The sequence below is a fragment of the Vipera ursinii genome (genome assembly GCF_947247035.1).
Source record: "Vipera ursinii genome assembly, chromosome: 13".
Lineage (NCBI taxonomy): Eukaryota > Metazoa > Chordata > Lepidosauria > Squamata > Viperidae > Vipera > Vipera ursinii.
The window spans coordinates 1,336,826-1,479,612 of record NC_139526.1 but is presented as its reverse complement, the minus strand read 5'-3'; the positions used below and the strand labels follow the sequence as shown (position 1 = coordinate 1,479,612).

The 142,787-nt window shown below is 49.3% G+C and overlaps 1 protein-coding gene across 1 annotated transcript; it reads left to right on the top strand.

Moving 5' to 3' along the window:
• Positions 1-26,458: 26,458 nt before the first annotated feature.
• On the top strand, positions 26,459-129,414 carry LOC310646566 (heparan sulfate glucosamine 3-O-sulfotransferase 4-like; the record flags this gene model as incomplete). The annotated part of the gene is made up of 4 exons (XM_083373133.1): positions 26,459-27,045; positions 114,549-115,223; positions 117,419-118,162; positions 129,334-129,414. 2 exons carry the CDS (start codon positions 26,459-26,461, stop codon positions 115,183-115,185), a joined length of 1,224 nt encoding a protein of 407 aa, XP_083229259.1. The 3' UTR covers positions 115,186-115,223; positions 117,419-118,162; positions 129,334-129,414.
• Positions 129,415-142,787: the final 13,373 nt, after the last annotated feature.

Genomic DNA, 142,787 nt, shown 5'->3' with positions numbered 1-142,787 from the left:
GCTTCCTGAACATCGTTAGCCAACAGGTGCGACAGGTGCAAACCAGGCTGGGAGCAGAAGGGCCCGGGGCTTCTATTATCTGTTCTAGCCCTCTTTGTTTAGCCTCTCTCTATGTGACTTGAAATCAGAGATCAGAATATATGAATATCACATTTGTAGAGGACATACTGATGTAGGAGAAGTTAAAAGCATCAGAACAAGATGGGTGAGGGGAACCATTACTGGACAGCTCTGCATATAAAATAGAACTGGGTGTTTTGGAGGATCAAGAACAGAACAGAAAACCACAGAGTGGTAACGTCAGTTGCTGCTGACGTTGCCAGAAATGCCATGTCATGCTTGAGAGAAGTCTTTCCCTTGCCTTCTGCGCTGGCCATCCGTGTCTAGATTATTGTGTCCAGTTTCGAGCATCGTATTTGAGAAGGAGGTTGACAAGGCAGGCCTGGAGAGCAACCAGGCTGAAAAAGGCCCTGGCAGGAAAGATTTACACGGAGCCGTTGAAAGCACAGGGAATGTTCGGCTTGGAGAAGCCAAGGGGAGAATGCAATTCTTGCCTTCAAGTGTTGGGGGCCCAGAATGGAGCCCCAGGTGCAGCAGATGGGACGGAATTGTTCAGGGTTGTTCCACGGCAACAAACAAGTTACAAATATCTATGGAGATCCTCAGCCATCCAGCTCATGCTTGTCCCAAGGGTGCTTTTTTCAAGAGGCAACTGGACTTTTTTGTTTTTCTTTGAAGACATTTTGCTTCTCATCCAAGAAGCTTCTTCAGCTCTGACTGGATGGTGGGGAATGGAAGGATTTATATTCCCTGCAGACAGCTGGTCATTTCCATTCTTTTGAATGCAAGGAATATAAATCCTTCCGTTCTCCACCATCCAGTCAGAGCTGAAGAAGCTTCTTGGATGAGAAGCAAAATGTCTTCAAAGAAAAATAAGAAAGTCCAGTGGTCTCTTGAAAAAAGCACCCTTGGGACAAACAAGTTACAAGCAAGCACACCTTCGTTAGATGGCCTGCGCTGGGAAGCTGTGGGCTCTAATTCACTAGGGTCTAATGGAGAGGCTTAATGACTGTGGTGCAACATTTTGCTCTGGACAAGGTCATTTTCGATCTTTAAATAGCAATAGCACCTAGACTTATATACCGCTTCATACTGCTTTACAGCCTGCTCAGTGGTTTACAAATGCCCCCCCCCCCAACACACACACAGTCTGGGTTCTCATTTTACTGACCTCGGAAAGATGGTAAAGCTGAGTCAACCTTGAACCAGTCAGGATTGAATTCCTGGCTGTGGGCAGAGTCAGCTTTCAATACTGCTGAGAGGGTTACCTACTTTACTCTAAACCTTGATTTGTTAAACTGATTTTATTGAATAAGCCACAATTGGCTGAGTTCACACATTCCACTAAGCCATAAGCCATAGTTTGCTAACTGCAGTATCTGAACTGGCCCACTCCAACCAAAGGTGCAGAATGCCAGATTTTAACGTCTTTGCTAAAACGCCATATTGTTATTTGGATTAAATAGCAATCCTAGAAAAACGTCTCATAAGGCTACCTATTAACATGTTATCTTCTCTCCTCATTTACGGCAGTGAAATGTGAGTTTCCTAAGGCAATTAATCTCCATTTTTTATCCTTAAGAAGACCCCCTACTTTCTCCTTGACTGGCTCTTTGGCAACAGGCAAAGTCTCCGATTGTTCCAGCCTCTCCCTGATATAATTCCTTGGGCCTCTCATGGGCTGGCAGTAATTCCCACGAGGCCTTTGCCTTCTGCCCACAACCCAGGATACCCCTACTTTTATCGGTGCTGGGCCTGGCAGGACAGGGGCCAGCGCTCTCTCTCCTTCCCTCCCTCCCAGTGAGGGTGACAAAGCAGGGACGTGGCTGGGCAGTGGCTGCAGCGACAGCTGTCCAGTTGCCTCCCAGCTGGGTGGGGCTTGCGCTGCCTCTTAGCAAAGCAGTAGCCCAAGGCCACTGGCCGTCGGTCCGTCCGGCGCTCCCTGCCTTTGTCAAGAGAATATTAATGCTGCTCTTGGCTGCACCGTCTCTGCAGCACAGGATCTTCTGACTGCGGAGACATCCGCTCTGGGCCGCTCTGAGCCTCGCCTTGAGGATTTAATAGAGCTATCAGAGGGGCAGAGGCCGTGATTGATGCTACGGCTTCTTTGAGAGGCAGAGATGCACAGAATGAGATTGGGGGGTGGATGGGGGCTGGCTCTTGCTTGCTTGCTTGCTTGCCAGGGCACATCCTGGGCCTCTCTGCAGTGGCTGCCTGCACATGGCAGTCCTTGGATGGTGCAAGAATATAAACTATGGGCTGGAGTAATCCTGCCTTGGAAAAAGCAGCACTGTGGGAGACAGAATAGGAATGCAAGTCCAAATAGGCAAAGAACTGATAGAGAACGCCTATCTGCTCTGGATGAGGTCAAACCTCCAGGACCAGATGGAGGGGAAGCAAGGTTCTCTTTTAGGCCCAGTATTCTTCAACATCTTCATGAGTGATCTAGATGAGGGGATTGAAGGGGACTCATCAAATCTGCAAATGACAGCAAGCTGGGGGGAATATCCAACACTTTAGATTCAAGACTCGGAAGGATCTTGAACACTGGACCCTATCCAACAAAATGCAATTCAGGGATGAGAAAAGGAAGGTTTTACATTTGGGCAGTAAAAATCAAACACATAGGTCCAGAGTAGGTGGTACCTGGCTCAACAGCAGTAACTATGCAAAGGATCTTCTAGGTGTTCTGGCGGGTCTCTGCTTAAGTGAGCCAGCAGTGTGCTGCAGCTGCCAAAAATGCCAATGCAATCCTGGGCTAAATCAGGATCATGACAAGTGACAGCACTGCTCCTATACTGCACCAGTGAGGCTGCATTTGGAATACTGTGTTGAGGTCTAGTTTCCCTGATAAAAAAGATGTTGAGACTCTACAAAGAGTGCAGAGAAGAGCAACAAAGATGATCAGGGATCTGGAGGCCGAATTGTACAAGGAACAGCTGACGGAACTGGGTATGTTTAGCCTAATGAAGAGAAGGCGCAGGGAGACGTGATCGCAGTCTTGCAGTACTTGAAGGGCTGTCACAGAAAAGAAGGCGATTTATCCCCTATAGTATCTGAGTGCAGGACGAGAAGTACTGGTAGCCTGAGAAGCTCATCGGAGAGAGATTCAATGTAGAAGTAAGGAGCAATTTCCTGACAATATGAACGAGTATCAGTGGAACAGCTTTTCTCCCACAGTTGTGGGTGCTCCATGACTGGAGGTTTTTTTTAAAAAAATGGACAACCATTTGTCCGGTATGGTGTAAGGACCCCTGCCTTGGGCAGGGGGGTGAACTAGAACACCTCCAGGCCCCTTCCAGCCCTAGGATTCCAGGATTCTATGATGATGGTCTTTTGGGACCTCAACCTCTTTAGCTTTCTTTCTTTAATTGCTTTATTGGGTTAAGGTGAAACATTTTGTGCACTTATATTGCTGTGATATCCTCAGTTATAATGATGAACGAAAGCTCTAATATTTATACATTTATGTATTATCTGTCTGTCTGTCTGCTGTCTACCTAAGCTGTATAACTGCCCTTATGCAAAGGAATTTTGGGCAGCATGCAATATTAGAATTAAAAATAAAAAAGTAAAATTGAGTGAAATGTTGTCCACTCAAAAATGACATTCTAAGTAGCTGCCAAAAATTAAAATATAATCAAATTCTTCCTAACCTATCCAGATGATCAAAGCAGTCTCGAAAAGCTGGGCTTTAATAAGTGACCGCTATTAACAAGGAGGATTTGTGAACTGATTTTCAGTTGCTTCAAGTATATCTAGCAATTTCCTGGAGGATGAAAATACAGTTCTGACCATTCTCCAGGGAATAGCACCCCTTTCTCAAAATGAGCCCCTTCTCCTGTTCCTGGAAAAGCTGCTCCGGCTGAATCTGAGAGCGGCAGTGCCCCAGGTCCGGGGGCTCCTCCATGTGGCTGTGACCCTCTCATCAGCAAAGGGCCCCTCCCAGGAAAGAAATAGCCACTTTGGGGGTTGCAAGGCCCTGCCTCAACTCCTCCTCCCAAGAAAGCAGAACTCTCGAAACAGGCCTTGTTTCAAAAGGAACTTTGATTGAGAGGCAGTGATAGCAAGAAAGCAAAGCAAGATCTAAAAGTTTCCTATGCGAATTGCTACATTAAAACTTTCATTTCACAGAAACCCACCCCAGAGCCCAACTGTCCAGTTTGTGTCCAGCCAATCCACAGGTGCAAAGTTGTTAAGAGAACCGGAGGTGATAAGGGATGGTTCCTGGGCTCTGGCAACGGTGGAGATAAGGCAAATGGCCCCTGGCACATTCCATTCCCCATTTCAGGCCCAAAGAGATACCTCAAAGTTGAGGAAGAACAAAGTAGAGGAAATACATCTACAGGCCCCCCTCCCAGCAGAGGAAAAACCTCCCCCCTCCCACTAGAATGGCAGAGCCCCAAAAAGAAACAGTGAAGGGGTGTCTGACAGGGGCAGCTGGAGAGGCAGAGCAACACGCTAAGGCAGGACCCTTTGTGGACGAAGTACTCTTGACCAAAGAGGCCCTTTTTCGGGAAAGAGAAAAAAGCAAGTCTGTTCTCCAGCTGCCAGTTAGTAACGCAACGAGATTATGCTTGTGGCACGAGCCGTTGCCCTAAAAAAGTGGGCACTGATCACGAGGCCCTTAACCATAGAGGAAAGCAAAACTTTGGTAGATCCCTAAATCAAAACACTCCAAGAATAGAAAAGAACCCAGGGCCAAAACTGCGCAGGATAGTCAAAGTCAGAGAAGAAGAGACACCCCCCCCGAAGGAAGAAACGGAGAAACGGAAGCTGGAGGAAGAAGCCGCATTCCCCACAGGTGCACAGAGCGAAGCCACCAGAGGTGGGGCAGGAAGACGCGGCCGAGGAGGTCAAGGCAGCTGCGGCCAGCAGAAAGCGGATGACATGAGATGAGTCCAAACGCCCCCCCCCTTCCTGGGAATGTCGACCCACAGCGGCTGCTCATCCTGGTCCATGGGGCTCCCCACATCTGCTGGAAACATCTGCAGGAGCACAGGAGGGTCTGTGCATGTTTTTTCCACAGACAAGTTAAAGCCATCTTGGTTTTGTCCATAGTCATTTTTAGGCGTCTTTCCATGTTTCACATTGAACGTTCCTTCACTCTGTTCCCCTCAGGGTGGGGGTGGGATATCCTGGGCATATTGAAAAACCCAGCAGCAGCCCAAGGCCCCCCCCCACACACACTGCTCCTTTGGCTGCACCGTGTCCACCCTAGGGAGTGCTGGGGAGGGGGCTTCCTAGGCTTTCGTTCAGAAATCGGATGTGTCCACCCCAGCTGCTTCCCCCCCCCACTCCGACAGCCGTAGGAGCTGCTGCTTTGGCAGAAGGAACAGCTCCACTGCCAAGCCCGCCTCCGCTGGGCAGCCTTAAGAACTGCCTGGGCTTCAGGAAATGACCTTATGTTGCTCTGGGGTCAATGCCGAATCTTGGAAAGGTCAGAGAAATTTCCACCTTCAGTGAGTTCCCCGTGGCGGAATCGCCGAAAGAGTTGCAGCTCTTCTTTGGGTTTCTTGCCCCTGGCCGAGCTGCTCTGGATGGGACCAACTGCCAGCTGAGTCCCGTTGGGTCTCTCTGGCGTTTGCATCCCTTTCCAGTTTCCTGTGACCTTTTCCAGTTGCCTGCAGAGCCATCCTCGGATCTCATAATGGGGGAGGGTGGGGTGGAGGTGTGCCGAGGGACGGAAGGATTCCTCTGAGCCAGAGAAAGCTCCTGCCGGCCCTCTGACCTGGAAGGGCCACCTGCCTTCCCTTTAAAGGTTCAGCAACGTCCTAGGGATGCCTGAGGTAGCAGGAGAAGGGCCGGCCCCCTTCCCAGCCAAGGGAACTGCACGAGCCCTCCTGCTTCTGGAGTCTGGGAATTCTCCAGAAAACCCCTTCTCTCTTCCAAAGGGGCCATTTTGCTAACCATTTAACATCTATAGGGAACCTCTCGGTGGCATCCTCAGCCAAGATAGGATCCAACAATATCCTCGGGATATGCTGGTAATATTCATTTGGGTATCCGGAATGCGGTTGCACAGGAGTTGGTGGGTGTCTTCGATATGTCCATCCACAGCGTGAGCTGAACTGGTGGCTGGTGTGTTTCTGGGGGGAATTCAAGGTGATGGGCCTGGCCTATAAAGCTAGACCCTCCTTGCATAAAATACACTGTTTTGGAGCACATGTCTCTGGAAGGAGAAAATGCAGTCTGTGGATTCCCATCTCCTCCTCTGTCCGCTTTCCAAGGTCAGCTGTGCTGCGGCACTTTATGCATATTGTGGGTGCTGCATCACTAAGAAGGGATGGGGCAGCCATTTGTCTAGAATCGTAGAGGGTCTCCTGCTTGCACAGGCTGGTTGAACTAGATCCCTGCCCGCTCTGTATGCTGTACATGTTGAGGAAGAGGCCAACAGTCTGACCTGAATCCTGGGCTGGGCTGAAGGCCGCTCTTTCCTTTGTGTCTGATGAACATGTCTGCCCACTGAGAAGCCTGAGAAAGCCCCCGGGGGAGGGGGGGCAGAGAGGCCCAGCCCAGGGAGAGAGAGCGGCCTCCCTCCCAAATTGGGATCATCCCAGCCGCAGGTGGGGCTGGCTTCCTTCGGAGTTCAGCTGGAAGGGACTGCAAAGTCAGAAGGGAACCCAGGCTGGGGACGAGGGACCATGAGGTTTGGGGGTGGGGGTGGGGCGCTGCCTTTTCTTCCCAACTGATCAGTCCGCTCTGCAATGGAGGTGCTTTGGTTGGGAGCAGGGCCCGCCCGCCCTTTTCCTGCAAGAGGAGGAGGAGGAGGAGGCACATCTAAGGGCCTCTGAGATGTTCCTTGCCATAGCAGAAGCAGGAAGAGGCAGCCTCTCTCTCTGCTGCAGGAGTGGGGGGGGGGCTCTCTCCTTTTGGGAAAGGCTGTGTCTCCAGAGTCAGGCTTGGGCGGCTTTGGCCCCTTTTGGTGCAACAGATCTGGCCTTGCCCCGGGTAGCTGTGGCCAAAGCAGCCCAGAGGAAGCTGTCCTAAGTCCGCATCAGAGGCGCCTCCCTCAGCAGGGAACTCAGATGCTCCTGGTGGGGGGGTCCCATCGAGGAGAGGCAGAAGGCATTGTCCGAGGGAGGGGGGTACATCTTTAACATAGCAGCAGTGTAAACTCAAGCGCCCCCCCCCAAGAATTTAAATTTTGTAGGGATCGGTGTAAATGCTAAAGAACATCCCAAGAAACATCCTCCCATCTGTTCCATGCCAGACTCTCTTTGCATCGATCACAAAAGCACAGAGCGAGGAGCCTTCAAGCACCAATACTGGCCCTTTATTAGTTATTTATTACACTTCTGCGCTGCCCTTCTCGCCGTGGAGGCTCCTCGGGGCCAAGGCTGCCTCTGCGCCGTCCCAGGGTCCTCCCGCTCTGCGCTCGGGGCCCAGGCAGAATCTGGAGCAGGGAATCCGAGGACTTAGCAGAGCCCTGCCAGCCCCCCCCCCCCCGCCCGAGACCACGATTTTACAAACCGAGGTTTGGCGTGATGCTGGCGTTCTCCCCCTCCCTCGAGGCCTCCCGTGCCCCCTCTTTCCTTCCCTCCCCTCCTGCCCCGTTTCGCCTCTTCTGGGACCGGACCGACGCGTGTGTGTGTGTGGGGGGGGGGGGGCGCCGTGGGCCAGGCTGCCGTCCAGCGGGGCTTCGGGGCTTCGGGGCTCGTCTGAACGCAGCTCTTTGAAACGCAGCGGCCGTTCCTCTTCTGGCCGAGGCTCCAAGGACAGGGAAGTGACACTGACTAATTGAATTCTGAACAAGCCGACGCAATGCAAATATCTGACAAATGGATTTAATTGCATTCACGTACAATAAAGCTGAGATCTAAAGGTCAGTGAGAAAATGGGAAGGATCCCTGGAGTGCTAACAGGGAGAAGTTGACTTTAATACACATTCATCACATTTTATCATCTAATTAGTCCACACAATGCCAGGCTGACAGACAAGGGCCTCGGCGAAGGTATCGATTGCTCCTTACCCGGGCATCGATCATCTCGCCTTCAGCCAGGCTGGCCGGGCACCGGAGCGCCTTGGCAGCCCAGCCCGAACGGGGCCCGGGTGATGAATGGCTCTTCCTCCCGCGGACTCGGAGCCGAGGAAGCGCTTCGCGCCTGCGGGAGTGATGAAGAGATACCGCGCCGGCTTCCCACAGCCCGGCCTGCCGCCCCTTCCTCGCCCCAGACCTCGGCGGGCTCGGGGAGGCGGCGCTTCCGCAGCGCCCGGGAAGAAGCCCCCGAGAGCCGAAGTCGGACTGCCCGACGGGACCGCGGCCCGCCTTTCCTCCTTGCCCCGGCGCGGCTGAGTCTGCGGGAAGAGCTTGCGGGAGCCCCCCGCCCGCCCCTCCGCAAAAAGAGAGATTCCCTTGGGCCACTTGAACATCGTGACCACGGTCGGGGGTGGGTGGGCAACGTGGACGGAGCACCAAGGATCCGCCCTCCTCCAGGGGAGAAGGCTGAAGGCACCCCCGCTCATCCCGCATAAGGGCAGGCGCCCCACGAGCCCAGTTCCAGGGGAAGGGAGATGGGGAAGAGCAGGCCTTGGCTGGCTGGACCGCCAGGGGAGGCCTGCCCCTCCCCGCTTGCTTTGACCCGAGCAGGTTTGACCAAGTGGTTGGCGTGAGACTGGTCAGGCCACCGCCAGGGACTCTTAGGCAGGGCCCAAGAGGAGCGCAAAGGGGCCAGCCCATAGCTGAAAACCAGCCCTTGGATCTTGCTCCCGGCTTTCTCATCCTTCCAGCATGGGTGAAGAACTACAGTCTCCCCTTTCACACCAATATAAAGGCTCAGAGTAACTCTTTTTCCTGGTCCCGGGAGGGGGAAGGGGAGGGGGAGAGAGAGGCTTTGTTTTTGAAAGCTAGAATGTTTGATGATAGTTATGTGAGCAGAGAGAGTGATTCAGCATATTCTGGGAATGAACATTGCACAAAGCCATAATACGCTATATTGCCTGGGGATTAGTGTGTGTATGACAGAATAATTGACTCAGGTTAGGATTACACATCTTGTATGAACCCAGACATGACACGGTCTCTGTGTGCTCTGGAGAAAGGTGGCATGTTTGCATAAACCAATTTATTAGAAAAGTCCTGTTGAGCTAATGAGCCATTCCCGCAAGCAATAGTCCCTTTTTGGTATCAAAATGTGTTGACATTCTGAATCAATTAGATCTATAAGTAATTGTATACCTGGAGTGGTTATCTCTCTGGCATTATTAGGAACACTGGGCTAGTTTAGTTTCCCAATAAAGAGTCTCCCGCTAAGATCTGGTTGGGGAGGAGTCTTAATCAAGGCTCGCTGGGAGACCCGCGTGATGGACCAGTGCCAAAGACAGGGCCTTCTCTGGAGTGGCCTCTGGCCTCGGCTGTCCCTTTCTAAAGCATTTCCTCCTGTCCTTTGGCTCTAACAGAGACCTGGCTGTGAAAACCATCTTCAACCTGCCTTTGAGACCCTCGCTCAGGGACTGGCCTAGCTCTACCCTTTTGATCACCTGTAAAACGTATGGTGCCTCCCACTTTATGTAACCTGCTTTGGGAACAGGTATCCTTAAACAGTAGCTTCAAGTATTTGAAATGAACAACCAATATTATCCTCCATTTGGCACGGTGCAGGGCAGGGGCATCTGCAAGGCAGTCGAGCACAACTGTGTGGCCAAAGATGCTGCTCCATAGCCAGGAAGCTCCTGCCAAGCTGGGTCAGAACGAGGAGCCCCAAACTCTTTGGAAGGCTTGTTTGCTCGGCATCCTGCCGGCTCGTCTGCCTGCGCTTGCTGCTCTTCTGGCTGAAGCTCGTTACAAGCCCAGTGACAGCTCCTTGTCTGTGAACCTCTGTTTGCTTGGAAACATCTCCTATTGACTTTTAGAAATTGATCCCTGCCATGCAAGGAGGACGGCCCCGTCCCCCCTCCTGACATCTAAATAATCCAGTCTCTTTATTAACATTGAGGAAACAGAGCAGGAATAAACAGCAGGGCCAGGAAACCTATTGATTTTTCTGGTGAAGAAAGAGCAAAGTCAGAGCTCCTCGGTCTTGTGGAAGTGCCTCAAAGTCCCCCAGTTGTGGGTGCAGAAGCAGCTTTGGCTGCCTTTGGATCAAGGGGAGATTTGGCAAACAGAGGCAAAGCATCAGGACCACCCCCTTCCTTGGCAGGAAGCCAGGGAAGCTGGCAGTTGCGGTCAGGAGAGCCTTTGCACAACTTTGTTTTGTACGCCATTCCAGCCTTTCCGGGATCAGGAGTTCTTGCACTCAGTCACTCAAGTCTTGGTCATCTCGTGCCTGGACTACTGCCACGCGCTCTAGATGGGACTACCCTTGAAGAGCATTTGGAAGCTACAACTGGTGCAGAGCGTGATGCCATGGGCAGCCTTTGGGGCCCCTAGTGTGGCCATCTTAGACTGCTCTTCTGCCAGATGCAGTGGCTGCTGGCTTGCTTCCAGGTGCAACCTGAGGTGTTGGTTATCACCTTTAAAGCCCTGCCTGCCGTGGGTCCAGGCTACTTGAGGAAATAATAATAATAATAATAGTAATAATAATAATAATAATAATAATAATAATAATAATAATAATAATAATAATAATGATGATGTTGGAAGGAACCTTGGAGGTCATCTAGTCCAACCCCCTGCTAAGACAGGAAACCCTATACCATTTCAGACAAATGACTGTCCAGTCTCTTCTTAAAAACTTCCAGTGTTGGAGCATTCACAGCTTCTGTCTCAGCCCAATGGGACAGGCCTGCCCCACCCATGCTGGCAGAGGAAGCATGCTGTGGATCCCATCGGTCAAGGGATTCTGGCTGGCATGGTCCAGGAGAAGAGCCTTTTCTGTCATGGGGGGGGCCCTTTGGAACCTCCTGCCCTCCCAGGATGAGATCTGCCCTCAACCCACGGACTTTCGTAAGAGCCTGAAGACCTGCGGGATCCCCAGAGGGAAAATCACAATGGAGGTGGTTGATTGACTAAGAGCAGCTCCCCCTCCCCATACATTATTCTCCTTTCTTCCCCATCTTTTAGCTTTAGTCATAATTTGTACTTTTGTTATTATTTTATCTGATTTTATACATACTGTATTTTTTTGGTTTTATTTCACTGTTGTATGCTGCTCAGAGTTGCTTTGTAGTGAGATAGGTAGCAAAGAAATTTAATAAATAAATAAATGAATAAAAAATAAAAAATGAATACCTGTAACCAATAACAAAGGATATAATGCAGCTTTTTAAATATTTCCTTGTTTTGCGGAACAAATGGAAGGTGCAGATAATATCTGAGAAACACACGTGAATGTGAGAAAGTCATTTGTTGACATAGAGAAAGTATATGATAGCAAGCAGGCCATGGTCAGGGGGGAATTTTGCATAAATAAATCACTGAAGGTTATTCACTGATTGATTGATCTGATTTATATGGCTGCCCATCTCGCAAACACAAATCTGGGTAGCTAACCAAGTTAAAAAAACCATACAACCAACGAACTACAAGCCATAAGCAAAGACAAGCATAAGTAATACGCAATGGGAGCGGACGAAGCAGCAACCCACCCACCGAGGCTCAGCTGACTTCCTGACCCCACCCCCGGGAGAAGGATTTAACAGTTTTCCAAAAGGCCAAAGGTTTGACAATGGAATATGGGGAAGGAAAGGGATGTGCGAGAATAAATAGAAAACTTTGGGAGCGATTCAGCCCTGAACAGGGAGTAAGACACCAAATGTGTGGTGTCCTTTGGTTGTTTCGTTTGTTTGGGCTAAATGCCCAGGGAATGCTTGTGGTGCTGCTGCTGGGGACACGAATGTGCCTGGAGATGTTGTTGGCTGAGAAATCAAAGGATTTGCAGAATCTGAAAAGGACTGTAGGTTGCGGTGAGGAGGAGAAATGTGAACCTCGAAGTGTCAAAGATGAAAATGACAGAAGATAGACTAACATTGCAAATAGGAGCAGGAGGATTTTTGAGATGTGCAAATTGTCAAGGTGATGACTTAAGAGCTGACCAGCTAGCGCAATGATGGGAATGAGTCAGCAGGGTCTTTGGCTGTTGTCGCTTTAAGAGCCTGTGCGAAAAAGGGGAGGCTCTGCTAGTGTGTCTTCTCTTCTGTTCCCTTTCCTGCTGCATTTGTTTGTTGGGTTCTGCTCGTAGCACGTGTATATTGTTCCTAGTGATGCTCCTTGTATGGCTCTGCAGATATTGTAGATAAGCCACCATTTGTTACAAACCACTGTTTGCTGTGTCTGACAGAAATGAAAATGGCCGGGTGTAACAGGGCGCTTTGGCCCAGGCGATAGAGTTCAGGATGTCAGGAGAAATATAAAATAAGCCAGATGCAGCAGGCATGGGATATTTAAATGGATGTGGTGGAGAGGAAAGATGAAAGGTCAAGGAGGAATGGAGGCTGAATGCAAAAGTATGAAAGATACACTGAGGTGGTTTGATTGTACAATACAGAGAGAATGTATGTGAATCAATTTGCAAAACAAATATATGAAGGCAGAGCAAATGGGTCAAGAGACTGAGAAACCTCTGGGTAGGCAGAGCGGATGAGCGGGTAGACAGTCACTTGTCTGAGGTGGTATAGGTCCTCCTGCTTGAGCAGGGGCTAGACTAGAAGACCTCCAAGGTCCCCTCTGGCTCTGTTCTATTCAAAAATTCTCCAAAGAGGCAGGAGAGGAGATGGAAAAAAGAAAAGGCCAGCACGATGGGTGGGAGCAGGAGCGATTTGCAAGGAGAGAAAATACAGAAAAGACAGTGAGGGAGACTGGGGTCATCTCTTCCCCCCCTCCTCTTATTGCTTTCATTTCATTTCCTTTGATAAATGGATGGATGGATGGATGGATGGATGGATGGGCGGGTGGGTGGATAGAGGGATGGATAGGTAGATAGGTAGATAGATGATAGATAGATAGATAGATAGATAGATAGATAGATAGATAGATAGAGGAGTGGATAGAGGGATAGATGGATGGATAAGTAGGTGGATAGATGGATGGATGGATGGATGGATGGATAGATAGATAGATAGATAGATAGAGGAGTGGATAGAGGGATAGATGGATGGATATGTAGGTGGATAGATGGATGGATGGATATAGATGGATGGATGGATGGATGAATGGATAGTTGGATGGATACGTAGATGGATAGATGGATGGTTAGGTAGGTAGATGGATGGATGATGGATGGATAGACGATAGATAGATAATCCATTTGCCACCTATAACGGCAGGCTGTGGAATTCCAATGTATTTTATTCTTGCCCTGTGAACCACCCTGAGTCCTCAGGGAGAAGGGCGATATAGAAATATTATTAAATTAAATTAAATTAAACCGAGAGCCAGGACTTATGCAAAACTCAATTCCAAAATACTGATAAATCCTAAAAGCTTTAACTATTATCTTAGTTCGTATACTGAGTTTAAAAATGCCTAATTTTAACTGTGGATTTTTAATATATCATACTGACTTTGGATTGTTTTTCAACACAAAGACATAAATCATAGTTTACAAGTCCTGTGAACTTATAGAATCAGATTTGGAATCTGGAAATCTATCCAGTTGTGGGCTGTCCATCCAATGTTTCCCTACAAATCAAAATGGAGCCATTAATGACCATTCTTGGGTCTGCTCATAGAGCCAACGATGGTGCGAAGAGCGTATCTGATGGCATCCTCTAGCCCAGGGGTAGGCAACCTTGGCTCTTTTATGACTCATGGACTTCAATTCCCAGAATTCCTGAGCCAGCTATGCTTGCTCAGGAGTTCTGGGAACTGAAGTCCATGAGTCATAAAAGAGCCAAGGTTGCCTACCCCTGCTCTAGCCCATGGGTAGGCAACCTTGGCTCTTTTATGACTCGTGGACCAACTCCCCGAATTCCTGAGCCAGCATAACAGTAAATTGCAAATGCATACTATATGGACACGTTAACATGTTTAGGTATTTCTCAATTAAAGTATAGAAACTAGAAAGTATGACAGCCCATCACGTACATGGTGAATGGTTGTGCCTTCAAGTTGTTTTGACTCGTTGATGCCCGCTACATTTTGTGGCACTGGTTTGCCACTTCTTTCTCCATAGGGTTGAGGAAGTGCCCGCCTAAAGGTCAGCCCGCTGGCTTTGTCCCCACTCTGAAGTCTAAATCTCTGCACCAAAATGGTTCTACACATATTTCTTTACAGACTTTAACCAACTGCTTGCTGATATTTTGTAAGCATTTAAAATGATTACTTTCTTGAAATTTGTTATAGTAATGAAATAAACATTAAGGAAATCGAAAGAAAAGCTTTACACAAAAAACATTTATATGGCCAACTCTCTTTCATTTTTTCCTGTTCTTCTTTCTCCAAACATTTGTAAATTTTAATTATTATTAATTTAAAAACTGAATGCTTCATAAGGTTAGTAACAATTATGGGCCAATTATGAGCCAACAGCCACTTATTAAATGTGGGGGGGGGTGTGGCAGGGTGGAAGGAAGAGCTCCTTGGGCAGCAGGTTCTGGAGCCCGATGCAGGGGCAGGAGAGGACAACCTGCCGGCTGCCTCAGGATGCCCCCCCGCCCCCCCCCCCCGGAGCTCTGCTCCATCTGCACCCAGCAGCCACGTCCAACGAGCAGTGGCTGCTGCAACTAACTTCATTTTGTGCACACTTGATTTTTAGTGTGTGGGTGTGAGTTTGATGAGTAATGTGCACAGGAACCATGTACGCTTCAGAGGGAACATAGAGATTTGTTTATTTAAATTTCGATGCTGGCATTTCACTGCTGGCGACACTGGGCAGCTTCAGTGGTCTAAATCCCCCCCCCCCCGTGCCAGGCCTCTGGCCTCGAGGCAGGAGCCCAGTGCTCTCCTACTTCCCCTTCTTGATCCACAGCTGCAGTTGCCGGCTCCCCAGAGGCAAAACGAGAGAAGGGAGGAGTGAAAAATTCTGCCTTCTCTCTGGCACCCATCCTTTCCCCTTCCGACGGGCCTCGCCCTCTCTTCCTTTTCTTTCCAAAATAATTACCCCCCTCCCCCATTTTGGTTTTGGTAATTCTTAAAGAGGTTCAGCTCATTTTGGCCTTAACTTTTCTGAGTCGGCTGCTAGAGTTTCCCGAGATTCCTTTGCATCCTTCTGGGACTGGTTGTTCTGGCCAGGTCCCCCGGGGTTGCCACTGCCAGCTCTTGGCTGGCTGGTGCCCGCCGTGTGCAGAAACATCGGAGGCTTTGCATAGCACCACCTCCTGGCCCGTCCTAGGCAAAGCTTGGGCTGAAAGCAGACGGGTGGGGGTGGGGGGAGAGGCAATTTACACACGTCTGAGCTTTAATTGGCTTGTTGTAAATCTTTCACAGTAGCAGAGAAAGAGATAAGCTCTGGCTAAGAGTCATAAATTAGGCAGAGCTCGTTGTAGGGCCGAGATCGACTTCTTGCCTGGAGTCTATAACTGTGAATCTTGGGCAACTTGCGGGCTGAAAGCCTTGACGGTGGCAGGAAAGCCAAGTCAGCTCGGAAGCCATCTGCAGGTGTGGAGCTGGACGGGCCCAGAAGCCACAGTCCTTCCACCCATCTGTTGGGCAAGAGCAGGGCTGCAGGGGAGGAAGCGGGGGAGGTCTTTCCAGGCCTGGCTTCAAGAAAGGACCGAGGGCCTCTTCTCCCGAGGAGCAGTTGGGCTGCTTTGTCCCTTGCCCCCCCCCCGAGGGTCCTCTCCTGCGGCTCCCTGGCTGGGAGTAGAAGAGCAGCCTGGGAGGGGCTCCGGGTTCCACTGGCACTGAGCCGCTTTAGGGGGGGGCTTGTTTCTCCCCATCTCTGCCTGGGCGAAGGGCCCCTTGCCTCCTCCTGCTCCTTCTCTCGCCGCTCCTGCTGGAGAACTTGAGGGAGCGTCTGGGAAGCTCTTCTCTCCTCTGCTGTGGGGCAGCTGGAGACCCCCCCTTCAAGCCGGGCCCTTTGCAGCAGGTGCACTTTGGACCCCGTCCCTGCAGCTCTCTTGCCTTCTCCCCAGTCGCCTCTTTCGCTTGGAGCCTCCCCACGGATTCCCCTCATCGCCCCCTTCGCTCTCTGGGGTCCCCAGCAGCCAGGAGGAGACCGAAATAAGCAGGACATTAAAACAGCAGCAGCAACAACAGCTGTGCCCCCCCCTTCCAGGCCTTCCCTCAGGTTCTTCACTCATTTACTTGCCACCTATCTTGCCGTGGGGGCAAATCTAGGGGGCTTACAATAGTAAAAAGGAAGGAAAAACAAAAGGCGTGTAAAATAATAGGACAATAAAGCAAACAACGGAGCGCAACAAGAATAAATACATCAATATGATAACCACAAAGATGGATGGGTGCAGAGCAGAGAGCGGGGGGAGGGGGGAACCTGCCATCAATCCAGCAGCCCCCTTCCTTTGCTCACTCAGCCGGCTTATTCCTTGCATGTCCCTCAGCTGCCTCCCCTGGACCAGCCCAACGTGCTTTCCTGCTATTGAGGCTGGGCAATGCAGGCCCAGAGGGAAGCAGGCCAGGGTTTGGGTTTTTTAAAGGAAAAAGGCAGATTACGTTTTGAAAGTGGAGTGATGGGATTCACAAAGCTGAGGGTTCCTCTCCATGAGGCTGGATGTCATGGGACGCGCAACAGAGAGAGATGCAGACCTGAAATAAGGAAGCATTTCCTTGCTTGTTGGGCTCGTGGCTGCTCCATCACTGGAGGGTTTTGAGAAAAGACTGGCCAGCCATTGTTTGAGGATAGCAATAGCAACGGCACTTAGACTTATATACTGCTCCACAGAGCTTTACAGCACTCTCTAATTGGTTCACAGAGTCAGCATTTTGCCCCCAACAACCAGGGTCCTCATTGTACTGACCTTGGAAGGATGGAAGGCCGAGTCAACCTTGATCGAACTCCTGGCAGTCGGCAGAATCAGCCTGCAGTACCGCATTCCAAGCACTGGGCCACCACGGCTCCTTGCACAGGGCCGGATGTTGGGCCAGAGACCTTTAAGGTCTCTATTGAACTGCAGGATTCGGTGGCTTAGATTTTCCTAAGGAGCAAGAAGCAGCAACTCCAGCAGATGATGGTGATTTATCACACCCTTTTTAATCTATTTATATACGGTATATATAGATTACATGGCAGCAACTTGAGGAGATGGGGAGGTGGGTCTTGCTGAAAAGGAAGATCATGATTCATGCTCTAGAGGAACCCTTGAACTACCAACTCCTCTGCGATAAAGAGGCAGAGGTACCATTAGTCTGGGACAGCTGGTGGACAAAGCAGGACCATTTTATGTTGCATCCATGCTGCTTCACAATGTCTCCTATGACTTGGCCCATTGCGGTTATTACATCAGCTTTGATTGGGGGCTGCCCAGAGTTGGTTGAAAGATGGGTGGCTATATAAACAAACCCTTGCAGGGGGGGCTCTGTTTCCCTTTACTGGACATCTTCAGAGGCCTTTCTCAATCTTGGGCTGCACCAGCCTCCTTCTTCAATCACGTCAAGAGCTTTTTCCCACTGCTGGCAGGTGGTGGCTGATACTTCTAGTCAACTGGCCAATTCTTTCTTCCAGCCCAGTTAATTTTCAGCAAATATCTGGGGTGGCTGAAGTCTCCCACCACCACTAAGGCTTGAGAGTTGATTTGGGAAGGGACCGATATGACTCTAGGATAGCCACAGTGCTGCCTGGAAGGGGCGGGTGGCCACTCATGAAGTCTGCTGAGGGTGTCGTGTTTGTTCCTGCTCTTCTGAACCTTATCCAGATGGCTCCAAGGGGGTCTCCATATTTAATGTCCTCGCCCCATCGTGATCTCATCCAGCCATGTTTCTGCATGCCCGTCAGGGAACATTTCCTTTGCTCTGATAGGATCCTGGGTGCTCCTCTCGACTGCCCAGGTCATGCCCTGCCGCCTCTGCTGTGGGGATGGCAGACGCCCCCCCCTGGGGTTGTCTGGTTTTCCTGCTGCCCTGCAAGGGGGACGCCTCAGTCTCCTCCTCACCTTGCACCACCTCCGTGGCCATGCAGCCGAGCTCTTCACACCCAGCCCTCCCCAGCCCGTGCTCAGCCTCCCCTCTGACTCAGCAGCAAGCCCTCTTTGGCCAGGCCTATTTTCCCAGCCATGCCAGGGGACCCCCTCTTCTTGGCCAGACATTCATCTCCACATTCAGCCCCTTCAGCTTGCTAAGCAGGCCTTTATTGTGTCTTCTTATCCCCTGAAGTGTTTGTCTTCTTCTGGTGATGTCCTTTGTCCCCAGGTAGATAAGCAGGAATGAAGAGAAATTAGTTGGCGTGATGCTCCTTAACAATCTTTCCCCTCTGTCAGGGATACGAGCCCCGGGAAGACGGCCGCTTCTCACCAATGCTTATTTGGGGCACACCCAGCCGCCTTTGTCCCAGCAGCCAGCAGCAGCGGTCCCCTTATCTTCCTCAATGGAGAGCTTTGGTTTCATGATCCTCGTGATCCTCTGGAGCTGCTCTTTCGGCTCTTCTGGAGAGGCTGGGATGACAGACTGTCTCAGCATTCTCCTTCCACATCCAAGGGTTTCCAACTGAGCCTCCTTCCTGACCCCAGGCATCCCTGGTCCCTCTGGAATGTCTCCTGCCCTTCGACCTCTGCTCTTGGACAAGGTCTGTGCTCCTCCAAGCTTTCTCTGCAGAGAGAGGTCTCTGTGCCCTTCCCCTTCCCTGTGAGCCTTCAGGGCCTCTGGAGGCAAGCTGACGTGTGCCAGAAGGACACCTGCCTTCCCTTCAAGTCACAAGACAATCCCAGAGCTACAGAGCTGGAAGTAGCCCCAGAGATCTCACCTGCACAGGGCTTTTGCAGGCTCCCCACTTCCCAAGACAACCCGTTTCACCGGCTGGCAGCTCTTACCGTCACCGGCTCCGCACAGCTGACCTGCATGTCCTTTCCTGCCATTTTAGTCCATTGGTTCCGCCTTTATGGGGAGCCAGAGAAGGTACCCCAACTCTTGAGAGACCTAAAAGCTGCTGCCACAATCATCTCTCCCCTGGGCCACAGCCCCCCAATGTCTTTTGGGGTGCCTCAGGCCCAGCTTCCAGCCCCCTCCCCTCGTATGTTCAGAGCCCCCCTCGGGCCCACTTGAGGCAGAGTCTGATAGCGACCTTTCCTCTCATGGAGAATCCCTGTTTCACTCCTGGATGCTGCCCTGATCCAGAGGACCCGTGAAAGCAGAGCTGCTGGCTGAGGCAGCCAGGGGGATTCAGCTGCTGGTCAAGTGGATAAGAGGCACCAACCACAGGCAGATGGCAAAGGCATGAAGGGTGGTGGGGAAGGGAGGAAGGGCTAGGTGGGGACTGGTTCCTTCTGGTTAACGGGAAGGGCTCTGGGCGAGAGCTTTGCAGGTCCTCCCCACCTGCCCAGCGGGGGTGGGGTGGGGGTGTTTGGTTTTTATTCTCCCCTCTGCTGGGTGGTTGCAGCAGGTTTTGGTCACTTCACATGACCCTGGGACACTGTGACTGTCATAAATATGAATCAGTTGCCAAGCATCTGAGTGTAAATCACAAGACCCTGGAGATGCTGCAACAGTCCAGCTGGTCGCCGCTTCTTCTGGGCTCAGCAGAAGCACCAGGATCACTGCCGAGCTCCAGCTGGATCCTGGCGCTGGTCCTGGCGCTTCTGCTGAGCCCTGACAGCCCTGCATCTCTCTCCGTCTCTCGCTCAGGCTTGTGTGGTGCTGCCACCAGTTCAGCTCATTCCCCTCCCCCGCTACCACTTCTCTAGGATGGTCGCGTACCACCTGCCAGGTGTCAATGTACCACAGGTGGTACCCGTACCACTGGTTGAAAAGCCCTGTTCTAGTAAACACCTCCAGAGTTGGAGCACCCACAGCTTCAGGAGGCAAGTTTTTTCTCTTTTGGGGGGTGGGGCGGGTTCCCACCTGTTGCCTGGTCAGCTCCAAGAGCAGCAAAGGAGGCTGGAGGCAGCCCAGCCAAAGAGCCAAAGCAAGCAGGGCTTGGCTGCACGGGCTCCCTCCCTTCTTGGGGCCATTTCCAGAAAGGGCAGGCAGGGCAGACACGCCACAGCTGCTTGGCCCATGGCTCCCTGCGCACCACCTGGGCCCAGGGGAGCTCCTGGATCCCAAGAGCAGCGGGGCTCCATCCAGCCAATGTGGCCATGACTCAGAGGCAGGTGGGGTTGCTCCTGCCCACCTGGCAGGCTTTTCGCGAGAATGCAGCACAGAAGGGCTCTTGTGCCAGTTGCGGGAGGAGTGAGTGTCCCTGATGATCTCCGTGGCCTCCAACTCTGAAGAATTTGTTGCTCTGAATCAAAGCCTTCGTGGGCTGGCTTTGCTCCCCGCGGGAAGCTGGCACGGAGCCCAATAAGCAGCAAGTGGCGCTTCAGCACCCCAGCGGCCGTGCTAGTAGTTGCCACACCGAATCTGCTTCTGCTGAGCCAGGAGAGTTCTGCAGTGGCCCAAAGAGCCGATGCAATACGTCAACATCGGGTCCCCATTCTGCTCTCTGCTGCGCTGGCCAGACTGCGCCTCTGTTTCGTGGACACGCGGCAAGAGGGACGCTGAGGGGCGGGAAAGAGGGCCGAGGAGACAGCAAAAGGGTGGGCCAAACCCTCTGAAGGAGAAGAGAAGGACCTGGAGCTGGACAGGCCAAGGGAGAGAGGCTGAGAGGGGGCAGGATGGCCGTCTGCCTGGATCGGAAAGACAAAAGGCCCCCAAAGTCTCTTTCAACTCTGTGATTCCAGGAAGAGAGAAAAGGCAGTTATTTCCAGCTCTGGATTGCTGCCTGTATGCCTGGAGCAAGGCCTGGAGCTGGGCAGGAACTCCTCCTCCGGCCCTCTTTTGCCTAAAGAAGAGAACCGGAGCGGCAGGGGGCGGGGGGGTGGGGGTCGGAGGGAAGAGAACACGATAGGAGCCTTCCCATCCTTGGAGAGCAGCCCCGGGAGAAGCTCTGGGTGCGTCCGGCTCAGGGCTGAGAGCAGGGCCCAGCTGGTGGGGAGAAGCTCTAGGGAGACCTTCCAGGCAGTGGCATCTCCAGAGCAGCAGAAGGTGGAAGAGTTGCCTGCCTCCCGTAGACAGGGGAGCTCCCCCTCCCCTCAGGTTTCTGGCCCTGGGCAGGGGCTGGACTAGAAGACCTTCAAGGTTCCTTCCAATGCTTCCATTCTGGGACCGATGAGCCAAGCAGCACCTGTGTCTGGAAAGGGTGGGATGTTGGTGCATGAATGCCAGCCAGCTGTGCTTGAACCTTTGCCACAGCAGGACCGTCTGCAGCTCTCCAGGCCTATCATGAGAGAGTGGTGCCCGCTGGGCCAAGCAGCTTTGCACATTGGCAGGGCCTGCAGGTGTGTGTGTGTGTGTGGGGGGGGGGCGGCTCAAGCCACACCAGCCAGAGCAGGGAAGAAAGCGCAGGGCAAACAGTATGGGGGTCAATCTCATGGGGTGTTACCAACCCCCCCAGCAGGAGGAGGAGGCTGCCCTGGGCGGAGATCATTTGTGGAAGGAAGCTGGTTGGGCAGAAAGGAGCCCACAACTGAACCAGAGGGGGGGGGCTTCAGGGACCGGCTGCCTCCTTTAGACCCCCTCCCTTGCTGGCTTTCCTGCCAATCAATTCAGCAGCCAGACCCAGCTGCCCCCCATCTCCAACCGCCTTCTTGCTGGGCAACCTGCAGTCTTGGCAGCGGCACCCATCCTGCTGGAACCACACAAGCCAGGGAAAAAGCAAAAAGAGAGGAGGGCTCCAGGCCTGGATCTGACGTAGAAAAGCATCCCCCAAGTTGGAGAATGCCCCCCATCCAAGCCCCAAGGGCGCAAAGGGGTGCAGCCCCTTGGAGCTTTTGGGGGGGCTCCTCATCACGGCGCTGCTGCTCCCCTGCAGATGAGAGCTGGCAAGACTGCAAGGGAGGCTTTGGAACCCAACTGGAGACGGGCACTGCCAGCCTGAAAACATGCCCGGCCCTCTGGGATCGGAACGGAAGCTGGGAGGAGGTTGGGGGGACCAGGTGCCGGCATGAAGGCAGAGAGGGAGGGGGCCCCTTGGCCCTTGCTGGCAGCTGCACTCAAGGGGGGAGATGCCAGAGGGCTCCCCCAGGACAGGCTGACCAGGGCTTTGCTCTGCAGGGTCCGAGCGGGGCAGCTTCCCCCAAACCTGCCAGCTGGCGGGCTGGCAGCGGCTCTTGGGGGCAGGTTCCCTGGCACGTGGCTGGCACAGGGCTCTGGGCCAGCCCTGCAGAGAAGGCTCCCCTCGAAGCCCCCCAGGACCTGCATGAGAAGTGGGGAAGGCAGTGGGTGCGTGGGGGGGGGGGTCTTCCCTGAAGCCCGGCTCTTTTCTGCTTTTCCCTGAGAGCGGCTGGGTCCTCACGTGGGGCTCAGGGTCGGGGCACGTCAGGTGGGGGCGATGTTCCAGGAGAGCGGAAGCCTCTCCTTTCCACGCTGTACCAAGCAGCAATTGCCGAGATCTCCAGAGATGTTTAAATTACTGGCCATGTCATAAATCAGCGGCAGAAACAAGATGAAGCAAGACTCCTGCCTGTTGCTGAGCTGCAAAAGGCTTCATTTATTTACTGCAATGGCCAAAAGAGCAGGCAGCTGCCACCGCAGTCAAAAAATTAATCGGCTCCCGGCTTGGCTCGTCTGCCCCCTCCGTAGCCTCTTGGGAACGAAGTGGTGAGATGCGCTTGGGGGCTCCGCACCAAGACTGGCCCTCCCAAGGAAGGGGCCTTCGGCAGCCCTGCAGCACAGCGCTGGCAGGCCCCCCCGGAGCTCGGGTTCAGACCCCTTATCCCATGGGCCAGCAAGGGGGCCTTTGGGGACAGAGAGAAAGGGCGCCATCGGGCCTTGTCCACACTGGGGCTGACTTCTGGGGGCTCCTGCTGACCTGGCCACAGGGGGCAGGGGGTTGCTTCCCAAGCCCTGCAACAGACCTTGGTGCCCTTCCTCCGTGGGCGGGTGAATACCTGGCTCTCTGCACCCTTCTGACCAGCCAAAGGATGAATCTGCCAGCACTGAGGGGGAGGGGCCCAAACGCTGCCCGCTTGGAAGGCACCACTGGGCTCGCCAGCAGCTCTCGCAGTGCCCACCGAGCTCCCTGCTCATCGGATGAAAGAGGCATTCATTAATATCACTGGAGCATGGGGGGGGGAGAGGCTGCCTGAAGCAGAAGGTTGTGACAAGTGCCAGCATGATCAAAAAGGCCACGGGCTGCTCATCGTCCACCCACCTTGAAGAGCACCGGGGGCCAAAGAGCAGCCATGGCTGGGGTCAAGGGCCTCTTTGTGCTGTGTTGAAATTGGAGATTTCTTCAAGGACGGTCTTAGCCCCAGCAGTGTGTTGGGCACGCGTAGATGGTCTTCTTTTGCAGAATTCGAACAGGAAGCTGGGTGCCCCCAGCCCTGGTGGCCGCCTGGCCATCTGGACCCGTCCACATGGATCCCCACAGCTTTTCTGGGGGCCACTTGCTGCCTCGACCCCCTGGATTCCCTGGTCTTTCATTTTACCTTCCAGTCATCAATATTCAACCAGATTTTTCACATGTCGTTTTTATTTTTGTAAGGGTTGCTCATTTTTTTTTATTATTCTGAACCTTTCCCCCCCCCCAGCTCCTCTCTTACAGCTGTTCTTGGTCATTGCACAGGGTCCTCAGAAGCACAAGCAGCTATTCTGACGCTCCCGTTAACCTTAATATGTTCCAGATCTACCCAATCGAAGGCCTGGCTGTGAGCGATCAATTCAAAAGCGAAAACGGACCCTTCTCCGCCTCTGGCTCTCCACTGCCACCGGGGGCCGGCTGCCTGGCCCCGGCTCTCTGCCTTTTCTGGGGCAGACTGTTCCCCTGGGGCTTTTCTCCCCACGCCTTCTGCCCTCCCTAATCCTTGTGTTCATCCGCTACCTGATGGGTTTGGATTTTAATATTGTTTTAGTGCATTTTAACTTATTGTTGTTAGTTTTGGGCACCTTGTTTAATCTTTTTTAAATATTTGTATTTTTATATGTTTGCCCTGTTCCCTGCCCTGAGTCCTTCGGGAGAAGGGCGGTATACAAATAAAATTATTATTATTATTATTATTATTATTATTATTATTATTATTATTATTATTATTATTATTATTATTATTATTATTACCTTTCAGTACCACGTGCCCCCACCCCCCTTTTTTCTCAGGGAAGGCTGTGGATGCCAGCTCCCAACTTAAGGAGATCTGGGACCATACAGTCGGTCGCAGCCTCCTTTCATTTCTCAGGGGCGGGTGGGGGGAATAATCGGCCTCCTGCTTTCTCTCCCACGCCTCCTAAAAGCTGCAGACCATTTGGAAGAAGACGGTGGGTAGTGCAGCCATGGAGTCAGCTTGGCTCAGGGCCAGACGGGTTGCTCCCTCCCGGCCTGGTGTGGACTTTCTGGGCGGCAGACTGGCCAGGCTGACTTGGAAGAGATGGATTACGGACAGCCCTTTTAATTCGGGTTCAGGCCTAAAGCTGGCCTTGTCCTCAACTGGCCACTCTCCAGAGCTGCCTGGGTGTGCGGCCCTTTGCTCTTGGCTCCCCTCCCCCATAGGTCATCTTTCAGGGCAACCATGGTGGGTTTTATTAGCCGTGTTCTCCTCTTTGGGGAGGGGGGGTGCTGTTTGCACGGAGTAATTTCTAAATCTGACACCCCACAGGCTCTACCTGCCCTTCAGGCAACCGGGGCTCTCCAAGAAAGGGTACTGAGGCCTCTGGACATTACCGATACGTGGATGCCTCCCAGTGGTGTTTGTCTTCTCCCTCGGAGCAGAGAAGATGGCCCGACTGCCGGACAGCTGCTTAAGACTCCGTAATGGATGGGATGATGATTGACAGGCTCAGACTGGACACAGGCACCGAACTCTTTTGGGAAGAAGCTCCCTGGACAGGCTGAATTGTCTCCCGCTTGGGACTGCCCGCATGCTGTGGGAGTGAGGGGACTTTTAAGGGGAGCTAAAAAACGGCAAGGGAAGCCATCCCAGTGCAGGAGAGCGGAAGGCCCTGAAATATCCCGTCCCCTTGACAAGATGAGCCAGCTTCATTCCTGCTTTTCTCTCAGGGCTAATTGGGGCACCAACCCCTGGGTGCGGTTGTTTGGCACAAAGCCCTCGGTTTCCGTGGCCCGATGGACTTGGGGAGCAGGGCGGAGGGGAGTAGGCATCTGTGGGGCCCATCCGGAAAACCTGCATTCTGCTCTTGGTAAATTAAGAGCCCAATCCTTTTTTTTTTTTAAAAAAACCCACTGATCTTTGGGAAGGAACACTTGCTCCCTCTTTCATTTCTTGAAAAGGGGCTTTCTGAAAGCCCTCCTGGCCGGATTGGCAAGTCCTGGGGCTGGGGTCCCTGCTGATGAAAGAGGCACTTTTTGAGTCACAGGGCGGGGATCCAGGAGGGAGACGCTGCCAGGAAGCCACCAGCTCAAACCTGCCCCTGCTGTGCTTTTCAGGGGAGACCCGGTTTTTTTTCCCTCCTGGCCTGTTTTGCAGGACAGAGCAGAGAACCAAACGGTCAGGTGAAGAGCCGCAGAGTCCGGAGGAGGAAATGGGACTGCGGAGCCCCTCCTCCCCACTTACCGCAATGTGGGAAGATGGAGGAAGCACCAGCCTGGGGGGCTCCTGGGCCACTGCCTAACCCCGCTCGCCTGCCAGGGCCGGCTCTTTGCCCCACCCAACGGCGGGATGCAGGCCCGGTCCACTTGCGCCCACGAAGTCTGGGGCTGCCCAACTCCGCTGTCCGGAGGCTCCCAGCGACCAGCGGCAGCTCCGAAGGGAGGGCTCCTTGCGAGCAAAGGGCGGCCCAGGGCTTGCCCAGCGGAGAGCAGCAGGGACTTGCATCTGCAGGCCGAGGAGGGCAGTCAGGCGAGACCCTGGCACGCTGCTCCTTTCTCCCTGGGCGCCGCGTGGATCCCGCGCAGCCCCTGGATCCGCGGCTCGGAGGCGCCCCATCGGGCCAAGCTGCCGGTGCCAGCCCTCTTCGGGAAGCGGGGAGGCAGCCCGGTACCGCCAGTCCCGGAGGGAAGCTGGGCCGGGCCGTGCCGCTTGCCCATCCCGGGCACCGGTCGCGTCGGGCACGGGGCTTCTGCAGCTGCCGCCGCACTTTGCACGAGCCCCGAGACACGCCGCCCGTCCCCGCTTCCCGCGACGCCGGCAGCCCCGCCCCCCGAAGGCTGCCTGCGCCGGGTTGGCGGAGCCGGAGGGGGGGGCGGGGGGCGGGGGGCGGGGCCTTCCCCTCGCCAGCCTTCCAGGAGGCGGCCAGCCGGCCGGCCGGCGTCACCGCCCGAGCTGCCTCCGCCGCCGCCCGTCGCGTCCTGCCTGGCCCCGCCCCGCCCGACCCCGGCCCAAACTTTCCCTGCTCGGGCAGCTGGCGCGGCGCGGAGCCTGGGCCGGCGCCCGGCTGTGCCATGCGGGGCTTCCCTGGGGCGGCGGCGGCGGCGGCGGGGCGGGCGGGCGGCGGCCGGGCGGCTGACACGATGCGGCCGGGGCTGGGCGCGGGCAGGCGGCATGGCCCCCCCGCCTAAGGGCCCCCCCGCCCGCAAGCTGCTCTGCATGTGCAGCCTCTCGCTCTGCCTGACCTACGCCTGCTACAGCCTCATGGGCGGCCCCGGCCCCCTCCGCTCCCCGCTGGCCGCCCGGGGCTCCCCCGGCCCCGCCGCGCCGCCCGCCAGCCCCGCCGGCCCCCGCCGCCCCGCGCAGCCCCAAACCTCGCCGCCAACGCCGCCGGGCTCCACGGCGGCGGCGGCGGCAGAAGCGGTGCAGGCGGCGGTCCGGAGCAGCTCCGCCGCCGCGCAGGTAGCCGCCATCAGCCCTCCCGCCGCCGCCGCCGCCGCCGCCACCGTCCCCGGGCCACCTGCCGAAAGCCCCGGCGACGCCGGCACCCCCGCCGCCGCCCGCGCCGCCCAGCTGGCGGACGCCACGGCCACGCCGGCCTGTGGCGAGAAGCGGCTGCCGCAGGCTCTGATCATCGGGGTGAAGAAGGGGGGCACCCGCGCCCTGCTGGAGGCGCTCCGGGCGCATCCCGACGTCCGCGCCGTGGGCACCGAGCCGCACTTCTTCGACCGCAACTACGGGCACGGCCTCGACTGGTACAGGTGAGGCGGGGGGCTGTCGGGGCGCGCAGGCACCGGGCTCCGCCACTCCGGGCGCCTCCCTGCCGGGTTCGCGGCGCGCGAGGCTGCTCGGGCCGTTCGATCGCCGCCGCTGCCTCCGCCCGCAGCAGGAGCCTCGGGGCGCCCCCGCCTTTCCGCAGGTGTGCAGGTTGCCCGCCGGTCTGGACAGCCGCCCGGGCCGGAGGTCGCGTGGCCGCCCGGCTCGCCCACGAACGGCGGCCGGTGGCTCGGGGAGTGCCGCGGAGCGCCGACTAGCCCGGCGGCTGCCTCGCGCTCCCCAGGCGCTCGCCCAGGCACCTGGAGGCGGCCGGAGGCGCGGAGGGTGGTCGAGACCCTGGGTGCTGGGCGGGGCGGGGGCTGCGGTAGAGTTGGGATCGGCCGCCTGGGAGGGAGCGTCCCCGGGTGGGGAGGACGCGTTTGCTTTCTTGCCCCGAGGAGCCTCTTCGTATCTTAAGGTGCCGTAGGGCGAGCTGCTGTGTGTGTGTGTGTGTGTGTGTGTGTGTGTGTGTGCGTCGGGTGGGGGGGGGAGCAGACAAAACTCGAGGCTGTGGAGCAACCCTGGCCGCTTTGGGACAGACTCCCCTCCCTCCTCCTCCCGCCACTTGATGCTTTTGCCCACCGCTTGGCAATCTCCCCCCTTGCAGAGTGGCTGCTGCTTGGCTTCCTGGTGCTCGGCTTCAGCCCTGAAGAAAACGCGAGCCTCTTCTCGGATTCCCGGGGGGTTCTAGAGCAAGCGCTCTGGGTCGGAAGGTGTCATCTCTGGCGGGTGGCAGCTGCTGGGAAAGGCTGGCCGGGTCATTCGGCTGCTCCTGAGTGTGCAACAGGAGCCTGTGGAGGTCCCCGGCTGCACGAGGCTCTCTGGCCCTCCCGAAAGTTGTATGGGAGACGAGCCGAGGCTCTGTGGGGCCCTGGAAGGAGGGGGGTTCCCAGGAGAGCCTCCTTCTTGGAGGGGGAGGGGGATTGTCTGCATCCTTAGGACTTCTGGGATGGTGGAGGGTTTCCTGCCTGAGCAGAGGGCTGGACTGGAAGACCCCCAAGGTCCCTTCCAAGTGCTCTGCTGTCTGCGGGAGGCTTGGGCGCTGCTGAGCTGAGGGGCCCAGAGGGGCTACGTAGGGCTGAGCTTTGTTGGCTGGGTGGTCCAGGGCTGCACCCATCGCTCAGTTGCCTGCTCAGTTTCCGGCATACCTTTCAGTCCTCCTGAGGGGCACCGGGGAAGAAGTCAGAGGTGCCCTAAAAACAGGGGCTTCCCCAGGGCGGGTGGCAAGAGGCAGGAAGAATGTCCCTATCCTCATCCTTAGGCACTTTGCTGTGCTTGTGTGTGTTTGTGTCGATGTTTCTTGCCTAGAGCTTTGGGGTGGGAGAGGTGCCCCTTCACTTTCTGATGTGCAGTTTGCATCTAGCCACATCCGGCGTGGGCCAGGGACAAGGGCTCCAAGCCAGGAGCTGCCTAGCCTACCATGCGCCGAGACTGGAGGGGCCAATTCTGTTCCCAGACTGTTTTGCCCTGTGCGGGAGCTGCAGCCGGCGGGTGCTGCACGGAGAGGCTGCTGGCCATCCCTGGGACACCCTTCCTGCTTTTGATGTGGTTTGTGTCTCTCGTGTGGCTTAGCCTGTCTGCTTTGGCTCCCCTGCAGTGGGGCTCGGTGCTTTTGGAGCATTTGGGACTGGAAGCCTGCCGTGGGCAGGTCCTGTGCCCCCTGGCAAGCCCCTCATTCTTCGACATTGCCCCGGCACAGGGATTCTCCTCTGGTTGTGGTCTCTTGCTGCCTGGAGTGCTTAACCTTAGCCCAGCCCTGTGATTTGGGGCTGTGACTTTCTGGGGGAGCATTGTGCACCCAGAAGTCGCCTTCTTTATGCAGCTGACCACCCCTTCTCCCCTGGCTTCTAGGAAGTAGGTCAGGAAAGTCCAGGGCATTTTGCATTGAGTGAAGGCTCCAGCGTGCCTGAGATGATCCTGGATTCTAGCAAAGGGATTGCCAGTGACTCTGTCCAGCCAGTTCAGCAGATTTGTAGGACAGCTCCAGCCTCTGCCATAGGTGGCCATCCAGTGCCAGTGAAGGAGAGCCCGGCCATCCCATCCCACGGCAGCTGCTTCATTGGTTAACAGCTGGGCCTGTTTCTTGCCTTCTGCCCCAGCAGCTCCCCCTCCCCTGCTTTGGCTAATGCCGGCAATGGGTGGCCGAGGGGCCTCTCTGCTGTGAGTGGAGGCTTCCTGCAAAAGCAGCTCGCTCTCGGCTGGTTTTCTGCTGGCCCTTTGGCTCCAGCTGAATTGCCTGCTCTGTGGTTTCAAAACTCAGGCATTTGTTCCACTCTGACATTTGCTCTGAGCGGTGTGTCTGTGCGTGGGTGTGCATGTCCAGCTAATGGCTCGCACAGCAGGAGGTGACACTGCTCATCGGGCTTCGCTTCGGCCCTTCGTGGCCTCTTAAGGTTACATGCTTGGGAAGACGTGGGCACATAAGCTGCGGTGGGGCCAGGGTGGGCCAAATTCCTGCAAGATTTTCACAGCTTTGCTCCTCAGGCGCTGCTTTTCTAAGCCAAGGGAGGGTCAGACTTGGCTTTGAAGCTCAGCGTGGCTGTCCGGGATGTCCGTGGGCTTCGTGCTGCCCCTCGAGATGGGGGAGGCAGGACTGCTGTAAAAGGCTGCCTGGAAAGCCGGCAGGGGAAACATTGGGGCGCCGCCGGACCCAGAAGCCTTCCGCTGCCAAAAAGGAAATGCCAGAGGTGGGGATGCCGAGCAACCTGTTTGGGGAGGGGGCAGGCGGGGCTGCTGGGAGTAACGACCAACCACCTGACCCATGCTGGGAGGAGAGAGAGAGAGGGGAGTTGAGGGAGAAGGCCTGGCCTGACTGCTGACCCCTCAACACAACGCACAGCCTCCTGAACCACAAATGCATCTAATCACTCTCATCTTGGAACGCTGTGCAGTTGCAATGCTGGGTCTGTGGCTGGCTTGGCCGAGTGGGTCACATAAGCACGGCCTTCATTGAACACTGGGGGCCAGGAAGTGGGGAGGGAGAGCGGGAGAGCTTCCTCTTGCTCTGAAATCATCCAAAAAAATAAAAGATTGTCGGAAGGGCCCCTCCCTTCGTCCACCCATTTACTCTGCATCGTTACATTCCGGTGCCCGCGTCCACCAGACCTTTCACCAGGAATAGACCACAGAGGGGTGCAGCCGAGGGGTGGGTGCTTCCGGGCCACAGGAAAGCAAACTGTGGCCTCCTTGCTCCTCGTGGCCTCTCCTGGCCACGGGGCTGGCTCCTCTGGCTCAGACTCAGCTCGGTGGAATCGCCACTTTCTGGGGGGTTCTGGTGATTTGGGGGGCTTGACCTAGGTGAGCTCTTGTCACTCCCATCCTTAAAATTGAGCCCTGCCACACCCAGCCGGGTTCTGGAGTTTGTGAGCTTTGGGCTCTGGCGAGGCGACGGGGGGGAGGTGGCTGCTGCCGACTTCTTGGAACCCCTGAGATTGGCCATAAAGCAGCGCATGGTGGAGGTGGGGGGGAGCTTAATTGCCTCGGGTGCTGCACGCAGGCTAGCGTGTTCGGCTCCTCTGCAGTTAAATGAGTTGAGATATATCTGGGTGTCTCCCGACTCGGGCGTTGAGTTTTGGAGGGGAAGCGGCAGGATTCTGGGGCACACAGCTGCCTCTGGGGCAGACCAGGGGGTCAGAAGCAACAGTGTACTGCCAGCTCTGCCCCTCTCCTGCAAGAGTCATGCTCTCTCACACATGGCCTTAGCAAAAGATCCTGGGGACGCCGCTGGCAACCTCTTACTTCCTAATTCACCAGGGTGATTCTCTGATTCTCCAGGTGAGGACAGCAGAAGCAGCCACCGCCGTCAAAATTTGCGGCGCTTTGAATGTGTCAGAAAGGCATGCAAAGTACAAAGAACTAGCCTCACCAAAGAGCATTTGAGCTACGTCTGCAGGAAGGCAGAAGGCCTGGGCTCCCGTGGGGCTCTGCTCTTCTCCCTAGAGAGGGACGGAGTTGGCTTCAGAAAGACGGGGTGGGCGGGGGGGGGAGATCAGGAGGTCTGAGCTAAGTCCTGTTCACTTGAGGTTGGTACTGGACAAAATCTGGGGACAAATTATTAAGCAGTCAGCGTTTGGAAAAGAATGCTATTACTTAGCAGATGTCAGCATGGATTTATCAAGAACAAATCGTGACAAATTATATTTGCTACTGAGAGTTCAGTTGACCACAGGAGAATTGTGGATGGGGTGAGTAAAAAATTTTCCTGTGAGTTTTTGATACAGAAATTGGCAAAATGTTGCCGATGATTAGCTGGGCCCAGAGCTGGTCGTGGGGCTCTGGGAGGCTCTGTTTTAGGCCAGGGGCTCTTTTACACATTTGCCAATGGCCTGGAAGAGGCATTACAAAATATCTGCGGCCCACACAGAGGGGCGGGAGTTCCAATAGCAGAAAAATATATAGCCCAGGGCCGAACTGTGGAGACAGAGGAGAAAATATCCCCGGAGAGAATCACAGCTCAGGAGGGCCCTGACAAGCTGGAACAAGAAGCCAAAGCGGGTGGGGGGTCGGGGGGGGAGTCGACAGGGACAAATGCAGCATCTTACCAACCCGAGCAGAGAGCGGTGCAGCTGCAGAAGAAAGAAGGGGGTGCAATGTGAGGCACCTTCTGCGTGTCAGAAGCAAGCGCAGTCAGAGGGGCTGTTTTACCTTGGTCCGGCTACACGTAGGATATGGTGTCCAGCTCTGGGCAGTGGTCAGGGGCTTAGCAAAGGGCGTCCTGGGAGTCACAAAGATGATCCGGTGCCTGGAAGGATGATGTGGAAGTTCTGGGTCTCTTTAGCCTGAAGACGAGAACTCTGTAGACAGGAAATAATTGTCCAGACCTGCTTAGAAGTCGGAGAAACCAGGGCTTTATGATGCAAAGAGTGATTTTGTGTCGGCTGTAAGAGCTATTTGCCAGCGGGACCTATGCTCAGGAGGGGGTGGGCTGTTTTTCCTTGGGGTGTCTTCGGAAGTGCTGCTTGGGTGCCTCCCAGGAAGCCTTCCTTAGCTAGAGCTCAGTTGATGCCCCTGCTCTCACCAAGGATGCCCCGGGCCAGTCCTGCCTCCTTTCCTCGTAGCTCTTCTACTGGGCGCTTCAGCAGACATTTCATGGCTCCAGGGCTGGTGAGGTTCATCTGGAACAATCCCTACTGCTTGTATATAGCGGTAATTTCTTTCCGATGATTTTTGCTCGGACAGGTTTCCATGAATTTAGAAGGCCTGGGGTATGAATAAGCAGCCAAAGGGCCTAGTATGAAGAACTGGGAAGGGAGACAGATCAACAGTTCACTGTAGGTATTACATTTTGGTAGCTTTACTTATCTGCAGTAATCCTGCTTTTGTGATTGATTACTTGCAGTCCCAGCGGACCATAAAGCTTCCTTGGCTTTTCATTTTCCTGTCCAGCTGCTCTCCGAAGTTGCAACCTTCATCCTGCTGTGCTCTCGGTAGGAGCTGCGGGAGGAATTCTGAGGTGGACTGCAGGATCTGTTTTGAGTGCTCAGCTCCCCAGAAATCCCACTCGAACCGCCCCCGGGTTCCCCCAGAAATGGAAGAGTGAGAAGCGGAGCCCCTTGCCCGCTGCAGCTGTTGGGGGTCGGGGCTCCTCGCAGGCAGGCAGGAGGGCTGGTTGGTTTCCACATCTGCTGGAGAGGCTGCAGCCACCGCCGTTGCCCCTCCATCCCTTTCTCCAGCCCCCCAGCAGCCCCACGGCCTTCAGTGGCTGTCATTCGTGGCCTCAGGCCCCACTGAAAGAGCCCCTCGGTAGTGCAGACCCCAAGCTGCCCCTGAAGGGGAGGTTGGGAGAAGCAGCCCTGGACGCTTCCCTGGCTTTCTTCCAGATGTGCTGTGTGCAGAGGCTGCCCTCCCCCTCCCTGCATCCACCTCTGCCCAGGAGTGAAAGTGGGGCTGGCTGGAGAAGGAGGAAGCCAAGGGCCGGCAGGTTTGCTTCTGTCCACATGGGCAACGTTTAGAGGCCCCGTGTGATGTTGCTCTCGACATTCGCCAAGGTGGGAATCTGGAAAAGGTCAGCAGCATCTGCAGTCCTGGCCGTCCCTTCCCAGCAAGGAGCCCTTGGCCTCCCGGGCAAGGTGTGAGCGTGCAGGGCTGTCCGCCTTTGGAGTGGCTTGATTCCTTTGTTCAGAATTATTGATTACATTTTAATAGGGAGTTGTGCCTTTAATTTAATTGGCTTTGCGTTTTATTCCTTTTGCTGGAGGCCCTTAAGAGCCAGGCGAAAGTGCTGCCGGTGCCTTGCTTCTCACAGGCATGTGGGGTGAGGAGGGGGCTCCTCCCAAGGCAGCCCCTCGCCCCCTTTCCTTGGCTCTGCTGCCGGGACCCCAGGTGGAAGGGTGACCTCCTGCACGGTTGCCTTTCATCCCTACCTGCTGGGTGGGTTCAGTGGGACCCTGGAAATCCCTGGAAGTCCACGGTGGGCTGGTCTGGATCACGTTTTTGCTGCTTGGACTGGATTTTCTTCTCATCTGGCACTCTATAGAGGTTGTGGATCACACTGTTCCTGATGCTCTTGTCCAAGAGACCGAGGAAGGCCTTAGACCACGGATGTCAAACTCGCCGTGTCACATGACATGTCGTGACGCATCGTGGCTTTTTTTGCATTGCTGGAGCTGGGGTGGGGCGGCCTCCTTATCAAGCAACCGGCCCAGGGCCTGGCAGTTTGACACCCTTGCCTTAGAGGACCCTTCGGACGTATTGTGTTCTGCAAACCTCAGGACCCGTTTGGTCTGGCAGGGCTGGAAACCTGAGAAGACCTTTGTGGCTGTGATGTGCAACCAAAGGCTGCTCATCCACCTTCCCTGCTGGTTTACTCAGCAGAGAATGAGTATCGGTATTCTGTTCCTTGGAGACAATCCAGTCTGTTCCTCCCTGTTGCCTGCTCTCCTGGTGCGTCTTGGTGGGCTGTGTAACTCTAGACATCTTAAAGCTGTATTTGTGAGGCTTTGCCAGATTCTCCTTCTATAAGCGCCTTTGCACAAAAAATGTCAGACAGGAGCCGAGAAGTCAGGAAATTGCTTCTTGGTTCTGGAACCTTTTTATTGGTGTTTGAGCTGTGGCTGACAGGAAGGCTATTGCTGAGGTCTCTGATCCATAAACAGAGTCCTTGGTGCTACTTGGTGCTACTGCCCAGCGTGGGCCTTTCTCTTTGTCAGTACGTTGCAGTTGAAAGTGTGTGTGTGTGTGTGTGTGTGTGTGTGTGCGCGTGTGAGAAAGGGAGAGGGGGAGAGAGAGAGGAATGCATTGCAAAAGCTTGGTGAGCAGAGTGGGCCTTACTGCTTTTTATTTCCAAGCTTGGCAGTTTTATTCACTGATTCATTTTATGTCATACGTAAAAAAAGAGAGGGGGGGGAGAGAGAAAATCTTTTTAAATATGCAGTGTTTGAGAGCTGGAGAAAGTGTGTGTGTATTTGAGAGAAATTAGCTGTTTTTCCTTTTGTGCATGAAAATGTCCAACTTAGAGAAAGCATCATGTCAGTTTTTACATGCTGCCGGCGTTGAGGATGGGTCATAAACTCCTGGGCTCTTTATGACTTCAACTATTACTAACACCACCGCCCTTATGTAGTTGAAGGCATTTACCTTGACAAACTCTCCTGTGAATTCTTTAAAGAATTGTAATATAAACAGAAGAAGACTGCACCTTAAATTAATGTTCACCTCCAAGATTATATGATGGGTACGGTGAATAAGATGAGCGTGGAAATTATCTGAGGAGCAAAGTATGGGAAGGAAGGCAAGAGGGAGATTGGGGCTGATGCAAACTCTGGAGCAAAGGGGATGTGTGGCTCCACAAACGAACAGCCAGTGGACCGTCCCTGAGTAAATTCTCTGCAGGTGGGGAAGTCGTATTATCTCAACGTGAGCTTCTGAGTATTCACGCTGGATCAGAGACCAGCAGTCAAGTGACCTTCAGCTCAGCTCGAGTGACCTTTAGCTTTGTTGAGAGGCTTTCAGGTGCCACTGCTGGATACTGCTGATAGGCCAGAGTTGACCAATGATCTCATCCCCTCTGGTCTCCCCATCCATGACCTTAAGCCATCCTGACTATTTGTTCGGAAGGATCTGTTCTCATGTTCCAATTGCCCATTGGAAGCAGCCAGGAACAACCTTCCACGAGAAGTTTGCCTTATCGCCAGTGGCTTTGCACTACTCTAGAAAAAAGTCATTAATATTTTCAAACCCTGAAAACATCGTATTGGATGGGTACAGAACATCCTGTTGAAATAAGGCCCAGTCAAAGACTACCTTGAAACTTCAGCAATCATAAAGTGTGGTAATTGATCCTAGCTACATGGAACATCTCTTTGGTTTCCTGTAAATTTCCTGGTTACAAGTCTGATCCACAAAATGATGGCAGCTGTTGCCCAATTAATCTATGCAGCTATTCCAAAATCTGAAGTTCTTTTCTGGATGCCCCCACCTCCAGAGGTGAAGCCCATGAGGTTAGCCTGAGAGGCACCCAGCAGGGCAGGAAATATTTCAAAACACGGACATTTCAGTCCATTGCACTTGCCAAAAGGCTTGATGGTTCTTCAGTTTAGTAATTCTGAGAAACAAATTCAAACAATTCACAGAGACTCTGTCTTAGCGAATTCACTCAAGATTAGGACTGGCAGTTTGATTATTCAGTTTTTAAGATGCTGTGTCCTGACACCTTTTTCCTGCCATTAAACCTGGTTTATAAATCTCTGTGTAAATCTTGTTTGGACCTTGACAAAGAGTTGGCTTGCTACATTTTGAGAGCCATGTTATATTGATCTTCCCTATCTAGATTTCTGATGAACAGAAATACAGCTTTTATTGTTGCGATTAATGTTCATGGTCATGTTTGTTTTATCCTGCTGGCCCTCTATTAATGTCAATCTTTGCAGCAATTTTCAGGTTGTTTTCAGTGCAAGAAGATTGCCTGCCCTTTTTTTTGGGCAGAGTTAATGGGTAGCTTACAAATATCAGGAACACACACACACACGTGTACCTTCTCAGCCCAACATTTCTGGATGGCTCATCCCTCACCCCACAAGCAAGGAATGCTTTTCCATATTGCCAGATGTCTTTTGTAGCAACTTAAACCAGGAACAATGGATCTCAGCGCAGGACCTCGGAGCTATGACTAGTAAGGGCCATTAGAAAAGAGAGTTGGGATTATGACCAAAGAATTCCAGCAAGAGCGTTTCCTTTCGAACGAGGCCTCTGCATATACGAAATTACCGGCCATGAGAGCTTTTAAGGGTGGCAGACAATTTACTGTTATCAAGAACCTGCTGCATCTTTCCTTAGAATGCAGGTGGGCATCCCGTGATATCCTGACATTCAGCCTGTGGGTGAAGGTAGAGATGGATATGCGAAGGCTGACAATAACACTCAGCCTCAAGTGATTTTCTAATGTCCCCTTTTTCTCATTTCCGGGTCAGTCATAATTCAAAGCATCATCCCGCTTGCTGTCTTTGCCCACAGCTGTCAATTTTCAGAGAACCCAGGGCGTCCTCTTCTCCGGCTGAAGCTGGCTGTTTGCTGCAACTCTCTGCTGTGTGTCTATAATTCAAAGCATCGAGATTCCTCTTGCACGATTTCACCTTTTGTGATGAATTTTGAGTCCCTCCGAATGCAGAGTAAAAGGACAGGACTCCCTTTCTCAGGAAAGTAGGTTGCCCGCAGGCTGCCCTTTTCCCTGCTGGGTGCCTGAGAGGACGAGGCAAAAGGCCAAAGGGAGACGGAGATGGTAAAGATTCTGCTGTGCAAACCTTTTTGTGTGGAAGGAGGATTGCAAAAGAAAATATCACCTTAGGGTTGATGAGCAGGGAGGTGTGGCATGATGAAGTTCCCAGGTTAGGAATGTCTCTAGGTTTTTTTGCTTCCATGCAGAGCCCTAACACACCCCCAAAAGCTAATTGTAGCATTTAAATAGGAGAAATAAAAGCTTTTTCGGAAAACCTAAAACACCCTCTTCATGTTCCTTCTGCTGAGGAAATAACATGTGCGTGTTCTCCCCCCCCCCCGCCCTTTTCCTGGCCATCTGAAACACCTGGCAAGCAGCTCTGATGGGAGCAGAGCCTGCAAGGGTGTCTGTTCAAAATTCATGACGTATCCTCAGTCTGTACTGATCGTGGTGGAGCAGGTAACACAAGTGCTTCAGGTGCTTGGCACTACATTACCCACACTTCTGAACGTTGACCACGGTGGCGTGGCTTATGGGAGCTAGAATCTAAAATAGCTGAAGTCTTTGGGAGTACTTTTCTTCTATCTGAGGGGATGGATTGATAGTTCTGTCCCAGGAGAAATCAGATGCTTCCCTTCTGGAAAATTTCCCATCTACGGTATTTATTGGAGTGTTTACTACGTAGAGCCAACACTCCCCAAATCCCTGGTTTTGCCACAAGCCACCTGGTGAGCTCTTGGCGCAGGGCTCAGGCTTCTTGGCCAGATTTCTGGGCATCCGGCGGGCAGAGTTGGACTGCCAGGCTGCCAACCCACAATGTGGCAAGTTGGGGAAGAGTCTTCCCTGCAACCTCAGCCAGTCAGACCAATCAGAACAGTTGATTGCTCTTTCTCAGCACCAAGGCCCAGATTCTCCCTTCAGACCGGGTCCTTTTCCCCACAGCCTGTCCAGGCAGTCTCTGCTGGGCTTCGTGGTCCTGAAGCTGCACAGCTGTTGGCCGGTGCTGCAACCGGGATCTTTGCCCGGGAGCCCATGGCTCTCTGCCTTGGAAACTCTCCGGGTGCCGGCGGCCAAGGAAGAAAACGGGGCTGACTGTGGCGTGCGGCAGCAGCTGGGTCTCTGGGCTGCGTTGGGTAACCGGATTCCCCCTGCTTTGTCATTCCCCAAAGATGAGAACTGCTGCCTTCTTAGGGCTGCACACGCACTGAGGTATAGGGGACCATTCAGTGGGCCTGGCATGAAGGAGAGGGATCCCAAAGAAAGGAGGCCATGGGAGATCCTGTGCCAATCAGCTGCCAGGCTTCCTTCCCCCCCCCCTTGTCCTGAGGAAGAACACTGTCCCCCTTCTCTCCCCCCCCCCCCCCGCTCCGTGGGTCCCTGAGCTGCATCACGATGGGCTTGGTTGTAACAGGAAGCAGCCCTCCTGCCCCATCAACTGTTCTGGGACTTAGACCCACAAGTAGGTAGGTGAGGGGTCGTCTTCTCCCCCCTCCCCAGGTCAGGGAGAGAATAAGCCCTGATGGGGGGAGCTGTTGTCAGGCAGCCTCAGAGAGAAGCAGGCCCCTCCTTGCTTAGGGCTGTTAAGCACACCAGCCAGCGAGAAAAACTGATGCCGCCTCGAAGCTCCAGAAGCTGCTTCGAGGCCATAATTGAAGCTTAATCCTGCCTGATGGGGGGGGGATGCTGATCTCCCCCCCTGCAGAAACTGGCTGTGGAGGGATCTTTCTCTTGTCTTGTCTGTCTGTCTGTCTCTCTCTCCCTGACACTGGGGGCAAGTATTCCCCCCTCCAGGAATATTTAAGGAAAGAAGGAACGTTGGGGGGGCATTTGTGATGGTTTGGGGGATTTTAAGAGGAGTGAGGACGAAAGGCATCCAGCTGCAGCTGTTTCTTATGTTTCTGTGTTTTCAGAGAGAATACGTTGGTCCTTAGGAATCCCTGTTTTTTTAAAAAAGAAGGGAATTATTTGCTGGTACTCATTACAACCAACAGGGGAATATAACATAGTCAGTGACCAAAATTAAATATAATCTTTAAACAATTAGGATATATGGACTATTGTTAAGTAAAATAAAACAATTCTAAAATATACCCAGATAATTTGGTGGATTACTAAAACTATTAAGCAACCACTAAATTACTAGAAAAAAGGAAAAACAGTCCTCAACATAACCGTTCTTCAGTGACCGTTTGACGTTACCGGGGCCCTGAAAAAAGTGATCCATGACCGGCCGCACTTACGACCAAGGCAGCCTCCTTGCGTGGTTGTGTGATCACATTCTGGGCACGTGGCAACTGGCATGGAGTGGTGAGGGTTGCCGTGTGCTGGGTTCAGGGGGTCCCCTTTCTGACAAGCAAAGACGGGGGGGGAGGCCAAAGTCCCTCAACAACCTGGCTACTGATGGCCTTTCTTTGCTAACTGACTTAAGTGGGACAGATGACAAGAAGAAAGGTGATAAAATGGGGCAAAATTTACTTAAATTTACTATCTTGCCTAACAACAGAAATTTTGAGCAATTCAATTGTGATCCTAAGTCGTAATACTTACATTTGAATTCAGTAGCGACTAAACTTTTGAACTGCTTAAATGATTAGCAACGTCTGCCTGCGTTTGTGTCAGAAGCGCCTGCAAAGCTAACCAAAGGCTGCATCTGTGGTTGAAAGGATTTGTCAGCGACAACACTGTCGCCCAGGGGGACGCCTTATTGCCAAAAGTAACACAATGTTTCATGTCCCCAATTAGTAAGGTAGGCAAAAAGGAAGGCATTCCTTCAACTCTGCTGGTTGATAAAGGTGTGCAGGAAGTTCTCGAGATACGACACTGTTGGGAAGAGGCTTGCTGTCTCTAAGTGGGGCAGTCAACATGTGTGATGTCATGTGGCCATGCCCGTTGCCATGGTAATACCAGGATGCCTGGGTCATTAAGTGGGAAGCAGCAGAGTCCCAGGTAAGGTTATTGGATGCTGGTGTGTGTGTGTGTGTGTGTGTGTGTGTGTGTGTGTGTGTGTGTGTGGAGCCCTGGGGCCTTCAGTGCAGGCTAGGCAGGGGCTGGGAGCAGGGTGGCCTGCTGAACGAGGAGGCGAGGGGGACTTAACGCAGCATCTTGCGACTTTCTCTGCCAGCTTCCCACTGACTTTGCTTGAGGGAAGCTGGTAAGGAAGGTTGCAGGTGGCAATCTTGTGATTGTGACTGTTGTGAGTGCAAGCTGGTTGCCAAGCGCCCGAGCGATCATGGGACTGGGATGGCTTGAAATTTGAGGAAAGGTTGTAACTACCGCTTGTTCTTCAATACCATCGCAGCTTTGAATGGTTGCTAAACAAGTGGTCCATAAGCGAGGACTAAGGGTAGTAATTAGGCCTTAAAGACTATTTAAATACAAAGGGCCCCAGAGAAGGGCGTGTGGTTTTGATCCACTCTCCTCCCGGGGGCCTGGCAGGAGAGGATGGCCTTGCCCGGGGAGCCCTTCTCTGGAGCTGAAGGTCAGGCCCTGAGTTGGGCTGGCTGGCAAACCTCTCTGGGGGTAAGAGGACTCCTTGGCATGCCTCAGGTTTAGAGTGTCGAAGCGGTGTGAAGTCCTGCTGTGGGTCCAGCTCAAGGGTCCTCAGTGGTGCTTCTGACGGAGGAAGTGTCCTCGTGGCCAGGCTCCACGGGGTCTTAGGAGGGACTTCCTGTCAACTGGGCCCTGGAAGCGTAAAGTCAGAGCATCGAGAGGCCTTCCGACTGAGCCAGTGATGCCCAGGCAAGGGTGGAATCGGAGCAATGGAAATCCATGGAAATGCACCTTGAGTTTTTTCAAAAATTCGGCAACTATCAACCCTCTAGAGCAGGGTTTCCCGACCGGGGGTGTGAGACAATATTCCAGGGGGTGCAAAAACTTGGGTTTGGAAGTTTCAAAATTATAGTGTACATGCATAATTCATTTTGAACTTTTGTAAGGGGTGCAAGAATATATCAGAAGCATTCTAGGGTTGTGGGGTATAGAAAAGGTTGGGAACCGCTGCTCTAGAGTGAGTGTGGCCAACTAGGTTTTCGGAATGGATTTGGTTTAAGCCATTATTAATTCACCAGACAGGATAATTCTGTAACCATCTTTTCCAATAAAACTGCATTGTACTTGTTTGATATAATCTAAATACATTTTCTTCAGCACGGTACTTAAAATGAGATGTAGCTATCAATTCTGGAAGTACATGGTGAATAGAGAAATGATTTCGTCAGATTTTTCTCCAGATTATTTTTCATTAGAAAATGGAAAGTAATCATTGTGTCAAGCCAACTTGTGAGAGATCTTTCTGAGTCACCAGGCACTAAACAGCACCAGCTCAATTAATTGTTGTCGATGCTTAGAGGATTTTTTGTCTGATATATGTGAGGAGAACAAACATCACCGGCTTTTCAATTGTACTAATAATATTTAGGTTTTTTAAACAGCATTTTTTAAAATGATGTTTTAAGTTAACCGTTTTATTTATAAACTATGTTTTTTTCAAGACAAAAAGGACGCAATTTCAACTAAGGCAGCACCAGTATTTTCAGCTACCGGTAGCAGGTATTTGGTGGAGCCTCCCTTTGTCTGTGTCTCTGTCTGTATTCATGGGAAGGAAAGACAAACTTTCTGCTTTTTACCAGGAAGGAATGTCTAAATCCAAAGTTCAGGTGACTCCTGCCATTTTTAAAGCTCCCCTTTAAAAGAGATGCCATTCTCTCTCAAGTCCATTGGGAAGAGGCTGCCCTGAAATTTATTACACTCAGAATGAAGGAAGGATGACTGTTTAACACCCAAGGACAAGTCTCAAAGAGTTTGGCGTTTCTCTTTAGCTCTGCTGAGAAGGCTGCCCTGATGCTTCCCTCCTTTTCTCCGTGATTTTGATTCCCAAGACCCCTCTCCCCCCTGCCCCGACTGCAGGGGAGGCATCCCAAGGGCCACGGGGCTTCCTTTGCCCTATCCCTTGCAGGACCCCAAGAGGAGCAGCACGGATGGGGCTGGGCCCCCGAGTCTGTGAGCATCTCTGGGGCCGGCCCCCCTTCCTCCTCTCTTGGTCCATCGCTGAGAGATGAGCTTGGCTCCCTGACGGCCCCTTCCCTCCCTCCTTGCTCTCGGTCTCCTTACAGAAACAAGGGGAGAAAGACTTGCACAGGGCTGGGTGTACGAAATCATGCCTGGTGCGGAAAAAGTGGACACTTGCTCCTTCCCCAAATACTGGAGCAAAAGTCTCCCAATGCAGCTGAATCTTGGAAGAATCGGGAGAAAGAGGTTTTTTTTTCTTTTTTTACACCACTCGTAATTCAGCTTTGGGATGGATTCATTGCCACGTGATGTGGTGGTGCTGGCTGGCGTGGCAGGCTTCAGAAAGGCTTGGGCCGATTCACAGAAGTCCTGGGGATCTATGCCTGTTAGCCTTGATAGTCGTGGGGCTGCCTCTGAAGGAGGGCCCTGTGAGGACAGACAGCTGGATGAGATGGGCTGAGAATCCCACCCAGTAGCTACCATTCCTGAGTGAGGGTCTCCTAAAGGAGTTGGCTTGAGGCAGTTCCCCCAAATCGAATGGGTGGAGAGATTTTGTATGCATGGGAAGGCAGGGAGGGGAGATGCCTGCAGGGCCCACGTGGCTTGGGGGGAGGGGGCAGAAGAGAGGAGCTGGAGCTCCGTCTGCCCTCCGGTGCTGCAAGCTGGCTCAGCTTGGCTCTTCAGCTCCTTCCCTGCCTTCTCTTGAGGAGGAAAGTCCAGTTTTATTTGGGGCCCTTCCCTTGGGGGCCCTCAATTTGATTGTTTATTTTGTTTGTTTAATTAAATTCCTCAACAACTCATGGCAGCAAACATAGCTAATACTCCTTCCTCCTCCTATTTTCCTGCTAGAGTGAGGCTTCCGTGCCCAAGTTGGGACTAGAATTCACTATCTCCTGGTGGTTGGCCCAAAGTCAACCAGCTGGCTTTAATGCCCAAGTCAGGACTAGAACTCATGGTCTCCTGGTTTCTAGGCCAGCACCTTAACCCCTAGGCCAAGCTGGCTCTGCCCAGGCCCTGGCCATAAGAACAGCCCATAACAGGGGATTCCAAAAAGGCACTTGGCTCCATCTGGCCTTTTTTTCAGAATTGCCATAAAGGAGTATTTTGGAGGGCTTGCCATGTCCACTGCATTAGCTGTGTCTTTTCAAGGAGCTGCATTAAAGGATTTTTTCAACTGGATGGCATTAATAATAATTCCTTGCTTTTTAAAATAAAATCTGACCTTGGATACAGTTATGGCATTACGCGTGAAAAAGCTGCAGATGGAGATTAGAAATTCGTTTAGCAGAACAGAGGTCAAATTTCGGTTGTCTTCTGCGCTTGGGTTTGTCATCCAGCTCAGGCTTTGGCTTTGGAGACCAATGAAGACGCCGGAGCCAGCTTAGGAGACCAAGCCTCTGCCAGGAGCACTTGAAGGATTTGGGATGATCGGCGATTATAAGTGGGTGAAAGGGGGTCCCGTGCAGGGAGGGCGCGAGAAAGACTCAGTTGCTGAGATTCGGGTTGGGAGGAATTCCTGATGGTAAATTCCAGCTGAGCTATTTAAAATCTTAAAAGTCGATGCAGTAAAAGTGCTACACTCAATTTGCCAGCAAATTTGGAAAACTCAACAGTGGCCACAGGATTGGAAAAGATCAGTTTACATTCCAATTCCAAAGAAAGGCACTGCCAAAGAATGTTCAAACTATCGCACCATTGCACTCATTTCACATGCTAATAAAGTTATGCTTAAAATCCTACAAGCTAGACTTCAGCAGTATGTGGATCGAGAACTACCAGAAGTACAGGCAGGATTTCGAAGAGGCAGAGGAACTAGAGATCAAATTGCCAACATATGCTGGATCATGGAGAAAGCTAGAGAGTTCCAGAAAAACATCTGCTTCTGCTTCATTGACTATGCTAAACCTTTGATTGTGTGGATCATAACAAACTGTGGCAAGTTCTTAAAGAGATGGGAGTACCAGACCATCTTATTTGTCTCTTGAGAAACCTATATGCGGGCCAAGAAGCAACAGTGAGAACTGGACACGGAAGCACTGATTGGTTCAAAATTGGGCAAGGAGTCCGGCAAGGCTGTGTACTGTCGCCCTGCCTATTTAACTTATATGCAGAGCACATCATGAGATAGGCAGGGCTAGATGTTTCAAAAGTTGGAATTAAGATTGCCGGGAGAAATGTCAGCAACCTAAGATATGCAGATGATACCACTCTAATGGCAGAAAGCAAAGAAGAACTAAAGAGCCTCTTGTTCCTTTGCCCTATCCCTTGCAGGACCCCAAGAGGAGCAGCACAGATGGGTGCGGATAAAGAAGGAGAGTGCAAAACTTGGGTTGAAACTTAACATTAAGAAAACCAAGATCATGGCATCCGGCCCTCTCAATTCCTGGCAAATAGATGGGGAAGAAATGGAGGTAGTGACAGATTTTATTTTCCTGGGCTCCACGATCACGGCAGATGGGGACTGGAAGCCAAGAAATTAAAAGACGCTTGCTCCTCGGGAGGAAAGCCATGGCAAATCTAGACAGCACACTAAAAAGCAGAGACATCACCCTGTCAACAAAAGTGCGTATAGTGAAGGCTATGGTCTTCCCAGTTGCAATGTATGGCAGTGAAAGCTGGACCATAAGAAAGGCCGAGCGCCAAAGAATTGAGGCCTTTGAACTATGGTGCTGGAGAAGACTCCTGCGAGTCCCTTGGACTGCAAGGTGATCAAACCAGTCAGTCCTAGAGGAGATCAACCCTGACTGCTCTTTAGAAGGCCAGATCCTGAAGCTGAAACTCAAATACTTTGGCCACCTAATGAGAAGGAAGGACTCACTGGAGAAGAGCCTAATGCTGGGAATAGAAGAAGGGGACGGCAGAGAATGAGGTGGCTGGATGGAGTCACTGAAGCAGTAGGCGTGAGCTTAAATGGACTCCAGAAGGTGGTGGAGGACAGGAAGGCCTGGAGGAACGTTGTCCATAGGGTCGCGATGGGTCGGACACGACTTCGCAGCTAACGACACAACAACAATGAGCGGAACTGTTTCCTCTACATCGGAGCATTTCAGGTGGTCCCCTCCAGAGGAGCCGTTGGTGTAATGGATCTAGCAGGTCTCTTGCAGTTCAGATTCCTTCTGTTTCATGAATTATACCTTTCACTGTTGCTTGTCAATATTTAGGCTTCCTGGCAAAGCAGGCAAAACGTTGGAGAGATAGCCCCTGGATTCCTGGCAGCTCAGAATCTGCCTTTCAATCTGGTAGAATGTAACACTCTCTGCATGTGTTCTTAAGATGTTGGCCAGTGCACTGCACATGCTTCCTAGTTGGGGGAGGGGGAGAGATCCAGGCCAACACAGGTTGGCTTGCAACCTTACGATAGAATAGAATAGAACTGGAAGGGACCTTGGAGGTCTTCTAGTCCAGCCCCCTGCTCAGGCAGGAGAACCTATATCGTCTCAGACAACTGACTGTCTAGTCTCTTCTGAAAAATCTGCAATGATGGAGCACCCATGATTTCTGAAGGCAAGCTGTTCCACTGGTTAATTGTCCTCACTGTCAGGAAGTTTCTCCTTGATTCCAGGTTGTTTCTCTCTTTGGTCAGTTTCCAACCATTGTTTCTCGTTCTGCCCTCTTCTTTGTGGCAGCCCCTCAGATACTGGGATACTGCTGTGGGTTCACCTGGTGGCAACCATGAGTATAATTTTGGCACCCTGGAATGGGTGGGGGAACAATTATAAAGAGTATGAATTAGCAAATCAAAGAAAGGAAGAAAATGTATATGTGAGATTAGCAGGAAGAGAAGGATGTAACAGATCTGAAGATGGTTCATGTCTCCTGGGGCAGAATGGAAGAATATGTGCAGGTACTGGATGGTTAGTTATGAACAGAAGGGTTCAGATCCATGTCAGAGGATTTGAATTGGCTTGAATTGCATGTTAACACTGAATGAAGATCATCGAGGAAGCAAAATTTGGTGAGAATTACACCATATTCTGAAATAAGGCAACCCAGGTGAAAAAGGTGTTTTGCTAAGTGTCAAGAGATGGGAACAATCAGGAGAACCTAGATAATTATTGGGCATTTGGAGGCCCAGTCTGCACCTGTAGCAAAGCATGGCTATTTGATTCTGTTTGCTGAAAAATTAAGAAACTTTATAAAGGGTGCAAACTTAATGAGAGACTCTGGATGTGATGCAGGCCAGTTTTTGATAGTGTCAAGTACAAATATTGGGTAAAAATGGACACAGGAGGAAAGGAAAGAAACCAAGGAAATGAGAATGAAAGTAGAATGACTGCCAGTATGAGTCCTGTGTGGAAAAATACTGGAAGCTAAATTAATTTCCCAACAGAGCAAATGGAAAGTAGACATAAGGAAACAGGATGTAAATTCTAGCTGGAACAGAGGGAAAAGAGTCCTTTTTATGTTGGAGTCCTACCAAACTGTGTAGAACTACACTGGTGGGAAGTATGAAAAATATTTCTTGGTGGAATGAGAATCATAAAATTAGAAGCGATCTCAGAGGCTACCTGGTCCAACTCCCTGATCAGCCCAAGATCTGCTGAAGCATAGTGAACAGGTGGCCGTCTTGGCTCTGCTTAGAGAAACCAGTGAGGAGTGACAGACATCTTCATAAGGCAGCCTCTTCTACTGGTTGACGGCTCTTAATTATAAATGCCTCCTGATATTGAAGCTGATATCGAAGTTTCAGGCCCCTTGATTTGGTTCTGCCCTTTGCAATGAGTCCATTTCCTTGTCTAGTTGTATTTTTTTCCCCTCCTGCAGGGGCTGGAGGCTTTTGCCCAGCCTTCTTGCTCCTCTTCTGCAGAATGAACACATCCAGGTGCTTTTAACTTTTCCGCTGAGGGTTGATTTCTAGCCCCCCCCCCAGTTGTCAAAGTCTTTTTAAGTCTGTGCTACTCAAAAGTGGACACGGGAGGAAGTGGACCTGTTCTCTGAGTCACCCCAAAGGGCAGAAACAACAAAGTCTAGAGGGGGACATCTACTTCCTGCAATCTGGTCCACTGCTGCCAGTCCAGATCTCCCCCGTCCCAGGCTTGTGCCTTCCTTTCTTTTTTTCTCCCCAGATCCAGATGTTTCTCCCTGTTAAATCTTTCCTTTGGCCCAAAGTCAGTGTTGAACAGCAGAAGGTCCAGCAAGAGCCTCGTCGCTTCCCGCCGGATATTGCTCTCCAAAATGAGGTGGAGCCAAAGAGAGGAGATCAGCCTGCCATTTGTGACCAATTCATGATGGTTCCTGTTCATTCCAGCACATCTGTCCAAATGCTCACAATCCTGATGATTCATAGGCTGGTTGAGGATTTGCCCATGGCAGATGTCAAGCTGGCTGGTCTCTTGTTTCCTGGGCTCTCCTTCAGCAATGGGAACATTGGCTCTCCTCCAGGGGCTCCCAGTCCTTCAGGAGGTCCCAAAGAGGATTCTGCCGCCTCCTCTTCCCCCCTTCACTCCTCCGAGATGCCATCCATCTGGACTGAGAGGTCAGTTCCTTTGAACTGGCCAAGGGAATATTAAAAAGACAGAATATATTTCTCCAAAGGAATAATGTAGAAGATCTTTAAAAAGGCAGAAAATTCTCCCTCCCCCCAGCCAGAAAACTCAGCGGAAACCAGAATTTAGAAATGCAGCTGTAATAATCCATTCAGGAAGGTTGGAGCCAGGAAGCTAGAAGCTGATGAGATTAGGAAGACAAAGACCTCTAAAATCTACACACCCCACCCAAACTCTAAAAGACATGACCTTTGGGGACATACGTAATAGGATTAATCTACCGATACCATAAGGGCACACTCAGACTCAGGTCAAAGTACATGACACGGGAAATACAAAGCCTCAAACAGGAACAGGAAACAACCTCAAAAGCCCAAGAAGGTATAAAAACCCACCAATCCCAGCTACGTGGGGGGTCAGCTTTCCCAGCGACACGATTCTGTCTGGCTCTGCTCTTCAACCTTCCTTCTAAAGCAGTCTCCATTTTGTTTATTCCCGGCTTGGACTGGACCCTTGCTCCCTCCTTGTCCCTCCTGAGCTGCAGTTCCCTCCTGCCACTCTGGCATGATGGTGGCCAGCTAAGGCTTTGTTTTCCTTCTGAGGGAAAAAAAGTCATAAAAGAGGTTCTCATTGTCACCTTGTGATGGGTTCAGCCTTTCCCCCCCTCTTTTTGTTTGTGATATACCTGAAAAAGCTTTTTTCTTGATTGGAGCATTTCTTACAAGCCTCAGTGTGTGTGGTCTCCAGCCTTTTGTACACAATTCCTGCACCTTTTTTCCTGTACGTGTCAGCCCTTTGAGGCAGACCAGTCAATACAAAGGTTCTGCAGGGGTCCCTAGAATGCAATTTTATTGGCTTTGCGTATATTTGCATAATCTTGGAACCTGCCCAAACTCTTCCCTGTCCCTTTTCCTGGACAACAAGGTCAAGGTGGGGCTCTTTGAGGCCTCCTCGTTGATGTCCTCCTTTCCCAGGACGAAGCAATTGTTCTGTCTCTCCTACCTGCTTCTCAAGGAAAAAGTTAAGTTCCTGTTCATCTCTTTAGAAAACTCTCCATGTGCAGTTCTTAAATGCCTCTCTTGTTCTCCCTAATTAGGAAGAGTTTGTGACAATTGTGAGGATATTCCTCCCTCCGTGAACACTTTTCTTCTTCCGGGGTTTTTAAGCCATTTGGCTTTCTATCCCAGCTGATCCAAATCTGCTCCTCCAGAGTCTGCAGGTCTGGCTCTCTTCTCTTCCTCCTCCCGTTAGTAGCAGCGTGGACTCCAAGGGGATCCGATGGCTTCCTCTCAAGGTCCCAATCCTTTTCACTTCTTTAATTAACGCCTCTTTGTGGATGAGGATAAAGTTCACAATAGCAGACCCCCCTGCTTCCTCTTTCGTCTTCTGACAAACGTTCAGCAAAAAGAGCAGAAATGAGTTGATCGCCGGCAGAATTGGATTTTTAGCGGGATGCCAGAGTCGTTGAAATTGTCACTGATGGCCAGAGTGACTTCTGTAGTTCATGCCTCTGCAATAATAAATTCCCACAGTGGTATCCCTTTTGTTTTAATTCTTACCGAAGACACTCTCTCCCCCTCCCCACTTTTATTCTCTCTTTTTATGAAAAAATATTAAAAAGGAAGAAAAAAGGAGAAAGACAAAAGTAGCAAGAAAGGAAAATACAGTAGAAGAAAAATAGAAAAGAAAGAAAAAAAGAGGAAAATATAGCAAAAAAAATAGAAAAGAAAGAAAAAAGACGCTGGTACCTTGTGGCTCCCAATCTTCTTTACAGCAGTTATAAGTACAATTATAAATTTACCTCTTTCTCTACAGTTCCAACATAACTCTTCTTTTTATAATCTATCCTGTCTAATCATCAAAACCATAAATCATAAGTTCATTTTTCTGTTTTACACAAAAGGTCTGTCAGGGGTTTCCAGTCAGCAATAATCATACATATTTCATTCTGACTGAAGACATTCTCAGGAGGATTTCCATGTTTTAGAGTGTGAATTTCTAGGCAAGTTGTCTTCCTTCATGCAGATTGCAACTGGCCCTCCCTTCCCATTGAGTTTGTTCCTTTTGATTGTTGTAGCCTCCTAGAGACGCGGTGGCTCAGTGGGTTAGGACGCTGAGCTTGTCGATCAGAAGGTCGGCAGTTTGGCGGGTCGAATCCCGAGTGCCGCGTAGCAGAGTGAGCGCCTGTTACTCATCCCAGCTTCTGCCAACCTAGCAGTTCGAAAGCACGTCAAAATGCAAGTAGAAAAATAGGGACCACTACGGTGGGAAGGTAACAGCGTTCCGTGCGCCTTTGGCGTCTAGTCATGCTGGCCACATGACCACGGAGACGTTCTCAGACAAGCGCTGGCTCTTCAGCTTTGAAACGGAGATGAGCACCGGCCCCTAGTAGTAGTAGTAGTAGTAGTAGTAGTAGTAGTAGTAGTAGTAGACTTTATTGTCATTTCAACAATATACAATACAGCACACAGTGAAACGAAACAACGTTTCCCCAAGACCAAGGTGCTACATCAGAGGACATGAATCAAAAGAAGAACAGAACAACAAACTACGCATAACTCTAAACTAAAAACTTAAAAGACTGCAATACAAATATTTATAGTTCCAGTTTCTTGATGTTGAGAATTCTAATGACCTGTAAGAAGAAACTGTTACACCATCTGGATGTCCGAGCCGGAATGCTCCTGTACCTCTTTCCAGATGGCAAAAGAGTGAGGAGTGTGTGTGAGGGGTGTGTGTAATCAGCCACAATGTTTCTGGCTTTACGGATGCAACGTGTGCTGTAAATATCCATGACGGAGGGAAGAGCAACCCCGATGATCTTCTCTGCCATCCTCACTATTTGCTGTAGGGTTTTGCAATCCGAAACGGTGCAGTTTCCAAACCAGGTAGTAATGCAACTGCTCAGGGTGCTCTCAATAGTCCCTCTGTAGAAGATTGTGAGGATGTGTGGTGGAAGCTGTGACTTCCTCAGTTTGCTCAGAAAGTGAAGACGCTGGTGGGCCTTCCTTGTTATGGAACAGGTGTTGAGGGACCAAGTGAGATTCTTCGCCAAGTGAACACCAAGAAATTGGGTGCTCCTTACGATCTCCACGAAGGACTCTGTTCCAATCCTAAGTCATCATCCCTGTGTTAGATGTCAAATTTCCGACGTGTGGGCTTTTCAAGTGACTCAGAGGCATTGTTTACCTTAAAAGTCCTTTATTAGCCTAATACACCGGCAAATGCTTGCTGGAAGGAAGCTGGAATCTTCTCCCTGTGCGAGTCCCCTGTTCTGTGCTTTGGTGTGCAGCCATCTGTATTCCCTTTCACCCTGCTGCTTCCCCCTTCCCCCTGTGTTGTTGGCTCCAGTCCTTCAGGGACTGGTGTTTGATTCTGGATCTTGGCCACCCCACCTTTTGCTGTAGTTTAGTGCCCTCCTGATGAGCTGGGTAAAATGCCTGCCAAGCACATCCTTCCAGTCTGTGTGAGGCTCCTCTATCTGCTTGAGTCCTTCTTGTAGAACCCTAATTTCTCTTGGGAGTACCGTCTGTAGAGCCGGTTCTTTTCTCTTAGACCCTGACTTCAATGCATAAATACCTCACTTGTGGTTTGCAAGATCTCCCACTGCCTGTCTAGGGCCTCATAATTTCTGGAGATGTTCAAGGACTGTTCTGGAAGCACTGCTGATCCCCACCTGTAATAGGTAAAGGTAAAGGTTCCCCCGCACATGCGTGCTAGTCGTTTCCGACTCTAGGGGCCGGTGCTCATCTCCGTTTCAAAGCCGAAGAGCCAGCGCTTGTCCGAGGACGTCTCCGTGGTCATGTGGCCGGCATGACTAGACGCCAAAGGCGCACGGAACGCTGTTCCCTTCCCACCGGAGTGGTCCCTATTTTTCTACTTGCATTTTTACGTGCTTTCGAACTGCTAGGTTGCCAGAAGCTGGGACGAGTAACAGGCGCTCACTCTGCTACGCGGCACTCGGGATTCGATCCGCCAAACTGCCGACCTTCTGATCGACAAGCTCAGCGTCCTAACCCACTGAGCCACCGCGTCCCCTTGTAATAGGTAGGAAAGGATAATTATTAGTGGATATGAAGCATCTCAGAAGCCCATCTGTCCCCTTTTGAATACAGGCACCTGGAATACAACACACCTCCTGAAATGTGGACCAGGTGTGCACGTGCCTTTCTTATCCCTCTCAGCTTGACATGCCCCACCACAGCAACCATGCCCCTTCTTCCTGAAAGCAGCCTTCTGAGTTTTTTTAACTCGGGAGGGCCCAGGAGACAACTCCGTTGTTCTTTGAGACCAGAATCTTTTGCTTCCATTTCGTAGTTGGCTTCCCTTTCAGTGGAGTTATTTGGGATGAATATGAAGGGAGGGATTGTTAGTGATTTGTGTGGGAGAGAGTGAAATTGAAATTAGTGCTCTAAATGTTAATACTCGGGGAAGAATGATGACAAGGGTTTCATAAAAACAATAATGTTGGAAAATGAAAGGACTGCAGGTATACATGGTGTACTCAGATAAATATTACAGTACGCATAGGATTTGCCTCATGGATTAGCTGTACAGCTTGCTTAACATATACTGTACAGTACATGGTCTGAATTTTTGCCTGAGAATTGGAAGAATGATGTCATTCCCCATTAAAAGGGAAAGTAGCAAAAGTGAATGCAAAACTGTAGGGGGTGAGTTTGCAAGGCAAGGAAACTTTGCTTTGCATGTGGCAACCTTGGAGTAAGTCACAACATGTAAAGATAAATCAAATTATTTAAAAGTGTGAGATTAGAACATAAAGAGAAATAATAGATTGGCCACATTCTGATTGAAAGACTACAGCCAAGGTCAATAAACAAAGTTTGGGAAGATGGAGCATAAAGATCAGATTTTTGCTCTTTGGCAGGACACGTTTGTACTCTCTGGAAATGTTATTGTTCCTGCATTGACTTAGGGATGACAAAACAAATGGGCTCCAGTTATGGCACATGGGGCAGGCGCGTGGAACGGAAGGTTGGCTGTTGAATGCAAGGAGAGCAGGGGTAGGATAGGAGAGTGAATACAGGTAGTCTTGCCACATTTGTTAAGTGAATCACTGCAGTTGTTAAATTAGTAACACGGTTGTTAAGCGAATCAGGTTTTCCCATTGACTTTGCAGGTCAGAAGGTTGCAAAAGGTGAAGGTCACATGACCCCGGGATCGCGTGACCATGGGAATGCTGCAGTGGTCATAAGTGTGATAAACAGTCATAAGTCACTTTTTTCAGTGCTGTTGTAACTTCAGTCACTAAATGAACTGTTGTAAGTTGAGGACTATCTGTAAAATGTTTGGGAAGCGATTCAGCACTCCGCAGGGAGGAAGGCAAGAATGCACGATACCTATTTGGTTGCTCAATTTGGGGATAAATAGATAAAAAAATGCATATGAAAGGCCTGTGGCGACCTTAGAGGTACGTTCCTGTATTTTTCAATGCAGACAAAGCCATGTTTGTTTTGCAACAAATATGAGATAGGATGCAATAAAAAGGATGGATCTGGAAATAAATGCTGCATTGTGCACAGAGACAATGGATTGGATGATGGGAAGTTATTCATCAACAGGAAAAATCTAGAGCAGTTAGATGGATTTGTATCTCAGTAGAATGTTTACTAAGGATGGGAAAATGGGTGGAGAGACATCTGGGCATATAAAGAGAAGCTTGCAATCAAGTGGAATGCTGTGGGGATGCGTGTGGTAAAACAAGAACGAGTGAGGGCTGAATACAAAGAAAGAAGTAGTGCAAACAAAGTTCACTGAAGTGGTTTGGTCGTACAGAGAGAATGAATTAGGATCGGTGTAAAAATAAAAACACAGCAGAAGAGTGGGTGGGTTGAGAGGAAGGCAAAGCTGAGATTTAAAGAACATAATGTACAGTATGAAGGTGGTCCCAGCAAAGATGGGGTGAACGGGTAAAGTGAATGGTTTTGGTGCAAACTAGATTTTGCTCATGTTTCCTTTTATTTCCTTATCTCATGCTGTCACACCTGCCTCAAGCTGAACCTTTAAGTAAGAATGATCCTTGACTCCATTTGTTGAGAAAGGTATAGTTTACTAAAGGTCAAGTGAAATGCAGTAGAGCAAAGTGAGAACTGAGAAGCACAAGTGCCCAAATCCCAAAGAGTAACTTTCCCTCCCTGGGGCCCATCCCCATGCTGGTCACTTCTCAGGTAGAACTCTTGGTTAGCCCTGAATCCTCCCCAGAGTTCATGGCACCAAGCGACAGAGAGCAAGCTTGAGGTGGCAGTTGTTGTTTGATTTACTTTGCATAATGTTGCTTACACCAGAAAGGAACAGGGTGATGAGAGCAGCTACGTGTATCTATCCCATCCTGATGCCTCCATTGTTTCAGCATCTTTGTGGATGTTGCTCCAGCCATCAGAGCTCCAGGTAACAATTTCCTGGCCTGGATTATTTGAGGTGTCTTCTTTCTGCGTTGCATCCGGCATGCCTCTGAAAGGCCTGTTCCGTTGGGTGTGTTGTATCTTGATAAGAATGACTAAGCCTCCGCCACTGAAGGGTGTGTTCCCAGCCATATGGACAGGAGTCTTTGCTGTGTTCCATCAGTTGCTTTATTTTTATTCCAAGTTATCTATTTTCACATGATAGGGCTTGCCTTCTCAGGTTTGGCTGATATATTAAGTCTTCCTGACCTACATGCTGTGTCCAGAGCGCTGCTACTAAATAATGGATATAATTCGTACCAAGGATGGTATTGAAGGTAGTACAGCCATTCATTCTGAGGATATAACCACCCAAAGTAAATAAGTCCATGTAATTACTTATCCTTGGTTTGTTTAGTATTACCGAGGAGGGATGAAATTGGGGGGGAAACTCTGCTTTGTTTAACTTTCATTAAACTACCTTTAAAAAAACAAAACCATATTTTAATCAGGAAGAAGGATCCTAAAGCGAACTTGAGAAGCCACTGCAGAACAGACAAGCAGACAGTCCTTTGTGTAGTCCCTCCGAGCTGAAGCATTGCTCATAAGGAGGCTTTGGGGCCCTGATTTTCTTTGTCCAGCTATTGGGATGTTGTGTATTTGCCTGTCATAGCCTGAGTGTATTCAATATCCCTCAATGGGAGGAGGAGGAGGAGGAGGAGGAGGAGGAGGAGGAGGAGGAGGAGGAGGAGGAGGAGGAGGAGAGGAGGAGGAGGAGGAGGAATTCTACATGCTCTCTGAGCTTGGTGGTTTTCTTGCAGACATTTCATCACCCAAACTAGGTAATATCATCACTGTTAGTATTGTGTAGTGGGTCCGACGCAAGAGAGACGCCAGCCGGTGTGTGAGTTCAGCTCTTTATTGGAAGGGGAAGTGAACTGAGGAATGAGGGCTACCTGGCCTCCTTATATACCTGGCCAGGTAAGCTAACAGCCAATGGGGTTGGCCCTAGGTTTCCCGCCGAAACTGTCCAGGCCAACGCCCCCTGATGGCTGTTGCTATGCAGATGCCTGCATACATAACAGTTAGTATTGATATATTGTATTGATGCATTGTATTTTGTTCTTTTGGCTTTCCTTGTCTTCGGACTTTCCTCTCTTGGCAGGCTTGTTAATTTCTCTCTCATTCCTTGGGCATACGTGGCTTTTATTGTTTTACCTATATATAAAACGATGGTAGAGAAGAGGAAGGCCTGGAGGAACGTTGTCCATGGGGTCGCGATGGGTTGGACACGACTTATCAAATAACAACAACAGCAATATGTAAAACAAAGAGAAATAAAAATGGGAAATTAGGGGCAGGAAAAAGAAAGGGGGAAAGAAAATGTAAGGTACAAAGGAAAAAAAGGCACTGATTTCCGACTCTTTTTAGCACAGTACAAGATAGAAACACTCCAGCCTCAACTTTTTGCTTTTACACATCAGTATGTAAGTAGCCTTTTCTATAAAGACAAGTCTGTCTAATCAACAAAACCAAAGATTCATTTTTTTTTCATCACAAGCACAAAATCCAGAAGTGATACCCAAGTGAAAAAAGTACTTAGTGTTTTCTCCTCTTTGAATAAAATAATCAATTTAACCATTTCTGCTTTATCTTCCTTGCTATGGAAATAGTGTGTATTTCTGCTTGCACCAAGGAATCTTTATAAACTATCACCATTTGTTATAAACTACCACAAGGTTCACTGTATTCTTTCAGATTCTTTGATCTTACAGGGAAAAATACGTTTTTTTCATCCTTTTTTAAAATACTAAACTTTTCTTTAATCAGTTCTGAAATCAAAACTTTGTAATAGATCTTTTCCCTTTAAGTTCTTAACATACATGCTTTGAAGCACAGTGTTAAAGTCCCTCCCTCCAAACTATCCTCATAGAATATTTCTTTTGTATGCATCCTTTTTAAAACTCTATTTTTTTCTTTAAACTAATACATCATTTTCTTTAACTTTCTCTTAACACAGATACTCTCAAATACATTTTCATTAACATTTTGCATACTTTAGGAATTACTTAGGCATTATATATGAAAAAAAAATACATTTTCTAATTTTAGATTAAGACTTTCTTTCAATTACAAATATCAACTCGGTAAACATCCAACCTAGTTCCAGTTAACTTGTTAGATTTAAGTCACTCCTTCCAGCTTATCTTCCTGGAGTAAAATCTTTTTCTTCTCTGGAAAGTTTATCAAGTAGTGATAAACTTACCTTTTTCTCAAGGATTTTTCAATCTTGTTAATGTCCTTAAAGAAAAAGTCCCAAAGTTTTCCTTTTAAAAGTTGCAGAAGCTGTTTTCTTGAAGCTGTATTGAGAGAATTATATTTAAACCATCATAATAGCTGTCAGCTTTATATTCCAAAATTACAGTTGATGCCTCTGCATTTTCAGCTGCTTGTGAAGATGCCTCTGTAGTTTGGTAACTTTCTACACGTTTGCATCTCTAAAGTAGTTCGAGAAGTATTTTTTATTTTTGGAGCACAACTGATCTACAAACTGGTGGATTTTATTTAGAAAATTTTTTCAAATACATATCTAATAATTTGCTCCTCCATCTTGACTCCCTCTTTGGTCAAAGAGTGGCTTTTTTGTAAGTCACTTAGAAATTGCTAGCCATTCAGGAATCATAAAAATCAGAAAGTTTTAGCCACCCACAACAAAGCAGACCAAGCTACAACTTACTACAAATAATAAACTAAAACCACAACTTTCTGCCTTTATGTTTCTCCATCATTTTTTTTCCTTTTTTCTCCACACTTCCTTATTTTGGCTCGCCTCAGCAATCGTCTTCCTTGTTTAACACTGAAGGAATCCCCCAAATGGCACAGGTCTTCAAAAAGGAGTAGCAGGCTGTGACTAAAAAGAGCCTCTTTTAACTTAGTAAAGATTAATACTCCTTAAAGGTGATTAAGAAATGAAAGGCACAACTTACTGTCTGTTTGAAAGCTAAATTTCAGAGTGGCTGCTTCTTCAACAGGAGCAGATCGCAGCCCCACCTCCCCAGCTTTCCGGCGTGCAGTTGCTTCAAAGCGCAGCTCCTGAGGTTACTGGCAGACCTCAGCTGTATCGGAGGCTCTTGAGGGGTAATTTTAAGACTTTCTCTAGGCAGGAGAGTCATATAAAACTGAGGGAATGCCAGTTCCTTCTGTTAGTAGTTGAAGAGCTACGGTCCAGGGGAAAACCCTTCAGGCTATTCAGTTGGCCATCTTCACTCGAAGCGTGAATTTCTCTCTCATTCCTATACTAGCAAGAGCAGTGGAATGAAAATATAATTTTTGTTCATGATTATATTTTGAACGGTATATTCCATTAAACTTTTTAAGGAGTTTTAGAGGAAAAACTGCATTTTTGTACTGTGTTTCTACAACAGTGTAGTCTTATTCGTCTTATTATGGTGAGGGACCACAGAGAGGGCCCATCACTGGCCCTTGGATCAAGCAGGGGTGTGCAGCTTGCAACTGATTTCAGGCTCTTCACCTGGTTTCGTAAGCCACCCCCCCTCAGGTGATCAGCTGAGGCTTCTGGCCTTTCCTGGCCCTGGAGAACGGAAGAGAAACGGGAGGGGGAGAGAAAGTGATGGTCTTCACTTTGTGTCCTCTCACTCTCGCCTCTGGATTTGCCCATTTCCTTGGTCCCTCCCAAATGCCATCTTGCCCACCTGGCAGGTGCTTTTCGAGGCTCGGCTGCTTAGAGTATTCTGGGGGACCTCCCATCTGGAGGGTGCCCTGATGGAGAGCAGGAATGGGGGCAGAAGGTTTGGGGGGAGACTGGTAACCACCCCAGTTTCAGTATAGTGGCTGGGTAGGTTTCGCACCTGTCTCCATCCTACAGTCAGCTGTTTCCTTTTGATGGACAGAAGTCCATCAGAAGTACCCTGAGCCCCGACTGCCAGCAACACATCCCCTTCCAGACGCTGGAGCGGCAACACCTGGGAATCCAATGCTGGTTCCTATGCAGAAAAGGTGGCGACGGTGCTAAATGTTATTCTGCATCATTACTCATTGCAGGGAGGTGATGGCTGGCCTTGTTTAACAGCTGAACTGTGCAACCTGAGCTGAAAGCTTATTTGCACTGATTGGGGCCTGATGCTTTATTGCTCTAATTGTACTGATGATGTTAGAGCACATGTTGTTAGGCCTTCTGTTGCAGTCACTTAAAGCTTTATACCAAGACTTGGCCTGCCTGGCACACCCCTTTTTCTGAAAGCACAAAAGCTGCTTTATTGCTCCGGTCCAGGAGGGTGCCTGTGTCAGCAGGAGAGGCCAAGAGTGGTTTTGCTTTAAACGAGGCTCCTCCACATTGCCTAGAATCCCAGAAAGGCCCCCTGGAGCTGTGGGGATCAGGGCAGGGACCCCAAAGAAGGCAACCCCTACCCATCTGAGTGACCAACGAAGGATGCCCACTGCCCTCCCATTAAGAGGTTCAACCAGAATCTCTCTTCCTGGAACATCAGACCTTGTGCTCTGGGCTCTGGGAATAGGATTGTGTCCTCCCCACTGTGGCTGAAGTGAGGCTGCACTTTTATTCATGACCCACAATTAGCTGTGTGCTTGTTCTTTAAAGGGTCCAAAGTGATGCGCAGTCAGGTGTCCACAGAAGGACCTGAAGCTGGTGATCAGCTTGACAAAAGCTGCCTCTTGTTTTCTTGGTTACTTTCAATCCTGCCTCTCCTCCAGAACCTCAAAGTGGCCTCCAGGCACCTCCTCCCCCAGCTTCTCCCCACGGCTACCATTGGGGAAGGGGGTTGGGTTGAGACAGGGGCTGCCCCCAAGGCGCGTCTCCCAAGGTGGTTCAGGGGCTTGAACTGATCTGCCCCTCAACTTCTGCACCAGCGCAGGCCATTCCTCCCCCCCCCCATGCAAGGCAGCCCAGGCCTTCTGGAGGCCAGAGGGGCCCTTGGCCCCTGCTTGTCCAGGGAGAAGCCTGTGGAAGGCCCTGGGGGGTTGCTGGATGGCGAGCAGGGGCCGCTTCCCAGAGCTTGCCGTGGGGCCTCCAGCCCAGGGAAGGGGAGAGGGAGGCAGAGATTGGAATGGACCAGAAATAACCTGTAAACTCTTTGGGTTGCATATTTCTGAGCAAGCAGACACAGTCACACTTGTGGTGGCAGCTGCTAGTGGCAGGAAGAAGGCCAGCCCTGCTTAAACCCCACTGAAAATTGAGATTTGCACAGCAGCAACCTTCGACAGGCGAGATTTAATGTTAACGAGGGGAGGAGGGGAGGAGTGGCTGACCGGGCCATCCAAGAGCCTTCTTGGCTTGATAGCTGTGGAGGAAACAGGCTGAGGGACAGATCTTCTGTCTCTTTGTCCTCTCCTACGTAGCCCGTAGCCTTGCTGCACCCATTGTGATATTCTGAGCAGAACGCCTGCATTCAGAAAGGGGAGGCTGACCCCCTAGGGCCATTCTGCTGGCATCCGAGTGGCATCCAAACTGGGATGGATGGTCTCAAGGTTTCCCGGAAAGGAGTGTGGCCCTGAGTGGCCTTGGGATAGAACTGGTCAGGGGCTGGGGGGAAGAGGCCTCTCCTGCCTTGCTTGGGTGCCGAAGGGTTTGCGCTTGCAAGCCAGGCAAGGAGAGAGAGGAGCTTGCATGCCTAGGGGGGCTGGGGAGGTGGGCACAGAGACCACTCTGCCCTCCTGTCAAAGGTCTTTGTGGGTGGAAGGAGGTTTGTGAAATGAAGTTTGTTCAGAATCACAAACCACAAAGAATCTCTTTTGTGTGAGCATTTTTATTGCTTGACTCCTTGGTACTTAATGAATACGCTGGCTGTTAGAGTAATGCATGTTTTTGTGTGGTAATTAATATTTGTGTTGCCCTTGAAAATGCAGGCCCCGCATGGCCGTGAGTCAGAGATTGAGGGACAGGTTGAGTGGGAAAGGACTTGCCCATTAACTAGCCCCCCAGGGTGGCCAGCGATCTCCGCCCAGGTTAGCTTCCTGCCAGGCGGATGGAGGGATGCAAAGAGATTTCCAGCTGCTGAACATCTGGGCCATTGAAGGACTTTCATGCAGAGTCACAGAGCTGGCAGTTTTGCTCTGATGCTTGTCAGCAGCGCCCACGGGTCAAGTGGGAGTGGGCAGGAGAGGCTTCCTCGGCACAAGTTGTTTTGTGCTTCTGGCAGGGCCGATCGAGTGTGTGGAAACACGTTTCTTTGCCCGAAAGGCTCCCCTCAGAGCGGCTGTTGGCTTGGCTGAAGGAGAGCCTCGTTCAGGCAGCCATCTTGAAGGGAAGCAGACGGGCCTGAGGAGTTCAAGGGACGTGGAAGAGGATCAGGTTGGAGGCCTGGCCAGTGCTGGTGCCCCCCTCAAGGCCCGGGCCCTCTTCTGGTACCCTATTTTAACGAGCTAGAAATGCCACGAATGGAGGCCCGAAACCAGATCCCGAGTGGAGAAGGAAGGAATTGGGCAGTGAAGTGAAGTGGAAGCTGAGGACGGAGATGGCAGCATTACCCCACTGTTGCTGAGGGGCCAGCCAAGGAAAGGGCAGGATGTGGACCCATGGATCTTAGTTAATGCCAGGCAGATGACGGGGGTGAAGGAAGTTCAGGTGGGAACTAGGCATCTTGGTTTGGGATGCTGGACCGGACACCCACCCCAAGGGGGGGGATTCGACTGGTTGGGCTTGAGCCCCCTTCAACTGATTTATCGGGGATGGGTCCCCAGGTTGGCCACTGAGGCTCCTGACCCCCTGCCCTTTCCCTCCACAGCCAGACTCGGTGTCTGCTCATCCTGAGGCTGACGATGATGGTTATGGCTGCCCCACTGGCCTCATCCTCGCTTGGCTCCTGGCTGGGGGCTCGGAGCGATTCTGCCACCACTGGGCGCCCCATGTTCAGCCAAAAGAGGTAGGAGATCCTCCTCCTCTGGAAGGTCTGTGACTATTTGCCACGCCGACTCACTGCGGGACAAGAGTTATGGCAGTATCAGAGAAATGGTGGGACAGAATCATTCAAGGAAGGATGCAAAAGGAGGAACAAATGAAATGTTTATTTTATTTTATTTGAATAATTGAATTGTTCACTTGTCCTGCAGTGAGTTGTCCCATGGTGAGTTGTCCCATTCTGCCTCTGGAGGGCTTCTTCTCAGCAAGGAAAGACTTGCAGGCTACAGACGGCTGCTGGCGGGGACCCTCTTCCTCCTAGCGGTTGCTGGGGAGGCCCCCACCTTTCCTCCTGCTCCCCTTTGATTTCCTCTGGTGGGGGAGGGGAGGGAGGAGCTGCCCTTTCACTGCTTCTCTGAGCACCCTCTTTCCTTTGGGTGGCATTGGATGATGGGCTTCCTCCAGGACAGTCTCCAGAATGGGGCGACTGTTGCACAACCTGCCCTCCTGTGGAATTTGACAAGGGAGCCAGACAAGGTTTGGCTGGTGGACTTTCGGCTGGGCCCCCAACTCCTAGTTCCCCAGGAATTCAGCCCTGGCCAGGACAAAAGGGATTCACCCCCGTTTTAGGTGAAAACATCTTTCTCCCCTTCTCTCATTTCCTCTTCTTAAATGGCAGATTCATTGAGTTCTATTTGCTGCTTTAGCAATAAACCAATTCCCTCAGTGGCCTCAAAACAAGCTTCTCTCGTTATTGGAGCTCCCTTGTACAATGAGCAGGAAGGCCTTGCTGACTGGCCCTGCCCCTCTACTGCCCCAAGAGAAGCCCCCCTGGGCAGGGCAGCAGCTGGGCTCAGAAGCCCTGGAGGGATGGGGAGAGGAGGAGGCAGCCCTTCCAGACAGCCTTGCTGGGACTTTGGAGAAGTAGGTCTCCTCCCCCTGCAGCCTTCAAGGGGGTCCTGGACTTCTCCATCCAGTCAGCAGCTCATGATTTCCTGGTGGTCTCCACTCCAGACTGGCCAGATGGTAAAAAAGACATGTTGCACACCCACCAGGGGCTTCGGACATTCCAATCTGCACCTAGGAGAAGAACGGGTCTTTGAGGCCCTCCAGAACACCTGAGCCCTGGTGGCACAGTGGTTAGAATGCAGCATTGCAGGCTAACTCTACCCACAGTCTGGAGTTCAATCCTGATGGGCCTCGAGGTTGACTCAGCCTTCCATCCTTTCGCGGTCGGTAAAATGAGGACCCAGATTGTTGAGAGCAACATGGTGACATTGTAAACCACTCAGAGAATGCTATAAAGCTCTGTGGAGCAGTGTTTTCACACCTTTAAGTGCTAGTGCTATTGTTACAGGGTGGCAGCTCCTAAGATCTTGGGGAGATGCTCATTCCAGAGTGAGGTTACCATGATAGAGAAGGCACCCTTCTGGGGTCTTGATAGATGGCACTGCTTGATGGGGTTGGTCAGCATATGTATTTAATAGATGATGGTGGTGGTGGTGGTGGTGATGATGATGATGGTGATCTAGCAGTTGAGGTGACCAGGGTGTGAAAGACTTTCTGAATGGGCTTCCACTCTAGGAGATGGCATAATGGGTGGACCAAATGAAGCTGTGCAAAGGCCTCTCTGGCCACAGCTGCCCTCTGCTTACTTGGGAACTGAGTCCTGGAAGACCCTCACATTGTCTGCCACTATTGAAGGGAAAGTGCATCCCATCCCAGATATGTCAGAAGGTACGTATCTCCAGATTTAGGTGCTTCTTCCATCCATAGCCTTGGTAGGATTGAGTTGGAGATGGTTCCTCCCCATCCAAACACTGCAGGCTCTGGGACAGGATCTAGACAGTCTCACTTGGAATAATTGGGTATCATGATGCTAGTGAACCCCAGACTCACCCAGCAGTTTCATATCAATGTTGACTACAGGGGGAGAGGGAATCAAGCTTTGTGGTACTCCACAAAGGCCTTTGGCAGGAGTTAGTTTGAAGGTAGCCACATTGGGCAAATGGATGCGGTCTCTGTTGGTGCAGATGCAAAGAATCCCTTCTTCCAGATTGGCCCGGTGCTGTCTGTGTTTGCAGTGCCACTGCCCCACAAAAAATGGCTGGGTGGTTCCACGGCATGCAGTTCCACTAAGGGACACTATATGACAGTCCTATGCCCACGTCCTACACCCACCTGTGTCTTCCTTTCCCTCTTGCTTCTTCTTTTTCCTGGGCTTGGAACTGACCACTGAGACCTGTCTCATGCAGCACCCGCCCATCTGTCCATTGGCCTTGCCCTCTTCAGAGAGAATTCTGCGAGTCCCTTCAGGGAATTCAGCCAGGGTCTTCTAGCATGGCTCAGCTGGCATGGTCCTTTTGCCCTTGGGGCTCTGCCTTGGAAATGTCTGGAGAAGTTTCCCTCAGAGAGCAGGAGGGTGGGTCCTGTGGTCCTCTGAAGGTGATTTTCTAAGGGAGGCCGAAATTAGAAATCATACCGGCCTTCTGCAGAAGAATCTGGATAGAAGACACCATGCAGTCATATCTCTGGAACTGGGTTTCAGCTGATTGGAAGCCACGATTAATAATCCAGTGCCATGACAAAGCTACACAGGAAGAGTGTCCATTTGGGGTGGGAAGAAGCCACCCAGGAAGAGCTGAGGTGCTGCGCAGGACCCCCAACCTGCCAGGCCTCTGAGGGAGGCCCCGAGAGCACTGAAACGGCGCTGAGGGTGATCAGGAGTTGGATTCTGAAAATGGTGCAGTTCTTCCCCGGGATTGAGCTAATTTTGTGGTGGTGGAAGTTGGAAGGTCATAGGCCACTTCAGGCCTTCTGGTCTCCTTTGTGGCCTCCAGTCAGTCAGCCATCTTGCCTGTCTATCTAACAATTTCTTCCTCTCTATGTTACCGAGTCATTCCAGTATATTTCTTTCATACTAATTACTTTTATCCACAGTCATTCAACACCTGTTCATTCTTGACTGGATCTCTTTTTATCTTCCCACACGTGTTTAAGTAACCGGTTTCCATCTTGTTTCAACACACATCCAGCTCTCCCCTCCAAAGAATAAATGGAGCAAAAGGAAGCTGTTTCACACAGCTATATTCATTTATTCAGACAAACAATTCTTTCTCAGAACACATTTACCTTTTGCCAGTATTTGCATACCTTAAGATTTCTCCACCTCTAGGGAACTTTCTACTAAGATACATATAAGCTTATCAAATGGGGTCTGACCAAGGCAGGGGGGAGGGGGCTGCCTCGTGTGCTCAGCACACGATGCTTCTCTTGGGGCTGTTGTCTTTTTAGAGCCTTTACGTAGGTCTGGCCTCCTGGCAACTGCCTAGACAAGTCTCTGCAGTTTTCTGGGCAAGACTTTCAGAAGCGGTGCACTGCTTCAATAAGCAAATAATATGCAGAATCACTGTAATTGGGCAGATTTGTAAATTATGAAATATAGTGTGCTCAAATATTAGTATTGCAAATGTATCATGGATTTATGTCTTAGCTTTAAAAGCAATGGGATAAAAAAAATCACAAAAAATCTTGTCAGGCAATAAAATTCATTAGGAGCAGCTACAAGTGTGAAAAAGCTCCATGTTTGTTCTTCAAGTTCTCCATGAGGCTGGATACGAATCCGCAGAAGCCATGCCAGGAGGAGGGAAAGAAGGAGGGCATTGCAACTAACAAACTTGGTTTGATTACATGGTTGCTTCTGGGATAGGCTGTTGGAAAAAAATACAGCATAATTTAATGTCCTGCATCTGTGAGCCCTCGCATCAGTATCTCAACAGAGAAGCAGAAAAAAGCATGTAAAAGCCATTGAGAAACTTAACAGCTGCAAAGTTTTGTTAGGTCTTTCAAACAGGATAAATTGGCATCCCTGTTTTAAAAGAGTTAAGGTTAATTGATGAATTAAATAGTAGAATGTATTTGCTTACATGGAGTTAGGTAATGAAAGCAAATTTTGAACAAGCACAATATTTATCTCACATCTCAAATGACAAAATATGGGGAATCATGAATATCACGCTTTCCCCCCACAATTGGCTAATTTATAATCCCCTCCCCCCCCACCTCCGGGTGGTCTGTGTCTCCCTCACTCTCTGGGCCTCCCCCAGAGGCCTGGCAGGTTCTAAGGGCACAGACACCAACAAAAGCAAAAAAGTGTGAAATATGCCTCTTCTTGCACCCAGACGTCACCTGTCTGTCCTGGCATACGTCTGCTGCCCTAGGGCATATTCCATCCCCTCTCCCCATTGCCTTCCCCGAGGTGGCTCTGAAATATAAATTCCCCTCTCCCCCCTCTGCATGGCCTGTGTCTCCCTCGCTCTCGGGGCCTCCCCCAGAGGCCTGGCAGGTTGGGGGTCCTGCGCAGCACCTCAGCTCTTCCTGGCCTCGCCCCTTCTGGACAGAGAACTTGGCTGTCCTTCCTGGGACCTGCCGGAGCCCTCCCTCCCAGCTCAGGAGTGCTCCCACCACCCCGGAACCATTTTGGCCTTGACTTTCACACCCTCTCCACTTCCTCCTTCAGGCCCTGCTCCTTCGCCAGCTTCTCATCCTCCTCCTTCCCCACATTGCTGTCACTTGGCACCGCTACATCTATCGCCACCGTTGCCTCCTGGTCTACTCTCACAACGTCTGCTTGAGTGGCCAGTACTTGCCTGTCTGTCTGGACCTGGGAGTCCCACAGGGCCTTAGCCCTGTTTTTCTCCATGACCACCTTTGGAATCTCCCTTCTGGAGCTGGAAGGCTCTAGTCTGTACCCTGCCAGCTACTTGGTTGTGCCACTCAGTATATGCTCTTCCTGTTTACATCCTGCACCCTGCCACAATGTATTGGACTGTGCCTAGTCTGCACCTTGGATCCTGTCTGGTGGGGTAGACCTCTGCTTCTATATCGATCTCCTGCCTGTTCTTCTGCTGCTGTGATCCGTGCCTCCATGCTGTCTTTTAGTCCAGCCCTTTCCAGCCCCCGATAGGATTTCCCAGTGCCCATTACCTCCGCTGCCTGTGGACGATGCCCCACATGCAGGGCCTTGCCATGCCGTGGCACTTCCTCTGTCCTTCCTCCCGTCTCTGCTGCTGCCTCAGGCACTCTCAGCAGCTCCTCTTTGGGTTCCCCCTTCACTGATGCCCTGGGCTTCATCCAGGACAGGCTGTTGGCTCTTTGACACTTTCATGCTTTTTTCCATAATTCAGTCATTCTAATATACATTCTGATAGAAACTGGTGTAAGAAAAGGAAAATTAAAAAATTAAAAAAGAAAGCTAAAAGTGCAAACAAGTAAAAAAAAAGTAAAAGAAAAATAGAAAAGAAAGAAAAAAGATTCTAGCACCTAGTGGAACCCAATCTTCTTTACAGTGGTTATAACAACAATTACAAATTTACCTCATACTGTATGGTTACAACATCTTCTTTCTATAATCTATCCGGTCTAATCGTCAAACTCATAAATCATAAGTTCAGTGTTTTCTCTTTCACACAAAAAGTCCATAAGGGGATTCCAGTCAGCCGTAAACATAGATACAGTCTTTTCTCTGATAAAAAAAAAAGTCAGTTTAGCTATCTCAGCGAGTTCCATCATATTCACCAACTATGCCTCCGTTGAGGATAATGCCAAATCTTTTCATCTTTCTGCGAACAATAATCTCACTGCAGTTTTCATGTTCAGAAACAAAGTTCCATGACTTTTTTCCATCTGTGTGTCCATCAGTCCCAAAAGAAAAATTATCTTGTCTTAATTTCAATGCTTTTCAACCTTTTATCACGACGTGTGTTGCCCCAGTTCTGTGTATCTTGCTTTGGACAGACTGTAACATTTCATTGCGTTTTAATCATTCTGTTCCATTGAGGAATATTGAAGCTGAGATGATCCTTCTGTTGAGCTGTGTTTTGGCTTGTGGAAAGCTTGGTCTGAGATTGTAGCCCAGAGTGATTATATGACATTGCCATTAAAGCACACCCAAGTCATCCCATTTCAAGTTGTGCCATACTGCATCTTGTTAGCTCTTCCCTTCTGCCTAATTGCCGGCTTACCTGCTGCCCACGGTGATGGCTCAGGAAGTGTCAAGGAGCTGTTGGCTCCATCGCCAAGAGCAGAGTTCTCTTTTTCCTGATCCTAAAGTCTTTTGGAAATGGCGACTTTTGCTTATACAGCATATACAGCAAATCACGGATGGTCCAGTGCTGTCCTTGGTGCTGAAAAGACAAAGTGGTACTGATGGAAGACACAATGGTGCGATGGCTACTTCTGCTCCTCTTTACACACAGGTGGGCATTGAAAGAAGGTTGTGGGGCAGAGACACCCCCCCCCAAGGATGATAGGCCATGCCAGGATGTCTGGGCACTCACAAAGGGAAGGCAGCCAGCTCCCGCATCTTCCTTGCAGAGTGAGTCCTACAAGTGTCTTTGCTACCTTGATGGGCATCCTGGCTGAGGGCCACACATCATAACTATATGTAATGGAATGTGAGGATAACTTCGAGGACCAGGGGAAGAGATGCTGCCCAAGAAACAATCAGACAAGAGAGTGGGGAACGCCCCCCCTTGCTTAATAGTCAGAGGAGGAAACTTAGGAAGAACCCACCCTAATGGATCAGGCAATTAAAAGTGGAGGCAGGTGGGAAGTTTGTAACTTCAGGCTGGCAAGACTCTGGTAATGTAGCCTTACAGTGAAGTAGAATTAGCTCATCTACTTGTGTTTCCTGTCTGGTTTACCTGACACTGTCGGAAGGCCAAGAGCTATGGGAGCTGAGTGTAGGGGTGGTGACACTTGGATTTCTTCAGGAAATGTGGGACTTTTCTTTGTTCTTTTTAAAGGGAGCTTTGCCTACATTTTCCCATCGCTGGTGAGCAAATAGTAGTACAATCCATTTCCAGCATTTGTGATCAAAAGAGGATCGAGGACTAGAAAAAGGAAAGTTTGGGTGTTGGGGGGGGGGACATGCTGCTCTATCTTTTTTGCATGCTAAAATAGTCATTTGCAGGGATGGCTCCAGTCAGGCTTGCGGAAAGAGCTGCTGCACTGACCAGTCTGCTCGGAACTCTCTCGCTTGTTCCTGCCTGCATCCCTGAGCCCAGGGATCAAACACAAGACTTGGTTTACTGTGACATCATCCCCCTTTGCCTGTCCACTTGGCAAAGGGGCCCCTTGGAGAAAGAGAAGAAGGCAGCCCACCATGGCAGAGAGGGAACCCAGCGCCAGGGTGTTTTTGTTTCAGAGCATTTTTGTGTCACCCCAGGCGGGAGGCGAGATAGGAGGGCAGCCCTTTCTGGCCTGTGGCTCTGATGCAGCTCTTCAAATGCTGTATTTTAATAGGCAAAGAACTAGATCCTATTGACGTCCTTGAGGAAGCAGTTCAGTTCTGTTGAGAAAGTGCTGGGTTTTCTGAGAAGTCTGGGTCTGTGTTTGGAGGGAAAATACCCACAGTGCCTTTTCCTGCTCAGGCAAGTCAAAGAAAGGCTCTTGGTGATGCTGATGGTGCTGCTCCCCGTGGCCTGAAAGGACCAGCACAAGGAAAGATGAAAATGCCTGTCCACGGGCTTTGGTTGCTTCGTGACTTAGACTTAGGTCCCTCATCTCCTTCCTCTTGCTTTGCTTCTCTGATGCTCCTAGAATTTCCCACTCTCCCCCAAGCTCTCTTTCTCTGGCTCCAGCAGAACCCCCGAGTTTCTTTTCCGCAGAGCCACCACATCAAAGGGTTGTTTTCAGGAGATTGTCCCAAAAGATGTTCACTGACCACGAAACACTACAAATCTGTCCTTCTCATCTGCATCAAGATCTAGCAGTCCTCTGAGATGCAACAAGAGGATTGGAAGGGGCCCTTGAGGCCATGCAGTCCAGTCCCTACTGCTTGTAATTTCAGGCACTCCTGAAAAATGGCTACCTAGTTTCTGCTTGCACACATTTAGGGAAGAGGAGCAAAATGACTGCATCTTATGTCAACTTCCCCAACAGGTTTCTTAGGAGGCCACAGGTGCCTTCGTAGCTGAAGACCATTTCCTTCAACTCTACCCTGACTAAAAAAAGAGGAGCCAAGTCTCAAAGCAGCTAGATGGCCTCCATGTCCCCATAGCTTCCATTCCACCAAGTGGAGTGACCCGTTCATCTGCCATTCTCCTCAGTGTTCAACATTATTCAGGGCCAACTGCGCAGTTGATCCAGAAATCTCTATTCTAAGAGCTCCAGGGTTGGAGGTCATGAGAAAAGAAGTCTTTTATTAGCCTACTCCTCTAAAAATCTATATTGAAATGCCAAAAGGTAATAACATATGGGTATTAAATGATAAGAAAGACATAACACACATTTAAAAGAAAGAAATTATCCCCAATAGGTAAAATGTCAGCTTAGAAAAAGAGACGAGACAATGTTTCCTACAAAGGAGGATGGGGCTGGTCGGCTGAGTCACAGGAGGGAATTACAGAGCTGAGAAGGATCCCACCACCTTTCTTTTTGACATGATGGAGCAGGTTGAAGGACCTCTTCTGATGACCTTACATTGGAGGCCGGCAGATACAGGAGAACACAATCCCCTCTTGGGATTCCACCTGAGAACAGACCAAGAGGGAGGCTTTCATAGTAAGGGAATAATGTATCATAATCCAGTTTGAAGCCAGAACGATATCTGTTTAAATAATTGGAATCTCTCAGAAAATCATAATGTGCTATCCATGACATCACCGGCTCTTGGATTTTTTCTAAGCATGCAATTGCCAAGATGGCTAGAAAGCATTGTCTCTATATGGCAGGGGAGGGTTTTCACAACTGTTTAGCACAATAGGATAATACTCACTATTTTCTCATGAGATACATGACCTGCTTGCTCAATTGATCTGCATTTTAGATTTGCTTAACATCTGCTCAGAGTTCCGATGCTTATTCTTCAGAGGCAGCCCCATGAAGAACGTGACCACAGACCAGATAGAATTGAATGGAATGTAAATCTTTCACAGATCTGTCTTCTCTAGGAAAAGGAACAATAGGCTCCCTAGACTTTGCTGATGAAACTAACTCCTGAGTGCTGCTGAAATCAAGGCTGAATTTGGAAATAATTAAATCTAGATTTTTAAGAGGAATGTAACTGTTCTGTTGGAGACAAGCTGGACTTTGTGCCCTGATGGTTGATCAGGAACACTTGTTGGTGCTCAAAGCTGGCCAGGAACGGCACCCACCATTCTCATGCACCTTTTCCTGCAAAGTGGCAGCCAGTCAGTGGATCTCCTCTCATTGTGAAGAGCTTCGGAGAGTGAGATTCAAAAAGGCTCCCAGCATCACCACTCTGGATGGTTGTAGGTCTCTAGATACTGAACAGAGACATAAGGCAAGATGGGAGAATCATAAAGTTGGAAAGGAACTTGGGGGTCTTCTAGATTAAAGAAGGAATTATAAATTAAAGGCATTTGTGGATGACCTGGTGTTAATTTGAAGATCTGTTAGAAGGAGTAGAAACGTTGGAGGGAAAATTAAAGGACTTTGGTATGTTGGCAGGTCTTAAGAATAAAAATCTGAAGATAAAAAAGTTAACAAAAATATGAAATTAGAAGATCAAATAGAGCTGATGGAGAAAACAGATTTTAAACTTGAGAAAATACTTGGGTATTATGATGATGAACATGAATTACATGTTATTTCAAAATAATTATGTTAAGACATGGAATGAAATTAAGAAGGATATGTTAAAATGAGAAAATTTAAAATTGTCACTTAGGGAATGTTTCTGTGATAAAAATGAATGTTTTGTCTAGAATGTTTTTGTTTCAGACAATACCTGTTGACAACTGATGTACCATTCAAGCAGTAGCAAAATGATATATCTAAATTTGTATGGCAGGTGAAAAATCATGAGTTAAATGTAAAGCATTACGAGTTTATTGGGTTTAAAATTGGTCTGGGTGAAAGAGTTGGGTGTTAATGAGAATAAGACTTTTACAATTTAGAAGGCCGCGATCCGAGGTTGGGATGGCATGAACACTTATAGATTGATAAAGTTAAAATTAATATGGATTTTAAAAATAATTTTAGTAAACGTGTCATATTTACAATATGGATTGATATGTGCCCCAAACATCTTCAATCAGAATAGAGCTGGAAGGGACCTTGGAGGTCTTCTAGTCCAGCCCCCTGCTCAAGCATGAGCCTCTATGCCATTCCAGAGAAGTGGCTGTCTAGCCTCTTCTTAAAAACCTCCAGTGATGGAGTGCCCACGATTTCTGGAGGCAAGCAGTTCCACTGGTTAATTGTTCTCACTGTTAGGAAATTCCTCCTTAATTCCAGGTTGCTTCTCTCCTTGGGTAATTTCCACCCATTGTTCCTTTTCTTGACTTCTGGTGCTTTGCTTTAGATATAGCCTTGTAGATCTCAGTGCAAGAAGCATTGAACAGAAGAGAAACCAGGAAAAGATGAACGGTTAATCTTCCAGGAATTATTGGAAAATCATCCATGTTGGAAACAGGAATAAGAAGGGACAATTTTATCATGCTTGGTAGACAAAAAAGTGGGCTCCTTCTCTTCCTAGATCCCTCCAATTAGAGTCCTTTAACTGATAGGGTCTGCAACATACCTTCCTGCCCAAATGGGTGAGATGGGCCAATGAGATGAAGCCATGTAGGGCTTTTGTAGGCCACAACCTTGAATTGGACCCAGAAGCAAACTGGCACCCAGTGCAGCTCACTCGGCAAACGTGTTATATGCCCCCTTCTTTGAGTGCTCAAAATTGCCCACAGAGCTGCACTTTCTACCAGCTGAAGCTTCCGGATCCTTTTCAAGGGTAGCCCCACGCAGAACACGTTGCAGTAGTCAAACACTGGGGTCAGGTGGCGTCAGCTCTGAAATCTCCCAAATTGCCCAAGGGAGACCTTTGGTGGGTTGGGCACCAGTGAAACGTGGGGATGATGTAATGAGGATTTTAACACCAAGAGCAGAAGTGCCTGTGCAGGTGGATTGTTGTGGGATGTTTCCTAGAAAGGGCAAATATTTTAGGGAACTCTTATTGCTTTAAGTTGTAAATTAAGTCATTAGACCCATCAAGCATCTTAGTTTTTATTCATCTCAATCCTTTCTTTCCTTTGGTCTTCAAGCCATGGTTGATTCTGGCAATTGCCTGGACTGGTCATTGCAGTTTTTGGCTGACCTCTTCAGAGATGGTTGGCCATCACCACCACCACCTTCTTCTTCTTCTTCTGGGGCAGGGAGATGGGGGGACTGGCCCATGTCAGCCAGCTGGCTTTGTGCCCAGAGCAGAACTGGAATTTGGATTGTTCTCTGCAGAAGCAGTAATTTCTTTCTGGAATCACCATTTTGTACTTTTCTAATAAGTGATGCTAGATCTGCCACAGAAGTCCAGATCCCTCCTTTCTGACAGATCAGAAGTTCTGACCTGGATAAGTGGGCAAACCTGAGTGTGGCTCTTGTGGTATATTTTGTTATTTTTTCCCCCCTCATTGTGATTATAAGAGGAAATGTTATAGGAATGTTCACGTTGAAAAAAAGGAAAGGATTTGAGGAAATTAAATCCCCTCTTGGAAAAAAGGATTCCCAGATGTCCCTCATGTAATTATCTTGAAGTTTGCATAATTGTGTACTATTCATTCATCCATTCATTTAATAAAAAGTAGCACAATTGCAATCCTATTTAATTTGATAGGGAGGTAGCCGCTGCTTTCTAATGAATTGAGAAATTGGCTAGGGTATTTAACTTTCCACTAATTTCATCTGTAGTTATGTTGTTTCTCACATCCTAGGCAGATCATCCATTAAGATGGCCAAAATGATCTCTGTGCCATAATCAAGCTTGAAGCTGGGTTGAAGTCTGTTTAAATGCTTCCCATGCCGGAGAATCCTCCTGGACCTGCTTGGGAGTGGAGCTGAGTATATGATTACCTGTCAGGATAATTTGTTTCCTCTAAATGTATCTCTTATTTCTCTTTTTTTATCGTTTAATACCCGTTGTTACATTTTGGCATTTCAATATTTTTTGCAGAGGAATGGGCTAATAACGGTTTCTTTTCTCATGACCTCCAACCCTGGATCTCTTTTAACAGGGTGTCGCATGCCAGACAACCAGGGGTCTGTGGAGGTTCTCAGCCGTCCAGGTCAGGGTTGTCCCAAAGGCGCTTTTTTCAAAAGGCAACTGGACTTTTCCTCGAAGACATTTTGCTTCTCATCCAACAAGCTTCAGAACTTCAGAATAAGATTCTTGGATGAGATGCAAAAGGTCTTCAATGAAAAACAAAGGAAACACAGTTGCCTTTTTTTTTAAAAAAAACACCTTTGGGACAGACAACCAGATGTTGTTGGATGTCGTGGAAAAACCCGTGAGTTGCGCCAGTGAGCCCAGATCCTTTGGCCCTCTGAGGTCATACGTGTTCCCTGGTGGAGGTTTGCCCCCAGCCCAGGCAGCAGGAAGGGCTGGTTGAAGTGGTGGGAAGTGGAGGTAGGCTGCCTGGGGTGGGCATATCCTGAGCACCCCAGTAGCGGTGTGTGTGTGCGTGTGTGTGTGAGGGGGGCTTATTTTGAAGATGCTGTGCTGACTACAGGGCTTCAGCCTTACCAGTAGCATCTCTCTGTGTGGCTATTTGTTGCTGGAGAGAGCCGGAAAGAAACATTTCTGGGAGGAGGAGGAGGAGGAGGAGGAGGCCGAGTCTGCTACCCCCTTTAATGGATAGCTTGTTAACAGCAGACACGGATCCACTCCATTAATCTTTTGCCTGCTTGCAAGCCATTACTTGTTCCCTTATTAAAACCCCTTTGCTGTCTCCTGGAGTCCTTTGATTCCCCCTGCCTTGATGCCTTCATTCAGGAAGTGCAAGGTTGCTTTGGAGGAGCCTCGTTTCGCCTTTCCTTTGCCCTACCATTTAATTAGTAATTACAAGGCCCCTTTCTGAAAAATCCTACAGGGCCTGGGTCTCTCCTGGTCCTGGTGGTCTCTGGAAGCAAAGCTCTCTTGGACACCCTGTTTGCTTTTGAAAAAGACAGCTTCTGCTTGGAAACCCTCCTTTCTCTTCCCCCCCCCCCTCTCTCTCTCTCTCTCTCTCTCACACACACACACACACACACACACACACACACACACACACTGTTTGACCTTGCCCCTGACTTAGGGCTATCTCAGGCCAGCTGAAGATTTCACTCTGCCTTGGCCAGGATTGTCTCTTTCTGTCTTCAAGGAATTCTCTGTAAGATTCTGGAGCCACCACTACAAGGGGTTCTCCAAAACACAACACAACAAGAAAATCTTTAAAAAAATAGTAGAATTAGAATAGAATAGAGCTGGAAGAGAAGAAGGGGATGACAGAGAATGAGGTGGCTGGATGGAGTCACTGAAGCAGTCGGCGTGAGCCTCAATGGACTCCAGAAGATGGTAGAGGACAGGAAGGCCTGGAGGAACGTTGTCCATAGGGTCACGATGGGTCGGACACGACTTCGCAGCTAACAACAACAGAGCTGGAAGGGACCTTGGAGGTCTTCTGGTCCAGCTCCCTGCTCAAGCAGGAGAACCTATACCATCTCAGACAGGTGTCTGTTCAGTCTCTTCTTAAAAACCTCCAGAATGGAGCGCCCACAATTTCTGAAGGCAAACTGTTCCACTGGTTAGTTGTCCTCACTGTCAGGAAGTTTCTCTTTAATTCCAGGTTGCTTCTCTTTTTGGTCAGTTTCCAACCATTATTTCTTGTCCTGCCCTCTGGCGATTTGGAGAATAATGTGACCCCCTCTTCTTTGTGGAAGCCCCTCAGATACTGGAATACTGCTATCATGTCTCCCCTATTTCTTCTTTTCTTTAGACTAGCCAAACTCAAGTCCCACAGCCGTTCTTCGTATGTTTTAGTCTCCAGGCCTTTGATCATCTTAGTTGCTCTTCTATAAATTTTTTCCGAACTCTCAACTTCCTTTTTCTGATATGGTGACCAAAATTGGTTGCAGTATTCCAGGTGTGGTCTTATTAGGGTTTTATAAAGTGGTAGTGATACCTCTTGTGATCTTGATTCTATGCCTCTGTTTACCTGCATTACCTTTTTTTGGCGGCTGCTGTACACTGCTGGCTCATAGTCAAGTGATCGTCCACTAGGATTCCAAGGTCCCTCTCACAGTTACTGATTTTGAGTCAGGTCTTGCCCAATCTGTATTTGTTCCTTTGATTTTTCCTACCTAAATGTAAAACTTTGCTTTTCTCCACATTGAAACTCATTTTGTTGGATAGGGCCCATTGTTCAAGTTTGTCAAGATCTTTTTGGATACTGAGTTTGTCTTCTGGGGTGTTGGCTACTCCTGCCAGTTTGGTGTCATCTGCAAATTCGATGAGTTTCCCTTCAATTCCCTCATCTAAGTCATTGATGAAGATATTGAAGAGTACTGGGCTTAAGACGGAACCTTGTGGTACCCCACTGCTTACTTCTCTCTATGTGGACGTAGTGCCATTGAGGACTACTTGTTTAGTTGGGTTTGTCAGCCAGCTACAGATCCATGGTGTGATGTTGTCTATTCCACCTTTTTCTAGCTTACCAAGGAGTAGATTGTGGTCTACTTTATCAAATGCCTTACTGAAGTCTAAGTATACTACGTCCACAGTATTCCGCTGGTCCATTAGTTTAGTCACTTTGTTGAAGAATGAAATAAGATTGGTTTGGCATGATCTGTTTTTAACAAACCCGTGCTAGCTACTTTGTTTGCTTCTAGTTGTTCGCAAACCTGTTTTTTAATTATCTTTTCTAGGATCTTCCCCGGTATTGATGTTAAACTGATTGGTCCATAGTTTCCTGGGTCTGTTTCCCCCCCCCTTTCTTGAAGATGGGAACCACATCAGCCCTTTTCCAGTCCTCAGGTGCTTCCCCGGTGCTGCAGGATTTTTGAAAGATGTGGTGCAGTGGTTCTGAGATAACATCTGCCAGCTCCTTCAGAACTCTGGGATGTAATCTGTCAGGCCCCGGTGATTTATATTCCTCAAGGTCGGTTAGGTATCCTCTTAGCATTCTCTTGCTTATTTTAATTTTTGTTTCTAATTTCCATTTTGCAGTGTTTTTTTTTTTGTATGTTGGGCTATAGTTTCTTTTTGTGTGAAGACTGATGCAAAGTATGAGTTAAGCAGCTCTGCTTTCTCCCTGTTGCCTGTTATTTCCTTGCCACTGAAAGCTGCCGTTGCATTGCATGTGGAGGAGACGTGAAATTGTACGTCTGGAACTGCGGTTTGAGTTACCCGTGATGGGCTGCTAGCACAAGTTAGCATGAGGATTGGGAGGAACGTGTTTGGTAGTTTTTGATCTGACTCCAGTGTGCGCTGGAAATTAAAGGGAAGGGAATTGCTTACAGAAGGACCTCTGGAAGGAAGCAGGCATGGCGCTGGGAGGGGGCTATGAAACGAGCCAGTGACTTTTCAAAGAGGACCCTACCTCATAAAAGTCAGGTCCATCTTTGTCTATTCTCTAACGCCCAGAGCACTGCAAATAAATAGGATGAACCTAGAACTCTTCCAGCACAAAAGCAAGGATAACTCCATAGGCGCAGCTGAGTGGGACTGGAACATCCAATCAAAAAGTAGACTTTCTCGACAAGGACAGGAATAAGAGACAGGCAGGAAAGCCGTGAGTGTTGAAAGAAACTGCTCTGGCTTAGAAATCCAGTTGAATGAACTTGGTGCTAGAGAGAACACCTAGAGGAAAATAAGATCCAGGCAAAGCAGTATTACTGTTGGCAACTACTGTTGTCCACTCGGCCAAAGGGAAAATGTGGCTGATACGTCTCAAAAGCAAACGGGAGACCTGTCGAAGAGGCTTGAAGTAATAGGATGGGAGACTGTAATTGCCTAATATCTGTTGGGAAGGAAACTCTGGCAAATACGTTCTTTCAGATTTGAACTATTTTGCTGACAACTTTCTCTTTCAGCAGATGGAGGAAAGTACAAAACTACTAATTGGATATTGACCACTACAGTACAGAAGACTTATACAGGTAGTATAATTATAAGATGACCCCAAGTGAGCCCAAAATTTTTATTGCTAAGCAAGATAGTTGTTTTGCTCCATTCTATGACCTTTCTTGCTACAGTTAAGAGAATCACTGCACTTGTTAAGTTAGTAACACGGTTGTTAAGTGAATCTGGCTTCCCCATTGACTTTGCTCGTCAGAAGGTCACAAATGGCTTAAACCAAAAGGAATTTGGACAAAAATACATACCTGGTTTGAAAAGATGTTAGGGAAACACATAGACTTTAAACCTGAATTCTTTTTATTAGGTATAATTTCAGAAAAAAATTGATAAACAAAGTGTATATTTAATATTACATGTATTAATAGCAGCAATGCATGTAATTGTATTGTATTTGCACAGCACTGGAAAAATGAAAAAACACCATTGGAGGAACAGATAATTAAGAAAACACTGGGCTGTGTGGAAATGGATAGACTTAACACTGAGAATCAAAGAAAAAGAAGATAAGGAATATTATCAAACATGGAACCTATTTTATCAATGGTTGGAAAATCGGGACAGAGAGAAAGAACATAATTGGTATTACTAAACATAATGAATGAATCTTTATTGTCAAAGTACAACTATGTATACATTGAGATTAACAAAAATTAACCCACACAACACATTGTTCATTAAGCACTAAGGAATTGTAATAACAAAAAAATAATAAAAATAATAAAATAATAAAATACATATATTTATTTATTTTTTTATTTTAATTCCATTTATATCCCGCCCTTCTCCGAAGACTCAGGGCGGCTTACAAGCTTAGCAGTAGCCTTCATTCTATGTATATGCCTGCTTATTAGGGCTTTTGCCCCCCCGCCCCCAAGTGGCATTATTACAAAGTCAGCTTAATTGCCCCCAACAATCTGGGTCCTCATTTTACCTACCTCGGAAGGATGGAAGGCTGAGTCAACCTTGAGCCTGGTGGGACGCGAACCTGCACTAATTGCAGGCAGCTGGTGTTACTTAAGGAGGCATTAGCCCACTGCTCCACCAAGGCTCTATATACATATATATATGTATGTGTATGTATATATATATATATATATATATATATATATATATATATATATATATATATATATATATATATATATATGTGTATGTATGTATGTATGTATGTATGTATGTATGTATGTATATGTATATGTATATGTATATGTATATGTATATGTATATGTATATATATATGTATGTATGTATGTATGTATGTGTATGTATAAAAGAAGGTCACAAATGGTGATCCCATGACCTTGGGACACTGCGACCACCATAAATGTGAGCCAGTTACCAAACATCAAATTTTTGATCATGTGATCATGGGGATGTTGCAAGTGTGCAAATGGTCATAGGTCACTTTTTTCAGTGCCGTTGTAACTTTGAATGGTCACTATTGTAAGTCAAAGCTACCTGTAGTTAAGGAGGCAGAAGCCACAAAAGATGTCAGGAATCACAAACGGGGATCCTTTAAATCAACCCAGAATAAAAGGAAAAGGTTCAATCCATCAGCTGTTCAGAGAAAGTGGCAACATGCTAACAGGCAGTACAGGCAAAGCTATTGTGGTCCTCCTATTCTGGGCCATTCTTCTCTAGCAAGAATGAATGTGTCCTATCAGCAAACTGAAGAGGCAGGATTAACACAGGGGCAGAGAATACTCCTTTGAACGAAGGAACAAGCTGAAAGTCAGCCCGAACACTTTAAACATTTCCTTTGAGAAATCCTGGTGAAGTGCCAGGTGATTGAGCAGGGCAGACGTTTTGCTGTCTTCCAAAAGGGGTAAAGGGAAGATTCAGCAAGCAACAGAATAGTCAGTCACACACCGGTAACTGAGAAGATTCCATGTAATAAAAAGATCAACTTATAAGCAGCTTGAAAATAGTGTGGGAATTAACAGAAGAACAAATATCAACCTGATCACATTTTTGATCAGGTGGATTGCGGGAATACTGTAGAGGTAATATATCTAGTTTTCATCAAATTTGGACAGATTTCGGCATGACAAGAAAAGATGTCCTGAATATTATATTCAGATGAGCATTCATCCAGTGGGTCCTAATGCAACTGGAGAGAGAGATTGGGTGTGGTTCTGACTGGTTTCCTCTTCAACATTTGGGCGAAGAGGTTGGGAGGATGCTGGCAGATGACACGATATTGGGATATGAGACATGCAATTTCCTAAAGAGCATTTTTCCAAAAGAGATCTTGGAATAGTAGTTGATTGCAGAGTGAATGTAAGTCATTAGTGTGGTATGGTTGCAAAAACGGCGCATACAATGCTCTACAGCTATTGTGCTGCAGGTGGCCACTTATCTTGTCACGAGCAGCAGCAGGAAGAGAAGTTATTTGTTCCCTGCCGCAGCTGCAGAGGGATGGCTTCATCGGCAAGGAAGAGTAGCAGGTCCTCAGGGATTCTAGCAGAGTCAGAGGATGGAAGAGTTGGAGGAGATCTTGGAGATCTTCTAGTCCCCCAATTGCGTGGACGGTGCAAGAATCCGCTATTGCAGCGTTCCTGACAGGTGGATATGCAGCCTGTGTTCAAAGTTGTCCAGGGAAGGAGAAACCGTCACTTTCCAGGCAGGTTGTTGAACAGTTTAGCCATTTTTTTCCTGATCGATAAATTAACTTCCTTATAATTTAAATCCATTGCTCCTTTTCCTGTCTTCTGGAACAACTCCGAACAACTTTTCCCCATATTTTTCTCTTCTCTTTAACTAAACATAACTGTATCAATACCTGCAATTGCTCCTCGCGTTTCCTTCCTTCCTCAACTTTATGTCTTTCCCCTAGGCGTGTTCAGTGTTTTCCTAAAGTGAAATGCCCGGAATTAGAGACAATTTTCTAGGTGTGATCTAACCCGTGCAAAATAGAAGCAATTCCTTCTCTTGGCCTTGACTCTCTACCTGTGTTACTACAGCCTAGAACTGCCTTTGTATCACACGGTTGGCTCACATTCGGCCTGTGAACCACCAGGCAAGCCAGATCCTTTCCTCACTTACTGCCGCCTGGTACGATTCCTCCCATCCTTTGCGCACACTTTTGGTTTTCCTGTTCAGGAGTTTACCTTTGTCTCTTCCAAAACTCAGCTTTGCTAGCCTCGTTGGTCAAGATCCTCCTAACTCTTGGTATTGAAAGGTTTTTGCTAGCCCGCCTGTCTTTGTATCACTTGCAAATTCGATAATCTAACCTTTTGTCCAAGTGATTTATAAATATGGCGAGAGATTGCAGGATAGAATGGTGCACGGTACTCACTTCTTTCTGATTTGATGCACAACTTTGTTGTAGGGTTATTCAACCAGCTCTCTCCCCACCTGATGGCAGCATGGAGCAACCTACGTTTTTTCCATTTCTCCACTACAGTCCCACGGGAGAGTCGGTCAAGTGCTTTGCTGGTGCCCTGTCTCCATACATTTCCCTAGTGAGCTAAACTGGACCCTCTGCCAAGCTGATTGGCAAAGGCTTCTCACTGGTAAACTGTTGCCGGAACCAGGCCTTCTTTGCCAAATGTTCACCTCTTTCAGTCTTCAATGGCCGGGCTCCGGTCACTTGGCTCCTCTCCCCCCCCCTTTTTGAAGCAAGGAACAATCCTTGCCCTTCTCCAGACCTCTGGAACTCTGTGGATTCGCACTCTGATTTCTCAGTCATCAAAGGCCCTCCAGCCCCTCCCCTCCCTGTGCAGAAAGGAGAGGCCGCATTCGCAAGCAGGGTGTGTATGTGGGCGAGCTGGACTGGCTGAGTAGCCGACGTTACGGACCGCACAACAGTCTGGAGAAGGCCTCTCTCTGCCTACCCCTCTTCCTCCGTGTCTTAGATAAAAATACTGACGAAGGCAGAATATTTTGAATGGCTGTTTCAAATGCTTACAGAGCCTCTCAACACCCCTGCAAAGCAGGGGAGAAGCTGCACGAACGTGGCCTACTTAGGTTTCCACAGACGGCTGGCACTTAAAACCAATACTTTTCAAAAAGGCAGCAATCTCAAACCAGATATAATTTACCAAAGTATGTTTTATTGGAAGATAATGAATTGTTCAGGAATGTTGATGGCTTTAGAGAAACATTTGCGAAGCGAAGATCTTGAGGGGCTTTAAAGAGCTCATCTTCACCGGGAATTATTGTTATCTGCAGAGCCAAAAGCTGGTCTAAAGCTTTAGCTAGCATATGATGGCTGGTCGGGTGAACAACGGTTTGTTGAGTTGGGTGAGGTTCACAGAATGATCCCACTTTTGCCGTTTGGTCTGCCAAGGGCAACGGCAGGTCGACCGCTCTCGGAGGACCCCGGCCCCCTTCTGGGCCCTGAGGCATCCCTGCCCTGCTTCTGGGTCGAGGGGCCGAAAGAGCCCCCAGCCCCCTTTGTGCTTCGACTGGCCACAGGCCCAGCGAGGACCTGCCGAACAGCCTGCAGGGGCTGGGGGAGGGGCTGGCCAACCGCCTGCCCAACTTTAAGCACCCTGACTTTGGGGATGGGGGGGTTCTGCACTTCTGGGGGGGCCAGCCAGGGAGACTCGGCCGTTGGCGGCTTGTGGTTCTTTGGCCCTCTGGATCTTGGCTGCTCTGTCTTTAAAGGGCTGCTTGTGATGATGTTCATTTCACAAAAAAGAAGCTGCAAAGCACGATGGGCCAGGCCAGGCCAGGGGCCAGATGGGGTTCCTGCCCCAGCTGTGAGTTTGCGAATAAATTAGTGAATTCATGTCTCACGTGCTGGTAATTAAGTGCAGCACAGCCACCAGACAAAAACTGCAGTTAAAATCAAGTATAAAACAAGGGCTTTTAGACTAAAAGGCTCAGGACAAATAATAAAACCAACAACTGTAGAAATTAGTTTATTTTAAATATTAATGTCTTCATAAAGGCAAGCCGTGTTTTACTGCTTTTTTAAACATGGAGAGGTTTGATTCCACATGCAATTCCGCTGAGAGACCCGCTCGTGAACATCCACCAGAGTTTTTGAATAAATGGGCACCCGCTCTTCTGGGTGCCAACGCCGGCAGTTCCTGATCCTCAGCCGAGGGGATGGGTGGGGAGAGGAAGGGCAGGAGAGAAGCAAGAAGGCCTAGAGGAGAGAACGCCAGCACGCCCTGATCAGCCTTGGGGAGCCGAACGAGATGGAAAGTGCAGCCTCCACTCAGTGGCCAGGGGCCTCGCCAGGCTGTCTCTGCCCGGGGGTGGGGTGGATTTGGCGCCCAATTCCATCTGCCCCTTCTCCCCACCCCCTCTGCATCTGGGCCCACGGGAGGGTGGCAGCAGACCCTCACGTTGCCCATTTGTTTGGTGCTCTGAGCCCCGTTTGCTTTCTTCATTTGGAATCAGCCCGTTGGAGAGCAGCGTGTGCATTATTCATTGGCTGATAAGGGCTGCTGAGCAAATAAATAATAGATCCGTAGAGTAGAGAGGGATTAATGATCTCTGCTCGGAGAAGGGGCTGTGCTCATGGGGGGGGGTCCCCACATTACCCAGCTTCATCTGTTGGGGAGTCAGTCTTGTTTCTGGGCGTAATTTGCAGCCGGCCTGTGGTCACTTGGCGTCTCTGCTGCCCTCCTTGCAAAGACCTGCCGGGCTCTGGAGGCTCCGCTTCCCTGATCTGGGGTGGGCGTGGGGGAGGCAGCCCCATTTCCCCATAGAGGGGAGGGGACTGGATGCTGCTCCTGTGAGTGGGCAGCGGGGGGCTTTTCACAGCCACCCGGGGGCCGTGGGGTGACTGCAGCTTGTCACAAGCCCCCTCCAGGTCGGGATTGGCGGGAACGAAGCCTTGGCTGACCTGAGCAGCTGCTGTTCCTGGCAGCCCCTTTGGACGGTGCCCCAGGCCGGTGCCGGGAAGTGGACCCTGGATGGGACTCCGCCAGAGGCCTGGTTGCAGCTCTGGCAGTTCTGGTGGGTCTTGGTTGAGAGACAGAGAGGAGCCCATGGCCTCACCCAGGCTTAAGAGTGGGCAGTGACGGCTTCTCTGCCTCTGCCCATCCGGATCAGTGATGGGCACTACCGTCCCTAACTGTGTTCTCCCCCCTCCCTGGAGCTGGGCTGCTTGGATTCAGCAGACCCTGGAGACGTCTCTACGCCGCAGCTCTCAGTCGGGGGGGGGGGACTTTGCAATGCAGGGTAGGGGGGAGCCAGCACCGTGATGCAGCCACACGGTGTGTGACAGAAGCTCGGCCATCTGGTGCAGGCCAGGTGAGACCTCCCCTCCATGAGCACCCTAGATTTTATTGGGGTCCCTTAAAGACAGGCATCATGAGAAAGGCAGGGCTAGATGAATCAAAAGTTGGAATTAAGATTGCCGGAAGAAACATCAACAACCTAAGATATGCAGACGATACCACTCTAATGGCAGAAAGTGAAGAGGAACTAAAGAGCCTCTTGTTGCGTGTGAAGAAGGAGAGTGCAAAACTTGGGTTGAAACTAAACATTAAGAAAACCAAGATCATGGCATCCGGCCCTCTCAACTCCTGGCAAATAGATGGGGAAGAAATGGAGGTAGTGACAGATTTTATTTTCCTGGGCTCCACGATCACGGCAGATGGGGACTGGAAGCCAAGAAATTAAAAGACGCTTGCTCCTTGGGAGGAAAGCAATGGCAAACCTAGACAGCACACTAAAAAGCAGAGACATCACCCTGTCAACAAAAGTGCGTATAGTCAAGGCTATGGTCTTCCCAGTTGCAATGTATGGCAGTGAAAGCTGGGCCATAAGAAAGGTTGAGCACCAAAGAATTGAAGCCTTTGAACTCTGGTGCTGGAGAAGACTCCTGTGAGTTCCTTGGACTGCAAGGCGATCAAACCGGTCAGTCCTGGAGGAGATCAACCCTGACTGCTCTTTAGAAGGCCAGATCCTGAAGTGGAAACTCAAATACTTTGGCCACCTAATGAGAAGGAAGGACTCACTGGAGAAGAACCTAATGCTGGGAAAGATTGAGGGCAAGAGAAGAAGGGGACGATGGAGAAGGAGGTGGCTGGATGGAGTCACTGAAGCAGTAGGCGTGAGCTTAAATGGACTCCAGAAGATGGTAGAGGACAGGAAGGCCTGGAGGAACGTTGTCCATAGGGTCGCGATGGGTCGGACACGACTTCGCAACTAACAACAACAACAACAAAAAGACTGGCAGGACATCATTTGCAGGCATTTCCAAGCTCTCCTCCCTGCTCCCCATAGAGTCCAAGCCCAGCCTGCCTGGGGATTTTTTGTTTCAGGGCCTTTTTTGTTGCACAGCCAGAAGTGCCGCTGTGGAGCTGCCGTCTTTTGACTGGAGTTGTGCCAAGCAAAACTGTGCTTGCAGATGGCCCCAGCATTCCTGGTGCACCTCCCACCTCGGCGGCTGCTGTTGCTGAGTAAAATTAGTCATTTCAAGCTGAATTAAGTGGGTGAGTGCGAGATCAACACGACAAAGATTAGTGGGTGGTGTTGAAGAAAAACACAGATTCTACTCGGGACGTGTCCATTTTGTGAAAGTCCTCAGACTGCTTTTTGCAGCCCTCCCACAGCCCTCTCCCCCTCTCCCCCCAGGCGATGGTTCTCCGCCCCAGACACCGCCCTTCCTTGCCAGGAGAGCCACTGCAGGCGAGGGCCCTGGGCAGAGCCGGACGGGGGTCCAAGAACCTTCATTGCAGCATCAAGGAAGGTAAAAGAGAAGCCGGGAAATGAGCAGAGAGACAGAATCTCAAGGTGCAGCCCTTTGGAAACCATCTTGGCAAAACGGGAAAAGGGCCTGGAGGACAAAGGCCGCTGGGCGCAGGAGGGGAGGGCTTTTCGGTGGCTGGGGAACCAGATGGCATCTTGGCAGAGGAAGCCCTGCACCTCAGCTTTCCTAAAGGACCAGGTGGCTCGTGGGCCAGATGCAGCCCACCATTCCTGGCTGAGCCTCATTGTTGCCCAGCTTTTGGCCAAGATGGAGGGGAGCCTCTTGTGCTTCAGAGCCCGGCATTTCTGAGGCAGGGAAGGGGCTTCTGGGTGCCAGTCAGACAGGATCTCTGGGGTTGGCGCTACAGGAGCTTCCTTTCCACTTGGGGTGCGCTCAAGCATAACGCCTGTGGCTGATGGGTCGGTGAGTCATGCTGGCTAAGGAAGGCTTGCAAAGCTGCTTTTGCTCCCTCAGAGGTGGAGCCGGGAGCTCTGCTCTTGCCTGAAGAGAGAGTGGAGGGCGGTGGGGCAGGTGTGAGAAAGAGGCTGCCGGGAGAAGGTCCAGGCCCACCCGGGAAAGAGGGGTCGCCTTCCCCTCCCCCTTCGTTTATATGTCTTATCAGATCCTGTAGGAAGGGCATGTATGTGGTGGGTCTGTCTGCTAAGGAACTCCATTGGAGGGGTCCCAGAAAGAGACCCTTTCCTGCTGGGGCCCTGGCCCTGAAACACCCCCCCCGGTGAGGTTAGCCCCTATCCCGTTGTCCTTCTGGAGATCCCTTAAAAGCTGGGGCTTTTTTCAGCAGCCTCGGGGATCACATTGAAATATGGATGGTTAGGATGTTGGTCTGTCTTATAGTTATTTTTATGGTTATTTATATTTAGGGTTTATTGTTTTTTAATAGTTGTTTAAACTTAATTTTAGTGGTTTAACTTATTATACACTGCCCAGAGTCACTTTTGTGAGATGGTTGACTATATACATGATAGAGATAGATAATAATAATAAATAAATAAATAATAATAATAATAATAATAATAATAATAATAATAATAATAATAATAATAATAATAATAATAATAATAATAATAATAATTTTATTTGTATACCGCCCTTCTCCCAAAGGACTCAGGGCAGTGAACAGGGCAAACATATAAAAGTACAAGAATACAAATATTAAAAGAGATTAAACAGAGTGCCCAGAAACTAACAACAATAAGTTAAAATACATTAAAACAATATTAAAATCCAAACCCATCACCCATCAGGCCAGGGCGGCTTGTTCGAACAAGTAGGTCTTCAGATCGCGTCGGAAGGAGCGAAGGTCGGGAGCCATCCGGAGCTCAACCGGCAAACGGTTCCATAAATCCGGGGCGCCCACAGAGAAGGCCCTCCCCCTGGGGGCCACCAGACGACATTCTCTGAACGGCGGCACCCTGAGGAGGCCCTCTCTGTGGGAGCGCACTGGGCGGAGGGAAGTTGATGCCGGCAGCAGGTGCTCCCTAAGGTACTCCGGACCCCTGCCATGTAGGGCTTTAAAGGTCATTACCAGCACCTTGAATCTCACCCGGAAGACAACTGGGAGCCAATGCAGCTCACAGAGCAGAGGTGTAACATGGGAGTATCGGGAAACTCCCAGCACAACTCTCGCAGCTGCATTCTGTACCAGTTGGAGCCTCCGAGTGGTCCTCAAGGGCAGCCCCATGTAGAGAGTGTTGCAGTAGTCTAAACGAGAGGTCACAAGCGCATGAGTGACCGTACGCAAGGCATCCCGGTCTAGATAGTGTCGCACCAGGTGTACCTGGGCGAAGGCCCCCCTGGTCACGGCTCCTATATGGTCTTCTAAAGAAAGCTGTGAGTCTAGGAGGACTCCCAAGTTGCAGGCCCTATCTACGGGGGGTAATAACTGCATGATATAATCAGGAGCATACCTGCTTTTTGCCAACCTCTCCAGAACTTTCTATGTAGGTCAGCTTTCCAAACTGGTTAAATAAATATGCTTTGCAATGTAAAATAAAATAGAAAGCTCACCGTTAAAACAAAATGGGGATTTAATCCCTACGTGCATAGGAAGTCCTCAACTTATGATCACAATTGGGTCCAGATTTTCAGCTGCAGCCTCCTTTGCCATGGTTTTTAAGAAAATCCCTGCAGATTAAGTGAATCATGCAGCTGTTAAACAAATCCAACTTCCCCCATTGACTTTGCTTGTCAGAAGCGAGCTGAGAAGGTTGCAGATGACGGCCACAGGACCCCAGGATGCTGCTTCCACCCAGTCTCTGGCCTGCAGAAGGGTTCTGCTTCTGTGCATCGGTGAATGTGCGTTGCCCCTCCACACCCATCACAACACGCAGCCTCTGGTGACCCTGTACTGCCTGGCTTTAAAGGAAATTAACGAGCCCCCAGCACCCCCCTCGCAGCTCTTAAAATAAAGGCTTGATTATTAAAAGATGAAGTAGGCAGCCTTGGAGCATGCATTGCCAGAATGAGAGCCATTAAACATTTAAAGAGGTGGTAAATAAATCAAGGAAATTAGAATCATAGGTAAAATACCATAAACACAGAAACACAGTAATTCTGTGAAATATTAAATGAAAACAACATTTTTATTTCTGGGGGAGTTTGACTAGAAAACTACATCTATGCCAAGTCTAGCAAAGGGCTGTGGGGCTGCTTCATGGGGGGTGGGGGGGTGGGCGTGGGGAGGGACGATGAGCAAGGAAGGAAACTCGTGAGAAGAGAAGGATCGGTGGAAGGCTGAGCGAAGGGTGCTCCTGTTTGGGGAGAAAGGAGAGGGGGCCCAAATGCAAGGCTGGCAGGTTTGAAAGGAGGGAGTAGGTTGAGGAAAGGACTGGGACGAAAAGATTAGGAGTGTTCGCAAATATAGGGTTTAATGAGAAAAAATGTTTTAAGAGACCAAGAGGAGGCTAGATGGCTTACAGGCCAAATCAAAGAAACCAAAACTAATCCAGATGTAATTTATGTGCTCTTGGAAGATCCTGCTGCCCACAGAACTGTTCCTGGAGAACTTCGGCCCAACTCTTTGACAGGCGACTGGGGAGCCCTCACCTGTGTGGCTCAGACGGGCTCTTTCAGGTCCTCAGAAAGAGGAGAAACGGGGGGGGGGGCAACTTGACCCCAAACATCCATCAGGGTATGAATTGCCTCCCGGGACACGTCTGGACAAGTTCCTCGGCCAGGAACTTCCCACTCACAGGGCGGGTCTCTCCCGCCCCTGCAACCTGGTGTGGTTTCTGTAGGTCCCTGAGAAGCAGATTCCCCTGGCCCAAACAGACCAGAGTGTCAGCAAGAGTGGGGTGGGGTAGCGGGTAAATTGATCAAGAGCTCCTTGGAGAAAGCATACGCCCCTCGATCATTGTGAGGTCAACCCTCACATTTGTGACTCGTGTGGATTTAGTCTGGCATGCCAGGGTGATGTGGAGAAGTTGTTTTCTCTCCCAGGCCCTCTTGTGTCCAAGAGCTTCGGCCTCCTCAGAAGATCTCCACAAAGTCATCTGCTCCTGAGCCGCGAGAGCTTCAAAAGCTTGTCTCTGGACCTTTCTGTCTAGCAGAGAGAAGCTTCCAAGGAAGGCAATCCGCAAAACTGTTGTGGAAAAGAATGCAACACTCAGCACTTTTTTGGGGGGTGGGGGACCGCTTTCCCAGCTGTTGATCCCCTTTGCGGAGAAGAATTCCATGAAGTTCCTTGGAAAGGACCCAGGAAGAAGGAAGGTCTGTGCAGAGGTGGGTGTGCACAAAGGACAGCCAGGCCAGAGTTTCACAAACAAGGGACAACCACGTGGAAGTGGTGGTCTTCTTTCTCCATCCCCCCAGCCAGACGGTCTCCCTCAATGGTTAGAGAAGGGGGGGCTTTAAATCGAAGCATCAAAGGGAATTTGATTCAGTGAAGCTTTGATCAGATCTCCCATCCAGGCAGGTAAACAATTGAAGCTGCTTCACAGACGCCACACCCAGGTTGTGCTTCTGGGTTTATAGCAGACGGCACACACAATGCTACGCCTGCATCCCCATCCCAAGAGGAAGGTTGGGGGAGTGGATTAACTAGTGTGATGGACACTCTCTGACTGGGACAGGACGTCTCGCCCGTAGAAGTTCTTGTTCACCTCTGGCAGCCAGATCTTGGCAGGGAAGCAGCCTGCCACGCTGACCGTGCGGCTCTCAGCTTCTCAAACCGGCCCCTCCTCCCCATCCCGCTCTCTCAGGCTGGTGGACTTTGCAGCTTGAGTTGGTTGGCCTCAGCTCAGCTCGGCCCCCTCTCTGCTTCTGGGCTCAGCTCTTCCTTTGAATGCTGCACACCCGGGACAGGTGTCAGGCTCCCAACGAGGGAGGCGCGCGAGGGTGGCCGGAGCAGCTTTCATCATTCAAGATGCCAGGAAGGCCATTTTCTGGTGGCCAGCATGCCCCCCCCCAGCAATTTTCCTAGCCTGTTTCTTCTGCCTCTGCTAACCGAGTCAGCTGGACGGTTCCCAACAGGGCAGAAAACTGCTCAGCCCAACCTCGGGCTCTGGCGGCCCTTGGGAGGCTGCGGTGGTGGTGCTGCACGTTCTGGAGCTTTGCCTCCTCTGCCTTGGAAACGGTCCCGGGAGAGCCTTCCCACGTGCGTCGGTGCTTGATAGAGTTTCCCCTGAAGGATCTCCCAGCCCCACGACTCTCATTCCATCGTGCCCCAAGGAAGCGGCTGCCTCCTGAAGCCTTTGCATTCAGAGCTTCTTCAGATCAGGTCTGGAACGAAGCGGCTTGAGCCAGAATGGCTGCCCTCTCATCTTGGCAATTCAAAGGGAAACATGCCCTCAAACGCAAACAGCATCAAGACTTTTAATATTCAGGCCTAACCAGTAATATACACAGGAGGGAATGGGGGGAACCATGTTATTTTTCTGCTTCCTCTCTTTTGAAAGGGATCCTTGAAAGGGATCTAAGGAAGTACAAAGAGGGGTGTTGACACCAAAATCAATCCCTTTCTGCTTTCTGTTTGCATTTCCCCCTCCCCCCCCGAATTTTCTCCTGGTCTTTTCTCCGATCAGTTCCAACATCTGGGCTGGCTGGTGTTCATAGCCAAGTCTTAAGGGCTTTGCAGAAAGTCAGCAGGTTTGGAGTTCTGGTGGGGTGGGGGCTGCAAAGGGCAGATGCCACGGGAGACAGGGTGACTTTCTCTAACTGTGGGCCCTGGATCGTGCCCCTCTTTCCAGGCCCGATGAGGTGAGTAGAGAGCACTGAAGAAAGGGGGTTCCTCAAATAACCTGGCCCCATGCCATGAAGGGCTTTCTAGTGAGACGCAGCCCCTTGAATTGCACCCCGAAGCCTACCGGCAGTCGGTGCAACTCAGAAAGCGAAGAGGGAGGGTGGCCTACCCATAACTCCTTGTGCTGCCACACATCCTGGACCAATTTCAGCACCCAGATGATCTTCAAGGGTGTCCCCATTTGGGGGGGGCATTGCAGGAGTTCACTCAAGAGCTGACCGACGCATGAATGACCACAAGGGTCAGAACCTCACTCCCTTCTAGCACTGATGGCGTTACCTAGTTTGGGTAATGAAACGTCTGCAAGGAAACCACCCAGCTCAGGAGCACCAAGGACGCCTTGTGTCGACCCTGAGCTGCAAATTTTCTCCTTTATTAGTCTGAATGACCATGCTTAGTGCCTCCTAGTCCAGGAAGAGGCACAACTGGCACACGAGCAGTGTCAAAGCCCTCCTGGCCATGTTCCACCTGCCCCAGGAGGACCCCCGAGCACTCCCTTGGGAAGGGCAGCCCCTTCCAGAACTAATCCTGCACTGGAGGCTGGGCACTGACGCCCCCCCCATTTCTAAGCTTGAGCTGAGGGCTGCCTTTCCTCTTGCAGACCCTAACGGAATTCCCACTGCATCCCTTGCTCAGCCCAGGGCAGAGATGTGAGAGCATCAGCAGCAACATTATCAGGGATTTATAGCAACCTGCGTTGCAATTTCACTCGCATAACGCCGGTCTTGGTACTTCCAAGGGAGGACTGTAGCGCTAGAGAAGATTCAAAAAAGGGCAAACAAGATAATCAAGGAGCTGAAGCAATTTTCTTTAGCTCAATAAAGGTTATAAGGGTTCTAATTTAGGAGAAAGGGAGATAAAAGAAGGCCTGATGATGGTGTGTGCTGTGGGTGAGAGGATAATACTGTGGAACGTAAAGATTAGAAGGCAGCTTAGACGAGATGATCAGGCTGTACAAAATCCTGCCCAGCCCGGTGATAGAGGCTGGCTCGGAATCCGCCTAAGAAAAAAGCCTGCGGCCTTTGAGGCAGGGCGAGGGCCAGGCTGAAACCGCTCTTGCTCTGAGGAAATGTCTGCCGATGTCCCACTGCAATTGCCTCTCACACAGCTTAACCCTTTGCTTCAGTTCTGCCTTCTTCTGCCCGTGGTCCACCTGGAGAACCTTCGGGCCTTTAGAGGCAGCCAAACCGTCAGGGTTGCCTGCAGTCCTTGTGTCTCCAGAGTGAGCCTACCCAATGCCTCCAGCCGCTCTTAATCTTCCCCGCCTTTGTCATCTTGCTTGTTCTCCTCTGGGCAGGCTCTAGCTTAGCCTTGTTCTTCCCAGCATGCAGTGTCCAGATCTGGACACATAATTTTCTAGGATCGCTGCCGAGTGTTTTTATGTTTGTGGCTGCCTCACCTGCTGGGTCTATTCAGTGTATGATCTACCAGGAAATCTCCCTCCCTCTCCCTCCCTCCCCGGATATTCAGACACCGGGATCACATTGGGTTCAGGGTGGAGAATGACAGGCGCAGATAGATTCAGGGGCAGAGAATCACTGGAATACCAGTAAATAGCCCGAATCTGCAGAGATGAAGTCAGGAAAGCTAATGAACTACGACTTGCAACAAATACCAAAAATTATTCTAAAAATGTAAAAACAAAAACAAGAAAAAAACTAGGAAATGATTGATCCTTTTGGGAGAAGCTGGCAAGTAGGTAATGGGCAACAGGGAAAAAGTGGACTTGTTTCATTCATTCTTTGCACCTGTCTTAACACAAAAGAAACAAATAGTCCAACCTAACAAAAGAAGTGGAGTAAAAGATTAGGAACAGAAGTCAAAATAGGCAAGAAAATGGTAACACGACACTTATCCCTTCTGCTTGATTTCAAATCACCAGGACCAGATGGGTTAGATCCCAGAGTTTTAAAGGAGCCGGCAGGTGTGATCTCAGAACCACTGAGCTGTATGTTTCCAAAGATCCTGGAGCACCAGGGAACTACCAGAGGACTAGAAAAGAACAGATGTGGTTCCCATCTTCAAAAAAAAAGAAAAAAAAACCAGATCCAGGAAACTGAAGACCGATCAGTCTGACGTGCTATTCTACTGTAGAGCAGAGTTCGCCAATGTTTCTGGGTTGGCAGACTGGCGGGGATGGTTCCGCACAGGCAGCCGGCAAGCTCCATTTGCAGGAGCGGCGTGGACACATGCCTCCCACTCATACAAATGGGGCATGCACACACACACTCGCCCACTGCTCCTGCAAATGACGGTGTGCTTGGTCACGCGCTCGCCAGCTGTTTCTGCAGCCTGGTTGCAATTCCCCCCATGGCCCACAGGTTGGAGACCCCTGCACTAGAGGCTTTGAAGAAGAGTTTGTCTCTGTCAATTTCCTACTTGGTGAGATGGCTAAATCAACCTGTGAGTTTTGGGGCAGCGCTGGGGTTGAGTGTGTGGAAGGGGAAGGGGACTGCTGCTAACATTCAGCTTCCAGTGGGGCATTAGTGGGAGCAGATGGGCCTTTGGATCTGGGCTAATTTCAGGAGTCTTCTGTCCTATGACAAGGCAAGTCTCTTTGGACAGGGCTTTTCAACCAGTGGTATGGGTACCCCCTGTAGTACATTGGCACCTGGCAGGTGGTACGTGACCATCCTAGAAAAGTGGTAGCAGGAGAGGGGAATGAGCTGAACTGGTGACAGCACCGCACAAGCCTGAGAGAGAGATGGCTGGAGCTGCAGGGCTGTCAGGGTTCAGCAGAAGCGCCAGGTGAGCACCAGGCTCCAGCTGGAGCTCAGTGCTGATCCTGGCGCTTCTGCTGAGCCCAGAAGAAGCGCCAATCAGCTGGACTGTTGCAGCATCTCCAGGGTCTTGTGATTTACATTCAGATGCTTGGCAATTGATTCCTATTTATGATGGTCAGTGTCCCAGGGTCATGTGAAGTGATCAAAACCTGCTGCAACCACCCAGCAGAGGGGGGAGGAATAAAAACCAAACACCCCCCACCCCACCCCCGCTGCCAATCCTCAACAGAAATGCTCACAACAATGAAAACCTCGGACAGAAGGAAGAGCGCCACCGCGTGGGCAGGCAGGCGTCTTGTTCGGCTGTGGCTTGGGGGGCACTTTTTTCAGTGTCATTGTAACTTCGAACAGTCACTAAGCGAACTGTTGTAAGTCGAGGACTACCTGTACTTCATCACTTTTTTCCTTTTTTTTTTTTTTGGTCATCATGTTTTTGATACCTTGCTAGGCAACTTGTGGTACTCGGATGTTACCATATCCTAAAAGTGGTACAGTGGGTGAAAAGGTTGAAAAGCTGTGTGAGGAAGCCCGGGATCCTGCAGAGTCCAGTGAAGGGCAGGAGGACAACAACTTGGCCCTCAAATCAGATCTGCTCAGCCCCAAGCAAGTCAGATTATTGAACGTAAAACATTCTGCCAGAGAGGACTGGTTTGGTTGCAGGAGGGGGAACTGGGACCACCACAGACTGCCCGCTTTTCATCCAAAAACTGGGGAGGAAGGATAGGTGAATGGAAAGCTGGCCTGCTGCAGGGCAAATGGTGAACATCTGGATTGGCTTCAGGGGCAGGAAAGTCTTCGGGTTCCTAAAAGGTCCCTCAGATGGCAGAACAAGGCTGCCTTTTGGCCAGTGGAGGGCAGCCCCAGGCCCCATGTGGTCTCCAAGAGTCACCTGTGCTGCAATCCCCAAAGATGGCTTACCTGTTTTGCATAGTGATGCAAGGAAATCCAGGGCCACTGGAGCTGCCAACAGGATCACTGCTCAGGTGGTGCCCGTCCTCTTCCCTCCCCCCCCACCCAAGCACAGGGCCAGTCTCAGAAGCAGCCAGGGGGAGGGGCTCAGCCCGTGCCCAGCTTCTGCTCTGGCCTCCAGAAGAGCTGGGCCACAGCTGCAACCCCGAAGGGCCCTTTCTGCACACACACACACACACACACACACACACACACACACACACACACGCAGACTGGCTTATTTCATATTCACTTGGCAGAGCCTGGAGAGCAGCTCGGTTTGAAGTGCTTCACCTGTCAAGCCAAATTGATTTCAGCTCTGGCTTTGGGCGATAACGGCAGAGCAACTGAGGACCGGAAGGCCTGCCACTTGACAGTCTGTTTCAGACCTCCAGTGGGAAGGAGAAGCAAGGGATGACTGTGCCCAGAAGGCCTAGCTGCTCCTGGGCACTGCTGACATCCCTGGCAGCAGAGCCACTGCTGGCCAACTGTGCCCAGAAGTAAGAGGAGGGTGGTGACACCATTGGGAGAGCGGATCAGCGGGATGGTTAAGATGTTGGACCAGGAAAGGGAGAGTCCGGGTTCAAGCCCACCCTCACCACGCAGAGTTGCTGGTGAAGGGTGGGTCAGTCCCTCCCTCTCTCAGCCCAGTTTGCCTGCCTCGGCCGCCATTGTGGGGGCAATGGGAGGAGACGGCTCTGTGCCCAGTGCTGAAGGAAATGCAGAGCAGCTTCTCTCCCCATGAGGGCTGTTGGTCTTGCTGCCTCAACAGCTTCTGAGAGCAGCTTCGTTGCACAATGAGAGGGTCTAGAGCAGCTGTCCTCCCATTCTCTCCCCCCCCCCAGCGCTGCCCGTGGTTGCAGGGATAATTCAGTCGAGAGAGGTGGGGAATAACCATAATGGTTTATTAAGAATTGGGGTGAAAGGTAGTGAAACTGCTTGCCTGTGTTTCACCGTTGGAATGACAGGAGGGTCCCCCTTCCAAGAGGGCCAGGCCAAGCTCCCCCTTGGTGGCAGGCAAGGCAAAGCTCAGGCCTGGCACCGTTGCCATCTTCTTCACTTTGGAGCTGCCAAGCCTGACATCCTGAGCTTATGGGAGTAAGGGACAGTGTTCCACAGCCATTTTCCTCCTGGAAGGCTCTTGGCCTTCTTTCATCTCTGAGAGTTCATCTGCTCTTTTATGGGGTGATCATTTCTCCAGGATTCAGCAGCCATGCCACCTTCCTTACTCTGGGCATGTGGGAACCGATCCCTCAGAACTGGGGTGCTTGTATTCCTGACCCACTCTCGCCGGCCCTTGCAGCGTCTGAGGAGGGATCCTGCCAGCCCCCCAGGAGCAGGTCTTGGTGCCCTGAGAGCTGCTTCCCCCTCCACTTCCACCTGCCCCCACCTCCCCTTTGCCCCTCCCCTGCCGCCCACTGCCCTTCTCTTCCGCAGACACAACACCTGCCCAAGAGGGCAGAGGCAAAACTAGGCAGCCGCTGCTCCTTTCGAAATGATTTTGCAAAGGCTCCTGGGCGGCCTCCAACCAGCCAGGCAGGAAGAAGGTCCAAATCTGGGCCACGGCTCCTGTGGGAAGAGGCATATAAATGGATTAAACACGAGGCCCATTTATCAGGCCTTCCTTCCTGCCAGGATCGGGGATGCCATTTCCAGCTCGGCTACAAATCATCTCTGGAGCACCGGCGCAGCAGGGCGCGGCGCGACGGGGAGCTGGAGGCCCCTCGCTCCTTCTGTGGAGACCCTCGGAAGCGCCGTCCCGCCTGTGCCCCAGGAGAGCCGACCCGAGCATCTTGTTTCCTGCAGGGGTAAAGGCAATCGATCCGGCCGGCCGGCGGGCTTCGCGGGAGGCAGCAGGATGGCGCGGAAGGAAGGGCTCGACGTGCCGCCCTTCTCCTAGGAAAGGGCTGCGGCATTCTGACGCTTTGCCTTCGGTTACGATCCGCGTGTCCTGAAGACGCCGTTTGAGCCCTATCGACAAAGCAAGCTGGCGAGGAGGGTTTGCTCCCTGCTCAGAGCCGCTTTTCCGAGAGGAACCCTCCGCCCCCCGACCCGGCTCTGGAGTGGACGAGGCGGGTCGGGCCGGCTGGTTAGGAGGGAGCGGCGCCCGGCGCTGACAGCCCAGCCGGCAACCGCCTCTCCTTACGGGGGAGGAGCGCTTGAACTCCCTCCGGAGAGCGGCGGCCCCATTTCCCTGAGCCGTGCCGGGGCTGGTCCGGCGCTGCCTGCCGCGGAAGAACCCACCGCTCGGGGGGGCCGTCCCCGGTTAACTCCGCGGGGCCCTCCCGGCGCCAGCCCGACAAGCTTCTTCGCAGGAGGAGCCTTGGTCTTCTCCGAAGGGTCGGCTCCTGCTCCGGAGAGGCGCTGCCTGGCAAACGGCAAAAAACCTGAGGTGACTTTTAACCGACGCCGGGGGCCAGAGCCCGGCTGGCCTGCCTCGGCCGGAGGAAGGAGCAGCCGCTTCCCCCGGGCTGGTGGCAGCCACACCTGGACAGCAGCAGCAGCAGCTCTGGAGCCTCCCCGGCTCTCTTGAACCCTGGAGGGTCCTGCTCGCTTACTGGGCCCGGGGCAGAAACTGAGTGCCAGGCGGGGGTGTATAAATTAGTCATATATAATTTTTATTTAAAATATTGTTATAATATCTATTTTAAAGAAATTGGACTAGAAAGGGGTAAAAAGCGAAAAAAAGAATAACAAGAAAAGACAGATATAAAGAAGTGGTTTCCAACATTCATCACAAATATAAACAAATTTAGTGACTTCACCCCCTCTAAGGTTACAAACATTTATTTCTTCATGCCGCATCTCATCCTTTATCTATGGACAAATCCATAAAACATCATCTTTTTGGCCCTCGTATGGTTGAAAGGATTGGCGTAACAATATGCCTTATTTCAGCCTTGATCCAATAAACAATCTTTACATTTCTTCCTTTTATTTCTAATAGTCTTAATCTTTAGTTCATTCCAATGTTGTCCATTTGCTTTCATTTCTTCTTTGTCCCGTCACATGGAGTTCTGCAAGGCTTTAACAAGTAAATCTAATAAAAATTATCCAGGTCACTTTCTTGGCTTATCACTTGTATTTCCCTTCAAAATCTCAGCCAGTTTTTTGTTCATCAGGGAAAAATCCTTTCTAAGTCATTATCTTGACTTGCCAGCTATAAATCTACTTCTTGATACCGTCTCTATCTTGCCAGCTAAAATTTGTTCTACATCTGTCATTTCTTCAATTAATCTTTCAGATATACGTTTATCCGTAGAAGCAGACATCATTACGGACCTTGTTAATATTGTGGCTGCTACTTTCTGATCCCATTCTTCAAAAGTCTCCATCAGTATTTTTATGGTTGTAATATTTTGCAGCATTTTACATGCTTGTAAAGTTTTTTCCTACCTAAAACCTTTGTCTTGTCCAGTGTCCAATTTTTGAAATCATGAAATTGCCCGTAAAAACCAAGGTAGAATCTGTTTACTTTATAATTCCAAAATCTTATTGTAAAAGTTTCAAAATTCCAAAATTTTCTGAACCCATTAGTGCATTTATAACTTTCTAAGATCAAAATCTTATTTAGCTTCTTGCTATTTATTTCAGATTCTTTAAATTCTTCTTTTTCAAGCTTGCTGACACATACAAACCAGGTACATTAGAAGCAGGAATATGTACTGCGGTTTAAGCAGACAGGAAAGTGATTCAGATGCCTCGTAAAGAACGCTTGCCCTAAGGGAGCCAAAAACTGTCCAAGAAGCAGGAACATCGTCCAAAAACGTTTCCAAGAATCACAGGATGCCAAATTGGATAGTCAAGTCATTCTATGGGTCAAGAGTCACAAACAAGGAGCAAGAATATAACTTGGAGCCAAGACTTGGAGAGCCAAATGGTTGTCTCCGACAAGGACTGTAAACACAGGAGCCGACTAAATCTGTCTGCAGCCAGCTGGCTGCAATTACTCATATCTCGATGCCCTTTGTTTCATGAGAAGCCTTGCTGAGGATCATTGTTCTGCTCACTTCAGTACGTGCCTGGGGATTGTGCCTTGTCATCTGACATGATAGCTGAACAGGAGATTCCTGTGCCTGATCAGCTTTGATTGAATTCTGGCTTGCTGGGTTCAGAGGCTGGCCATCCTGAAGCATGGGCTTAGCTGAAGCAACAACATCAGATTCAAGGTCAGAATCAGACTCTGAATCGCGGTTCATATCAATTCTTCAGCTTATGATTAAAATTTTCTTTCCTTCAGAATTGAAGGCAGACTCATCTGGCATTTTCAAACTTGTCATTCCGAAGATCTCCAATAAGTAAGAAGTAGTTAATGAGCAATTTCCAAAACTGATTAGAAAATGAAGTTGGCAGACTTAGTGTCCTTCAAAATTCTTCATGGTTGTGAGCAAGCTGTCTAATGCCATCTAATGCCTGATGCTCACACCTGTGGAAAACCACCTTCCTGTGATCTCCTCACAAGGAACAGCCATCCAAAGTTTATGTGGGCAATCTCCCATCCTCTCCTTATCTGGAGAGGTTCCAAGGAACTGGTCTAGTCACGGGTTCCTTGGTCTTTGATGTGGTGATCAGCTCCACCTTTGCAGCGCTGTCTTCAGTTCGCCAGGCTGGAAGTCCACAGAAGGGGTGATAGTTGAAAGCATTTTCTGCTGACACTGGCCAAAGTTGTTAGCAACCTTTCAGGCAGGCGGGTCAGTTTCTAATTGGATGCAAAGAGTTCAGCCTGGCAGTTTGACCAGTAGTATTGCTGTGTGGGAATCCCTCTGTCCAGCCACCTCCACAACAAATTCTATTGGAGGACTCCTTTGTCACTCCTTGGGTTTCATTCTGCTGGGGTGACAGCCTTACCCAGTGTATGCTGGATCAAGATGATAATGGGTTTAGCTAGAAATGCAATGCTCTCTGTTGAAAAACCAATGAATCAGCAACATCGGACCATGCACCACAAAGCAGCTGAATGAATCCTGAAATGATGCAAAATCTTAAGCTGACACTGGTGTTTCCCTGCTGTCTTCTACCCAGACTACACAAGCCCTCCTCCTCATTCCTAGTCAGCTTTTCCTTCCAGTCCTTTGCCATCTTGATTGCTCCCACTCAGACTTACATCAGGTGCCGATGTCCTTCCTAAAGGGTGGTGCCCTAAACTGGAGGCAATATTCTTGGGGTGGTCTGTCCAACACAATACAGGTAGAAATGATAACTCATCTGAACTAAGCCATTGTTGTCCAGGATTTTACCTGCTTATCTTGAAATTGCATCACGCTCTTGCCGCAGGTTCAGCTTGTGATCCACTTTGCCCAGTATTTATTTTATTTTTTTGCATACACTGCTGCCCAGCATGTCATCCTTTGCTTGTTTCCTTGATTTTTCCTACTCAAGTGTAGGACTGGATGTTTGCCAGTTGAATTCTGATGAAGTGATTTTTGCCCAGCAAGATGAATTTCTGTTCCAGATTGTCAAGGTTCCCCTAATCTTGACACTCTCTCAAATGGCGCTGTTCCTCTCCCCCACATCCCCCCTTTATGTCCCCTCCAATTTAATCATCCCTCGTCCACGTCAGTTATATCTACTGAATGGCCCAGGGATGGCATGTAGCCCTGCAGTCTGCAGTCCCTTGGCATTTCCCTCCAGTGTGTTATAGGCCCCATGAAGCTGCGCAATCAAACTTGTGGGCACGATCGTTCAATCAGCTCTGCATCCGTGAAATGGCAGAACAGGGGCAGTCTGGTCATTAAAGCGATGGACTAGGAAGGCAGAGACACAGCTTACTCTGGTGCTCCAACTTTTTCAGGCCGCGGACCTCTTTAAAAAATATATATATCTCCATTTTACAACCTCCTTGCTAGAACCTCATGGCAGCCTTTGTCAAATGGTTTGCTGAAGTCAAAGTATGCTGGATCCTCAATGATCCTGTCTTTAACTAAAATGGCCACTTTATCAAAGAAGGAGATCAGGTTACTTTGGCATGAATTGTTTTGGATGAATTCATGCTGGGCTTTTTTTGCCAAGCAACATATTTTTATCTGACCAAAAGCAGAACTAAATGGATCAATCATTTCCTGCAATTTAGAAAACAATCCTCCTGTTGGTACAGCCTGAAATGGCATTTGCCTTTCGTGTAGCTACATCACAGTGTTACTTGAAATTCACTTTCTAGTTAGCCACTATAGCACGAACCTTTTCACCAGAACTTTTGCCCAGCAGGTGTTTCCCCATTCTATAGTTGTGGATTTGACTTCTGTTTCCTAGATGAAAAACCACCATTTCATTCTGTTATTTTGTAAGTATATATGAACACATTCTCAAGAAAGCATTTGATAAAGCCGTGTTTTCTCAACCTTGGTAACTTTAAGATATGTGGACTTCAACTCCCAGCATTCTGGGAGTTGAAGTCCACGTGTCTTAAAGTTGCCAAAGCTGACAATCACTGTGATAAAGTGTTTCATGATATTTGGGGGGAATGAAGTGGATAAATATTAGCAAAGGTTATAGTGGTCCAAGGATCTGCAGTCTGCCACCCTCTGTACTACCGGTATGCAACCTCCTTATAAACTACCCAGAGTTTGCAATGGAAGGAAGACTTTTTAAATTTCAAATGACGCCAAGCTGGGGGATTAATTAACACCACAGAGACAGTAACATAATTGAACAGACTTGAACTATGGCCCAAATCAAACAGGTTGATATTCAGTGATGACAAATATCTTGCATCTGGGTAGGAAAAGTCAGCGGCAGGACTGAAGAGTCTTGGCTTAGTTTCAGAGCACCGTCCTAAAAGGATTTAGGAGTCCTGGTGTACCGTCAGCTCTATGAGCAAGCAATTTTGTGTGCACAGAGACAGAGATCAAGACTCTCTGGACTCAATAGCTGAGATCAAAGCAGTCACCTCAAACCCACCTTGTGTGTGTGTGGGGGGGGGGGAAACGGGACACTTTGATTTCTAGGTTGCTTCTCTCCTTGATTAGTTTCCATCCATTTTTTTGTCCTGCCTTCAAATGCTTTGGAGAATAGATGGACCTCCCTCTTCTTTGTGGCAGCCTCTTAAATGTTGGAAGACTGCTATCATGTCACCCCCTAGTCCAGGGGTCTTCAAACTTGGCCCTTTTATGACTTGTGGACTCCCAGAATTCTGGCTGAGTGTGCCTAGCTGAGGAATTTTGGGAGTTGAAGTCCACAAGTCATAAAAGGACCATGTTTGAAGACCCCCGGACTAGTCGTTTTCATTAAACCAGATATACCCAATTCCTGCAACCATTCTTTGTATATTTTATCCTCCAGCCCCCTAATAATCTTTGTTACTCTTCTCTGTACTCTTTTTAGAGTCTCAACATCTTTTTTATATCATGGTGACCAAAACTGGATGCAGCATTCCAGGTATGGTCTTACTAAGGCTTTGTAAAGCAGTACTAATACTTCATGTGATCTTGATTCTATCCCTCTGTTAATGCAGCCTAGGACTGTGTTAGCTTTTTTGGTAGCTGCAGCACACGGCTGGCTCATATTTTAAATGATTTCCACTAGGACTCCAAGTTCCCTCTACTGTTGAGCCTACTACCACCTGTTCTGTACCTATGCATTTGGTTTTTCTTACTTAAATGTAGAATTTTATTTCTCATCATTGAATTTCATTTTGTTAGATAGAGCCCAGTGTTCAAGGCTGTCAAGATCCTTCTACTTCTTGAGCCTGTCTTCTGGAGTATTGGCTGTTCCTACCAGCTTGTTGTCATCTGCAAGTCTGATGAATTCCCCTTCTATCCCCTCATCCTAATCATTGATGAAGATATTGAAGAGTACTGAGCCTAAGGCAGAGCCTTGGGGCGCCCACTGCATACTTCCCTCCATGCAGATTCAGTTCCATTAAGGACTACACATTGAGTGCAGTTGTTCAGCCAGTTACAAATCCATTATGATAGGAAAATGTGGGTTAGACAGCATCTCTATCTTATCAAGTAGTAGGTTGTGGTCTACTTTATCAAATGCCTTACAGAGGTCCAGGTAAATTATATCCACAGCATATGTCTGGTCCATTAATTTTGTCACTTTATCAAATAATGCAGTAAGATTTGTCTGGCATGTTCTGTTTTTGACAAATCCGTGTTGGCTTCTGGTTATGACTTTGCTTTCAGATATTTGCTGATTTGTTGCAAATCTGCAACAAATTCTTTCCAGAATCCTTCCAGATATAGATGTCAGGCTGATAGGTCTCTAGTTTCTTGGATCCCCAGTGATCCAGGATCTTTGAAAGATACGATTCAGTGGTTCCGAGATCACATCTGCCAGCTCCTTCAGAACTCTAGGATGTAATCCATCAGGTCCCGGTGATTTGAACTCTTGCCTAGCGTAGATAGGTGCTCCTTTATCACTTCTAATCTGCATTTTACAGGTTGTTGTTTTTTTTGATAGATTGGATTGTTTTTTCCCTTTTGTGTAAAGACAGATGCAAGAAAACGAGTTAAGCAGTTCTGCTGTCTCCCTGCTCCTCCTCACCTTCTTGCCATTTTCTCCCATTGTTTCTTTTACTTTTTTCTTGTTTTTTACATGTTGAAAGATGCTCCTTTTTTGTTATTTTTGACTTTTAGTTCATTTTGAGTCTTAGTCAAGAAGACCTCCAAGTTTCTATTCTTTTCTGTTCTGTTCTATTCCCAACCAGCCATGCTGACTCAGGAATTCTGGGAGTTGAAGTCCACAAGTCATAAAATATCCAAGGTTGCCTATCCCTGGTATAGGATCTCCTGCTTGAGCAGGGGGCTGGACTAGAAGACCTCCAAGGTCTTATTCTATTCTATTCTATTCTATTCTATTCTATTCTATTCTATTCTATTCTATTCTATTCTATTCTATTCTATTCTATTCTATTCTATTCTATTCTATTCTATTCTATTCTATTCTATTCTATTCTATTCCATTCCATTCCATTCCATTCCATTCCATTCCATTCCATTCCATTCCATATTTTCTATTCTATTCTATTCTATTCTATTCTATTCTATTCTATTCTATTCTATTCTATTCTATTCTATTCTATTCTATTCTATTCTATTCTATTCTATTCTATTCTATTCTATTCTATTCTATTCTATTCTATTCTATTCTATTCTATTCCATTCCATTCCATTCCATTCCATTCCATTCTATTATTCTATTCTAGTTCTAGTTCTATTCTAGTTCTTATTCTATTCTATTCTATTCTATTCTATTCTATTCTATTCTATTCTATTCTATTCTATTCTATTCTATTCTATTCTATTCTATTCTATTCCATTCCATTCCATTCCATTCCATATATTCTATTCTATTCTATTCTATTCTATTCTATTCTATTCTATTCTATTCTATTCTATTCTATTCTATTCTATTCTATTCTATTCTATTCTATTCTATTATTCTATTCTAGTTCTTATTCTATTCTATTCTATTCTATTCTATTCTATTCTATTCTATTCTATTCTATTCTATTCTATTCTATTCTACTCTACTCTACTCTACTCTACTCTACTCTACTCTACTCTACTCTAAATTCGATTCGATTCGATTCAGTTTCCTATTTGATTCTTATTCTAATTTGCAGATTCTGGCTACTTGCTGATATTCTGCCTTAGTTTTTATGCTTGCCCTTTTTGTCCTGTGGATTGTCAGCTTCAGGATTGTTAGGATTCATTAAGCCAGGATTCATTTGAGGCTGATTGGCCACAAACATTTCCTGTTTGGCCGAAGCAGATGACAAGGAACGCCATTTCCCCCCCCCCCCCCCCGCCGCCGGTCTAGACACAGACAGGGCAACAAGGACCATGCTTCTCAATGAGGCTCCTCGCTGGGCAAAGGGCAAACCATGAGTAATTGCAGCCAGCTGGCTGCAGACAGATTGAAGTAGCTGCTTTGCTTTGAGTCTTAGTTCAGCATTCTAGCTGGTGACTCTTGGAGTGGCCGACTGCCTGACTGGGCGTTCTGTGACTCCTGGAATGCATTTAGACTCCGGCTCTCTGGACTGTATTTGCCACTTTTCAGGGCAGCTGGCACCCTTTGCTAGGTGCAGTATTTGAATTGTGATGTGTCTGCCGGTATTTGCCTAAACTGCAGTAAATACTTCAGCAGCTTAATATGTCAGTATTCATGCAACCTTGAGGCAGGCTGGTGAGATGCCATGGTTTTCAAGAGAGCTGGTTTCCTCATCCTTGTATGAGTAACTGTTAAATTGCCAGGATTCTGTGGACAGAAGCGGATCCATTTCTCCAAAGGGAAATCACCGCTTCTCTCACCCTTCGTGGCTCTCATCTGTTTGGAGGCCAAAGCTACCCCCTTGATTAGACATTTCCAGTTGCACCTGATGGTCTGCATTTGTTCAATATATTTGCTTTCCATCTTTCCCACAGATTTTCCTTATCACCATAGACTTCAGGAATTTGACCTCAGTTTCTACCATCTAACAGCCGGCAAGCTCTCGGATCCCTTCAGAGCCAAGGTACAAGAGGCTTCACGCAAGCCCATCCATAGGAACTTTTTATTGGCGCTAAATGAAAATTCTTTTAGGTCTTTGCAGAATCAGATTTCTAATTTTTGGAATTTCTTTTGCACCTGAATTGGCCTGGTTTGATGCTCTCTTCTATTCCTACCTATCTGTAGGTGTGGCTTCTTTTTACACAATTAGCAGAACCCATTTCCTTCCGGGTTTGATGCAGGCCTGCCTCGTCCTGACAGCGCTTTGCTTGGAGCCTCCCTTCAGCCTCCCAAGCTTGTCCACCTCTTTCCAAGCCTTGGCCAGCCCTCTCATTCCTTGTAGCTGTGACTCTGGCACAACCAAGGAACTCCACGCCTGCCATAGGGATTCTGTCTCTCTCTTATTTTTCATAGCATAAGGAGACTTTCTCCCCAACTATCCCTACTTTCCACATGAATCAAGACATTTTCTCCAGTCCCCTGCCTGGAAGGGCGCGCTGTCTCTGGTGTCTGCTCTGCAGCCTTTTTCCAGATAGGCTAAACAGAGTTCTTGCAAAGGGGTGGACCTCCTGGCCTTAGTTTTCCTTCTAAGGAAGGCCCCGGTTTCTAAGTAATCTTAGCCACTAGTGGACTTTCTTTTCAGTGTCCAATCATAGAATCATAAGGCTGGAAAGGAGATCTTCTAGTTCAGGGGTGTCAAACTCGCAATGTCACGTGACGTTTTCCCCATTGCCGGCAATGAGGTGGGGGCGGTTTCAGCATGATGCATCTGGCTCAAGGATTTGCCAGCAGTTTGACACCCCTGTTCTAGTCCAACCCTCTGCCCAGGTCAGGAGTCCTTATTCCATTCCTGACAAATTGTTCTTTATACCTCCACCGATGGGGCACTCACAAGTTCGGGGTGCAAGATATTCCATTGACTTAATTGTCCTCACTGTCAGGACATATCTCCTTAGATCCAGGTTGGATCTTCCTCTGATGAGCTTTGCTGCTTCTTGTCTTGCCCTCTGGTGCTTTGGAGAATAAATCAACCTGCTGACAACCCTTCAAGTATTGGAGGACAGCTATCGCATCGCCCCCAAGTCTTCTCCTTGTTAAGCTAAACATACCTGCTTCCCTTAACCATTCATCATACAGCCTCCAGGCCCCCAATCATCTCTGTTGTTCTTCTCTGTACTCTTCCTAGCACCTTTTTTTGTATCATGTGGACCAGACCTGGACGCAGTATTCCAAGTGTGACCTCACTAGTGCAAATAAGACAATACTATCACTTCTCATGATCTTGATGCCCCGTACCTACCAAACAAGTTCAGGTGTTTCCGCCTTCACTGTTATCAGTCTGGATATACTCACAAAGGGTTGCTGCGTTTGGAGAATCGCCTGAGAAATAGTCGGACCTTCCTCCACCTCATAGGCTAGTCGTCATTTCCCATACGGGTGAATCTCAGACACTGCGATGGAGACCTGGTTATTTTCCAGAGGCTGCTTCTTTGAGTGGCCAGTTGGGAAATCGCCTGCTTGAGGACCTTAAGATCTTTCTCAATTTTACTCAGTCAATCCTAGGGGTCGGGGAGGGGGGGGTTAGGCATGGGGTTCCAGTTGAGAGCATGTGGACAAGAAGAGAACGATGGGGAAAGAACAGTTATTGTGGTGACAAACCGGAATTAACTCTGTCCATTGCAAACCTCTGGGAAAGGCTGTTGGCTCTTCCCCCTTCTGCAGTGACCTGGAGAAGGTGTCGAGTCTTAAACTAGGCCAGGCTTAAACTCTGCAGTGCCTCCAATGGTCCCCAGAGTCTTTCTCCTTCCCCATCTTGCTTTCTTCTGCACCTGCTTCTACAGGTCCTTCCTGAAATATGGTGCCCAGAACCACCCTGAGTCCCTTTGGGAGAAGGGCGGTATAGAAATCTCAATAAATTAAATTAAATTAAATTAGATAGGTGCACTTTGGCCCATGCAAGAGAGAGAGGAAGGAGGGTGACTTCTCTTGGACTTGACTCCTTGGCGTTACTCTTTTGTTTCTGGCCTACGTGCAGGGCAGGCTTTATTCAGCAAAGGGAAGAAAAAGCAAGTCCTCACCCCTGACTCGGGGAGACCCAGTGCATGGATGCCTGCAGTGGAGTGGCAGGAGACACCTTTGTGTCTAAAAAACTGCGAAAAGGAAAAAGGTATAATGAGAATTTTGGCCATGGGTATAGCTGGAGGCATAGAATAAATATGTGCCATTCCACCACGCATGTATTGACATGCTTGTGTCCACTGTTGGGAAGCAAGCGGGAGGACTAGGGTTTGTGTTGTGTCGTTACAATCAACAACTCATCATAATCCGCCTCCTAATCCTTTCCCAGACTGCTTTTTCTCTGCTTCAAAGGGTCTGTATTTGCTTTTTTCTTTCTGACTAAGGCATAAATGGAAGTCCTCCCCCCCCCCGCCCCTCCCTTCCCACCCGTTTCTCTCTTAAGATGCTGTCTGAGCCGGCCGGAGGAAGGAGGGGCTGCTCCCTGCGGCCTCTGCTCTCTCAGGCCACAATTGGTGGGGGGGAATTCCTCAGACGGCCCAAATCGCCTTGGGCTGCAGCCCAGTGATAGGAAGCTCTTCTCCGCTGAAATTCAGGGCTGGCCTGCTCGGCTTTCTGGTTGACTCCGGTCTCTTGCCAAGGCTCGCCTTCTTCTCGCCCACCAGAAGTGCGTCAAGGCCCGTGAGATAAGCCACTGTTTGCAAACACAAAGCTCCTCTGAACACCAAACATGCCTTTGATTGCCTCCTCCAGCTAATGAACCATTGTTTATGTGGGAGATGTATTCGCTCCTTGGCATGTGGTGAGATCTGCTCTCCTCCAGCATCTCAGCGGGGAAGGATGGCAGAGTGACATTTGCTTGGCAGCAGATGGATTTCAGTCGCGCTTGCCTGCTCGGAAAAAAATCCGGGAGGCTGGTTGGCAGGATCTGTCTCCGAGAGATTCTGCTTGCCAGTGGGATGGTGTCATCCCGTCAGCCTCCCGGGCACAGCATTGTTGGCGGGCAAGTGCAGCAGAGACCGGCCACTGCTGGGCACAGGTGCCTGCTTGTGCTGGCAGAGTGAGAGGGAAGCCTGGTGGTGCCATTAGCGGAAGAAAGATGCCTCTGGCAGTTTGCAGGACGGACTTTCAGTCTCTCAAGCACAGGAGAGCGAAGCCAGTCCAAGGCCGAGAGGAAAGCCGAGCTGTTCCAGACAACTGAGTGGGATCCAGAGTCGGAATGAGTGTCATAAATCTTGATTATTCTTTGTCTCGGCTGAGGCGAACCAAATGCCGTGGACAGGGATGGAGTCCACATCTTGCTGAAAACAGTGAAAAATCTGATTAAATGTACAAACTTATCTCGATAGCACTCTGTCTACATCAGCGCCTGAGCTGTCACCCTGGTGGGCACGGCTGTTCGTCTGGAGCAGGCCCATTCCCACAGGAGCCTGGACAGGGGCAGGAGCTGTCTGCCACCCGTCCACTGTTGCAGTGGCCATTGGTCCTGCGCATCCCCTGAATTACCAGCCAGCAGGATCTCCCTTTGAATGCCCCTCAGTTGCAGTGAAGCCTCTAGAGACACACACACACACACACACACAAACAGAGCAGTAATGAGGCAGAGCCATTATGCAGCTGGCCAACCCACAAGGGCCCAGCAGGGCCTCCAATAATGGGAAGCTCCTGGGTGATTCTGGGAATTACCGCTTCTGCATGCATAATCAGTGGGAGCTGGGAGGCAGCCTGAGTTGGAAAGGGGGAGGGCAAGGAGGAGGAGCAGCTGCTCTAGAAACTGAAGCCAGCCAGAAGGAAAGTGGTTTGGGGGGGGGGCTGCCAGGCCAGACATGGCTGAGCTGCCCTTGTGACCCAGTGTGGGGGGCTTCAACCCAGCAGGCAAGAAATGGAGGGGTGTGTGCATTGGGGAGGGAGGGAACCCAGGCCTCCAGGAAGACGTTGAGAGCTCAGGATCAGAAGATGGCAACCGAGGCAATCCTTGGCATCCCTTCCTCTTGCTTGACCGACGGGCCGGGAGCAGACAGGGCCTTCAGCTCATCTGGCGAGTGGAACCACCTGCCCCCCACCATCACTTAGCTTCCCTTCCTCTCCAGGTGACAAGAAGGACTGAAGGCACCACCTCAGCTCCTCTACCAAGTGTGTGTGTGAAAGCCACATCTGGGTTTGACACCACAGCTGTTGCCACTGACCACGGACTCCTCTTCCTTATTCTGCTCCCTCAGGAAAGGGAAGGAGCCAGGGGAACAACTGGATTGTCCTCTGCCCACAGCAGCACCAAGCCACCCCCACCCCCGGGCCCCACATGGCTAAACAGGGCCCACTTGTGGCTCATTTTTCAGTGTGGGTGTGGGTGCGGGTGTGTGTATCTTTTCCTTAGAATGGAGGCTGCTGCCCAGAGTTCTAGACTGGCTTCGTTGTTCTAAAATATTCACAAGTGATTCGACAAACTAGGATTGTTTGTGATGCTCCAGTTTTAAACTTAGATGTGATATAACTTCCCACGATTTGGAAATACTTCCAAACAATATATTTGCGCTTCTTGCAGCCACATCAAGCTGCTGATCCATTCTCAGCTTGTATTCCCTGCTAGTCCAAAATCTCCTTCTCGTATAATTGAAGCGTCTTGTTCTCTTTCATCCAGTATCCAAGAAATTTCCCTTTGTTTCTTAAGTGAAAAATGTCCTAACTGTCTATTAAATCTCAGCCCATTTCTCTAATCTACCAAGAATTTTATTTCTGTCTCCAACCCTTTCTCTTAATTGTATCTCACATTTGATTGACGGTCCCTCCAGCTCCTCTACTAAGTCATTAATGAAAGCATAGAAGGGCCGAAGGCCAGGATCTTCGTGGGTGTTCCTTCAGTTCACCCTCTCAGTTGTCATGCCATCCAATCACACCCTGTGTGAGTAGTAGTAGTAGTAGTAGTAGTAGTAGTAGTAGTACACCTGGTTATTGACCACAGGATCTCCTTCCAAAGGCTAAGTTAATTTTATCTAGAGAACATCTCCAACATTCAGTGCTAAGACTTTCCAGTTTTCTCCTCCTCTGGATTTTAAATAAAGGAATTGGATGTGGGAACTTCCCATCTGCCCTGGAGGTGTTAGAAGCAGCCTGTTGCCTTTGATAGGCTCTCTTTGGACATGCATTGTGTTGAAGCAAAAAAAGCAGGTTCGTGATAGGCAGTATGTGGAACTGAAAGAGGCACCCTAGTTCCCATAGATTTTTTTCTCAGTATATTTTCCGGATCCATCTGGCAGTTGCTGTAGCAACTTGGACCTTCTCATCCTCCCTCTTCTATTTTGGATTCTACCAATTTGCTGCTGATGTTAGTTTCAGAACACCTTGAAACATATGTGCTGAATGTAGGGAGGGAAGTGTTTTTGGCATACATCTTCATATTTTGAGGGAGAACTCCAGGTTGGCAAAGGAGGCAGCTGTGTTGTGTAAAGAGACCAGCCACCAATGCTGTGAGATCGATTCATATTGTGCTTCTTCTCAAAAGCTGCAGCCATTTGATGACACGAGGCTTCTAGTTCTTTAATGGCCTGGCCTGCAGGAGTGGGCACGTCTTCTTCTGCCCTTGGGTATAGCTACACTATCGTGCAAAAATAAGAGGTGGCTGTACTGTGGAAGACTTAAGAAATTAAAAGAAAAATTTAGTGTTTGTCTGTTGTACAAATATACTGGAAGAGTCCTGGGCTTTGGCTTCCCGTATTGAGTGAACCCAGCATTGTGGTTTGGAGCTGTGTTGGAAGCCAGCCAGTGTGCGGGAGAGGCATCGGATGTGTGTCTTTTCTACCGTGAAGCGTTCACATGTGTAGCCCTTACCGTGCTTCAGAATGGCTAGGAGATGTTCATTTGTGCTGGGTTGAAGTGACCCAAGCAAAAGCCTTGCTGTCTTTCTGAAGAGAAGTGCAGTCAGGTTTTGTATAAGTGTCAGCAACCTGGTCCTTGTATTATTTTTGATTTTGTGAGGGCAGGGATGATGACAGCAGAAATCCGCCATTATGCAATTTCTGTAGAGATGTCAGGCTTGGGGAAAACGGGGTATGGGATAAAAGTGTTCTTGTGGACGATCGGTTGCAGCCTGGAGCACCAAAGGCTGTTCAAGGACACAAAGTATGTCCAGAGAGGGGTCATCTTTGTGAATCTCCTGAGGATACTGACCATCCAGTCCTGGTGCACTTGCCCAATATCTGCAGTTTGTGCATAAAATACCTATTATTTCATTCTTGCTAACATGTGAACAATAAAAAATTGAAGACAAAATAACAGAGTTGGAAGGTACCTTTGAGGTCTTCTAGTCTAACCCACTGATCAAGCAGGAGACCCTATAACGGGTAGGCAAGCTCGGCTCTTTTGTGACTCATGGACTTCAACTCCCAGAATTCCTGAGTCAGCATAGCTGACTCAGGAATTCTGGGAGTTGAAGTCCATGAGTCACAAAAGAGCCGAGCTTGCCTACCCCTGCCCTATACCATTCTGGACAAATGGCTGTCCAGTCTCTTCTTGAAAACTTTCAGTGTTGGAGCACCTACCACATCTGGAGGCAAGTCACTCCGCTGATTGTTTTCGCAATTAGGAAAGTTCTCCTTAGTTCTAGGTTGCTTCTCTCCTTGATTAGTTTCCCTTCTTTGCTTCTTGTTCTGCCTTCAGTGCTTTGGAGAAGAGATTGATCCCCTCCCCCTCTTCTGGGTGGCAGCCCCTCCAATACTGGAACACTGCTATCGTGTCACCCCTAGTCCTTCTTTTCATTAAACTACACATACTCAAGACAGTTTAAACCTACATGGATTTGTTTTGAAAACTCACCGCTGCTCTAGTAAAGGGAAAGTTAAAACCCATGTGGAGAATCAAGAGGCCCGAAGGTTTGGCAGTGATGAAAGGGTCAGCCTTTCCTGTGGGTGTGGTGAGCCCAGCTCAAATGGAGGGATCCTAGCCAAGCTTCTCCATGAATCAGTTTCCTTGGGACTTGCTTCCTGGTAAGTATGCATTATAAACGGCTCTCAGAGGAGCTGAGACTAAAATTGGTGGGAGAGCTGTCGTGCCCTCCTCGATCATCCTTGAGGAGTCCTGAAAAATTGGGAAGGTGCCAGAAATTGGAGAAGAGCAAACATGGTCTCTGTAAGAAAGGGGGGGAAAAGAGGATCCTGATGGGTATTGACTGGCATGCTAACATGCCAGGGAAGAGTGGATAACAAGGCATCCTGTAAGCGTCTCTTCCTTTGACAAGCTAACTCTTCTAGTAGGCCAAGGGAAAGCCACGGAGAGAACCTGCCTGGATTTCAGCCAGATGTTTGGCAAGGCTCGCTATGGCGATCTTGTTGAGAAGGTCTTGAAGTTTAGTTTGGGTGGCACTACAATAAGATGGGTCCACAACTGCATGTGGACCGGCTGCACTCGGAGGGTGTTAATCACTCAGCAGGGATCGGCCTTGGCAATCTAATATTAATCCCCTGCATGTGGTTTGATGGGCTGTTAGTGGATGACTTCCCAATGCTCAAGATGGCAATGAGATTGCAACTTACTGTGACAGGTTGGAAGACTGAGCTCAGAGGACAAAAAGTGTCCTCTGGTGAAAAGTATAACATGTAGAAGAAAAAATTAGGGCCCTGCGTCTGAGGAGCACAAGTTGGATGTGAATGAGAGGGGCTAAGGCAGGTCTTGCTGCATTAGAAGATAATTCTTTAATCCAGGTGAATTAAGATCTGGAATGCTGTGTATAGTTCTGGACATCTGTTTCCAAAAGAATATGACAGGTTAGAACAAGCCAAGAGGAGGGCAATGAAGATGATGCAGGATGTTGAGATTTTACCCTCAGAGGACAGAGATGAGGGACTTCAGGGACTTCAGTCTGGAGGAAAGAAGACTGAGGTGAGAGTGACAGCTCAGGTTGATAAAGGGAAGTCATGGAAAGAACCAGAAACCATTAGTACAAGTTGCAATTATTTAGATTTTGCTTGAATGTAGAGAAAACATCCTAAAGGTAAGATCTGTACCACAGTGGAACAGGCCTTCTTGCTTTTCCCACTTTGGAAGATTGGAGAAGCTGGGCAGCCATTCCCGAGGATTATTTTCCTGCACATTCTCGGGAAATGTTGGACTAAATCTGCCACAGAAACCATCTCTTTTTCAAAGAGAGTCCTTGGGAAGCCACAGTTTCAAAGTCTTGATTGGGGGCTCATTCATACATTTTGCCCTGATGCCAAGATGGCATGCTGTTCGTTGAGGACATCCTCATTGTGGAGCTCCATCTTGGTGCCACCAAGAATGGCAGAAGCCAGGTCCAGCAAGAAAAGTCCTTCAGAAACACCAGCACCGCCTCCTGTAAGCCCACCTTCTCCAGGACTGGCCTGGAAGAGGAGCTGACGGAGGCCAGAGCCAGCCAGGCTCCCTGAGAACCACTTGCCCCCATCTCGCTGTCGGCTCCTTCTGCCGTAGCTCTGGAAACCGCAGAGCCCCCCTGGCAGCCCTCCCCTTGCTCTTGTTCAGGTGGCAGCTTTGGGGAAGGGGTTTGACCACCTTACCTCAGTTCCTAGCAGCAGCCTCCCTGCCATCCCCCACCAGGCCTCCCTCCCTCCTCTCTCTTTCCAAAAATGGGGAGGGGGGCTTGCAAGGGAGAGACAATTGGCCTCAAGCTTACCAAATGGAAGAAATGGCGGGGAGGGATTGCCTACCTCCTCTGCTTCTCTCCCTTTGCCACACCTGTTGTTCCTTTTTTGCAACCTGCCTGAGGAATTCCCAGATGTTCTGATTCTGGGTATCTTCAGCCTCTGGCTACCACCCAGCCTCGGCAGCTGTTCCTGGTTCCCCTCCTCTGCACTGTTAGGGCTGCTCTCAATGCCAGTTGTGTGGCTGGTAAACAATTGTTTTCCACAGCCAGGAGCTGCCTGATCTGGAGGACGAGGGGATACGCCAGGCAGGCCAAGGAAAGAACGAGCAGCTTCTCATGTGCCAGACACCACCACCCCCGTGCCCCCGCCATGGCATGCAGCCCAAGGAGGCCGAGCTCCTTTGGATCCAGTGGTGTACCTTCCTGCAGAGTTGCTCAGGCAGGTGCCCACCAGTGGCATCCAACAGATCTGCTGCTTTCATCCAAACCCTTTGAGTTATCTGTCTCTGATGTGAAGTATGCTGCAATCGGTCTTTGATGCCCGGATGGTGCATCCAGTGTCCCGAGTCAGGCCAGAGGGCAACCTACATACTGCTTGCCCCCCCCCTAAAATGGCAGCTGCAGAGTTCTGGTTGCTTGCTGGCAGGGACTGGAGGGTGTGCTCGGGAGGGATTGAAACAGTTTTCAGCGTTAATGCTTTTAGTCTTGAATATGGATTTGGAGATCAGAAAGCAGCTTACCAGATGCTTCATCGGTAGAAAGTGGAACAGGAATGAAGGGGGGGGGAATGTCCTTTCCTTCCCAGCCCTTTCGGTGGGACAAATTCAGCCAGGGGTGTTTGGCTCTTCTGCTGCCTTCAATGGGCCCATCCCCTTGAAAATATCCTCACCAGGAGGCATGGAAGGTCCCCACTGCAACACTGAGATTTGCACCAGCTCCAGACCCCCCACCCGTTTCTGGCACACACCCCCTTGGGACTCCTTCTGTCTCCCCCCCCCCCCACATCTGAATAATGACTAGGCTGCCCAAGCAGAGATGGTGATGCAGGTCCTGGACAGGAGAACCCTCCAGATGTGCCTGAACTGTGGGGGGCGGCTGGAGACATACAGATGCAGGCAGGCTCCAAAACTGGAGCTGGCTTGGAACAGCCCTGACAAAAACATCCCTTCCTCTCTAAGGATTTTGCTTGGAAAAGCAGCATTGGCTGAAACCAGGAACGGAGAAGAGGCGTTTTCTGCTGCTGGCAAGTTGCAGTCTCTGCTGGCATGAAGTGAAAATCCAAACTGGAGACGTTGGTTGTTTCCCATCTTAGCAATTGGGAGACTGGAGCTCCGGGGGGGGGGGCGGGGGGCGTTCCTAAGCTCCACCCAGACGCAGGCAGCACGCAAGCGGCCCCCTCCCTGCTCTCCCAGCGAGGCAGGGCGTCCTAGGGGGGCTGAAGCTTGATGCGGGACGGGCATCAGGGAAGGATCCTCCGTCGCATCTCCCCCCCCCTAAAAAAAAAGCAATTTGCAGCAGTCTGCAGAGGGAGATGCTGGGGCCGGGTGCCCTGTTTTGTAACGACTCTCTTGATCCAGCAGCATCTTTTTCTTCGAGTAGAAGGAAACCCTTCGGGGTGGGGGCGCGACACGGAACCCCTCTCCACAAGGCCCCTAAACGGCGGCCTTCACCGTCCTTCTACAGAACGGTAAAGCGGAGGAGACAGACGCTCCTTGGCCGCCCGTCCTCTTGCCGGGGGCGGTTTCTTGCCGCTGCAGCTGGGCAGAGCGGAGCCTCCCTTTATGGACACCCGCCCTCCTTCCTGTCCCCAGGCCGGGGTCCCGTTTGGAGCCAGCCAGCCAGCCAGGGAGCCGAGGAGCCGCGTTCTGGCCGGAGGCTGCCAGGGAAGGAGCCGAGTAAGGCCGGGCGGGCTCTGCCAAGGCTGGGGCGCCTCCACGCAGGAGCCCTTCCTCTGCCCCCCCCCGATTGGCGGTCTCCCCACAGAGCCCCCTTTTCCCAGCCTCGGTCCATTGTCTGGCAGGAGCCCCCCCCCCCCCGCTTCTGGCTCAGGGCCGGTCACTGCCCCCCAAGCGGCTGGGAAGTCCCTCTGCCAAGCCCACGGCCGTTATTTATTGACGAGGTGTGGGAAGGGGAGATAAAAGCCCGTCTCCTCGCCTGCGAGATAGTAAATACACTTAATTACGGGACAGGCGCCGAGGGATCTCTGCCGATAGTAAGTTTATTAGCAGACATTTAAAAGCCTGTCGTCGGAACAAAAAGGTCTTGCGTGATCCTAAACGCTCCCCTTTGATACGAGGCTCCGAAGCCAGCAGGCTCAATTGAGCAGGCGGCGGCTCGGGCTGGGACCGGCGGGGTTTCGGGCCACTTAACTCCCGCCGGGCCCTGACGGCTCTCCCGCTCTCTCGCCCGCCAGGGAGCTGATGCCGCGGACGCTGGAAGGCCAGCTCACCATGGAGAAAACGCCCAGCTACTTCGTGACCGGCGAGGCGCCCGGGCGGATCCACGCCATGGCCAAGGCCACCAAGCTGATCGTGGTGGTGCGCGACCCGGTGACCAGGGCCGTCTCCGACTACACGCAGACGCTCTCCAAGAAGCCCGAGATCCCGGCCTTCGAGGCGCTGGCCTTCAAGAACCGCAGCCTGGGGCTGATCGACGCCTCCTGGAGCGCCATCCGCATCGGCCTCTACGCGCTGCACCTGGAGAGCTGGCTGCGGGACTTCCCGCTGGCCCAGATGCTCTTCGTCAGCGGCGAGCGGCTCATCTCCGACCCCGCGGGGGAGCTGGCCAAGGCGCAGGCCTTCCTGGGCCTGCGGCGGGTGGTGACCGAGAAGTACTTCCACTTCAACCGGACCAAGGGCTTCCCTTGCCTGAAGAAGCCCGAGGAGAGCGGCGCGCCGCGGTGCCTCGGCAAGTCCAAGGGCCGGACCCACCCCGTCATCGACCGGGACGTCCTCCAGAGGCTGCGCAAGTTTTATAAACCGTTTAATGCCATGTTTTACCAAATGACCGGGCAGGATTTCCAGTGGGAGCGGCAACAGGGAGGGCTCTGATGCGGCCGCGGCAGACGGAGCGGTTTCTTCCTCCGGAGGTAAACGGCTTTCCTCGAGGAAGGAAACCTCTTTGCGGCTGGGGGGGAGGGGAGGGGCCGCAGCCTTTGTGAGCCTTTACAAGCCCGGTCCTTCCCCTCGTTTGAGTCGGGACTCCGGCCAGCCTGGTCCTCCCACCCGAGGCCACCAGGTTGAGGAAGGCTGCCCTGGGCTCCGTGCAGAGTGCCTGGGCTGGCGCTGCCACCAAAGGTAAAATGGCCAGAACCTGTGAGATCAGGCTTCTGACCTGAGAGCACCTGAGGCGTCAGGTGAGAAATAGCGAGGGGTTTGCGTTCCCACCACATCAAGATGATGGCTGTAGCCCACCAGCTTTCCATAATCTGATCAGATTTTAGTCATGCTTCCTTTTTCACACAGTTGTGACTGCCTAAAGATCCCTCAAGCTTTGGATTCAAAATCCAGCCCCCATAATTGCCCGCCACCTTCTTGTTCTCCTTCCAGCTGTCCCCCTGCTTTGACAGATGGGGGTCTCCAAGCGGAAATGTGGGCTGAGGCTGCTGTCCGATGGGAGGGGCGGGAATGGGCCACTGCAGCCTGGGCCAAAGAGAAGGGGGGCGTCGGGTTTGATGTTGGGATAAAATGGAAGCAGCTCCTCCTAGGAGCTCTCTGTTTTATATAGGCCATTTTATTGAGAGCCAGTCTGGCTCGTGGTTAAGGGAGCAGGCCAGAAACGGGGAGTTGTGAGTTCTAGTCCTGCCTTAGGCAAAACCCAGCTGGGTGGGCCAGTCACTTTCTCTCATCCTAGGAAGGAGGCAATGGCAAACCGCTTCTGAAAAACCTCGCCAGGGAAACTTCAGGGACTTGTGCAAGTAGCCTCTGAGAACCGGACATGAAGGGGAAAAAAGTTTATTACAGATTCTAAAAAGGAAGATTAAACTAATAAAAAGGGAAAGGGAAAGAATTCAAAGGGAAAAGTGAGGTGCAAGAAAGGGGGGAAAACCCCTAAAAGAAAAGTAGAAAAAAAAGAAAAAAGACGCTAGCATCTTGTGGCTCCCAATCTTCTTTACAGCAGTTATAAGTACAATTATACATTTACCCCTCTACGGTTACAACGTAACTCTTCTGTCTGTATCTAACCATCAAATCCATAAACTGTAAATTTGTTTTTTTTCTGTTTTGTGCAATAAATGTCCGTAAGGGACTGCCAGTCAGCAGTAAACATAGATACAGTCTATCAAAGAAGTCAATTTAGCCATCTCAGCGAGTTCCATCATCTTCACCAACTCTGCCTCCAGTGAGGATAAGGCCAAATCTTTCCATATTTGTGCATACGATAAACTCACTGCAATTATCAGGTGCAAAACAAAATTCCATGGCTTTTTTTTCCAACTGTTTGTCTGTCTATCCCACAAGAAAAACCTCTGATCTGAATTGTTGGTTAATCTTTAAGATCCTGTATTTGAATTTGAATCTGTATTTGAATCTAGAATTTTTCAGCATTTTATATTTCTACCAAACATGGTAAAATGTCCCTTTTTGTTCACATTTCCAATGTGTACATTTGAAGTGCCTATGTATATTCTAAACAATTTTTTCTGAAGACGATGCCAGCAGGACAACATTTTATAAAAAAAAAATTAAGATTATAATAGTGTAGCTTGCTCTTCTCTTGAGGAGAAAAAGCAACTTTAAATCTAACAAACCAAAATGAAGTATGTGCTGGAGCTGACTTTCACATATGATGAAGTTTTGAGTTCCTCCATTAAATAACGATGTTGCCATGCAATCTATTTTGCAAAGATTAAAGTGGTCAGGTAGATGACTTTGTAAAAACAAAAGAAAAGATATCTTAGGGTCTGGGCGGGCCAAGCTCCTCCTGGGCAGCTGGACACCTTGAAGGATTGGAGAAGTATCAGCTGGTGTGGTTGATGAGTGAGGTTCTATCACGTGTCCCACCATGGTGGATGCCACAGCCCGTCTCTCTCTCTCGTCCCTGACAAAATGGTGCAAACAGCCAATCTTTTGTGAGAAACAGCCAGCGGGACCTCTGACCAAACAGCATGAAGCTCATGAGCAACAGGTACCAAGGGGGTGGCTAGCGGGAGCCCTGCGAGAGGTCTTCTTCTGCCAGATGGGCAGTGGGCTGTCCCAAGCAGGGGCTCCTCAGGGGCCGTTCTTTGAAAGAGGTGCTGCTGCTCCCGTAACGAGGTGATGCTTCTTCTCTTCCTCCTTGCAGATCCATCTGTAGTGACGAGAGCCTGACCTGACCTCCGAGGGCCAACTGCCCCTCCCCCCAGCCTTGGGGATGAGCGCTCAGCGGACTGAGGAGAGGCAGCCGAAGGGTCAGGGGATTCCTTTGGCCCCGGATTCCTCCCACTTTCTGAGACCAGGAGGGTGCCCTGAGCGCCCCAGCTTTGCCCTGGAGACACCTCTGCTGTCCCGAGAGAAGGGGGGGCTGGGTGTCCCTGCTTCCCAGCTGGGGAAGAAGAGCCATTTCACACATCCTGCATCCTGCGCCGTGTCTTCAGATGTTTATTTTTCCTATGGTCGAAGCCGCTGAGCAGACAGAGGAGGTCGCCCTGTTCTTGGGGAGCCCCTTCTGGAAAGTGGCATCCCGGTGGGGGAGGCTGCCTGGGTGTTTAATGGTTGGTGTGTCGCTTCCCAACAGAGGAGGGGGCGATTCCGCTGTACGAAACGCTGCCAGTTTCCTGTTTTCTGGACGGCTGGTGCGTTTCCTCTGCCTGCCTCGCCTTTTGCTGTGCAAGAAGACCGTCTGTCTTCTGAGGAAGCCACTAGCTCAGGAAGCATCTTTCTTTCTTTTCTTTCTTTCTTTCTTTCTTTCTTTCTTTCTTTCTTTCTTTCTTTCTTTCTTTCTTTCTTTCTTTCTCTTTCTTTCTCTTTCTTTCTTTCTTTCTTTCTTTCTTTCTTTCTTTCTTTCTTTCTTTCTTTCTTTCTTTCTTTTTGTCTTCCCTGTTTAAATGTCAGCCTCCCTGGCACAGAGAGATCGAATTTTGTATTTGATTTCAATTAGCAAGGCATAAATTATACTTAATTTTCTACTCCCAGAGACGGGATGCGTCATAGTTCAGCCATTGACAATGGAAGGATTCATTGCCTGGAAGCAAAATTGCCTCTCTGCCACCTTCTCCCCTCCTCCCACATCTCCCTCTGAGTCTCCACCATCTACCCGAAGGATGCAGACATTGCAAAGTCTCCACCCGGAGCTAAACTCACCCCTCAATAAAATCTTGCAACAGCAGCTTCTCTCTTGTGTGTTTATCAGCTCTTGGTGGTGGGGGGGAAGCAGATGCCTTTGGCAAAGGGGGGTTCACATGGGTGGAGACGGGGTACCAAGCAGAGAAAATACCACATGCTTTTGGCTCTAGAAGAGTAAATGCAGGGTGGCTGTGAAAAAGCACAAAAAACACTTAATGCTCATTTTAATTTTCATCAGAGCCGCTTATATCCAGGCAAAAAGAGGTATTAACACCGAGCAGTTCTAGCTGATTCTCACTAACCCAGCTGTGTGTGGGGAGAGGTGCAGTGTGGCCTCCAGCTGTTGCTGAACCACAGTGACAATCCGCATAGCCCACAGAGGAAGATACTGAGAGTTGTAGCTGAGCAACCTTCTTAATCCTGGCATGCCTTCTTTTATTGCACCCCACACCCCCATCACCATCTTTCCTTGGGAAATAAGCATTATGCAAACTGCAGAGACAGGAAGTGAAGATATTGCAGGAGAAGAAAACGCAGCTAAAGCTCCTTTGCACCACTGCCGTGCCCCTCCCCCCCTCCTCCTCCCTGCCCTTGCCTGGCCATTCCCCCTTGACCGCTTTCTTGGTCTTCACCTGCCTCCTCACCCATTCGCCCTAGATTTGGTTTGTGTTTATGTTTCTCCTTACACGCCCAGCTCTTTTCTGCCTAACAGAGTGGGCAAACTCGCATCCTCGTAACAGACCACCGGCCAGCCATTATATTTGTATGTCTTAAAATGTCTCCCTCCATCTTTCCATCCTGAGGTCTCACATTCTTCTAATTGCTCTGTTTTCTCTCTATATAACTTGGAATCATCAGTTCTATTTTCCTTGTCAAACCTAATTTTCTGTCCTTTATAAATGAATAATCCCTCTGTCACAATTCTTACTTCATCTTTCTTTCCATGCCCACGGGACAGAGTCATTATTTCATATTCCTGGACTATCTTCGGAGCAGTCCTGGGAGCCAAGCCGAGAGGCGACCATTTGAAATGAGATACCAACCTTTGAATGCCCGGCCTCAACCACCAGCTGGGGCTGCTCGATGGCAGAGCCCCTGGCTCCATTCAGACAACAGGACATACCATGGTTAGTTGCAGTCCTGGTTAGGCACCCATATCATTGCTCGGCTTCACTAACTCCTACGATGGCAGTTTTCTTTGGTGCGGAGCCTCTGGAGGGACGTTGTGGGCCAGCTTCAGAATCTGACTGCCCGTGTTTGAAATAACGTCTGAAGTGAGCCTTGGAATCTCGCTGGTCCAGGAGAAAGAAACTCCGGGTTGCTCGGAAACTAGTCAGGACAGATCAAAGGCTCCCTGTGAAGCCGACAAGCTTCTTCCTTTTGCTGCATAATGAAAACAGAACATCTCCCATCTCCCCCCATCTCTGGTGTGTTTCCACACTGCCATGCATAATCCCTATCTAGCAGGCAGGGGGAAATCATTTTACCACCTCGTACAATTGTGCCACTGGAAAAAAGCAACTGTATTTTTTTAATCAACAAAATGAAGAAGTAGTGAACTATAAAATTGCTAATTATTTTCTAGTAAATTTACTTTTGAATAACTTGAGACACCAATTACAGGGACCATTAAGCACCATTAGCAGGGGGTGTGCCAAGGCTGGATGCTGCTCGCAGCGGGCAAAGCGAGCGGAAGCTTTGATTTCCTGCTCAGAGGCGGGCACGGACAGCCTGCCCTCTTGCCTCTCTCCCATCCTTTGCCAGAAACTTAAAAAGTCATCAAATGTTTAATTATGTATTAAATTAGAATAGAGGGGTTTTCAGGAAAAGAAAAAAGAAGCCTGGTATTGCTGTACTGGGATTCTAGCATCCCTTGAGGGAAAAACACTCTTCCTCTTCACTCAGAACCTTGTTCCTAACTGTGCCAGAGGATCCTGGCATGAAAGGGGGGGGGAGTTCACATTGTCCCTTGGGATACCCTTCCAAGCCGGCTGGCAGCCTTCTCTTCCACTGTCAGGCCAGTCAGATTTTGTTCCTGCTTTGGTCTGGTTAAAAAGGTAAAGGTAAAGGTACCCCCGCACACACGTGCTAGTCGTTTCCGACTCTAGGGGCCGGTGCTCATCTCCCTTTCAAAGCCGAAGAGCCAGCGCTTGTCCCAGGACGTCTCCGTGGTCATGTGGCCGGCATGACTAGACGCCAAAGGCGCACGGAACGCTGTTACCTTCCCACCGGAGTGGTCCCTATTTTTCTACTTGCATTTTTACGTGCTTTCGAACTGCTAGGTTGGCAGAAGCTGGGACGAGTAACAGGCGCTCACTCTGCTACACAGCACTTGGGATTCGACCCGCCAAACTGCCGACCTTCTGATCGACAAGCTCAGCATCCTAACCCAGTGAGCCACCACGTCCCTCTGGTCTGGTTAGTACACCCCAAAAGGTGACGATGTGGGTGTGTGTTCAAGGCTTGTGGCCACCCCCACCTCTCTGGGCGGGCACAAAGTGCTCAGGGCTGGTGTGCCCTTCACACTGAAATGGAGGCAACCACTGCAACCACAATGACCTGTTGCTGACATCTCCCCCCCCACACACACACACACTTAGAGCTTCAAGGTGATCCTATTTCTCTTTCCACCCTGAGAGGGCTGGAGGGCCGTGTTTCCAAGCATCGGGCCCCATGTTGGTTACTCATCTACATTCAGACCAATCCATAGTTTTGTGCAGCTTCTTTCAAGGGGCTCAAAGCAGCCAAAGGCAACAATCCTTGGCCTCTTTCAGAGACTGGGCTGGAAGAGCCTTTCCTCCTGTCCTCCAGGAGGGCCAGTGAACAACTCCTTCTGCAATTCTTGACTTGTCTCGGCAGTGCAGTTGGGGGAGGGCCCGGTTCCCACGTGGGCTGCTTTCACCTCCCAGCTGCAGCTTATGACTTAACAACAGTTAAGGACCCATATGCCAGCCTCAAAAGTCATACTCTGAGGGCTTCTCATCAAACTTGAATGCGATGCCCCGAGTACAGGTTTGGACTCTACTTAAAAAGTAAATTATTGACTGAAGTGAAGAGGCGAAGGAAATGCTTATTAAATCTGCAGACAATGCAAAAATGGACAGGGTAGTGAATACATAGAAAAACAGAAATAAATTTCAAAAAATCTTGGTTAGAGGCTAAAAAAATGGGTTGAAAATAAGAGATTGAAATTTGACAGGTAAATGCAATTTACTGCTTAGGAGAAATATATCAAGTACACAAGGGTAATATGGGATCTTGGACTAGTAGCTGAATATAAATTAAAGGTAGACGTTTCATATTCTTCAAAAGATTGCACGACAAGCTGACTGTAACTTAAGTTGATCCTAGCCTTCTTCTGGATAAAAGAGAACAGTATAAGATGGATGGTTTCACAGTTGGTGGTGGCCCGGCATGTAAAGCTCTAGGTCTCTCTGGAGAGAGGCATGCAGAGGGGCGCTCCAGAGTTCAGTCCTGGGCCCTGCACTTTTCAACATTTTCATCAATGATGCAGACAAGTGGATGGAAAGGCTACCCATCGTAGGTGCAGACACACAAAGCTGTAGGAGGGATTGTTAGCATTTCAAAAGATGGGCTCAATGTTCGAAAGAATCCTAGTATACTTGAATATTGGGGCCTCTCTATCAATATATAATTTAATGGAGAGAAATCCACAGTTCTACATACCAATAAAAGAGAATATTTGTAGCTCAGGGTTGAAATAAGTGGTCCTTGGTGCTCTCTGAGCTTGGTTGTTCTCTTGCAGATGTTTCATTAGCCAAACTAGGTAACATCATCATTTGATGTCTGCAAGAAACCAACCAAGTTCAGAGAGCACCAAACACCCCACAGTTATACATTCTAGTAGGGCAAAACCAGATGCACAGGTACAAGATAGGCAGTGCCTGGCTCAACAGTAACACTTGTGAGAATGGTCTAGGTATCCTGGTAGACCACAAATTAAACACCAGCCAATCTCCTGCAGCTGCCAAAAGAGTCAATGCAATCTTGGGCTGCATCAACCAAGATATGGTAGCGAGATCATGGGAAGTCATAGTTCTTCTGTAAGCTGGTCTGGTCAAACCACCTGGAATAACTGTGTACGTTTCTTGTGACAATATAAGGATGACATCAAGAAAGGGAAGGAGTGCAGAAACAAGTATTAAAGATAATGATTGACTTGGAGATTAAGTCATATGAAGAACAATTAATGGAATTGGCTGTGTTTACCTAAAGAAGTGAGCACCTGTTACTCGTCCCAGCTTCTGCCAACCTAGCAGTTCGAAAGCACGTAAAAAATGCAAGTAGAAAAATAGGGACCACTACGGTGGGAAGGTTCCGTGTGCCTTTGGTGTCTAGTCATGCCAGCCACATGACCACGGAGACGTCCTCGGACAAGCGCTGGCTCTTCGGCTTTGAAACAGAGATGAGCACCGGCCCCTAGAGCTGGAAACGACTAGCACGCATGTGCGGGGGAACCTTTACCTTTACCTTTTACCTAAAGAAGAGAAGGCTGGGAGGAGGGGGAGACAGACCTGATAGGAGCCTTCCAATATTATCACAGGGAAAGAGACTCTGAATTTATTCTGCATAGTATCTGAGAATAGGACAAGAACCAATGACTGAGCAAGCTACTGTGAGAAGTCTAAAGTCACAATAAGGTGGAATTTCCTGACCATGAGAATGATCAGTCATTAGGTGATCAGTCTGCCTCCTGGAGGTTCTCAAGAAGAGTTGAAGAGGCACTGGACTATACTTCGACCTGTGCTGGAGTTGAACTAGAAGATCTCCAAGCTCTTTTCCAAAACTATAATTCCATTATCACCCTGTGACCATTTAGAAGAAGACAAAAGATCGGAACAGGACACAGATTACTGGACTTAAATTCTAAGAAGGCAGATTGTGACACAACAGCGTCTTTTCTGGCATCCAGTCGCACCATCTTCCAGACAGGCCAGCTGTGCCTGGAGGTGATAAGCTCAGTCTAAGAAATAGCAGGGAGTGAAACATGTAAACAATTTCACACCCAGAGAATGTCTTACTGGGATGGGAGAAGAGAAAGGAAGGGAACCTGGAGATGAATTGCCAGGAAGGGGCAGTTTTGAGAGGAAGAAGATGGCTAGCATCAAAATGGATCAATCAAATCAAAATGAATCGAGACAGCATTTGCTGTTGAAGATCTGCTGGTTCTAGAATGGACACTGAAGAATTTCAGGTGATGAGAAAATTAATGAAGATAAAAGGGGAGCAGACTTTGACGCTTACCTGAACAGAGGAAGAAGAGAAGCAGAAGAAAGAATATGAACTTGCTGCCAGCTAAGCATCAATAAAGCCCTTGATTAACTCTGATGGGAGCTTTAGGGATAACTACACATATAATTACAGTCTTAAGTTAAGACTGCCTCATTAGAAGAATTATATGGCAGATAGGAAACCAGATAATCTAATAACCTAGGAATGCTAGATGAAGCAATAAATTCATTCACTGGGATTTTTTACTGCATACAAAGATCCTTTATAGCCCAAACTATAAGAGACACTGGACAAAGACTTTTGTGTCAGATAAACTACTGCTCACTGGGTTCACCTTGCATGAGTGAAAGAGAAAGCAGTGTTCTTTGTGTAATGAATAAAGCAGAAGAAAAGGAAGGTTTGCATGTGGAGTTCATCTGGTTCAGCCTGCGAATATCCAGCCTTCAGGACAATACGCTGGCAGGGGTGGGGCCCGAGGGACAAATAGCACCGTGTGGTGAATAAAAGCCTGTGGCTGAGATGGAAAGGAGGGTTTGGGCTGAGCGCTCTGACTGAGATCCGGAGGCTTTGCAGCCCCAGTGGAGTCAGAGGTGAGGTCCCGTGGGTGGCCTTTGTCAAAGGTTGGCAGAGATGCTCAAAGAGGCAGGCTAGGCAAAGCCAGGACTGAGGCGCTGAGGCTGCAGCAGTTGAGGGAGGAGAGCAGTTAACAAGGCAGCAGAACCCAGAGTCAGTCCAAAGCATCCTGCAGCCATTGGGGGCGGAGACAATATTTCCCAAACTGCATCCCCATCTTTGCCAGGAGGGTGAGGGGAATGGCTAGAACTTTTCCAAGAAAGGCTTCAGCAGCAGCAGGAGGACGGACGACTCTCCAGAAAGACGCTTGTAGAAGATAGACCACCTAGAGAGGTCAAACATCCAGAACGGGCTTAAGCCAAGAGAGAGAAAGAGCAGAAGGCAGAAAGAACTGCAGGGCCAGGTGCCAGTTGCAACGGTTGGGCCGGGGAGACAAAGCGACAGGTTCTGGCAGCTGCTGGGGGTTTTTGCCTGCCAGATTAAAGTCCCCGAGTTGGCAGACGGAGGTGAGGCTGAGGCTTTCTCTGCAATGTTTGGGAGACCTGCCTCAGTCAATGTCCTAGTCCAGGCCCAACTGAGAGCATCTCCTGCTCCTCCAGTCAGAGAGGAGGAGAATGCAAAGAAGATGGTGCTGGCCCTGGGGGAGTAACCAAGGATGCATCCAGCAGAGAGCGTTCTGATGGCCACAGGGTGAGTTTGTAGAGTTGAGGGCAAAGTTACTGGACTTAGGACTCATGTGGCCAGAGCAGAGAGGTAGCCCACAAACAGTCCTTGCAAGTCCTACCAAGCCCAGTCCGGTTCTGTCTGAATGCAAAATAGGCAGTGGAACTGGTGGAGAATTATTCAGCAGCCAGGAGCTCAGAAGACACCCACAGTGGAGTTTCAGGTTTGGCCAAAGTCTCAGAGCAGGACTAGACAAAATTCCAAGAGAAAAAGCAATGTTCAGAGAACAAAACCTCTTAGACAACCTGATCCAGTAGGAAGAGAAGATCCAAAGAGGGCAAAACCTGTTAAGGAGAGCGAAAAGTAGTTCAAAAATGTCTGTTTGTAGTAACATAGGACAGTGTTTCTCAACCTTGGGAACTTTGAGACGTGTGGACTTCAGCTCCCAGAATTCCTCAACCCGCATGGCTAGCTGGGGAATTCTGGGAATTAGCAATAGCAATAGCACTTAGATGTATTTACTGCTCCACTGTACTTTATAGTCCTCTCTAAGCGGTTTATAGCAGGGCTTTTCAAGCAGTGGTATGGGTACCACCTGTGGTACATTGGCACCTGGCAGGTGGTACGCAACCATCCTAGAAAAGTGGTAGTGGGGGAGGGGAATGAGCTGAACCAGTGGCAGCATCGCACAAGCCTGAGTGAGAGACGGCTGGAGCTGCAGGGCTGTCAGGGCTCGGCAGAAGCGCCAGGATCAGTGCTTCTTCAGGGCTGTCAGGGCTCAGCAGAAGCACCAGGATCGGCACTGATCCTGGTGCTTCTGAGCCCAGAAGAAGCGCCGATCAGCTGGAATGTTGCAGCATCTCCAGGGTCTTGTGATTTACATTCAGATGCTTGGCAACTGATTCATATTTATGACGGTCACAGTGTCCCAGGGTCATATGAAGTGACCAAAATCTGCTGCAACCACCCAGCAGACGGGGGGAATAAAAACCACCCGCCACCCTGCCCCCACTGCCAATCCTCAACAGAAATGCTCACAACAATGAAAACCTCGGACAGAAGGAAGAGCACCTCCGGGCGGGCAGGCAGATGTCTTGCTTGGCTGTGGCTTGGGGGGCACTTTTTTCAGTGCCATTGTAACTTTGAACTGTCACTAAGCGAACTGTTGTAAGTCAAGGACTACCTGTGCTTCATCACTTTTTTCCTTTTGGGGGGGGCGGGCATCAAGTTTTTGACCCCTTGCTAGGCGACTGGTGGTACTCGGATGTTGCCCTATCCTAAAAGTGGTACAATGGGTGAAAAGGTTGAAAAGCCCTGGTTTACAGAGTCAGCCTGTGGCCCCCAACAATCTGGGTCCTCATTTTACCCACCTCGGAAGGATGGAAGGCCGAGTCAACCTTGAGCCGGACGGGATCAAACTGCCAAACTGCTGGCAGCCGGCAGTCAGCAGAAATAGCCTGCCATGCTGCATTCTAACCACTGCGCCACTGCGCCTCTTCTAGGTGGGAGTGGAAGTCCACATGTCTTAAAGTTCCCAAGGTTGAGAAATACTGACATGTAATTCAAGAAAATGCTTCCCCAGCAGAAAGGGGGCATGGCATCCATAGACGTCTGTGCCAGGAAGCCGAGAGGACCTTGTACACTGGCAGGAAATGAACCAGGCAGAACATCACCCAGATGGGCTTAGAGGCCGTCTCTGCTGTCTCTGGGCAAATGAGACATTGTCTGCTTTGCCTTCAAATCTTAGATCAGGTGGAGAAAACCAGTGCTAATCTTGTGACTGAGTTGCCAAAGGAAGTAACTGTCGGTATTCACCTGCCAGCGCGTGGGCACCTAACAGCTAAAGATGCACGTCTGCAACATCAGCAGGAAGGGAAAACAGTTGGTCTCAAGAGAAAATGATAGAAAAGCTGGAGGAAGACAGGGAGACAGAACGATTGTCTGCAATTTTACCTTCCCGTTTATTTATTAATCAAAATTATACATTCCCATCTCACTGTACTATATGTGATTCTGGGAAGTTTCAATAGAAAGAGACCATAGAAATCATATAAAAACATGCAAAGTTAAAAAGAGAGACAGAGAGCTTCCACAAGGCACCGTGCCAGATGGAGAGCCTGCCTTAGGCCAGAAGCCTGGGGCCGACCTCACCTCCTGGGATATATCCCACAGGGTGGGGCAATAGCGGAGAAGGCTCTCCTCCTAGAGCCCACCGCAGGGGTCCCTAACGTGCCCAGGTGGGATGAGTTGATGTAATAGGGATGAGATGCTCCTATGACACGCAGGGCTTCAAAGGTGATAGCCAACATCTTGAATTGCACCTGGAGGCAAACTGGCACCCAATGCAGTTCATGCAGCGGAGGCGATGCACGGGCAGCCGTAGAGGTGCCCATAAGTGCCCACACCACTCCATTTTTCAGGAGCTGAAGCCTCCCGATCTTTTCCAAGGGCAGCTCAGTGCAGAGCATGTTGTCCATCCAGGAGATGGCCAGACCATGACTGACTGAGAGGACTTCCTGATCCAAGAAAGGGCATAAGTGGCACCCAAGGCAAAGCTGAGATAAGATCCTCTTGGCTATGATCAGGATTTGCACGTCCAGGATGACCCCCAGATTATGCCCTGGGGCAATGCCACCCCACCCAGGAGCAGAGGTGACAAACCTCCAGGTACAGAAGAATTCCCCACCCACAGCCAGGCCGTCTTGCCAGGTCAAGAGAAAGCTTTTAGGCAGTTGGCAGAATTAGAAGCCAGCCCGTAGGAAGAAATGGAAGGTGGATATAAGACACACACCCCTTAGATCCCCATCGGAGGGCAGGGCTGGCAAAGGATAATGAGGGGATAGTGCCTGTGGTCTTGAGCCCTCGACAGAGGAGTCAGAGGAAACCCCACGAGTGAAGAAAAGGCGGACCAAGCCTTTGTTCCACAGAGCTGGATAGCAGATCTGCTGACCCTCCTGCACAAAACTCCTCTGACGATGGTGGAGGGCAGGCATAACTCTAACAGGACCTGGAGGCAGATTCTTTTGACCTGCAGTGATTGTGGGCCTCATGGCCAGTCCTGCCCATGAAGCCAAAGGGGAAGCAAGCACCACGGCTCCTGGTCCACTTCATGCATCGCCGTGGTTTAGTTGCCAACGCCAATCAAAGAAACCAGCATAGTTGGGTTATCGGTGATTCAGCCACTAGAAAGCTCAGGAAAAAACTTGCACCACCCTCAGCAGCACCGGCCATGACTGACGAGCTGATTAATCACATGAGATCCTGGCAGAGCAAGCCACCCTCTTTCAGCCTGCCCGTGCTCCTCAAAGGCGGCAAATCTGGAACCAGAGCAAAGCCACAGCATGTCACCAGGGAGTTGGCAGAGCCTTAACTGACTCTGAAAAGAAAAGGTCAAGTAAGTAAGTGTGGGTGTTATTTTGGCATATTCAGCCCTTGTTAATTCTTACATGGAAAAAGACCGGGGGGGGGGGGAGTGACTAGAGTGACTATGGAGAAGAAGGGTGGACGAACAAAATTCCAGTTCCAAAGACTATTGGAATATTCTCATTCTCTCCCTCTCTCTCTCCCTCCCTCTCTCTCTCTCTCTCTCTCTCTCTCTCTCTCTCTCTCTCTCTCTCTCTCTCTCTCTCTCTCTCTCTCTCACACACACACACACACGTATACTGGTATATATCACATAAAGGGAGTACAATCTCAGGTAAAGGGAGAAGCTATAAAAACTCAGTTACAGCAGAATCTGAAGGCTGTTCAGGAGAATCAAAAGTGTTGTAGGATATAAAAGTCACACTAGGAGACAAAACGGTGCAGTTGTTGCAAACTCAGGAATCTAACCTTCCCGTGAGCGGGAAGGCCCCTGGAGGGTGGCACAAGGTCTGCCTTGTACATAAAACCCAGTTAGGAAACGAGAAAAGAGGAAGATTTTGCAGAGCAAGCTTTTGACTGGCCCCTCGCTGTGCAGGTAGACAAGTCCCAGCTTAACCTCACAGCAGAAGCTGATCTGGGAATACTCTCAGAGGAATTAAAAGCGTTACAAGCAAGCCAAGTACCGATACACAAAACAAACACTTGAGACGCAAAATCAATAAGACAGAAAGCTTACCACATTCCAGAAACAGCTGCAGACAGACAGGGACAAAAAGTGCAAAATGTGTTACAGTTTGGTGTTGGCAAACATTCACACAATGAACGTGATCCACCCCAAAGCTGAAATTAGGGTGGATTTCTGCCCTTCTGGTTATCAGAGAGAACTGGGACTCTCCCAAAATTCAAAATGCAGTAAACTTAATATATTGTTCATTGTCTTCAGGTTTGATTTTGAACTGAACCTGTTCTTCACCGTGCTGTGTGATACACCAAACAAGAGAAGCCCTCTTTCCCGTTTGTATGGGAAGAAATGGAGGTAGTGACAGATTTTATTTTCCTGGGCTCCAAGATCACCACAGACAGGGACTGCAGCCAAGAAATTAAAAGACGCTTGCTCCTGGGGAGGAAAGCCATGGCAAATCTAGACAGCACACTAAAAAGCAGAGGCTGCCAACAAAAGTGCGTATAGTCAAGGCTATGGTCTTCCCAGTTGCAATGTATGGCAGTGAAAGTTGGACCATAAGAAAGGCTGAGCGCCAAAGAATTGAGGCCTTTGAACTATGGTGCTGGAGAAGACTCCTGCGAGTCCCTTGGACTGCAAGGCGATCAAACCGGTCAGTCCTAGAGGAGATCAACCCTGACTGCTCTTTAGAAGGCCAGATCCTGAAGCTAAAACTCAAATACTTTGGCCACCTAATGAGAAGGAAGGACTCCCTGGAGAAGAGCCTCATGCTGGGAAAGATGGAGGGCAAGAGAAGAAGGGGACGACAGAGAAGGAGGTGGCTGGACGGAGTCACTGAAGCAGTAGGCGTGAGCCTAAATGGACTCCAGAAGATGGTAGAGGACAGGAAGGCCTGGAGGAACGTGGTCCATGGGGCCACGAGGGGTCGGACACGACTTCGCAACTAACAACAACAACAACAACAACCTTCTGGATTTAAGGCACAGCAGGTAGCAGATGGCAGAGTCCATCCAAGGCTTTATCTGAACTTCAAAGAGAAACCTGGTGGCCAAGTGGAACAGATTCCTTTAACACTCCCATCTCAGAAATGTCTCTTTCTCTTCCTCCCTCTCTCCCTCCTTCTCTCTCTCTTCAGGATAATGAGCCTTATTAAAGTAAATAAAAATACGATCATATGGCACCCTGCCACTTGGGTATAGCCACTTGGGGGAAATAAATGGGAAATGGCTCCCAGCCTGATGAGAGAACCTGGAGACGATGGGCAAGCTGCAGCTTTGATTCCGCCCTCCTGATGCCGAAACAGTTGGAGGGGCTGCTCTGGAAGCATCAACTCCGGGCACAGCTTGCAGGGCTTCTGAATGCCCAGGTCCTCTCCTGGCCTGTCTGAAGTCTGAAACTCTTTGGCTCTGTCCTGCAGCCTGAGGCATTTAAGTAACTTCATTGGCACCTCCAGGTCCACGTAGGATGGACTTTGTAGTACTCGCATTTGCTATTGTATTCCTCCATCTCATAGCAAAGATGAGAGACTTGAGGAGCATATGTTACATGCGCTACCAACTCATGTTCCTCGTTATCTTCCTTCATCTGCCTGTCCTTCCAAGCCTCATTCGTATCTCCCTGCTACACAGCTCTGATAAGAATCAAGGTGAGGAATAAGGGCCACGCAGGATGGACTTTGAAATACTTGCAATATGGGTTTTGTAGTACTGTTTCACTGACTAAAATGGGTTTTCTTGTATGTAAAATTTGCCTTTCTTCTAAAATAACAGAACTGGCAGAGAAGTATTCAATAAGTTTTAGATAAAATAGTTGCATTTTTAGGTAATGAACAAAGCAAGTATTCAAGCCCAGCATTGGGAAGCGCTGTCTGTGTATCTTACTGACACCCATTCTGATTTTTTTCCCTTGCAATTTTTTTTAACTTTTATTTAGCATACAAAGCTCCTTTTTATGGTTATCACTGGATCCTTTAATTCTTACAATATAACTTGGATAGATGATTATTTCTAAACCAAACAGCTTTTACTTTAAAGTTTCCTTGTTTTTTTTATTAAAAAGTTTTACAATACATTTTATCTTTAACAAACCAAAAAAAGAAAAAAAACCCTCCCAACCCCCTCCCCCCCCCCTCTTCCCCCTCCCCTCCCCAACCCTCCCCAACCCCTCCCTCCCTTTCCCCTCCCCCCCCCCGGCTTCCCAGAGCAAAATACAGGGTATAAAAATACAAACAATCATAATCTAACTTACGCAAACAATCCTAAACTATTTAAACTACCGAACTTTAACTCATATAAGAAAAACTCCAAACATATATATATATATATTATATCAATAATTATACAAATACAAAATAATACTTTCCAATCTAATACCAAAACACAGAATATAAAAATACAAACAATCATGATCTAACTTACGCAAACAATCCTAAGCTATTCAAACTATCAAACTTTAACTCATATAGGTAAATTCCAAACATACATATATATATCATATCAATGATTATTCAAATACAAAATAATACCTTCCAATCTAATACCCATAAAAACAATCTCAAATAAACCAATTTATATCAATTGTCTAAAACTATTCCTCATTCCAGCTAAGCTTTAAATTCACATTATCCTAATGTGTTATACAACTTAAAATACCAAAGATTACTTTCCAAACTTAAGAAATTTTTATATAATCACATCATTCTTATATTCTATTACCTATTCCAATATTACCCATAAAAATATTACAAATTAACTTCGATCACAAAGAAAACAATTTATATCAATTTTATAAAACTATTCTTCTATCCAACTAAAAGCTTAAAATTTTTCATCCAAATAACAAATCATAACCTACAGAATATCAATAAACACTACTACAAATCTTCCCAATTAACTTTTCATAATCATCTTAGAACTAAAGCAACACGAAATATTACATAATTATTTTATAAGGGTAGAAAATATATCCCCAAATATTTAGTCCTTCTAGCAATTCCAATTCCCATAATCCTTATTACATTACAATTATGTGACTAAATCTTCAGGCTTGATTCATTCGTCCAGAAGTAGCACTCCTCTTCCAATTTCTGGCCTTCTCCAGTGATAATGAAATTTGACCCACTCCTATATCTTTCACATCCATCTGCATTAACCCTTCAGCAACTTGCGGGTACTCTCTGGAACGTTGAGACTCTCTCTCACCTTTTTTCTTTGTAGATTCCAAAGATGGTATGGGGACTGCTTTTAAAACCTTACTGTAGAAATCACGTGCCTGAATCTCCGTAGTAAAACAGTACCTCGTACCTTCATAGGTCACCACCATACCCACTGGTATTTGCCATCTAAACTTAATATCACGTCGTCTCAATTCTTGTGTCAAAAAAGCAAATTCCTTCCTTTTTCTTAATATCTTTGCAGGGATCTCTTTTAAAATCAGAACTTTTTGCTCAGCAATTACAAAATCAATATTGTAGGAGGCCTGGATAACTTCATTTCTAATCATTCTCTTTGTAAAATAAACCACCACATCTCTGGGTAGTTTCCTTTGTCTTGCGATCCACGAATTAACACGGAAGATTTTATCTATATCTTGCATTATTTCATCTGCTGGTCGCTTCAACACCCCTTCCAAAGCCTCAGAAACCATTTTCTCCAAATTTTCCTTAGGATTTTCTATTAGGCCTCTGATTCTTAAAGCAAACTCCATCTGAGAATACTGTGTCGAAATCAAATCAAAATCCATTTTCTCTATTACATTTTCAGTTTCTGTCATTTTGGCTTCCAATCTAATATCATTTTGAGCAAGATCTTCCACTCTTTCATCCAAAATCTCAATACTTTTAACCATGCTTTGTATTGCAGATGTGATGTCTGCTCTCATTTCTTTTAATTTCTCTGTAAACTTCTCCTCCAACTTTTTCTCCATTATCTCAACAAATTGCTGCATTTGCTTTTCCATAGTCTCTTGCAACAGATTCTGCAAATCTTTTGCTGTAAAAGCTGATACAGATTCAGATGCAGAGGACAATGAAGTTTTCACCGAAGACTGCTGCCTCAGGGCAGGAACTTTAGAAGATATAACCGCCATTTTCACCCTCTCTTGTTAACTACGCACTTTCACTTACAGATTCAGCAAAGTCCATTGAGTTAAAGATCAAAACATCATCTTCACCAAAATCTCCTGCATCGCTCTGCCTGCGTCCTCGTTCTCAAAAGCTCTTCCTTGCTAGCAGGGATGGTTGCGAACGCCCTGTTCTGCTCCAAAAAACCCGGAGCAGAGGCGCCTCGCAGTCCGGAGCATGCCCAGGCTTCGGGGGGGCTCAATCCTTCAGCCGCCAAAACTCTAAGTTCTGGCAGCCCCGGAGAGCTCTACCCCTACCTGGACGCTCACCCCCTCCTCTTCTCCCGAGGTGGGGGCTTCCGAGCCGCCGAACAGCTGATCGACGCTGTTTTCGGCAGCTCTACGGAGCCGCGAGACTGACAGCCAAGAAATGGCTGTCTCCGGCGTCGCCTTGCCATCCGGAAGTCTCCTAAAGTTTCCTTGTTGTGTAAGCCGTTTTTCCAGCTTCTCTCTGTATTTCACAGAGAGACCCTCTTCGTCAGAGTTCTCTAACCAAGAGCCCTGTTAAATGATTTTCTGACTCAGTTGCTTATTGGAGAGAGCATACTGAGGCAGACCTTACGGCCAAATTTGGCCTTCAGAATGAAGATCTCTCTCGAGAAAATCTACGGTACTTGGTCCTGTATACTTACTCAGCCCCAGTGAACCAACGGCAGGATTCCAACCAGGGTTTCCAGCAGAAATGGCTCCTAATTTAACTACTGCGCTCATCATCGTGCCTGGCTGCCATTTGGGGAAAGACATTCCTGCAGTCATGTCAGGAAGACAGCCCAGCAAAACGTTTCCTGGCCTTCTGGGTGCCAAGCAGCAAGGGAAATAGAGTTTCACCCGTTTCTGTGGGGCACTGAAGGCTGAGCGATTCTCATCTTCCTGGGGGAACCCCCAGAGGACTGGAAGAGAGCTGGTGCAGTTCCAGTCTTCGAAAAAGGAGAAAAAGTGGATCCAGAAAACCACAATCAGTTTGACGTCAATGCCCGGGAAGATTCTGGGAAAGGTAATCGAGCAGTGGGTGTAGAGAGGACCGTCGCAGGGAAGAGTGGGTCACTTTGTTCTTCACAGCACCTGAGGGCAGGACAAGGAGCAGTGGGTGGAAACTCTTCAGCGGGTGATCCAACCTGGGACTAAGGAGAAATTTCCTGAAAGTGGGAACTATTAAGCATCCACCTGTGCTTTTCTGTTGCTGATGCAGCTGAATATGCTTCAACCTGTGGCTTACCAGACCTGCTTATTCCCCAAGCCCATGTTGGTCCACTGGATTCCTGAGCAAGCTGCAGGGAGCCAACACACCCATTCATTTTTCTTCCAACAAGAAGAAAATATTTGTAAGAGTCAGTAGGATACGATAGTAGGCATGGTTGACCAAATGGGAGCTGCTTGTAAAATCTCCTACCTTTAAAGCACCAGGAGAGAAAGCTGAGTCCAGTTCACCTCAAAGGTGCTGACCTATAAACTGAATGGCATCCTGGGTCAAATCTGCACCCAGGAATCTTGCAAATCCTTCCTTTCCTCCGAGACTGCCCTAACTAAAATGAGGCAGAGAGACAGCCTCTGCCGCCCTGGTGTTGCCAAGAGAAACTCTTTCTCAACCTGCAACAGGACAGGATCCTCACCTTCCAAGGAGGGAGGCCACAACCCCTCAGCCACAGAAGTCCTCTCTTTGGACCAAGCGCTGTCCAGTATATGTGTGTGTGTATGTGTGTGTGTGTGTAAAGGTTCCCCCGCACATGCGTGCTAGTCGTTTCCAACTCTAGGGGCCGGTGCTCATCTCTGTTTCAAAGCCGAAGAGCCAGCGCTTGTCTGAGGACGTCTCCGTGGTCATGTGGCTGGCACTGCTAAGCTTGTAAGCCGCCCTGAGTCTTCAGAGAAGGGCGGGATATAAATGTAATAAAAAAAATAAATAAATGACTAGACACCAAAGGCGCACGGAACGCTGTTACCTTCCCACCGGAGTGGTCCCTATTTTTCTACTTGCATTTTTACGTGCTTTCGAACGGATGGAACCTTGTAGGGTAGGTAAGGCAGGTTGTATGACCTGAGCTGGTGAGTTGTGCTGCTTTTGTTCGGCTTCGTGTTTGTGGTGGTGCCATGTTTTTATAGTGGGTGTCAGTTTGCTTATTGTGTGGTTTGGAGGGGTTTAAAGTGGCTGATGTTGCAGCTGTAGTTAGGTTTCTGTTTTGTGGTTGTGCGTCGTTATCATTGTGGGTTCGGTCCTAGGCTGGCAGCTGAGACCAGCCCATCCACTCAAAACACCCCCCCACCCAATCAGAACACACCTAATCCCCCACACAATCAGAGCACACCTCCACCCACAGAACACACCCCCTCTGGCAGTTTAAAAAAGAGGAAAAACAGCCACTACCACATGCTTCTCCCAGAAGAAGGAAGCAGAAGCCACCAGCCTGAGGATGACGGATGGGATTCCGTCGAAACGTTGCTCTTACACCTTCAATTCTACATGGGGAAAAAACCCGAATGACCAAAGATACATATATATATATAAAATGCTTGTTAACTATTTAGATTACCTTGCTAGGCCCCAAACATGGGACAAATCTTTATTTCCTGCTTCAGCCTAAGGCCATCGACAGGCAGTAGTCACAACAGTGACAGCTCATATTTGTGTAAATTTTTTTTTAGATTGCTATCAGTCTCCCTTTAATTCTTTGTTAGCAATCTAAAAAAAAATTTACACACACATATGTATATATATAATATATATATTATATATATATAATATTTAATTCATGTGCACCATCTTCTTCCCCCGAGGAAACACTTTCTAGCACCAGCTAATCCCAGCTTATTTTTGCTGCCTAGCTGTTCTTTATGTTATGGAACAGTAATTCTGAATTAATTTGTATGCAATTCTTCAGTTATGTAGCTAATCTGCATATTTTACTTTCTGGATGCAAAATGTTTCTGTGAAGGTTTAAGAAAGCATGGAGGAGAATTTCAGCAGCCAAACAGCTGCAGCTTTGTGCCTGGCAGAAGGCGGTATTGGCACTCTGAGTATGTGGGGGAAAGTGGTAGGATGGACGGGAGGGAAAAGGGAAGAGGGGGCTGCAAGGCGGTGGAGAGAGACCCAGGCCCTGTTTTCAAAGGCCCTGGAGTCCATTTTGGGGGGACCCCTTCTCCCTTCCCCACCTGCAGCGGAAAGCAGTCCGGGGGGCTTCTCTTCCTGCGAGGAAATTGGGAGAGCCCAGGGCTGGGTCTGAGGGTGGGATCCTGTAGCCAGAGCCCTTCCCTTGAGGGGCCCCCCGGGGAGAAGAAGCCCCTCCTGGGCAGGGCTGGAAGAGCATCAGCCTCGCTCTTCCCATTGGGCCGCCTTGCCTGCTGGGTCTGGACTTCCTTCCAGCAAGGAGCCTGCTGGGTGCCTGCCCTGCCGCCTTTAAGGACAGCGTGACGGCCTGATGCTCTGAACGTTTGGCGGTCTGCAAGTTTAGTGCTGAATCTGCCTATCTTTATTTTGTGCAACATCCTTTCATTGTGCTATCATACGTGGCCGTGAAGAAAGTGAAAACTGAGAAAGTTAGATTCCTTCCTTGGTGTTTTCATGCTTTATTTATTTAGTACTGATTATTTATTAGTTTCCTCTGGTTGCATACTTCCTCCCAGAGGTCCCTAAGTGATTTACAAGAGCGCAACGCAACCTTCTTAAGTAAGGTAATAACAATAAAACAAAGTTTTAAATCAATACATTCAAAAATTAAACCAAAGCCCATTTTTAAGAGCAGAAATGGTAAATAATTAACAGATGACCGTGAGATGAAAGTATGAGGGGCAGACCCAGCCTTTCGCCTTGCCGGGGCTAGGAACTCTGAACCACTCCAGATCCGGGTGCAGCCCCCAGGAGCCCCCGTAGGCTGGAAAGGCCCAGACAGCCCCACAACTGCTGAGGCAGGAAGCCGGACCAGAGGGGTTTGGCCCAGCTGCACCCACAGCTTTCCCTCTGCAAAAAGACAAAGGCTGCTAAAAGCACAAAGGAAAGTCAATGGGTTGCTTTGAACTTCCCTGTCATATTCACGAGTTGAGAGAAGTTGCAAAACGTGGTGATATCAATGAGCAATTATTTTTCAGACCAATTTTATGCCCTAATGCTTCCGCCAAATTGTGAGAAGTATCTTTGCAAATTAATGGCCCTGAATTAGGCTTTAAAATGAATACAGAAGCTGATATAAGTCTGATTTCAAGACTCACTCTAAAGAAGCTCTTAGTGAGCCTGCCTTACCCAGCAGATAACTGCTTCCCTTAGGATACTTAACAGAAATAATAGAGAATAACAGAGTTGGAAGGCACCTTGGAGGTCATCTAGTCCAACCCTCTTTCTTGAGCAGGAGACTCTCTAGACCACAGGTGTCAAACTGCATCACGTGACGTGTCACAATGTATCGTGACTTTTTTCACATTGCCGGAGGTGGGGTGGACGCGGCCTCTGCATGATGCAAACGGCCCACGGGCCGTCAGTTTGACACCCCTGCTCTAGACCATTTCAGACAAATGGCTGTCCAGTCTCTTCTTGAAAAACTCCGGTGATGGAGCACCCACAATTTCTGGAGCAAGCTGTTTCACTGGTTAACTGTTCTCACTGTTAGGAAGTTTCTCCTTAGTTCTAGGCTGCTTCTACTTGATAGGAAGCACAAAGGCCACGAGTGGATGACATCCATGCTCCATGCTCAGACAAGTAGTGCAATCAGTCTAATGCACTGTGGAAAGACTTCTCAAGGTGCCTCCTGAGAAAGTGGAACATTACGGATTTCTTCCATAAAGATTAAGGAGGGGCTTACTTTCCATGCATGCCAGGTGTAGGGCAGGAGGCCTTCAGTTCTATGTTGCCACACCATCCAAGCACGGCCCAATCCTTGAAATGTCCACTGATGCAGTGTGCTGTCTCTTGAACAAGATCTTCCCCTTACTGGAGATCTTCAAGCAAAGACTGGGTTTGTCCACAACACTTTAATGGACCATCCACTGAGAAGGAACTACATGACCATTTATTCACTTACCATCTCACATACCAGTAGTCCTTGCTTAACAATGGTAATTGGGAACTCTGTGCCAAGGGATGCAGCTGTAAGGCGCAATCTCGCACAGCTGTGCCGATTTACGACAGCAGTCCCAGCAGTCCCAGCTTGGACTCTCCCAATCACAGTGTCTTGCAGTCACGTCATCACCATTTGCCTCCTGCCAGCTTCCCCCGTTGAAACTGGTTGTTGGAAGCTGGCAGTGATCACATGACCAGGGCAATGCTGTGATGGCCACAATTACAAGTATCTGTCATTAAGGCCCCTGATTCCGGTTGCTGAACAAGTGGACATAAGCAAGGGCTACCTGAATGTGACTCTTGGAGGCTCACAAATGTTTATTTGTTGAAGAAAACTTATACGGCTGTCCAACTCACTCTCACTGACTGGGTGGTTTACGAAGGTAAAAACCCAGTATAAAAGCAATGAAAAGCAATCCAAAGAGTAGTCCAGACGGAGGTGAGTAGGAAACCATGCAGACCGCCTCCCTCTCCAGGAAAGGGCGCACAACCTGCGGTTGCGCAAAGCCCCTCCTGGCCAGGAGTGCCACCAGCTCTTCAAGCAGGAGCCACAAGTCCAGGAGAACCCCCAGATGAGGCACTGGGTCTGTCTGGGGCGGTGCCGCCCCATCCGAGACCAAAAATGGCAATTCTCCGTGGCCCAAAGAATAAATTTCTCCTCCTGGGTCCCATCAGTTGACATTCCCTGAAAGACATGCCCTCCCTGCCGGATCATTTTTTATATAATAACTTTATTGAAGTTTTTAATAGATACAGTAAATATCAATACAAACTAAAAGATTAAAGAAAAGCCAGGGGAAAAAAAGTGAAGAGAAAAAAGGAAAAGAAAAGAAAGAGAACAAAAGAGAAAAGAAATATAAAGTAGCTTCTAACTTTCAACACACGTAGCATAAGCTAACACAAGTCTCTAACCTCTTCTTCCTTTATTCTAACTCAGACATGTCAAACACAAGGCCCGGGGGCCGGATTCGGCCTGTGAAGTGGTTTCATGTGGCCCGCGAAGCCATCCTGGAAACAGTGAGGGACCGGCCCCCACTGCCCTGGCCCTGGCCCAGAGACCCTCATCCTGCCAGAGACCCTCAGATCTGTCCCACTCCTGCCCAGGCCCCCCCATGGGCACCCTTGATGCCAACAATGTAGAGCTGGCCACGCCCACCCAGTAGGCCATACGCACTCTAGCCACGCCCACCCAGTAGGCCATGCCCACCCTGGCCACACCCACCCGGCCCCTTGAGGGCAACCGCAATGCTGATTCGGCCCTCAATGAAATTGAGTTTGACACCCCTGTTCTAACTCATACACAATTCAGTTGTAATCATTTCGGTCCTGATTCAGCAAAAAAGTCCATTAGACGCTACCAGAAATATCAAACACATAATTTACCTCCGATCAAATGCTTCATCCTTTTGCACTTTCACCATCTTGGCCATTAATTCCCTCCAGTGGTGTTGCGGGATTTGACCATTCATCAATCTCCCAAAGATTCTTCAGATTTTTTTCCGAGTTACTTCATAAATCCAGTGAAGAGGTTCAGAGTTTCTTCTCACATCTGCTCTTTGTCCAACTCCTTTCTTGATTTTCCTTGGATTTCTGGTTTAGTCCCTTTTTCCAGTTTTATTATATTCCATGCTTACAAGTCCTAGTCCTGTGTCAGGAATGTTGCTTTTTAAAGTCACCCTTAACATCTTCTAAAAGTTTAATCATTGGAGCCGGCATGCTTTCCAAGATATTAGTTACTAATATCTCAGTCCATGTTTTCAAAGAACTCTTTAAGCAACTCAAAAATGTGCCGGGGCAGGCCATTTTGAAACTTTAAAAGTTGATAAATGCATTTTCCTTTTTTTCTTTCTGCTTGGTCCTTTAGTCCCCTCTAGTGTCCATTTACAACATTCAAAGAATCTCATGTCCTAATATAGATTTAATTTGTTTCAGTCATTTCCCACAGGTGTGTTATTTAATTATATACTTGTTTTTCAAATCTAACAGAAAAAATATAATTTTTCCAAATTCCTCTGGTTTCCTAGTCTGTTTATAGCTTTCTTAAATCTTTTTTTTGCTTTTTATTTATATTGTTTTTAAACTCTTATGTATTTATTTAAAATTCCTAGTATTAACAAAATAAGATAAAACTTACCAGGTGTCAAATTAAACTCAGTGTTTTGAAGGTCTCTAATATCTATGAGATAGTTAAATAATCCTTTCCCAGAATGATTGGAAAATGACTGCAGCTGGCTTTTTAAAGGTTCTGTTGTGGCTGGGAGCCAGATGTTGTCTCCATCATCTCCTGATGCTCAGTCCTAGGGAGGCCCATTGTTCTACGAACTTCTCAGGAGAAGCTGCCCATTGGAGTGCTTATGGGCAATCTCCAGCCTTCTCCTTCTCTGGAGAGGTTCCAAAGGACGGGTCTATTTGCTGGTCCCTTGTTCTCTACTTATTTATTAAATTTATTTTATTTATTAAATTATTCTTATGGTCATCATCTGCACTGTTCACAGAGAAATCTTCAGTCCACCATGATGCATCTGGAAGCTGCTCTTTCTTGCTGCATCTGATGAGGATAGGTAGATGTAACCGGGAGAGGTGAGCCCTCAAATTCTCATGCCATGTAGGACATTATAGGTCACTACCAGCATCTCGAATTGCACCCAGAAGCGCACTGGGAGCCAATGCACCTCATGGGCCAGAGGTATAACGAGTCCTGCTTGAGCATCAGACGTAACTGCCTGCGCTGCCACACGGTGCACCAATGAAGTGCTTCCATTCCATCACACCATTTGGGGGGATTTTTAGAATTCTCAATTTCCAGAACAGGAGGAGTTAAGCGCAGGTGTAAGGAAAAGCAAACCAAGCAGTTAATATATTTATTTCCTCTAATGTAATTCAGTTTATAATGAAGAGTGCTGCTGGCAGTGGACTGTTCTGAGCCACCCAGACCTGCTGACTTCTGGAGCTCAGATGTCCACCCCTTTTGTTGCTAGGAAACAGTTGCAGAAAGAGACCCTTGGTCCCTCCTTGTGAGAAATCCTTCCTCCACTAGAGAAACTCTCCAGTGGAACCTCACCGACTTTGAGCTCCCTCAGGGGCAGCCTTCTGCTTTCACGGAGATGCTTCTCTGAGCAGGAATCAGGCTCAGGGGGGCCTTCCCGGCACACAAGGCAATCCTGCCTCACCTGCTGCTGCTGCAGCGGCCTCCCTTCTCCATTCCTGCCCCCTGTGAGGAAGCCAAAGGAATCTGGCTGGTGGCGCAGGCAGCTCCACTGCGAGGCCACTCCCCAGTGCCTCCTGCAACACCCGGCACCCTCACGTTCCATGAAGGCCCACTGGATGGGTGCCCCCCTGCGGGGTGAGCTGCCTTTGCTGGGGAGATGGGTGCCACGGTTTGTCCAGCTCCCTGCTAGGGATTTTCATGGAGTCCAAAGCCACTGACCCCTTGAAGAGGGAGGCATCTCTGAAAGCTGCCAGAAGGACCGTGGGCCGTACTCACCCCACCCTTAAGACCGTGCCCCTCCCCGTGTTGGGCTGTTGTGCGGGGGACTAGGCGTTTGGCTGCCCAGAGTTGCTTGACAGTGAGGCAGGCTGCATATAGACTGAACAAACAAACAAGAAGAGAATGGAAGTGATCTGCTCCAGGAGCCTCTGGCTGCCATTTGCATCTTTTCCAATAAAGTTACCCAACCTCAGGGCCATTGCGGGGGGGGGGGGGCTCTACCTGGCCTGGAAAAGACTGCCGAGAGGGAGGGTCCTCTGCATTGCTTCTTGTCCCTCAGAGCGGTGTGTGGCCACTTCTCCTTCACTCCTGGCCTCTGGGGCCGGGGGGGGCACTGCTCTGGGCAGCCTAGCCAGCCCTGCTGGACGAGGGCCTTTTTCTGGGACATGGAAAAGGCAGCATGGAAATGGGAAGACAGGCAGAACATGCAGGCCATTTGGAGGGGGGGGACATCTCTCCGCCACCCCCCCCCCGGGTGGGCCAGCCATAGAAGGACAGCAATGGCCCATCCCACAAGGGGTGCCTGCTGTGGCTGCTGGAGACGTGCCAAGGAGGGGGCCAGGTGTGGGAGGGGAGGGGGGCGTGTGACAGGCGGCCTGCCTCTGCCTGGAAGCACTTGACACCTGAAGAAAGAGGCGCTTTAACATTTGGAGGGTTCTGGAGCCATAAATCACAGGCCAGGCTGCTTGAAAAGGATAGAATACATTCAATTTTACAGGATATTAAGCTTCATCTAATTTGAACATAGGAATGGACCAGCAAAATAAATGACCAATTTCTGAAGGAGAAATTACCATTTGGCTGGTGCCATTATGAAGCTGCTGGCATTTTATCATGTTCTTAACATAATATTGCTTGTCTATTGATGCATAGTTATAATGCCAGCACAAATTAGACGGTGGCGAGAGAGGAGAAGATGAGGGCTGTCGAAAAATGGGCATCATTTGTCAAATTTTCCTCCTGAGATCTTTTGTGCTGACGATGATATGCAGATTAAAGTAGAAGTAAATGGAGGATGGGGCAAAACAAAGTGAGGGAAGGGACTTCCGGTCAAAGGGTGGTGGTGGTCGCATGAGGCCAGATGGAGAGAAGGATGACTCTCTGGAACCACTTGCTCTTCCTTGGAGACCTCCAACGTGGACTCTGCACGATCCCTGAAATTCTGGGATCACACCATCTTGGGACAAGAGCTTTAGGGACTTGGAAAT